This window comes from Vespa velutina, chromosome 18, assembly GCF_912470025.1.
Source record: "Vespa velutina chromosome 18, iVesVel2.1, whole genome shotgun sequence".
Classification (NCBI taxonomy): Eukaryota; Metazoa; Arthropoda; class Insecta; order Hymenoptera; family Vespidae; genus Vespa; species Vespa velutina.
In genome coordinates, this window is record NC_062205.1 from 3,551,269 (window position 1) to 3,673,164 (window position 121,896).

The 121,896-nt window shown below is 34.6% G+C and overlaps 24 protein-coding genes, 1 long non-coding RNA gene and 1 other non-coding gene across 42 annotated transcripts in view; 4 read left to right on the top strand and 22 right to left on the bottom strand.

Moving 5' to 3' along the window:
* LOC124955411 overlaps window positions 1–886 on the top strand; it is a 14,091-nt gene extending 13,205 nt beyond the window's left edge. For all 7 annotated transcript variants that reach the window (XM_047509788.1, XM_047509787.1, XM_047509786.1 and 4 more), the window contains one exon: window positions 1–886. This exon is cut by the window's left edge and continues 2,017 nt beyond it. The gene's annotated coding sequence lies outside the window, so the exon portion shown is untranslated.
* Window positions 887–33,483: 32,597 nt separating this feature from the next.
* Window positions 33,484–33,555, top strand: Trnap-ugg. The gene has a single exon. It is a non-coding gene; the product is annotated as a tRNA-Pro (tRNA).
* A 4,343-nt stretch (window positions 33,556–37,898) lies between these two features.
* LOC124955449 (GS homeobox 1-like) lies at window positions 37,899–45,066 on the bottom strand. Of its 2 annotated transcripts, XM_047509904.1 has the most exons (3): window positions 44,615–45,066; window positions 39,050–39,335; window positions 37,899–38,931 (listed from the first exon to the last, which is right to left on the bottom strand). In XM_047509904.1, exons 2-3 carry the CDS (start codon window positions 39,312–39,314, stop codon window positions 38,123–38,125), a joined length of 1,074 nt encoding a protein of 357 aa, XP_047365860.1. In that variant the 5' UTR covers window positions 39,315–39,335; window positions 44,615–45,066; the 3' UTR covers window positions 37,899–38,122. The 2 variants fall into 2 exon arrangements, with proteins under 2 accessions (XP_047365860.1, XP_047365859.1); XM_047509903.1 differs by lacking the exon at window positions 44,615–45,066 and having other exon boundaries at window positions 39,050–43,064.
* A 6,162-nt stretch (window positions 45,067–51,228) lies between these two features.
* On the bottom strand, window positions 51,229–52,167 carry LOC124955407. Its single transcript, XM_047509778.1, has 2 exons — window positions 51,560–52,167; window positions 51,229–51,489 (listed from the first exon to the last, which is right to left on the bottom strand). Exons 1-2 carry the CDS (start codon window positions 51,768–51,770, stop codon window positions 51,329–51,331), a joined length of 372 nt encoding a protein of 123 aa, XP_047365734.1. The 5' UTR covers window positions 51,771–52,167; the 3' UTR covers window positions 51,229–51,328.
* On the bottom strand, window positions 52,167–59,963 carry LOC124955405 (spatacsin). 6 transcript variants are annotated; one of them, XM_047509773.1, is made up of 23 exons: window positions 59,657–59,963; window positions 59,244–59,583; window positions 58,990–59,156; window positions 58,555–58,914; window positions 57,671–58,471; window positions 57,434–57,606; window positions 57,088–57,362; window positions 56,847–57,014; window positions 56,543–56,773; window positions 56,287–56,478; window positions 56,091–56,210; window positions 55,842–56,016; window positions 55,546–55,769; window positions 55,306–55,466; window positions 54,907–55,225; window positions 54,677–54,845; window positions 54,184–54,543; window positions 53,943–54,098; window positions 53,492–53,640; window positions 53,270–53,377; window positions 52,913–53,206; window positions 52,502–52,818; window positions 52,167–52,417 (listed from the first exon to the last, which is right to left on the bottom strand). In XM_047509773.1, exons 2-23 carry the CDS (start codon window positions 59,523–59,525, stop codon window positions 52,216–52,218), a joined length of 5,403 nt encoding a protein of 1,800 aa, XP_047365729.1. In that variant the 5' UTR covers window positions 59,526–59,583; window positions 59,657–59,963; the 3' UTR covers window positions 52,167–52,215. The 6 variants fall into 6 exon arrangements, with proteins under 6 accessions (XP_047365729.1, XP_047365731.1, XP_047365728.1 ...); XM_047509775.1 differs by having other exon boundaries at window positions 52,506–52,818; window positions 59,653–59,963; XM_047509772.1 differs by having other exon boundaries at window positions 59,653–59,963.
* Window positions 59,964–60,520: 557 nt separating this feature from the next.
* Window positions 60,521–62,867, bottom strand: LOC124955327 (odorant receptor 43a-like). Its single transcript, XM_047509614.1, has 6 exons — window positions 62,270–62,867; window positions 61,466–61,911; window positions 61,296–61,395; window positions 60,971–61,081; window positions 60,699–60,854; window positions 60,521–60,626 (listed from the first exon to the last, which is right to left on the bottom strand). Exons 1-6 carry the CDS (start codon window positions 62,633–62,635, stop codon window positions 60,573–60,575), a joined length of 1,233 nt encoding a protein of 410 aa, XP_047365570.1. The 5' UTR covers window positions 62,636–62,867; the 3' UTR covers window positions 60,521–60,572.
* On the top strand, window positions 60,952–62,875 carry LOC124955334. Its single transcript, XR_007102842.1, has 3 exons — window positions 60,952–61,172; window positions 61,371–61,793; window positions 62,597–62,875. It is a non-coding gene; the product is annotated as an uncharacterized LOC124955334 (long non-coding RNA).
* A 553-nt stretch (window positions 62,876–63,428) lies between these two features.
* LOC124955563 lies at window positions 63,429–73,019 on the bottom strand. The gene is made up of 17 exons (XM_047510151.1): window positions 72,084–73,019; window positions 71,883–72,032; window positions 71,679–71,789; window positions 71,414–71,585; window positions 69,996–70,845; window positions 69,707–69,806; window positions 69,517–69,627; window positions 69,235–69,390; window positions 69,104–69,158; window positions 67,844–68,486; window positions 67,633–67,792; window positions 67,457–67,476; window positions 65,651–66,622; window positions 64,213–64,312; window positions 64,039–64,149; window positions 63,786–63,941; window positions 63,429–63,713 (listed from the first exon to the last, which is right to left on the bottom strand). The coding sequence occupies exons 1-17, from the start codon at window positions 72,894–72,896 to the stop codon at window positions 63,660–63,662; spliced, it is 4,734 nt and encodes a 1,577-aa protein (XP_047366107.1). The 5' UTR covers window positions 72,897–73,019; the 3' UTR covers window positions 63,429–63,659.
* On the bottom strand, window positions 66,955–68,681 carry LOC124955329 (odorant receptor 85b-like). Its single transcript, XM_047509616.1, has 4 exons — window positions 67,844–68,681; window positions 67,633–67,732; window positions 67,457–67,567; window positions 66,955–67,331 (listed from the first exon to the last, which is right to left on the bottom strand). Exons 1-4 carry the CDS (start codon window positions 68,620–68,622, stop codon window positions 67,125–67,127), a joined length of 1,197 nt encoding a protein of 398 aa, XP_047365572.1. The 5' UTR covers window positions 68,623–68,681; the 3' UTR covers window positions 66,955–67,124.
* Window positions 71,223–72,145, bottom strand: LOC124955332 (putative odorant receptor 92a). The gene is made up of 4 exons (XM_047509618.1): window positions 71,883–72,145; window positions 71,679–71,789; window positions 71,430–71,585; window positions 71,223–71,276 (listed from the first exon to the last, which is right to left on the bottom strand). The coding sequence occupies exons 1-4, from the start codon at window positions 72,024–72,026 to the stop codon at window positions 71,223–71,225; spliced, it is 465 nt and encodes a 154-aa protein (XP_047365574.1). The 5' UTR covers window positions 72,027–72,145.
* A 603-nt stretch (window positions 73,020–73,622) lies between the features above and the next one.
* On the bottom strand, window positions 73,623–75,832 carry LOC124955326. Its single transcript, XM_047509613.1, has 5 exons — window positions 74,825–75,832; window positions 74,640–74,739; window positions 74,443–74,553; window positions 73,992–74,147; window positions 73,623–73,912 (listed from the first exon to the last, which is right to left on the bottom strand). Exons 1-5 carry the CDS (start codon window positions 75,640–75,642, stop codon window positions 73,859–73,861), a joined length of 1,239 nt encoding a protein of 412 aa, XP_047365569.1. The 5' UTR covers window positions 75,643–75,832; the 3' UTR covers window positions 73,623–73,858.
* LOC124955330 (odorant receptor 4-like) lies at window positions 74,896–77,692 on the bottom strand. The gene is made up of 5 exons (XM_047509617.1): window positions 76,882–77,692; window positions 76,689–76,788; window positions 76,494–76,616; window positions 76,275–76,430; window positions 74,896–74,987 (listed from the first exon to the last, which is right to left on the bottom strand). The coding sequence occupies exons 1-5, from the start codon at window positions 77,655–77,657 to the stop codon at window positions 74,967–74,969; spliced, it is 1,176 nt and encodes a 391-aa protein (XP_047365573.1). The 5' UTR covers window positions 77,658–77,692; the 3' UTR covers window positions 74,896–74,966.
* A 451-nt stretch (window positions 77,693–78,143) lies between these two features.
* LOC124955328 (odorant receptor 22c-like) lies at window positions 78,144–80,768 on the bottom strand. 4 transcript variants are annotated; one of them, XR_007102841.1, is made up of 7 exons: window positions 79,604–80,768; window positions 79,364–79,463; window positions 79,150–79,260; window positions 78,828–78,983; window positions 78,628–78,747; window positions 78,524–78,534; window positions 78,144–78,435 (listed from the first exon to the last, which is right to left on the bottom strand). XR_007102841.1 is itself a non-coding variant. In XM_047509615.1 (5 exons), exons 1-5 carry the CDS (start codon window positions 80,398–80,400, stop codon window positions 78,694–78,696), a joined length of 1,218 nt encoding a protein of 405 aa, XP_047365571.1. In that variant the 5' UTR covers window positions 80,401–80,768; the 3' UTR covers window positions 78,144–78,693. The 4 variants fall into 4 exon arrangements, 1 of the variants encoding a protein (XP_047365571.1); XR_007102839.1 differs by having other exon boundaries at window positions 78,144–78,534; XR_007102840.1 differs by having other exon boundaries at window positions 78,144–78,534; window positions 78,604–78,747.
* Window positions 80,769–80,773: 5 nt separating this feature from the next.
* LOC124955564 lies at window positions 80,774–84,732 on the bottom strand. Its single transcript, XM_047510153.1, has 9 exons — window positions 83,816–84,732; window positions 83,638–83,737; window positions 83,108–83,263; window positions 82,869–82,910; window positions 82,532–82,566; window positions 81,566–82,414; window positions 81,366–81,465; window positions 81,169–81,279; window positions 80,774–81,107 (listed from the first exon to the last, which is right to left on the bottom strand). Exons 1-9 carry the CDS (start codon window positions 84,619–84,621, stop codon window positions 80,835–80,837), a joined length of 2,472 nt encoding a protein of 823 aa, XP_047366109.1. The 5' UTR covers window positions 84,622–84,732; the 3' UTR covers window positions 80,774–80,834.
* A 186-nt stretch (window positions 84,733–84,918) lies between these two features.
* On the bottom strand, window positions 84,919–87,179 carry LOC124955333. The gene is made up of 4 exons (XM_047509619.1): window positions 86,368–87,179; window positions 86,200–86,299; window positions 85,821–85,931; window positions 84,919–85,747 (listed from the first exon to the last, which is right to left on the bottom strand). Exons 1-4 carry the CDS (start codon window positions 87,174–87,176, stop codon window positions 85,580–85,582), a joined length of 1,188 nt encoding a protein of 395 aa, XP_047365575.1. The 5' UTR covers window positions 87,177–87,179; the 3' UTR covers window positions 84,919–85,579.
* Window positions 87,180–87,208: 29 nt separating this feature from the next.
* Window positions 87,209–91,177, bottom strand: LOC124955565. Its single transcript, XM_047510154.1, has 11 exons — window positions 90,332–91,177; window positions 90,154–90,253; window positions 89,981–90,091; window positions 89,747–89,902; window positions 89,634–89,680; window positions 89,415–89,421; window positions 88,417–89,252; window positions 88,204–88,303; window positions 88,029–88,139; window positions 87,710–87,865; window positions 87,209–87,635 (listed from the first exon to the last, which is right to left on the bottom strand). The coding sequence occupies exons 1-11, from the start codon at window positions 91,168–91,170 to the stop codon at window positions 87,582–87,584; spliced, it is 2,517 nt and encodes an 838-aa protein (XP_047366110.1). The 5' UTR covers window positions 91,171–91,177; the 3' UTR covers window positions 87,209–87,581.
* Window positions 91,178–91,868: 691 nt separating this feature from the next.
* LOC124955566 (odorant receptor 13a-like) lies at window positions 91,869–93,409 on the bottom strand. Its single transcript, XM_047510155.1, has 6 exons — window positions 93,008–93,409; window positions 92,713–92,881; window positions 92,473–92,556; window positions 92,277–92,388; window positions 92,003–92,158; window positions 91,869–91,919 (listed from the first exon to the last, which is right to left on the bottom strand). Exons 1-6 carry the CDS (start codon window positions 93,180–93,182, stop codon window positions 91,869–91,871), a joined length of 747 nt encoding a protein of 248 aa, XP_047366111.1. The 5' UTR covers window positions 93,183–93,409.
* Window positions 93,410–94,500: 1,091 nt separating this feature from the next.
* On the bottom strand, window positions 94,501–98,185 carry LOC124955567. The gene is made up of 10 exons (XM_047510156.1): window positions 97,880–98,185; window positions 97,585–97,732; window positions 97,329–97,428; window positions 97,150–97,260; window positions 96,876–97,031; window positions 95,205–96,061; window positions 95,025–95,124; window positions 94,852–94,962; window positions 94,618–94,773; window positions 94,501–94,551 (listed from the first exon to the last, which is right to left on the bottom strand). The coding sequence occupies exons 1-10, from the start codon at window positions 98,052–98,054 to the stop codon at window positions 94,501–94,503; spliced, it is 1,965 nt and encodes a 654-aa protein (XP_047366112.1). The 5' UTR covers window positions 98,055–98,185.
* Window positions 98,186–99,311: 1,126 nt separating this feature from the next.
* LOC124955335 (odorant receptor 22c-like) lies at window positions 99,312–100,925 on the bottom strand. Of its 2 annotated transcripts, XM_047509622.1 has the most exons (6): window positions 100,433–100,925; window positions 100,078–100,333; window positions 99,898–99,997; window positions 99,725–99,835; window positions 99,491–99,646; window positions 99,312–99,424 (listed from the first exon to the last, which is right to left on the bottom strand). In XM_047509622.1, the coding sequence occupies exons 1-6, from the start codon at window positions 100,902–100,904 to the stop codon at window positions 99,374–99,376; spliced, it is 1,146 nt and encodes a 381-aa protein (XP_047365578.1). In that variant the 5' UTR covers window positions 100,905–100,925; the 3' UTR covers window positions 99,312–99,373. The 2 variants fall into 2 exon arrangements, with proteins under 2 accessions (XP_047365578.1, XP_047365577.1); XM_047509621.1 differs by having other exon boundaries at window positions 100,078–100,925.
* A 1,581-nt stretch (window positions 100,926–102,506) lies between these two features.
* Window positions 102,507–104,517, bottom strand: LOC124955336 (odorant receptor 45b-like). The gene is made up of 5 exons (XM_047509623.1): window positions 103,685–104,517; window positions 103,429–103,528; window positions 103,151–103,261; window positions 102,769–102,924; window positions 102,507–102,638 (listed from the first exon to the last, which is right to left on the bottom strand). Exons 1-5 carry the CDS (start codon window positions 104,482–104,484, stop codon window positions 102,585–102,587), a joined length of 1,221 nt encoding a protein of 406 aa, XP_047365579.1. The 5' UTR covers window positions 104,485–104,517; the 3' UTR covers window positions 102,507–102,584.
* Window positions 104,518–105,149: 632 nt separating this feature from the next.
* On the bottom strand, window positions 105,150–107,535 carry LOC124955568 (odorant receptor 43a-like). Its single transcript, XM_047510157.1, has 5 exons — window positions 106,237–107,535; window positions 105,985–106,084; window positions 105,551–105,658; window positions 105,288–105,443; window positions 105,150–105,203 (listed from the first exon to the last, which is right to left on the bottom strand). Exons 1-5 carry the CDS (start codon window positions 107,043–107,045, stop codon window positions 105,150–105,152), a joined length of 1,227 nt encoding a protein of 408 aa, XP_047366113.1. The 5' UTR covers window positions 107,046–107,535.
* A 609-nt stretch (window positions 107,536–108,144) lies between these two features.
* On the bottom strand, window positions 108,145–110,479 carry LOC124955353 (odorant receptor 43a-like). Its single transcript, XM_047509666.1, has 5 exons — window positions 109,431–110,479; window positions 109,180–109,279; window positions 109,001–109,111; window positions 108,727–108,882; window positions 108,145–108,648 (listed from the first exon to the last, which is right to left on the bottom strand). The coding sequence occupies exons 1-5, from the start codon at window positions 110,243–110,245 to the stop codon at window positions 108,598–108,600; spliced, it is 1,233 nt and encodes a 410-aa protein (XP_047365622.1). The 5' UTR covers window positions 110,246–110,479; the 3' UTR covers window positions 108,145–108,597.
* A 367-nt stretch (window positions 110,480–110,846) lies between these two features.
* On the bottom strand, window positions 110,847–112,548 carry LOC124955352 (odorant receptor 82a-like). Its single transcript, XM_047509665.1, has 5 exons — window positions 111,696–112,548; window positions 111,520–111,619; window positions 111,324–111,434; window positions 111,086–111,241; window positions 110,847–111,003 (listed from the first exon to the last, which is right to left on the bottom strand). The coding sequence occupies exons 1-5, from the start codon at window positions 112,532–112,534 to the stop codon at window positions 110,953–110,955; spliced, it is 1,257 nt and encodes a 418-aa protein (XP_047365621.1). The 5' UTR covers window positions 112,535–112,548; the 3' UTR covers window positions 110,847–110,952.
* A 399-nt stretch (window positions 112,549–112,947) lies between these two features.
* Window positions 112,948–114,621, bottom strand: LOC124955354 (odorant receptor 22c-like). The gene is made up of 5 exons (XM_047509667.1): window positions 113,834–114,621; window positions 113,633–113,732; window positions 113,449–113,559; window positions 113,185–113,340; window positions 112,948–113,089 (listed from the first exon to the last, which is right to left on the bottom strand). The coding sequence occupies exons 1-5, from the start codon at window positions 114,619–114,621 to the stop codon at window positions 113,039–113,041; spliced, it is 1,206 nt and encodes a 401-aa protein (XP_047365623.1). The 3' UTR covers window positions 112,948–113,038.
* A 450-nt stretch (window positions 114,622–115,071) lies between these two features.
* LOC124955569 lies at window positions 115,072–119,200 on the bottom strand. Its single transcript, XM_047510158.1, has 9 exons — window positions 118,332–119,200; window positions 118,149–118,248; window positions 117,958–118,068; window positions 117,695–117,850; window positions 116,072–116,988; window positions 115,818–115,917; window positions 115,629–115,739; window positions 115,400–115,555; window positions 115,072–115,185 (listed from the first exon to the last, which is right to left on the bottom strand). The coding sequence occupies exons 1-9, from the start codon at window positions 119,138–119,140 to the stop codon at window positions 115,132–115,134; spliced, it is 2,514 nt and encodes an 837-aa protein (XP_047366114.1). The 5' UTR covers window positions 119,141–119,200; the 3' UTR covers window positions 115,072–115,131.
* Window positions 119,201–119,578: 378 nt separating this feature from the next.
* On the top strand, window positions 119,579–121,101 carry LOC124955355 (aquaporin AQPAe.a-like). The gene is made up of 6 exons (XM_047509668.1): window positions 119,579–119,737; window positions 119,868–120,043; window positions 120,135–120,278; window positions 120,337–120,570; window positions 120,655–120,735; window positions 120,865–121,101. Exons 1-6 carry the CDS (start codon window positions 119,713–119,715, stop codon window positions 121,039–121,041), a joined length of 837 nt encoding a protein of 278 aa, XP_047365624.1. The 5' UTR covers window positions 119,579–119,712; the 3' UTR covers window positions 121,042–121,101.
* Window positions 121,102–121,896: the final 795 nt, after the last annotated feature.

The following is a 121,896-nucleotide window of genomic DNA, read 5'->3' on the forward strand; positions in this document are numbered from 1 at the left end:
AAGAACTCGTCATGCTGAAGAATCAACGTCAATTAAAATTTATATTAATGCTTTCAGCAATGTAGAGAACTTATCTACCTACTTACACATACACACCCAATACATTTATACATTGTATAATGTTTTAGTCCAAGAATAGGGGAGACGAGCTTGATATTTGCGAATGACATAAGCGTAAATATGTATATATATATATATATATATATATATATATATATATATATATATCTACATAAGTACATATATGTATGTGTACAATCGGTAAGCGTCCGGTTAAAGCGTTGCTTCTCCTATGCTCACGTAGCTAAATACGTACGTAATGGAGTATTATTATACCAGTATTATACTCTTCTCTTTGTGCAAATTTGCACGATAATCATACGATAAAGCATATGTCTTTTTCCATTCTTTTTTTTCGTATTCCTTTTATATTACGACTATGCAGTGGTTCGACAACGGGTCCATATATTTCATTGTTCGTACGAGTACTTATCTATATATCGTAGAATATATATAATAATTATTCAAGCTTTATACGATCTTGCTGCGGTGTAAAATGTTTTTCTTTCCATTAGCAGAGTGTCAACTATTTCATCGGTGAAATTCATCAACGATTACCTTTATTGGCAAACAAATGATACGAGAAAATCTTTTCTTTTAAAAAAGGCCAAAGGTTATCTCGTTATCTTTCAACGAATCGATAGATAAAAGGTAAGAAAAGAAACGAAATAAATGTACACTGACACGAGCATTGGCATGCTATATGTATTATATATCGACTGCTCATGCAATGGAAAACTTACGATATATCTGGATATACATATAATATAGATATACAAATATATATATATATATATATATATATATATACACACACATACACACATTACCTACATTTACACATACCTTAACACATATAACATACGCAAAGAAGAACTTTATCCTGGTTTTATATAGAACAATTTTCTAACCATCGAAAAGACTCGAAATGTAATAAAATATCCACGTAATCCTTTCGATGGTGAGCGCACAAAGAGAATGAGAAAGAGGATATGGATCTATCCCCTTATAGATGTAAGAGAATATAAAATGTTTTCGCATTATTCTTAGAATAGAGAGTTTATTTATTTTTATACCGAATGGTTCGATAGCACCCGATTATAATTCGATCGTTATTCCGCGAATAAAAGAGAGCTAATTGTTTTGGTTCCTTAAGAGTTTAAAAAATCGTTCGTAAATCGTTGTTAATTTTATGATCGGTTGATCATCGATTTTCGTCAAAGAAATTTGAATTTGATATACGTATGTGGTACACGTAAGTAAATTTTACGTTTGTAATTGTTCGAAAGAAAAAACGGGCGTTTTAAAATGAACATAAAGTATAATTATGCGTGTCGATGGACACATGTATTACACGCGTGTAATTAATCAATATCATTTTATAATCGCGCACAGTCGCGTATCGTGGTCCAGGCTTTAACGTAGAAAACGCACCCTCCGCGTAACACGCCGAAGAACTTTGTCGATTTGTGTTGTAAGAGATATATATATATATATATGTAATAACGAATTAGCTATGTAATATTATTGTACTTGCAACGAGGCCGACGATGAAACCTAAAGCGAATAATAAAATCAACGTCAAGGTAGAATACGACATTGTCGTCCTAGGATGTGACCCAAACAAACGCGTCGTCTTTTATAATTATTATTTTTTAATGTTTTTCGGTAGTATAGAAAGAAAAAGGATAGGAAATTACCGTCGCATTAATACTCTTAGGATTTGCGAATAGATTTTTTATAATGTTTTTCCTATTCTATCGCTATTTTCCAAGGTACAAGTTAATCGAATCAAGGGTATATAACTGCGTCCTGGGACGAATACGTCAATTTTTGGCTTTTATACGCATGCGAGCGTCTATCGAAACACGATCGAGAGAAGATCGAATATGTAAAAACATATTTGAGTTTTCTTCGATTCATAAAATTTTAAGCCACGCGTTAAACGTATTTCGTTAGATGATCTATCTACTGTCAGCTTATCGTTAGAAATATATGCCAGATACGTCCGGCCGATAAAATTTATTATTCGATGTTAAAAAGATCGATGGATGTTCGCTCGGTTTTATAATAAATATCGTCGCCGGAGGATGTGTAATATAATCGTATTAAACGATTGTATATTAATGTAAAATTATTTGTTCTACGTAATCGTGGTTGTTAATATATAGAGAGTATATTTATATTTTTATTTATTCATATAGATTATAGACATAAATGTATATTAAAGTTAGAGACAAATTGGAAATATTTAATGAAGTATTTAACGAGCGCGGCGCAGATCGGACGAACATCCCTCTCGCATTTATTTAGACTAGCATAAATTACCGAAGCAACGATTTGTCATTCGAATAAAAATCTAGCTTTCCTACTACATGTACGTAGACAACAGACAGACTCGATTTTTATCACACAAAGCATATCGAATCGTAATTTCGTAATACACGTGTCCACGTTGACGACTTAAAGGGTCCAATCATTGCTCCGAATCACGATCAGCATTTTTCATTGAAACACAAACGAGCTCCTCTCGTCACTTTTATTGAGATCTTGTGTATGCGGTTTTAAAAAAATTCATCTCTAATATTTCAGATTTAACGAACGTGCTTAAATGCAAAATAGCAAATATTTTATATAAATGATATCTCGATCGCGTTTTTCGATTTTTTAAAATTCTCAATCGTAAAGCATATCACTTTAACACATATCATTTTAACGACTCAAGACTCCATTGAAGATTATATTATACGATTAATAATGAAATTTGTAATCATTGTCCATTTCGAAACATGAAAAGAAATCAACGTTAATAAAATACGCGAACCGGATTCCTTAAATTTCTCTTCTTTTTTTTTGCAATACACATAAATGCATTTCTCTGCAAATGCTATCTCGAAATAGAAATAGAATGAAAGCATTAATATTATTGATAAGCATGCTATATCGATATTAACGTTGCCGTTAATTTAATCATATCGTCTCGATAACTTGAAGAATAAAAGTGTACCGAGTGCTTAATGTGTGTGCGCGCGCGCGTGTGTGTATGTGTGTGTGTGTGTGTGTGTGTGTGTTGGTAGGAGAAAAAGAGAAAGACAGCCGAGCAACGTAAAAACTTATCTTGTTTTCATGCTAAATTGAATTTAATATTGTTTTGCCGATGAAAGGACGTCGACGATAAGTAAAAGATAAAATCTTTTACACGCATAGAATTCGTCGGTTCACTAAAACGCGTTTATTCGGATAAGCTAGAGTCGTCTTTGTGTACACGAAGAGAACGTATTTTCGTCTTAAAAAGCATTCGATCGATTGAAACATTTTTACCGATATAAAAAAATTGTGTAAAAATGATGAAAATCGTGTATCATTGTTAACAATTGTAACTTCTTATGTTGAACGTTGAGCTGACAAAGCGAAAGCTTCCTTTAAATCGCGTCATTATATTATTCAATTTCTATGTTATCAAAGTTCTTTTCGTATATCTAAACTTTGTCAGAGATGGAAATCCGCATAGATAAATCACATAACGTTCGAATCGGGAATGGAAATGATATCCGATAGTAAAAGGATCATTTATAAAAGAGACGAATCGAGCGATTCAGGCTTACGAATAATATCGCATATCTACGATAACAGACCATACACAGTACATATATATGATGTAAACGAATATGATATTCCCATAGGTATATTAAGATCATAAATTAGATTTATTAACTGTATCGTGTATTTCTTTATACGTATATCGTGCGTACGATCTAACGAATTGATTGTAAACGATACAGTAAATATATAATAACAATAATAATAATAATAATAATAATAATAATAATAATAATACTGTAGCAACAATAATAATACAAAAAGTTATTTGTAACATTAACTCTAAAAAAAATTACAGAAATAGAAAAATGTCTACGTGAAATGCGCAGACGTGCCGCATTTTAATTCTCGTTTAATCATAAATTTTATTTGTTCGCAATTTACGCATACACATACTTACTTACCTCTTACCCGTATCTCAAAGCAACGGGATACTTCATTCTACGTATGCTTTAATTATGCACGCTTCGAGTTGCCGGCGTCAATGTCTACCATTACCTTTCGTCTGAATTGCACCATTCTGGTTATCGGATTTCCTATTCATCCATAGACAAAGCTCGTGGTGTCCCATTGATAGATCAACTAATCGACCAAAGACAGCATCCAAGGACAACACGAGGGTCGAACCATTCCATTTCTCTTAATACATATACATTTGTATACATGTATATGAATATAAACGTTAATCACGATAACGTAGGAGTTCGGTTTATTACAAAGTTGAGATAATTCTTGATATGTAAAAATGGTAAAATAGCGAGAAGATTCGGTCGATTCGTTAACCAAATAAAAATAATCGGAACTAGTCCCGATCGACCAACGTGGATTAAAGCCAAAAAATATGGAATTCGATCTAAATGTAAATGGCCATCGTGTGGTAATGTATCTAATTCATGAAAAAAAAAAAGGTAAGACTTGTGAAAAACATGCGACTCAAGAGACCCCCCAAACGTTGAACGTTTTTCGATCGGATAAAAAACTTGATAAATTCATTGATTAAATTTAATGGCTTACGTGTATGTATATACATATATATATGGATACGTAAAATTCAGAAGCGTTATAGAAATAAAGTAAAACGTTGACATGGCAACAATTTTTGTTTAATTATCACGTTCAATCTCATAGTTCAAATACACAAGAATATAGAAAAGAGAGATGTCTTAGGATAAAAGTTCGCTCAGGAAGTTCACATCCATCGTTGTTTCAGTAACATAAGCTCATAGTTTTTTAAGGCGTCTACCAAAAACGTATTCTCACGTACAACGAATATTTTCTGTTATCGCGTCCATGTTCAATGTAAAAACTAGGTCGACTAGTTCTCGTTCGAATGCACTTTGCAAGAAGCCTTCGTGCTTTTCTCTTTCGCGTTCAAAAGGAAACGCTCTTTTTGTATTATTTTCAATTGCTTCCAGCAAATAAATTCTTATATAATACATATATATAGTGTACGAAGAAAAGGAATTGATCTCATGAACGTTTTTCTTTTTTTTTCCTTAGCTTTTTCCCCTGCGATGATAAAATCATACGATGCGACATTGCCGTCATATATGTATATATATATATATATATATATATATATATATATATATATACATACATACTACATTTATTACTCGGCCAAGTTTTCCAATTGAAGAAAAGCTATGTCATATAATTTTAAGTTCCTCAAAGCGTGAGTAATAGGCTGTAATTAGGAGATTTTCGCAAAATTTCTCTCTTTTGGGAAAACTCTTCTTGTTACGAAATAAAACGTACCAACTCATCTACCGCTTACCTAACTACCTACGTAACTAAGTGGTATACAAAATTTCCAAATAAGGTAAAACAAACGAAAGGGAGCATTTAAAGAGAGTATTTACGGGAATTCTAGGAAAATAATTCCTTTTTACGAGATTTCCAATCTTTTTTTTTTTTCTTTTTTCCATTTTATCTTAACGAGATAGCTCTATCTTCTGAGGTCATCGCTGAATATAAAAGTAACGAAGTCTACGAGGGATTCATCATTTGCATTCTTTACCGACTCCTATTTCTTTCCATTCGGGTAACCCGAGTGACTGTTCTACTACACCTTAGGCTTGACATTTGACGACAAAACGATTCTCTTTGGCCTGCGGCTGTCTAGTATCGTCTTACGGGGTACATATATAGAGCGGTTAAAAAGATTCAGTACACAGGAGGGATTTTCACTCTGTTGTGACAGGAGATGTACTCGAGTCATTGAATGCTCATGCGCATACATTCGTGTGTCTTCTTCTTTTCTTTTTTTTTTTTTTTTTTTTCTTTTTTTTATTCCTTTTGTCGGCGCTTTAACCGGTCGATAATAAATATGGTTAACGAACACATCGACGCGCACCATAGAATTTACATGTCCTCGAATTTCAATGGCGGCCTTTAGTCAGCGTAACTCCAATAGGTTCTTTTCATTGATGATTTTCAGTTGGCTTACGAATTGAAAGAATACATCCTCTCCATTGAATAATTTTTTGATATTGGTATCCGATCTGCTCTTTTTCTTTTCTCTCTCTCTCTCTCTCTCTCTCTCTCTCTCTATCTCTCTTTCTCTCATCTCTCGTTTACCTTTCCAGATATATTCTATAGATCGTTCGACTAAAATGATAGGAATTGTTCGAAATTAATTAAACCAGAAATTAGTCGTTCGTATTGAAGTAATGCTATTACGTTAATTAAATTGGAAATGATTAATTTAGTTAGACTCCATGGTTTGTGTTAATTAATCCAAGTGACGATAATTCACGTTGTATCATGAAAACCATTGTTCGTTATTGTATGACACGAGATGGTAAAGATTATAGTATTTTTTTGTTTTTGTTTCATATATACACAAATATATTATTTTTATTATAGTAAATACTAATGAAATAAGTCGATCGTGCAACATTTGTTAAAGAGAAAGAGAAATGAGAAAAGGAAAAAATAAGAAATCAATAGTATTCGCAGGTGGTAGCCTACGTCAATGAGAAATTAAATGTTCGCCAAGTATCATCAATGAATAATAACTTGATAATAATCGAAATAAGTGCTCTGCGGCATGCAATTTTCTCTCTTATGATCGTCAATGGCACTCGATGCGTAAAAAGGTTAATGGCTTTGTCGACGGTGCCGCGCCCAAGAAATTACATACGTTAGACTTTACGATTAAAGGGCGATAGATGTCGATTTTCTAGCAACGTATGCTAGTTTATCGTTACATATGAGACGAGGGCATTGAGATAAAATCTTGACGTTAGAAGTTTTCATAAGCTGAAACGCCTATACCCAATGATTTCATTAAAAATCTTTTAATAATTAATAACGAGTTTCATTTTATCAAGCCGGAGCCCGAACGATCTCTTATAAAATTCTATTTTGGGAACGTTCTAAGTACCTCCCGGAGTCCTTCTGCTTCTTCTTGTATTCGTTGCTTCCGGCAACGTGTGATGAGACACATTTGTAAGTTATATCAAAATCAGGTCGTGTCACTTGGAGGAAGTTAACCTCGCGTCATGTTAATTTATCGCCCGTGAGAGATGGCTCATGAGCGACCGATTCGTGTAATTTATTCAAGCAAAAGTGAGATTCGCGTGTCGTCTCGGCGATAAAGCCAATATAGCGTTATCAACGTAAACTCAGGGTGCCCTACTAATTCGTAGGCACAAATAACTACCTTATATATTCAATTTCGTATCAAAAGGCATCGGTTACGATTCGACGACTTTTTCTTCAAATTTCATGTTATACAATGAAAACATCTTTTTTTTTTTTTTTTTTTTTTTTTTTTTCTTTTTTTTAAGCGACGACAAAAAATGTACCGAAGAAACGACAGAATGGCGCGTTTTAACTTCTTTAAGAACAGACTCGTTGTACTTGAAACATTTTCTTCCTTAATGAGCAAAATTTTGCAAGTGAAAAGAACAAATTTTTTCTCGTCTATGAACTACGGGTATTGAAAAGTGAACGAGAGTAAAAGAAAAGCTTTGACGAATGAAAAGGGACAAGTTCAATTTTACGCTCGATTGCCGTATATATAAGTTTAATTGCAAAGTTTACGTGGAAACTAACCGTAAAATACCAGCGATCATCCAATTTTCTTCTTTTGTTTCTTTTTTCCCTCAAATAAACTTCAACTCGTCTGAACTTAACTAAAATTTCAAATATATAGCGGAATCTAAAATTCAATTTATAATCAGTCCAAGTTAAAGTACTATATTTTAAACGATCAATTCTTTATGTCGGCAAGAGATGGATCGATCCATCCTGTGGATAATAATATATTTATGTGCAATGTTCTTCAACATATTGCAATTATTTCGAACTTCTATATTATGAATTTATGTTAGTAATTCTCGAGACGGTCGTAACAAGTCTCGTGGCTTATCTAGAGATCTGCATCTGCTGAAGTGTACGTCACTATAACTGTAATTCGTCGTTGATGGAAATAATGGAGGAGCTGTTCACGAGTTCGTGAGGTCTTGTTGTATGAAGGGGGTTAAATTAGATATACTGTCGAAACGAATTAAACTTCCTGCATTCGGTGAACGAACGAGAAAGATCATTCTTTTGACGATCGATGAACGCGATACGTTTGCATTATACTTTACGCGTAAAACGTTTGGAAAGCGGTATATCTCATCGATCGAACGATCGATCGATTAAAGTCTTGTGAAAAGGAAAACGAAGAAGAAAAAAGAACAAAAAAAAAAAAAAACACGTTTGTTGAGAACGGCGTAGAAGTAAGTCTAGTGACGTCAATAATAATGGTTACATGCATTATGTGGAATCTTTCTATTGTAAGGACCCTTACGATCCTTAACCGATTCCACGCTACATTTTCCTTCCTTTTTATTATGTATAGGTAATATGTATCGACAATAGAACAGAATGGAATCGCGCACGATAGTCTGGGTTTGTTAAACAGAAGCATATTTCTTTTTTTCAATCTTACTCGATCGAAGAAAAGATAAAAATCAATGAATTCTGTATTCGTTCTTTCTATCTACTGAAATTCTAATGCACTTAACCTTGCCGGTTACGCATTGATTAAATGATATACCTAATTGAAATTTTGATGATAACCTTCGTGTGATATAAAGATAGGAGATGGATAAAAAAAATCGTTTGAAAAAACAATATATTTCTTCCGTACAAGCCACCTATATTTTTTTATCTTTATATTCTTGGTATTCTTAGAACATATGTGTATCAGAAAGGTTGACCTATTCTTGTCGCCACGCCTACCGCAAAGGAAACGCACGTTCCGAGGTCCTGTACAATCAAGAAACCGGATTCAAAACAAGCATTCTCTCTCCTTCTTTCTCTTTCTCACGCATTCTGGGGTTTGCCTTTATTACCGCAGTATTCTCCCTTTATCCTTTGCCATATATTCCCTCTAACCCCATAGACCCTATTACGATCTTTTAAAACAGACGTCATATGTACGCCATTACGATAAAATGACGTATTTCGAGCGTTGATCAAAAAAGAAAAAAAATACTCGATTTCCGTTTGTCCTATTCCGTTGTATAATTTCTGTTCAGACGTAAAATTTATCTTTAACTCGAGCTATTGTACTACCGCAAATTCAAACTTTAAAATACATCAATTTCGCAATATCTTTAACTTCTCCAGCGTTAGTTATCAATCAAAGTAATTAAAATAATATGCATAATATGCTTCGTTACGACAAAGTTTCAAAAAGTATTTTAATATCTCTCTTCCTTCTTATATCATTACCATCTATCGTGTACAAGATAAGATACATAAGAATTAATAAACAAACTCTATTGAGATAGCTCGTTATAGCGAGTTAACATTAAAGTTAATATAATATTTTTCAGTAATAATTGCTAAACGTTGATTTATAAAAAAAAAAAAAAGACATATAAGAAACTGTCTATGATCTATCAAAGTTTCTATTCTCTATCGTATTTCTACGTATGTGTATATTTGAGCGTGTTGAGGGTACAAACGAGAGTAACGGCCGCGGCAGGACGTGCCCTGGCTTTATTGATTTCGCTCTCTCGCAGTCAGAGGGTAGCTATCATTGGGCATTAGTTCCCTTTCTTGGTTCTCGATGTCGACGCTTGGTGGGGATAACGGGAGGTGGAAGGACGTGGGAGACAGAGAGGGAGAGACAGAGAGAGAGAGAGAGAGAGAGAGAGAGAAAGAGAGAGAGAGAGACAGTGAGAGAGAGAGAGAGAGAGAGAGAGAGAGTAGTAGAGATGATTGCCAAGTCGAGGAGTCTTCTGATATCCTCCTTGCGATGGGTGTACCGCTATCTCTAACGCGTGGGAGGTACTTTCACCCCCGGTATCAAGTTGAGAGAGATCGTTGCTCGAATTGCTTCCCAGGAATCGCGTGCACGTTCATGTTTACGAGTTGTGTATCGTGATCTCTCTCTCTCTCTCTCTCTCTCTCTCTCTCTTCGTCTTCGCATTTCACTATTCTAGTTTGTAAGATATTCTGTCAAGTTAAAGTAAATGTATAATAATCAAATAAAAAAAAAAAAAAATATATATATATATATAGAAGAAAAGAAGAAATTGTTTCTAATTTTCGAACGAGAAGTAATAATATTTTCACGGGATATTACTTTGTATTTTTATTTTCTTTTTTCTTCTTCTTTTTCGTAAGATACAGATGCTTATTAAACGGAACCGAGAATCCAGAAAACAGATGTGAACTCGTACCTCGACATTTCCTCACTCTCTTTCTTTCTGTCTCTTGAAAATCATCCTCGGTGAAGGAGAACTGAAAGTAATTATCTCAATGCGAAAGATCTTGGATCTGAAAAACTATGAAGGAAATAAAAGATTACGACGTTCTTTTAAAGAGAGAAGGGAACATTAGTTCCTAAGAACTATAAATTACTTTACTTAGTTCTTTAATTTATTTAATAGATCATACGTTTTACCAATTTTAATATCCCTATTTTCAGCACCAGTAATTCAATGATATAACGTTGATTAAATTAAGCACGAACACTCGTACAATTTCAAATGGTTTTAGAGAAAATATGAATCCTTTTTTTCTTTTCTCTTTCTTCAAGCAAACGAAGCTCTACACGTGTTTTAGTTATTCTCTTGGACGCAAATAAAGCCGATTTCTCCGGAGACACGTTCGTGATACCGTATGAAATAATAGACATAATGTTTAATATCATAACAAATCATAGAGTCGATTAACTTCGTCTTTCATGAAGCCCTGCATTTCAAAGCGTCAATTACGTTCCAATCTACACTTTTCCGATTTCGTAAAGAATATCCGCCTACAAAATTGAAGAAAAGTTTCCGACGAGCGAATCAATTCAACAACTATCCTCTTACCTCTGTACTTTGGAAAACTTCATCATTGTAGGTATATATCATGTTTATTTTAATGATAAATCTCTTAACACTCACTCATTCCCGAAGTTTCTCGCAAGAAACTTCTTTAAAGTTCTTCCAAGTGAAACGATTTTCTTTTTTCTTTTTAATTTTCTTTTATCCTTCTTTCCTTTTTTCCTTACCCTCCCCTCCTCCCCCCCCCACCTCCGCCCACGCGACTTTATTACATCCAACTTTATTACATCCAACTTCGGAATAAGCATTCGTATCCTTTTCCCGTATACAAAGGCCCTTTCGAAGTGCTATAAATTTAGATAGATTCTTTCTCATCGATTGATAATTCGTATCGATCGTGTATAGCACAATACACGTTTGACACAATTGCACATAGAAGAGGTACGCGTTCGATTATCGTCAATGTAAGTTCGACCGCGTGACGATACAATGAACACGATGATACAAAAGAGATTGGTGAAGAAAAGAATGATCGACAAAAGGGTGGGTAATAGAAAGAACGAGAGAGAGAGAGAGAGAGAGAGAGAGAGAGAGAGAAAGGGAGAGGAACAGATACGCAGAATACACAGCACGTGCGTGAGAGATCGGCTTCACTTCTCTTTTACGTAATTCAGGTAGGCGATCACGAAAGGTTACCCTTGTCTATCTCTATCTCTCTTTCTCGTATACGCTTCGTTTTATTAACCCCATACGTTTACGAACATACACATGTGTGCGTACGCATGGACGTTACGAATAGATATAGGTACGACCAAAATACGCTCGTTAAAGGAATTTTCGTTGTATTGCGCGGTCGTTCGAGGATACATCGATGTTTGCATTGCGGTTTAAAGTAGGTGAAAGTTTACATAGCGTAGATAACGACTGGTATGTACTTAGGTATCTACTTATCGTTAGAATAAAAGTGAACGTTTGTAAAAGATAGAAAGAACTTTGAAAAAGAAAAGAAAAGAAAAAAAAAGAAAAGAAAAAAAAAAGAAAAGAGTAAAAGAAAAAAGAACAAGAAATGTAACGAGATAAGTAAGTACTTACTTAATTTTATTTATTTCATTCGTTCGATGATCAATAGTTCATACGAATGCAAACATACGTGTGTATAAGTTTATTTCCCTTAATGACCCTAAAAAATATTTTTACTACTTTCTTATTTCTTTTCCCTGTCGTAAAAAAAAAGGAAAAAGAAAAAAAATAGGAAAAAGAAAAAACTTTGAATAAAATTTTTTATTTGATCGTAGTGATGACGACTTTCAAACGTAAATAGAGAAGGCGAAACATTCATTCGATTGTCAGCGGATCTAGCTAGACCGGATCATTAATAAAATTGACCACGCGCCAGTAGTCCCTTCGGGAAGGGCATGTACGCCGTCGAATCGAGAAAAAGAAAGAGAGAGAGAGAGAAAGAGAGAGAGAGAGAGAGAGAGAGAGAGAAAATGAGGTGACTAAAGAAAAGATTTCTCTTCGTAATACAATATTCATACAAAGAAGCAACATATGTTTTCGAAGCGTGTTGCAAGAAAGGCAAACCTTACGTAGAATTGTTTGCAATAATAGTGTTTAAGGTATGAGTGGTGGTCAACTGTTAGCCCCTTTTTATATACCGTTTTTACAGATAAATGTTAAGTCGACTCGACTTTACGGGACACCTTCGGAGAAGTTTGGAATTGTTAAGAATCAATGTCATGGAAAATTGTCAGGTTACTTATGCCGCCTTCGAAGTAAGGAAAACTAGAGATGCACGACTTCGACATGATCGTACGTTTTTCTTTCGCGCTTCAGCGCGTACATATTCTCCTTTTCCACCTTCCTTCCTTTATCCGTCCATCTTCGTCGTTCTTCCGTTGGCTCGACCCCGTTTTCACGACGGCCCATTAATCTCCAGGGACACGCGAACGTAACTGCCAACTTCTCGTAATGTGCATGCGTGGCCAAGTTTTTTTTTCCCGTGGTTACGATAAGCCGAATGGAAATCAATAAATTGTGCGAATAATTTGTAACAACGAATATAAAACTTTCGAAAGTTCAATATAATACTTTTAAATGTTCAATACCTTTTAATTTTTATTTCCTTATATATATTTATATTATCTCATTGATATTAAGATAACATTGTAGGGTTAAAAATGAATTTTGATCTAACCAGCGATTTCAAGTTGATTTGGGTTTCAAAAGTTAACTAAACGTATAATTCGATTCGTCGAATGCCCAGAAGTTTAATGAACCACGATGCTGTTTGTTTATCCGAACACTCGAATTAAGAAGCCTTGTAGTAGTCCACTCGAACTTTCCCACCACAGTAAAAAGGGAAGTAGAGAAAGAGAGAGATAGATAGAGAGGGAGAGAGAGGGAGAGAGAGAGAGAGAGAGAGAGAAGAGGTAGGAAGATCGATACGCTGTTCCTACGGCGTACACACCGTCGACGTATCGCGAAACGTAAATCACGAATCATACGGTCGAATGAACGGCCATCGGCAATATGCTACTTATTTGCTAAATCGCTTCTCATTGACTGCCTGCCCAGGCAAATAACCACTGTAAGTAACGAGAAAACACTCGATTGTGCATCAAAGCCGAAGACACGCGTGCAGAGACCAACTACATCCCGTGCTTACATTTTTCTTTCTTTCTTCCTTTCTTCCTTTTCATCTCTCTCTCTCTCTCTCTCTCTCATCATATCTATCTCTCTATGGTCTTTGAAAAGCTTTCGTTCGGTCCACGCGGACTATTTCGTCCCAAGGGAACCATAGGTTCAAACTCTTCCTCTACCTCCTTCTCGTTCTCCTTTTCTTTTTATCTTACTTCTCTTTTTATCGATCCTCTTGCGCAGCAATCTGTTACATATAAATAAACTTTACAAATCATTCATACGCGAAAGAGCAAGAAATGTCCGATCAATTTTTCATATCGAACGTCAATGAATTCGAATACTCTAGGCGGTTACCTCGAACTTTCTTTTTTTATTTTTTTTTTTTTTTTTCCAAAGAATTCATAACTTTCGATTTAATTATTAAATTGAAATATACGTGTAAATATATGCGAGATAATTTCGTCGAAAAAAGACGTCATAGGGTACAATTTGAAATTTCTTTATTGGACTATTTCGATGTCATTAATAACTTTGTCAGGAAGGTACGTCGATACGAGTCTATTAAAAATGACCCTCTTCCCTCTTTCTTCGAGAAAGTAGCGCAAGTCATAGAGGTTAATGTATTCCCACGAGGCGCGAAAGTTAACGCGATAGAAACGAAATGTGACTTTCGTTTGCAAAGCAACTACGCATCTCTCATAAACTTTTCTTTTACGTTACCTTCTGTTGTCGCGCTCGCCACCATCTTCTAACTTTTTCATTAAAGGAAAGAATCTGCATGACGAGGGTCCAAATGTTCCTACCACGGACATATGATCTACGGCTAATTCGAACTTCGACAATGATAGAAACTCCAGCAGACTGGCATTAGTCCCAACTGTTACGTCACATTGTGCTTAGGATGAGTATGCAGAAAAAGTAAAACGAAAACGTGCTTTGTCATTAATACGAATTTGTCGTATTGCCCATTCGTCCTCGAATAGAATCGATATCGTTTTCAACGATGCTCACCTTGCATTCCTCACCGGTTACGGAGTCAACGAATAACTCCAAGAATCATCGTACATTGCCCATTGACATATTCCTACCGATCATTATCGTTCGTCGTTTAGGACAGCGTCATCAAAAATTTAGCTTTCTGTCTCGATGAATCGTTAATCCTACGTCCGATTAACGTCTAGTATTTTTATCTTTTTTTTATCTTTTTTTTTTTTTATATCTTAGAAGACAATAGAGTACAATGACGCACAATGAATGTTCTCAATCGTAGCTATCGCATCTACTAGACGCATCGATCATTGTTTTTTGCCTTTTTTTTTTGTCTTGTTTGTCTAATTCATCTTGATATGAGAACAGAACTTTGTTGCTTTTATCGGCGATCAAATCTACTATATTATATTATATTAATTTCTCATAAGAGCACTTGATAGAAAATTTTTAAGAGAATTATTTCGTATTGTAGAAAAGATACTGTTTATATTTCATTATTAAAATACACTTTATATGTATACACACACATCATATTAACTTCTTTATATCTGTTAAAAAATATTAAATTGCTTGTTCAAACTTTAAAAAAGTTAAAATTCCTATGTGAATGGTTTTTTAATCCATCGTACAAATCACTGGTGATTACTAACCAAAGTCAAACCGGATAACTCGAATAACTCAATCTTAAAATCTGCAATCGTATGAGATCACTCCTCCTACGATTTTTCACGGAAATTAAATGTGTGTTTCAAAAGTTGATTACCTCACCGGTAGCAATTTCGCGGTTCTGACTGGCAACGTAATATTGACACGTAATATCATCGTCACTAATACGCGTCATTCGGACACTAGCAAAAGAAAGGAGAGAGAGAGAGAGAGAGCATGACGAAGAGAACGTAGCGGGACCAGGGTACTGTACACGTGCACAACGCAAAACGAAGGGTGCGAACAAGCCTGCGTGCTCCAATTTCAGTGGCGTCGACACCGAGCGACGTGTACCACAGAATATTGCGGCATGTCACTGTCGTGATAATCATGATTGACGTTCTCTCTCTCTCTCTCTCTCTCTCTCTCTCTCTGTCGTTCCTTCTCTAGAAAATCAAAGAGAGAGAGAGAGAGATAGAGAGAAAACGTTCACTCGCAGTATTTCAAAGATTAATCGATTAAATCTCTTCAACACAGAATTTCATTCGAGTGAACGAACTTGTCAAACGATGTTTTCAATTTCAAACGAACGAGAGAAAAAGAGCAAAATTTAATTCATTTAAAAACTTTCCAGATATTCTTTGAGTTATTAAATAGTTTTACAATACTGTCGTACTATATATCATATTCTTCGAAAGGATTTCAATTGTTTACACATAAAATGTAAAAGGCGGAGAAAAAAGTTTTCAAAGTTTTACCTCGATTCTTAGTAATTCTATTATTATACTTTTTTTTCATATTCAAAAAAAAAAGAAAAAAAGAAAAAAAGAAAAGGAAAAAGAATATAAATAAACAAAATTTGTAGATAATAAAAATAGGAGAGGCGAAATAAAGAAAAAATCTATTTATTCCCCGTAAAAGAATATAAAATGGTAACGTAAAGTCGATCGTAAAATTTTACTTTCGACGCCTGTGCTCGATTCGATCGTCGCAATGAATTTGGTATGCGCTCTATCTTTCTCCCTCGCATCGACCCATCTTTCTCTTTCTGTGACCAAATCAGCAACGACAGTTTAGGGTCGAGGACAAGCATATTGCGTTTACTCATTGAGAAAGAGAGAGACCCTCCCGCGTATAGGAATAACGTGTATTCGTTTTGCCTGCTTCTTCACGGACTTTAATGTTCTTCTACGGATTCCATTTCCGAGAGCTCCATGCGATAAATGCGGTATTAGGAGATGCCAAACTCTCACGAGACATGCACAGGTGCATCCTTCGATGGAAGCGAAGAGAATCGGCTGCGTTACAAATTGGACCTTCCCTCTCTCTCTCTCTCTCTCTCTCTCTCTCTCTCTCTCTCTCTCTCTCTCTCTCTCTCTCTCTCTCTAAGCTTTGATTAAGAATAAAGTTTTAAAGGAGGAAGAGTAAGAGACGGAATACTGGTGCTACCCTTTTACCCTCGTCGATCGATATCGTCGTGCTCGTTTTAACTTTCTCGTGTTTGCTCTCCCTAATTGGAGCTCCGTTTAAATCTTATCTCTTTTGATAATTTCAACTCTCGACATTGTATTTTTATTCCTGCTCAAATATTCACCCCTGTCGTATAATCATTTTTTTTTCTCACCTAAATACAACTTATTATTGCGAGGCATACTTGTCGCTCGATTTTTCCTCCAAAGGCGAGATTCTCATTCTATGGATCATCAATAACTAGGACCATGTTTTGTAGCAATCGAAAGGTACTAACTCCACCCAGTTTTTCGCTTCACTGCTCTCGTCTAACAAGGCAGGTTCAAGTATCTATTGTTGGCTTATGAATGCATGAAACATGTTCTGTTTTTTTATTTCTCTCTCCTTCTCTTTCTCTCTCTCTCTCTCTCTCTCTCTCTCTCTCTCTCTCTCTCTGTCGTTATAGAATCAGCTACATAAAATTATGATGTATCACGTGTCACGGAAAATGTAAGTACGTTTCCTTAGTCAGCTGCTCGCAATTGGAACCTTTCCTGTTTTTTATTTAGCTCGTTGGACAACGTGGAACGATTGTATATAGTTCGATCGGATCACAAAACGATAAATATAAAGTCTATCGCAAAAAGATCGATTAACGAAATAACTCACGCATTAACGTAACAGACGCTTCCATTTTCTTTTCCTTTTTCCGTCTCGTTTTATTTTCCACCGTTGTGACTCTTATTCACGTATATCAGAAATTAAATGAATGTGTCAAAAACAGCTTAGCAATATTCTTGGCAAGTTAATAGTCTCGCGGTCAATCGTTACCGAAGTTATACGTTTATTAGAATTTGTTACTTCAAGACTCATCGATATACAAAACTGACGTTCTACCGAAACTACCGAGAAAAATATATAAGAGAAAAGCATCTCATCGTTACAAGTTTTTCTCTTTTCCAATAATGTCGATAAATCTATCATGTATATAACTATCTATCTACGTATATACGCACGCACACAAAGACATGCACTCCGTCACACTCCATACTCAATCGACATTTATTACTTCACTTTTTTGGCTACGTTTCTACCGTTTTTGTATCGCAAGATGACACATGTGCTAGATTGATCGATATCTTCTTTATATCATTCATTTATTTCACTCGTTTTATAGACTCGTCATCTCTTTGTTCTCCAAAAAATTTTACAGTAGAATATACTAATATTTTTTTAAATATGACAAATTAAAACAGTTTTGAGTGCATAAAAAAAAAAAAAGAACAAAAAGAAGAAAAGGAAAAAAAGAAAAACAAAAAAAGAAAAAAGGAAAACGAGAAACGAATTAGTAACGTACATATGCAGATACATGCTAGATATAACAGATTCGCTTTGTGAAAAAGGAACTGTCGTTTCACTATTTCATTAAGGGCTGCGAGGAAGATTAATGCGGTCATCTTTCTCTCTTTCTCTCCCTCCTTCTCTCTCTCTCTCTCTCTCTCTCTCTCTCTCTCTCTCTTCGTTGCGCGCGTGTACACCCTGTTATCCTGGTATAATAATCACGTGGAATTATTACTTCGTGACTTACAATGAATATGTAACGATCTGCTATCGTAGTCCGTGAAACAGCAATTTTGTCATGCAATGAATCCCTCCATACTGATACCTTTGTCTGTTACTCTAGAATTCTGGTGTACAAACATATATCGAATTACTGATGAAGCTTTTGTAGTAAAGGAATTTGAAATTATATAATAAGTTTCTTATATTGTAAGATAAATTGAATATTGTTTGATTAGATTGTAATATAAAAAATAAAAAGAATCTTCTTGATGTTATATGCAAATCTATTCATCGAGATAAATTAAGTTTTTATTTGTCGTTATTTACGAAAAATTCTACTGTATTCTTTTCCCGAACAAATTCACATATTCGAAGACTCTAACTCGTGTTAGAGTAGGAGGACAGTGAGCAGTTGTCACGAGATAATAAATGCCTCGCATTCTCGTTCTTCGACGTTACAAATCTCCCTTCGTCGTACATTACGGATTCTTTGCATCCCGTTGTACTCGAAGGTATTCGAATTTATCCTCCTGTTCCCTTTCGTTCTCATTTAATAAGCAACGTCCCCAAGGGATAAAGTGTGTGCATGCATATGAGAAAGAAAGACAGAGAGAAAAAAACATTCGAGAATGCGGTTTCGCGGAGGGTGAACAAAAGGTAGATCGTTCGTAGTATCTTTAGAAATCATCGCCTCTATCTCGATCTTTTCACACGACACATTTCAAAAGTACAAGGGGAACAAGTAAAAAACAAAATATCAGTTAACCATTTGCGCCGGCTATTTATTAAAGGGCTCCCATAAAAATCACATCGAAATAAATTTACAACGAATCGCGACACTCGAAATTTCATAAAATCATTTTCATAAAATGTTTAGGCCGATTGCGTGCAAATAATGTATGCAAATAAATTTGAATAAATATAGATACGGTTAATGTATTAGAAAAAAAAAAAAACCTATGAAAAATGTATAAAACATTTTAATAATAATATCTATAATCCTTTAAGCAGTGATAAATTTCAAAACAATTTAGAATGTGCAAAGCAGCAAGACATTTTTCACATTCCCATATAATTTCAGATCGCAATTCTTTTTCCATGGCAGATACTTTGCACCTCCTTCATATATATATATATATATATATATGACTATCAGACGACGTGGTATGCACATCGTTTACATATTTGCGACGGTAAACTATCTACGTGTATAACACGCCATTCCATAGCACGAGTGGTTAAAGCGACGATATCAAAACAGAAAGATGAAAATGATGATCAAAAGACGAAAAATAAATTCATATACATGTAAATATACACACACACATATATATATATATATATATAGAATTTTTTAATAATCTCTATGTTTTCTATCTCTAAGTTTTTATCAAGAGAAATAGAAAAAAGAGGGAAGAAAAAAGTATAAAGAGATAAAAAGTTAAAAAGTTAAACAGTTAATCGAAGCCTTTAATTCTTTAAGAATCTCCTTATATACTCTTCGTTCTTTGAGTAAGTTGAGATCGTTTAACGGATGACTCTCCATTAGCGTGGATAAACGTAAGGTGCTTCGTCGTTGGAAGCAAGAGCACGCGCGTAGTCGATGGACGTAAAGCACGAGGACTCGATGTCGAGGTTTAAGTATACCATTCCTCCTATCCTACCCTTCACCTTCCTTCCTTTTTTCTCCGTCATATCTCGCTATTATACTATAGGAGTAGGAAAATGGTCTCTAGAGTATTCACTCGAGCGAGTTGCCATGGATGCTCTACTACGAGAGGAAGAGGGTGCTACTCGCCGTTCATGCTCGATGAAAGAAAGCCTTCTCGTCGAAAGAAGCTCAAGAACACCCGCAGGGTTTAAGAAACTCTGACAAATAAGGATTTACGACTGAAGAAACGAGCAGTAGCTATGCGAGTGGATCGTCGTAATAAGAAAAACTTCGGAAATCTTCCAATTCTTATAATGTATTAAAAAGAATGCGAATACATATTACTATAAATGATTATGAATGTCGATATCGACACCAATAACTATCTTTTTCCTTTTTATCAATTATATACTTATTTTAACGGGAACAGTCCGAATATAGAAATATATACGCTTAAGAAAATATTAAGGGAATAGAAAAAAATATTTTATTGGCGTTGGATGTTATAAGCAACATAAAATTAACAATTCAAGTACCTTGGAATACATTATCTGGCGTTCTAATGAAATAACGCGATAAAGGCTAATGCGATAAAAGAAAATACGAATGAGGAGAAAAAATTCAAATGTCGTAGATAAAAGTGATAGGATTTTTTGTACGTGATATAATTAAATCGTCATGAAGAAATAACGAAATAACGAAACGTTATTATGCATAAATATGTTTAGGATTATTTTAACTATCGTTATTGATGCGAATCATCATTATACGTTATTCAGAGGGCTATGGAGAATAATGTAAAAATCATTTCGAAAAGTGAAATTTTCTCACGAAATGAATGAAATTACTTACAAAATGAACAAATAACCTAAATGCAGCTTCCATTCAATCGACATCTACAGGATCTTTTACATGGCGGTGTAGTCGACTTTTTAAAGTACGTCTAGGAGGACTCCCCGGGGTAGTTTTCTTAGTTTAGGAACAGGTATTACTTCGGTGGATTCCTCAATGTGGTGAATCGTTCGATTTCATTCATCGTTTTTAGAAGTGAATGAAACTCAGCCTCGCCGCATTCTTTTCCTTCCTTCTTCTTCTTATTCTCGGTCAAGAACGTCGTTTCATTGAGACTTGCTTTTTCCTCTTTGCAGTATCCTCTCTACTAATCTCTCTCTCTCTCTCTCTCTCTCTCTCTCTCGCTCTCGCTCTTCCCCAGAGAAATATTGTATCATTGCAAGAAGGTACTCAATGAAAGTCTTCCGTCTTCAATGAGGGCACCCTCCTGTGCGAGAAATTCAAATTCTACGTTTTCTTAAAAGCGTAAAGTATCCCCGATCGTATACCATAGGTATGATACTCGATTCTTCTAAAGACCTTCTAAGTTACAGGTACTCCAGACTAACAATGAAATGGCTCGAGAAGTCGCCCACGAGTCTGTGAATGAAATCTCTACGTAGTACGAGAGAGGGACTTTTAACATCTGGTCAAACTCGACTTACTACGAGGATAATAATGGCCGCACGGGGATCATTTCGCTGCTCGAAAGATCTTTTTCGAAAGAGAGCGATACTCTCTCGTCCTTTTGTAACGTTTAACAACGACTAAGCAAAACGAAGGTGACTCGAAGAAGTGTACGTATTTCATATCGATGTCTCGCAAACGATACGAAGTATTTCGAAATGGGACAATACAAATATACAAACGCGTTTACCTTCCTTTCCACGAAAGGGCTTTACGTGATCTCTCTCCCTATTTCTTTTCTCCCTTTTTATGTGAAAACCTTACATTATCGTTTTCGTATTGACTCGCTATTTTCACAGATGAATCTAAAGGTCGTATGAATTACCTCACGTTTGTTTTTAATGCTTTCGTTAATATAATCGTACGTATTTTATTATCATTATTTCGTACATATTTATGAGACAAAAAGAAATGTTATTGCAAAATACAGAGTAAATAACTCTTTCTTTAGACGTTGCTTTTATAAATATTACGTAAAATAGATGATAAAATATCACGTCATATATAAATGAGTTAGTTGTTATATTGTAAATATGTACCTTTTGGAGTTAGATAAAGTATTGATATCAATGTAAACACATATATATTTTGAAGAAGCTGTTGGTGGAGGAATAAAATGGATCACTTGTGTTGTAAAACCGCATAGTGTCGCATAGCGTCGTATATAGTAGTATTACGTTGCAATCGGATTGAATGTAGAATTGAATATAAATTGTATCTTATATAAATTAAATAAAAAGGAGAGAGGGAGAGAGAGAGAGAGAGAGACCTTAAATTGTCTCTAAATGTAGAATTTACGAGAAGCTCGTTTGAAACTTACAGACAGTTTGACATCGACAGTACCTATTATATTAACGACCATGACTCCTATGATTTTGGTGCTCGTCTCTATCCGACGTTAATAACATTTCATATACGAAGTGACGCTTGGCTTTACCGCATTTCACTGGTCCTTTCACTCATTTGACGAGATACAGATGCTCAAAGGTTATAGGTTGTCTACTATAATGTCCTTTCGAGAACTACACACGAGAATCAAAGAGAAAACAAGAGAGAGAGAGAGAGAGAGAGAGAGAGAGAAAGAGAACAAAGAAATTTCTGATAATAGAGAAAAAGAGAAAGACGAACGTATATTATTACTCACTTACATATCAACAAATATTTTTTCCTTTCTCCTTTCTATTTCTTCATTTTTTCTTCTTTAACGTCTTATAAACAAGCTGTAATATTATCGATTTTTACAATAGACAAATCGCGTATAAAGTATTCCTTATAATGTATTACCTTCAGACAGGCAAAGCTTAGACAAAACAGTCAAGGAGGTCAACGATCACGAAAATGATGCGTGGGTAGATGTTATGAATATCTGACGCAGAAGAGATCAATAAATTCGTTAGCTCTCCTTTAATAACAGCCAACTGTGTTTTACGAAAGATTCCCTTCAATTGGTTTACTTTCGTGTTAGTTTTTTACTTATTGCTCAAACCTTATATTTTATTATTTTATTCAATTCTATTTATTACATATATATTGTTCCATTTATAAATTTGATAAAAACTTTAATCCGTACGCTAAATAGTTTGAATGGTATTAAATTATTCTTATATTCAGGTTAATCTAATAAAGTAAAATTTTTTATGTTCGTATTTTCATTCATTTGAATATTTTATTATCCATCAAATTACACGATTTATCTTGAAAATATAGATATAAATCACTTAGATGTATTTTAATCAGGTTACCTCAATCGATCTCTGAGAGATTTCGTCGGTATTTATCAATAACGTAAATATTCCAAGATTAAAAAGGATCGTACTAAAGTTTTTACCACGTTGTGAACGTTTTAGTGGGATATTGGTCAATCGATAAATTCAGGAGAAAAAAAATTCATAGATTTTTCAGCTTTGATGTCTATCTAGAATAGATGACAGTTAACGATATAATTGACTTATTCCATTGTCAATGGAGACCATATATAAATTATAAATTATAAACTATCATCAATTTTGAATCAACAAATCATAAGAAACTTTATCAAATAATATTATTACCGATGAAGCTCTATGTATCCTTTCTCTTTTTTTTTTTATATGAAATATTATGATGTATTGCACGTATCCAATATACACGACAAGTATACGTTCCCATAAATCAACGAATTCGAGTTTATATCTATCATCGATCAATTTAAATTTAATATCGATTCATGATACATATAGTTAAGTTTCCAATCAAAAAATATCGTTTTTCGTATTGGATACGAATTTATTATTTGGATTGTATAAAGGTACCCAGCAAAGGATACGAACTTGACCAATTTAACGTTCGATAAAAGATAGTTGGGAAGATTGCCATCGGTTGACTCGAGGCAGTACACAGAGGGCTATGTCATACCTGTGTAGAACAGATTTATACGTACACACGGGTAGCTAAGTTACGTATCTTACGACAACATTATAAACCAGTCTTCTCCATCGATTTTATCCGTCTATTGTCGATTTAGAACCGAAATAATAATTCGATAAGAATAAGATCCTATCGCAAAAATGAATTACCTTAATCGCGCGATACATCTTTTTCTTATATAACAAAAGATTTAAGTATATCACATTAAATATATACGATATTTGTGTCATTGAATTATCTTAAATTAAACGATTTCGCGATTTAGTTAGAATTTTATACGATATTTTTAATTTGAATTTTGATTAATACGAACGAACGTGATCGAAAAAAATAAAAAGGAAGAATGAATATGGTCGGTTAAGGGTGCGTTCGTAAAGCGAACTAGAACGACAATATCCACTCGAAAGAAACGCAACGACCAAAGAAGAGTGGTATGCGGTTCTTGAAGTGCCATGAAATTTCTTCGCGTTAACCGTACGACGATTTTTCCAAGATACTGCGTATCGAATCTATATAGGGGATTCCCTTTGCCGAAGCGACAAATTGTTGCGGACGTTTCGCCTGCAACATTGAAAATCACCGTTCGACGACACTCGACGTTGCAGCTGTCGTTGCATGAAAATATCGACGACGACAACGACGACTAGTATGAGAACGATCATTCCTCAACGAAAAATTCTGTATTTCATGATATTCGTTCAAAACTTTCTCGAGAATTCTTATCCAACTCGTCCCGATTCTTCTTCTTGAATAATAAAGAAGAAAATAAAAATAAAAATAAAAGAAAAAAAAAAAGAAAGAAAAAAGAAAGATAGAAAGAAAAAGAAAAAGGAAAAGAACTACACTAGAATTGCTATATTCGTACTACCTTGGAATTGGAAAATCTATGAGTGGTGCAGTCGAGTGCATCTATGTTCGCCATCTTTCGCGTTTCCACGAAATAAATAGATTTCTCGTGAAGAATTTTAGAGAAAGAAATAAAACTTTTTGTGCTCTATTTTTCAGGAATTTAGCGGGCGACGTTTGAATTCCCGCAGACGTACGAGTGACGAAACTCGAAGGTACGAAATGCTCGAGTCACTTGAGGTCTTGTATTTTTAACGCTTGAAAGATCAACAGAAAGCTTTCGCTTACTCCGAACTTGACTTTTAGCTTTAGTATTCTCTCTCTCTCTCTCTCTCTCTTTCCTTTGGTTTTTCTTCGAATATACAGCTTCTATGGCAACGTTTCAAAGAAGTTTATCCAAAAACAAATAACAATCGTTAGAAATTTGATTGAAGATGAAAAAAATTTCTCTTACTATAATTTAAAAAGATCATTCAAAAAGAATCTTTTTCTCTTCGACGATTGTTAATGAAGCGCCGTTCTTGAAATCAACGTTTATTTGTTTACGCTCCATTCATGGATGTCCTCATTTCCTGCAATTTGTCAGTCGTTGAGGGAACGCGGTCGTGTCGACAAGGGCCATCCGTTAAGGACGAAGGGGAGGGTGCATTGCAAGTGTGGCAAAACACGATGTGGAAGTTCATCGTGTTAAGGAAGGGGAGGGATTCGTCTCTCTCTCTCTCTCTCTCTCTCTCTTTTTCTTTTTGTGCGAGGAAGAAATCTGAAGAAGTGGAAAAATTCAAATGGTTAATGGTTATGCTGGGTAGGGTCTAGGTGACACCTGGTGGATACCTGGCCACTGTGAGGCGTGACATAATTTACCCCATGGCTGATCACTGCAAGTGGTAATTCCTCGGAGCTCAAGCGCTTCTTCTTTTTGATCTTTTCACCGTAAAAGGAATCAAGAAATAGGAAAATTGAAAAACAGAGAAAGAGAGAGAGAGAGAGAGAGAGAGAGTGTTATAAAATATGTTAAACTTATCTGCATAACGGCATCCATAACTCGTTGGTAATGCATTCGTATAACTTCATGGAGCTTGACGTGCAAAAGAGAAAGGTCAGAATGCATAACCAGAATATAGATATAGATAGACTACAACGCTTTACTGATTAGATGCTCGAAAGAGAAACATGGTTGTCGATGAATCGTAGACGCCTAATAATACGCCTGTACATTGATATAATTTATTAATTAGACTTTATCGATCCACTTTATCGAGCGGAAAAAGAGAGAGAGAGAGAGAGAGAGAGAGAGAGGGAGAGAGAGAGAATCGCTCGTAGAAAGAACAGGGTCGCGCGTGTACATGCGTGCGAAGCAAAGAGCATGGATCGTCGAGTTCTCGATGGTATCTTTATATAGCGTTATTGCATTAAGCACTTCTGTACACGAACAAGGGGGTAAGAATCGGGAATAACGGGGCTAACAATGGCAGGAAGTAGAGAAGAAGAGGTGGATAGAGGGGAGTTTACCGACGGAACGGCTCGTTCGACCATCCCCATTTTCTCTTTCGTCTATTACCGCGGTAACAATGCTTGCATTCGATCAAACACACTTACGACCTGCACCAAACACGCGCGGGAAAGTATTTTTTTCCGCTCGGGCGATATACCTATGATATTTACTAACCTACACGCCATAAACGTCCCGTCAAAAGTTTTTCTTTTTCTTTTTCTTCTTCTTCTTCTTCTTCTTCTTCTACTTCTTCTTTTACTTCTTCTTTTACTTCTTAACATCGTTTGCTCAGGATCCTCGGAGGAAAAATTTCTTTGATTCCCTTTTTCTTTAGTTCACGTCTGTGTATCGATCGAAAAATGATTATAACTGCGGCACAGCTTACGGCGTTATTTTAACGACGGTTAAACGATCGTTCGCAAAAGCCCATACGAATACCTGCATTTGAATGCAATAACATGCATTCGATTGCACTTCTTTCAAATAATTTTGAATCGATATCGTTCGTTTATCTGCGCTCCTCCGGAGAAATAAATATCCGTTTTCTTAAGCTTGACGCGTATCCAGGGAAGTGTATTTTTTCGTAAGGAGAAAAAGTAGAATTCATGTTCGATGTATTATAATCCTCCCTAGGAATGGCTTAACTGTGTTTTACGAGAAACTTTCAAAGGACGTTTCTCTTCATTTTTTCCCCAACACGCAGCAAGGACTTTTGTTCTTTCTGCCTATAGGTGTGTCTATAAAGAATTTTATTGGAAAAAATTCTCTTAAAGATAAAACGAAACAAGAATTCTCTTGTCGACGTCGTTTGAGAATGATCTTTTATTTCTACGTAAAGTAAATTCTTTTTATAATCTTTCTTTCCTCAGACTCTCGTCTTCCGAGTAAATGTTATTTCTTCAAGGATACTGATGTAAATACAAAAGAATAAACAAAAGTTCGTTGTCCCTTTTCTTTCTTATCCAACGCCCATTTCTTTTAATCATCTCCCACGCTCATTCGCGCTCAGAAGAAAGAAAAGAAGAAAAAAGGAGGACCCTGGAAATGGCATATTAAAAATATCTGGCTTTGCTCGAAAAAAAAAGAGAGGACATTTTTATTTCATCGAATGAAATGTTTATTCGGCAAGAAAAGGAAATGCGCCTGAGAGGTCCCAACACAATCACAGACATTTAAAAAAATCAGAAAGTATGTTTTCTCTTGACGAAGAGAAAACTGGCTCGTTGAAATTGCATAGTCGAAGATTACGTCGTATAGAGAAATTTCATTAAAAGCATTTGTAATTAGTGAATAAAATTTATTAACTGTTAAATAAAATTGCCATTGTCAATGGATTGTAAAAGGTATTCGTTCGTTTAAACGTTTTAAACAAATGATAAAGAAGATTGTTTCGTAGTTCGCAGTTTGCAGCCAATAAGAAAAGTGGATATAACTTTTATACAAGTCCATTTCCCTTGAGGCATTAGAAAGTGATCGACAAAGATCGAAACGGAGACCGATCTCTAGCTATCGGTTTTAATCTGTTTCTGCGAGGTCTCCTCAGAGATCGAACTTCTCAGTTGACGAATCCGTTCGTAAACAAGCTTGAGAACATGAATGCCATTCTCAAAGAATACGAACTATTGTATTCGAATATTTCACTATGCATTATCCTTGACAAAACGAGAGTCTGGAAAAGATCCATTTCCTTTATAAGAAAAGTTTATAGGATCAATGAGAAAATCGTTCGATTGCCAATGTAAATGGATATTAAGGTTAGATGTTTGACAAAAGTAGGACGGCATTGTTTTGTAAAGACATCTTTCTTTGAGAACGTACTAGTATTAAAGCGATAAAGGAATAATATCGTAAATTTCCACGTTCTACCGTCGGAAAGTATGGAACTCTTGTCTCTAATTGAAACTTTAAAGAAACGAATCCGAAGTTCGGACAAAGTGATAACGTTTCGAGTAGATAAATTGTTGAAAAGTCGGCAAAACGAAACCGTCTATCAGGATTCTACCTTTAGCACAAAGTTTACGTACAAGTAAAAGAAAATTCATTAAAAAAGAAAGAGGAGCATCTAAAAAGACGATTAAATCTTGCTAATTATAAGATAAGCATTTGCTGCCATTTAATTAGAGAACTCTAGAAATAAATCAGATCACGGTGACTTTGCTTTAGGATTCTATTTTTTTTTTTCTTTTCTTCATATTAATATCACAAAATATGTCTTTAATGGTAGCTTGTAGTAGGACTAGTTAAACATTGACATACAACGAAATAATAATTCAAGAAGATATTACGATGCTTCTCAAATAGAAACTCTCGTTGTAATTAACGAGTTGGCGGAATTTCATTAGGTACGAAGAGGATCCTCGATAAAATCGAAGATCTCTGGGAACGTTTTGTTTGCGACAATGAAAAATGATATTGTCGTGTATTATTCAACGATTATTTTAATATCAGGCAAAAGCTCATGACTCGTTTGAGTTAACGTAGTTTACTTTTGTACCTCTACACATACGTATTCCTGACTCTATTATTCGCTCATATTCAAGTTTGTTGATATATCATCAGGTCTTGCTTTAATAAGGCACCTTTAAAGCAGCTCATGGCATGACAAGAGGTAAGAAACAAAAAGAGGACAAAAAGAACTCTCTAACGATTGAGTCGATATAACGTCAAAAGTATTCGGTTTACATAACGTCATTTCGTGTTCAAGAGCTATCTTACGTCTACGTTTTCTTTAAAATAAAAAGAAAAAGAAAATTATTATTCTTATAGTTACTTTTTTTTTTTTTTTTTTTTTTTTTTTTTTTTTTTTTTTTTTGATATCTTTCAGTCATCTGGAAACATAAAAATGAGAAAGACAGCGAAAAATTAATTCATACACATAATTGAACAATTGATTTTTATTTTCAACTGATTATTATGAAATGTGATCTCGTTTTAGGTACTATTCCCTATCGATCTAGTTGACGAAAAAAAGAGAATAAGTAAGAAAGAGAAAAAAGTAGTTTTATACGATTTGAAACGTTCACTCGCTTGATCGGGTCACAATGTTAATAGTTCAAAGGAGTGATGGAAGAAAAAAAAAAAAAAAAAGAAAAGAAAAAAGAACGAAAGAGAGCAAGAGAGAAAAAGAAAGTAGAAACGGTGACTGTGACACGACCGTCTTGTCGTCTACTGCAACACGAACAATATCGACAGAAAAAGGGTCGGAGGTTCACTTAATTAAGTGCACTACTCTCATCGAGAGACCCAGTCGGAATTGAAAAGAGTCAGGCAACAAACGATATTTATCCAAGTATACGATTCGACTATTCCTTTAAGATTGCTTCTTTTTTTCGAGGTATTAAACGTACGGGTTAATCGATTTACGAATTAGTCATTCATATCATAACTCGGACGACATCATTTCATTTCTTAATATATAAAGCCCCAACTAATTTTCTTACATTACGTTCACTCGAATAATCAACTATTAGAATTATTTTGCCAAAAGAATTCTTTTGAACGATCGTTCATACCAGACATTCGCCACGCCCTTTCGATTTGACCGAAGTTCTAACCACGAAAATAGGTCGATTATACCTAACTTCTATGTCGGCATCACGAGAAACTGTTAGAAGCTTAGTAGATTACATAGATATGATTTCGAAAGTGCAAGTCTAAATTTATTCTAATATTTCTATTTAAATAAATATAAATGCACGAAAAAATAAAACGGAAAGGAAAGTATGATTAATACTAATAAAAAAAAAAAAAAAAAAAAAAAAAAAAAAAAAAAAAAAAAAAAAAATCCGAAGATACAAGAGATTAAAGTAGTTATTAAATTTTCCTTTTATTTAGATATATGTTTCGAGACATTTACAAGTTTAAACAGGCAATGTCTGATGTATCTTCGTGTTATAATTAAAATCCTTATCTCATTCTGTATATTTATAGAAGATCCATAAACGTTCTCGTAAAATATAGACATTACGATATATACAGGAGGCATAAAATAAACTTTTCCACTTTACATAAATTCACAATTAACGTGAATACCTTATGACGTTTGCGTTTATGTGATTAGATAGTTAAATACGATTACATAATTACATATCTAAGATCACGTTTCTATTAATTAAAAGTTAGAGTTTTCGTTTAAAAGAGTAATCCTTCCGACAATTTGTTTCGTCGATCTGCTAAGATCGCTATTTCATTGATAATAAAATATCAATGACGTTATTTCTAATTCGATAGACACTAGACAAAGAAACTAGTCGGACGTAAATATTAATCCCTATACAAGAGACTGGTCTTGTCTCTTGTCACCTTCGTCACAAGGAATAATTAATATTTCAATTCTACATTTCTTACGTGATATCGAGCCTTCCGAGCTGATTTAGTAGCACGATTGGTCTCACTGTAACATAAAATTAGCATAAGCATAAGTGGTTACGATTTTTTATAGCCGGTTAGTAGTAACCCTCGTGAGTATACGTATTGTCCCTCCATTAAAGTCGAAGGTGCGCACATTAATTCACCACCGAAGGGACTCCCTATAACGTTATGCAAATTTTTCATTAACGATGCCGCTTCATTCGAAGAGACAAGGTCGGCACAGAACTTATTTCTGTCGTAGTATATTACTTCTGAATAGATTATTATTTAAATAATAATTCATCAGCGTCACGAGCGCTCGCTATAAAAAGTATAAATTAATATTTATTTAACAAAGTACGCGACAAGAACTGAACGGCTCTTAAATATCAATCGTATCATCTAGTTTCGTAATCAAACGAACGAACTAATCGAATTTTTATCGATTGTCAATTAATTAAAATGCGATAAATTACGAGATTGGTGAATGGACGATATAAATATGAAATAACACTCGACGAGGTCGATTCGATCGGTAAGCATCATCTGGTCGATCTTAATTGCGCCACCTTAAGCGGCTCGACGTTAATTGAAATTCGTTCAGAGACAGCATTCTCTTGTTCTCTCTCTCTCTCTCTCTCTCTCTCTCTCTCTCTGTCTGTTCTATGAACTATTATCATTACAAAACATTCTTTCTGATGTTAACGTAAGATCGCCGACACGACCTTCACACAATTTTCATGGTTCTCGATTAAGATAAATCTTAATGGGGAAAAGAGAAGAGAAGGAATGAAGGAGGATGAGGAAAGAAAAAGTGAGTGAAGAGGACGATGGAAAAGAGTAGAAGGCGTTAAGCGATGTCTTCTTTCGTACGCTACCCATTGTCCACAGACATTCGAGTTAATCCCATAGTACGATCATGCTAAGATAAACTTAGGGTTAAATAAGGATTAGCGCGATGACGCGACAGAATCGAGAGAACCCATATACCAGACACGTTCTTTCGAAAAATCATTGCCGACTCGAATACATCTCCGTTCCGCATGCCACTTTTCGCTGACGAAAAGCCAATCGCGATCCAATCAGAATCTTTTCTCTCATAGACTCTCGTCTTTACTCTGTAAGGCATCTTAGGCCGTCCTTAGGGTCGAGCTGATCGGTAGATCGATATCGGATGGCGTTAAAGCGACGTTAAAAGACACGAGCTCGTCTTTTCTACTAGGTAGTTTCTAACCCGAGAAAGCTTGCTAGACTTTCCTTTTCGTTCTTTGTTAATTCCTTTATTATCTCTTTCTCTCTCTCTTTCTCTCTCTCTCTCTCTCTCTCTCTCTCTCTCTCTCTCTTTCTCTCTTTCTATTTGAGTAATTTCCTTTTTATATTTTATTCACTGATATCTTTCACAATATTTTTTCATAAAATTAAGATATAACAATGCTGTTTATACATCTGAGTATGCAGTACTAAAATAGTAGAAAATAGTAAAAATCTTTTTCATTTCAAGCTGAATGACAGAAAGAGAGGAAGAGAGAGAGAGAGAGAGAGAGAGAGAGAGAGAGATGTTTAAAAACCAGTTTCTACATCTTTCCAACACATTCGAGTGGTATAATCTCAAATATTTTTTCACTCTGCGAGCTCAACACAAGGGAGGATTATTTTCCCCATCCCTTTTCTTTTTTCAAATGAAAGATCGCAAAGGGACAGGATGACTCTGCATGAACGTTAAGTACGACAAAATGAAGGTACAATAGAGACTTTTTATAGTCCCGATGTTATGAGATTTATCGCTCATATTTCTCTCTCTCTCTCTCTTTTTCTCTTTCTTCCTGTCTTTCTATCGTCGAAAATGGAACAACAAGAGGGCGGGGATAAAAGCCCGAGATAGAAAATAATGTAGCAATTTTACGGGACTAATTATGACGAATGTCTCGGACAAATGTTAGCAAATGCATGTCTATTTGCGTAGCATTAAAATGCTCATTTTTCGATTTGCTACGCGATTAAAGTCCGTGCCTTATGTTTGCCATCTCTGGACAAATAAATAAACGTTACGTTTTAGCCTATAAGAGAAGTACATACATATGTATGCTGAAGTGTAGTAGCGGTTAATCTAGTTGTCGGTTTTACTTCATACATAAGGGTTTCGAGTCGGTATGACAGCTTTAATTTTATCATTTAATTATAACACGAATTCACTGGAACATTGTGTTATCCAAAATTCATTTATACGACCACGCCGAGTTATTATCAACTGGGAAATTCATTACCAGTTAAGTAAGTATATGCGTTTCATGTAGCAATTCAAACAAAGTGAAAGTTCCGCAAATTAAATATGAAATAATGAAACGAGACACGAGATAGAAGATAGTATTAATCGAACGGTCGATCTCTGGAAGCCAAATCAATAACATTAAATATCGATTTGCCGTCGCGTTTACGATGATTCCCAATAAAATGACATGTAAACGAGACTTCGACGCGTTCAAATAGAAACGGAAGGGATCGATTAGCATAATCTATTTTATTTTGATACATCCTTGATTCGGAAATTATTCGTTCATTCGTAAACAAAGCGACGAGCGTTCCTACTTGAAATCTGGAACGATTTATTCGGTCAGTAGTTTCAAGTTTAATTATCGTATTATACTACGGACAGTCCCTGAGCACTATTGTGTTCTGACAAATTACAGTGAGCTGTTAAACGTACCAGCGAAATTATTCCGAGCGTACTCGTATTATATCGTGTTTATCCATAATGATTACATTCATTGTTTTATCCTTATTTCACTATCGTTTCTAACATGCACATTGAAAAAAATGAAATTCCCTATTAACGATCTAACGTTTCTTTTTTTTTTTTTTTTTTTTAGAAAAATATACTCTATATTGCTTGACAAATGAAACAAAGTTCGTATAACAGGAGAATAGAAAATATAAAAAAAATTTTTTATCAACCGAATATCTTTATGAAATAAGAAAATACCCATAATAATGGCTCAGTGGTCTAGCGGTATGATTCTCGCTTTGGGTGCGAGAGGTCCCGGGTTCAAGTCCCGGCTGAGCCCCGATGTATTTTTTTTTTTCCATTCATTTTATTCGACCAAACGAATTCTAAGCAATATTTACATATCCCTTTCTCTTTACGCGCCTCATGAATATATTTTAATGCATTTAAAAATTGTTAAGATCGAATTTCAATGGCAGATGGGAATCCAGGGAAACTCAATCGACGTTGATCATCACACGCTCGGTTAACTTCTACCGTTGGTTCTAATTCGTCCTATAGGTAATTTCCTGAAAGGCTTCTGGTAGAATCGGCTGGACACGCTTGAGACACAGGTGCATTTAACGTGTGTATTTTACGGTTTAACGCTAAGGTCAAACACCGTACACGCGCGTAGGAGAGCTCTCACCTGCTGCGCGTAATGATCGAGTAATGACTAGGTGAAACCCTATCTTTATTGCTTTTCTGTAAAATAGAGAAAGGTTCGATGTTTCTTTATACAACCGACAACTTTTAATTTCCACAGTAATCTTGTTGTTTTTTTCACAGTTTAATATTTTAATACGACCCTCTTAATGCGTTTCTCACGAACTCATAAAATATACATACACGTATATGAATAGATAAAGAAAACTAAACACCGTTTCTCTTTTGTCGGCAGTTTTGAATTAATTTTCTTCGACTAATGTATTAGTACCATATTACAATGAGATACGAAAAGGTACGACGGCGTTCTTAAAATTCCAAGCTCGGTCGATTCTGTTTGCACCATTTTCGATGAGAATTTTCGATAATTAAAGAAACGAAGATATTACTTTCGAAGAAGAATCTCCATCAGGAAAGAATCCTTTTTTACTTGCTTTAAAAGAAAAATGCATTCCTTAAATAGTGCTTTCAGAGGCTCTTTTTCATTAGCAACTAGATCATTTAATTAATACGTTTTTCCCAAAGGAACGACGCGCAAACGTTTCGATCATTATCGTTCGCTTTCTCTCGCACGTGTTCACTACTGAGAAACGATATTCAGAAGCTTAATACGATCTATTACGTTGCTTTGAAATACCCTGAAATTTGCCATGAGGTGAGAATTTTCGATAATTCTTTTGAAGCCAAAGGGACCTTTCCATTCGGCTTTTTTGTGGGCGGTACATCGATATTACCTACGCGTCATCGAGCAGGGAATTCGACTCATGACAGTGCCCGCCAAGAATGCGCATTTGGTGTTCGACGAAAGGAAAGGGAGAGAAAGAGAAAGAGAAAGAGAGAGAGAGAGAGAGAGAGAGACGACCGGCATCTTCAAAACTAGCGATTTTTCTGAACGACGACTTTACGAGAATGTTTCACAATGGACGACGAGTGAACGACGACAGTTTGTCGCCATTGCTTCAAAATAAGTGCAAGCAAGAAAAAGAGAGAGAGAGAGAGAGAGAAGAAAACGGTTTAGAGCTCGTCGAGTGGCCGCGTTACCGCAAGGTCCTTCTGTCCTGTTCTTCCTTTCCTCCCGGGTATTCCCTTCAGTCTTCCCTTTCCCTTTCGCCTGCCAATAGCACTCTCTCGAGTGCCGCTGTCGCGGTAGCTTTTTTCAGTTGTGATCGAGCGCCTCTTCAGTGTGCATAAAATAAAATGAATTAGCGATCCGGAACTCTGGATGCTCGATCGGCTTCTCTCCATGGTTTTTGACAGCTCGTACCACACCCTCCCTCTTTCCCTCTCATTTTGTCCATCCTCCAGTCTTACAACTCTCTCTCTCTCTCTCTCTCTCTCTCGCTCTTCCTCTTTCTTTTGTTGATTCAATTTAGTGGCTAGGAAACCGTTGCTACGCTTTACAATACGAGTTTCCTCGAGCTTCGCGCGAGTGGTTCAATCTCATTAAAGCCACTCTAGAAGAGCAACAACAACAAAACGGTGGTAGCCCTGTAAACCACAATCGTTTCTTTTGTCAAACCTAGTGTTTTCGTCCTAACATTTAGTCGAGTGGAAACCGTTTCAGCTTCTTCCTACAAATAGTGTTGTCGAAAGTATTGTCGAAAAGCAAAGTTCGTTTTTTTATTTTCAATCGTTTACATTTATAATACGCCAAAAGACGACACGAGACGAATGGGTTATCACAACGAAGGATTTAATTAATCGACGTAAATCTTAATGAATACGAATCGACTTTAATTATCTTCTCTTTATTCATCGAAACAATGTTATTTTCTTTTTCTCCAGAGATTACATAAAAAGAGCGCATACGAGAGAGAGAGAGAGAGAGAGAGAGAGAGAAAAAGAAAAATAAAAACAGGTAATCCTTGTGAGTGCACGAAAATAACGACTGGAGAAAACTGAAATAATAGAGTGCATGGATGATAAAAAGTAAAACTAAAAAAAAAAAAAATAAAAATAAAAAAAAAAAAGGACAATGAAATAGAGTTTATAAATTGTCCTTTCGTTGTAGAAACACGATGAATTTTCCTTTAAAACGATCGAGCGAAAATGATAGCTCTTTGACGTCACTAGAAAGATTATTCTAAAGGCGGATGCCTGAAATTAGTACCGAATTCTAAAAGGTTGATGTACGACAAAGAAAGAGGGAGAGGGAGAGGGAGGGAGAGAGAGAGAGAGAGATAAGAGTAATAAGATAACGGTCTTAGGCGAAGGTAATTTTTCTCGCACGATATCCATGTATCTCTAACTTATCTTGAACGAGACGAAAGACGACACGAAGAGATTTTGATCCCAAACGCGACAGGCACGCAAAGTGGCGGAAAATTGAATTGCACACGATTCATGGCAAAAAAAAAAAAAAGAAGAGAAAGAAAAAGAAATAGAGAAGATAAAAGTTCATTTAATTATAATTTATGATCGTAATTATATAATAGAACATAAAAGAGTATTAGCTCGAGGTACAGTAAAAGAAAAAAAAAAGGAAAAAGAGGAAAACATTAATGAACACGATTGAAATTAGCGTGATCATTTTTAAAGTTGATCGGTAATCGATTCATGAAAAAGGCAAGGTTGATTCTCAACGTCACTTTAAAATATCCCGTTGAAATTGGTGTGCTAAGTATTATATAAAGATTCCCGAGGAAAAAGCTTATCGATCGTTCAATGCAAACGTTCAATGAAATCCTCTATTGTTCTTTGCTCAATGAACCGTAACATAATTGGCATCGATAATTCGACATCAAGCGCATTAAGCGTATATGATTACGGTTCGGATAGTAAATCGAGATACGATTTCGCGTGAACATTAAACAAAGCGATACGCTTCATTAGGAAGCCATAAAACTCTGAATGCATTTCCTCTGGAATGGTATGAAAATGATATTGAATGCGTCAATGAATATCGATAGAAAGAGAAATTGTTTCTCGACTAGGTTGATTTGATTTACCAATGATATTAATACATACTTTATCATGTCCATAATGATAATGCTCGAATAATTAATATTTACGAAATATATTATATCTTTCGAGATTGCCCGATTCTTCCTCGAAATAGTCCTGAGTAAAATGACAGATTTCCTTTTTTTTTCTCCTCGATCAGAACTTTTCGACGAGTTGACACAATCGAATGGATCCATCCCTTCCCAAAGAAACGAACAAACCGAGAAAGGAAGACTGCGACGAGAGACTTTGAGAATAGGCAGGCCTCGGTACGTCCGGGTGGCACGGAGGAAAAAAGGTAGCTACAGCTTTTGAAACGCTGATCTCCCGCTGAGCCCACGAAGGCGACGCAAGTGTTCTATTGTCGAAAGGCGCGAATACCAGAAGCAGTCGTTTCTCGCATTGTCACCTTGGCTCTTTAACACCATTAACTATACGTTTTACCTTAAATTCAAGCCAAAGTGGAAGGCCTCTCGACAAATTTTTTTTAGATTTACGGTAACATCATGCCGACAATAAGTTCGAGGACCGCAACGAAAGCGTACCACAAGCGTACCACATGCTTTATATTTTATTTCTTTGAGACCCTCCCACTTATAGAATTAATTTTTCCTTCTTCATCGGATTTCTCGTCGTAATACCTCGTTTATTTGTATGCCATCAAAAGGATATATTTCAAATGGTCATAAAAGAAGAACTAAATGACGTTCGATGTTGATATTATTTCACTCTTTAATTTCATAGCTCTGTTTTCATTTCATTTCCATTAGTAGGAAGCTTATTGCGCCCTGATCGTTTTATCCGTTATAATCCGTCTTTCTCGTCGGATAAAAGCTTTTATAAATCTTCTTAACTTATACTCGACCTCTCGACATTATTTTGCAAAGAGCAATCACTTTTTGAAATTTTTATATCGCAATAACAAAGAACCTGTAATAATGTAACTTGGGCTAATTAACATGGTCATGAGATTAAAAAGATAGGAATTCATAAGAGAGGCATATAAAATAGATGATTTTTCTTTTTTATTTCGTATGAAATTCGTATGAAAAATATACGATCTCTTATCTCTCACGTAAATCGTACAAAAATATATCGACAATATTTACAAACCGCGACTATATAAATACATATGTACATAATATAGGCGTGCAGAATTCGTCGTTCCATATCGATTTCGATTGTTCGTTCATCGATATTTTAGTTTATCGATTCTTTGGAAACATTTTCGAAGACTAGCAAACGTTTTCTCGCTTTTTTTAAGAATTAACGATTCTATCCACGGTATGTTTGGTGCGAGACAAGTTGTCAAATATCGGTCTAGAGATTGAGTCTCTGTGCTCCGTACTCTGATGCATGGTCGGTGTTAGGTCCATTTTTCTCCTCTTATCCATCCTGTCATATTCATCCTCGGTATTTCTTTTGCAGCCAACGGACGAATGGTGTTCGCTCATCTCCTCTTTCGTTCGCTCGTGAAGCGACTCGATCCTTTGAAAATTCAATTTTTCATCGGGTTCGCGAGGAAATGGCGAGCCTTCCGTTTGTCTCGAAAGCAAAGATATTTCGAGGCGTTCGTTTTTTCGAATCGGCGATTCATGCTCACGACGAACGACTAGTTCGATCGATCCACTCGAATCTTCTCGTGTCTGCGAGATTGTCGTGGTTATGTTCGTGGTATCAAAGGATTTTCCATCCTGTTCTTCTTCCTGATCGCACCGTCGACTCTGCAAACCGTCCGCACAACCGTCTTTCTTTTTACCGCATGTACGTAAGCAGCAACACTTTTGATTCTGTCCCGACGGCAGATCCTCTTTCTTGTATTTGACTCTTCGATTTTGAAACCAGATCTTTACTTGCTTCTCGGAAAGCCTTAGGTTCGTCGCAATCTCAATACGACGCAAACGGGAGAGATACATATTCGAAGCGAATTCTCGTTCGAGTTCCAACAATTGTGTGCTCGTAAATGCCGTTCTAATGCGCTTCGAGCTATTAGAAATGGAGTTTGGTGATTTCGGTGGTGGTGTTGGAGTGCTGTTACGCGACGGTGACTCGTTAGACGCCGAGACATCTGTAATTTGCAGGAGTAACACAGGCGAGTTAGCTAGCGGTAGACTTTGATCTTTGATCGGTCAAACTCCGTTTGTACAGGTAATCGCATTTAATCTAAGGGAGGTTTAGAAACGTACCTGAGAGTCTGCTGGTCGAAGCGTTTAGAGGAGAAGGTGGGCTTTGTCCAGTTATAGGTAAAGACACGTTTGTCGACGGACTTATAGGTACTGGTGGCACAGGCATCACCGGTGTTCTAGGAACAGGTCTAATTGGCTGATAACCTAATCCCAGATTGAAGAAATTGAACATGTAATTTGGCAATTGATTCCCGTAATATGGCAACGGGTAGGACGGCGGTGAGTTGTTGCCGATGAGAGAATCCACGAGGAAACTTCGAGACATCTCGTTGAAAAAAGGAAAACCCTAGAAAAGTTCACACTTCGAATCTTGTTACGTGATGATCTAATTCACGAGATCGTTCCTTAATTCTGGCACACTATTTTTTCTTTTTCTTTTTCTTTTTCCGACTTTTCGTTGACTTTCCCTGACTTGGCGATATACCGATAAGTTCGTAACACTTAGCCTGAAAAATTTGTCTGGCTGGTAAACGGTACGACGGTGCATAGAGTTCTGCACCTCGGACACCCCTGCCAGAGCATATATACCGATTGCTAACTCCACCCAGGGGTTGGTTCTCTCGAGGGGCCTTCTTTCTATCGGGCCCCGCCCTTTTCACGAGGGTGCCCCCTTTTAACTTCACCCTAACGAAGTACGCCCGAACTATCATGCCGAACATCGTCCCCCAGGGACGACAATGAGTAGGGTATTTTCTTGTTCTCTTTTTCTCTCTCTCTCTCTCTCTCTCTCCCTCTTTCCCTCCCTTCCTTTTTCCCTTACTCTTCTTTCCTTAGCCGCACCAATTTGACGGGTGGTAGCTAATATTACTCGAAACTTTATATGGCATCGGAGTGCATCGTTCTATTATTGTTAACCTCTGCCCGTACAACGGATTATTACTCTGGTATATCTTCGTATGGATTCAAATTATGAGAAGGATATGCGAAAACCTTCTATAATCCTTTCGAAGGAAGCCTCATCTCCGGTTAATGTCGCTCCATTTATGCGTTCCGTCGGAGCTCTCCGTTCTCTATCATTACTATCAATTTCACAGTTAAATTATTCTATTCGAAAGAATTCTTTTCATCGTCGCATTTCATAAGGAAAACGAGAGAAAGAGACTTTTCCTGAACGAAAGAGTAAAAGACTAACTAGTCCTTTCCTTTTTTCCATATCAAGTTTTATAAACACGAGAACACGTTAAGTATCAGCACGAAGTAATCTTAATCCAAATGATTGAGATAAGCCAATGGAAGGATTACTCAAAGATATTGAGTACTGTAATACTTGATTCGTTTGTTTAAAGAGAGGATCATTAGTGTGACTACTATGATCTGATTTCAAAGCACATAGGAAATTCATTAGAAATTTTTTATTTTGAATAAGAAGAGACGATAGGATGGATCTACATGATAGTTGTCCTTATCCTTTGCTTATACTCACATATACATACATACGCGTAGTCACGATAGGCGATAGTCATATACTAGATGTCAACCGATACATACGTGTGCATATACATATATATACGTACATATATATATATATATATATACATACACACGTATGTACGTTTCTCAAAAGAGATTCAATCACGCGAGAAATCTGACGTTGCTGCTCCACGAAGAGAATCGATATTCACGGGAGATCCAAATCAACTCTTTGGAATCTTCAAGGAACTTCCGTACTCCTTTCAAAGATTTCCATCTACGAAGAGTATATATGTAGGTATGTTAGATAAGGTAAGGTAAGGTAAGATAAGGTATAGTAAGGTAAGGTCATGAGTATGTACGTCGTTTATGAGATTTCGTAGCTCTGATTTAACCGCAACGGCAACGGAAGGATCCGGGTTCGGGGCAAGTCAATTTAACGTATACGAGATCACTATTTTTCTTTTTTTATCTTTTCATGATTAATTTGAATTTCCTTAATGTCCTTTTAAATTAATTTAATTCCGCTGAATTCTCGCGAAAGAGACGAAAAGAAAAAAGAAAACTTTCGAAATATCGTTCGATCGTCAGTCTTCTTTTTATCTTCTTTTCTTTTCTCTCAGTCAATTTTCAACAAAGCGTGTTTTTGATCCTAGTTAAAGGAAACCTTTGGTCGTTGCAATTTTCTTGAGTTGAAACCAGTGACGTGGTCCACATGGCTTAGACCACAAATACGTATACATACATGTGTGTGTGTGTGTGTGTGTGTGTATAGGTATACGGTCGCGTTTTCGACCAAATGTAATTTTCATTTGCGCTAAAAGCAACTCGATATACTTGACAGCTAGCCAATTTAAGCGAACCGCGCGCGGTATGACGAAGTATATGGCGGAGCGAAAATGAAGTTATGGATATCTTATAGGTACGTACGTGCGAGTATCTAGAATGTCTTTGACAATTTGCACGGTAATTAACGTGTCACGAATAGTTTCTAATAGCTTTGCGTGAAGTATCATAGAATACGTGAGTTCGGTACTAATTGTAAGTGTAGCCGATTGTTTGCTTGTTTACTAGCATGTTAATTGAGTAATTGTTGTTGTTTAATTTATCTACAATTGTACTCTGTTAATAAATCGGACAATACCTTTCTTGCATTTAGATTCGTTTCGTTTCTAAAAATATTTTTATCGTAATTTTTAAGAAACGTCGTGTCTTTTTTTTTCTTAAAAGAAAAATCAACTCGCACTACAATCTCTTCCTTTATGCTTATGAATTTATGTGATGTATAAAAGGAGCGATGAAAAGCGAAGAGAGAAAACACAGCCATGATTCGAAACCCCTAATAACACGACTAATCCCATTACAATGTTACCAAAGCATACGGAAGGGCCGTACTAAAGGCGGAGGACCCTTCTTCCTTCGACTCGTATTAAAAATCACGCTTATGTTATCTTACCAGCGACTCGTGAATAATACAATCTCTCTCTTTTTCTCCTTCCGTGCATATGTCCGGCATACTCACGAAAAAGAGGGTTCATGATCGAGAACCCTTCATCGAGAGAAAAAAGAGAGGGGGTTCGTGGCAATATAGGACCACCCTACTTTCCGGCAAATACAAGCTCCCCATACTGTATCGTACTCTCTTTCTCGTATCTCACGTCATTACTAGCGAAGGATATTTTAATTTCGATCGGTACCCTCGGTTGAGTATTCTCCCATTGGTCGGTTCTCTACTTCGAGGCGTGGCTATTATTCGATGAAGGGACAAACAAAACTCTATGATTTCCATTTTCTTATACCATCATATTTCTATCTTATTACGTTATCGAGTTTTTCAATGTTATATTTTCATTTCATTAAGACCACTTGGCTTCTTTACGTCTCACGATTTATTATTATTCTTCTTTGAATAATGTCGCACGAACGTCGAAAGAGATTGTTTTTCTTTCTTAATTTTTTTTCCTTTCTCAAAAAGTCAGACTTTTTGTTTCTCGAAATAAATTACACGTCGAATCGTATCAAAGTCAATGTCATTGTGCGTAATATATACATTTCTTCGGGGTGTTTCAGCAACAAATATAGAATGTATTTGTTTGCTAGCAAGTTTTCCGTCTGTGAATGAAAAAGAAACGATAAAGAAAGAAGCTGTTTACATATTCCACAGCGTTTACACATAACTTTTCATGTGTACATGCACGAGACAGACAGAGAGAGAGAGAGAGAGAGAGAGAGAGAGAGAGATGGAAAGAGGTTGGAACGCATATTACACAAGATGATTACGTTGACGTGAGGTGTCAATGACATGAAAGACGGAGTTAGAAAGAGAAAAGTTTACGACGCATAAACAAAAACAGCCACAGGGCTTCAAGACTGGTTAAATATTTGTCAATACATAGGAGCTTCGCTGCGAAAGTCAAAAGTTTAAACAAACTTGAACGAAGATATGAAGCAAAGAAGAAAAAGAAGTAGAAAACTCCTCGAGAGAGTTCGAAAGGTACATATGTATGTAAGTTTAATATTTCGCTTTGATTATTTATTCAAAGGTAATACGAAAAATTGAAAGACTTTATTGAAAGTTTTATAAAATTTTTAATTTTACCGTATCATTTATCCGAGGAGGGAGAAAATTTCACTTCAGTGTATGAAATAAAATATGACTGATTTCCAAGTAATTTGAATATTTAACGAATGGTTATCAAGGGATTTCAGATTGTTGTTAAAGGGATCGAGGATTAATGAAAAACAAATCCGTCTTAACGGATAAATCAATTTTATTTGTTAAAGGAATTTGAAGAAGGAAAAAGGAAAGAAGACAGGAAGGAAGAAAGGAAATAAAGGAAGGAAAGTATGTATCGAGGAAAGGATAAGAGAACGATCGAATTTGATACAATAAATGTCTTTCTCTGTGTTTCTTTGAGTAACTATCGAAGGGTTCTATCGAGGACCTCGTCGAAGCCACTTTCAATACTTTTGGCTCGAGTAGCCCGTGGTAATGCCGAGTATATCGGATAGTATATCCTCCACGCCTAGGTAAAAGGAAACGCATCGTCCCGAGGACGATTCTTCGACGGTATCGAATAAGATATCGAAGAAATTCCTCAGGGGCTCTCGTAAAAAGGATTCGTGTGTACACATCGTGATCGACGTCTTACGACAAACTTTTCTGATTCTTTTTTCTTTTCACTCTCTCGAATCCACCCTCGGTTGTTTTTCATATTCTTCGAGTTTATCCTTCTTTCTCTCTTTTGTCGCAATACTCCCCGTGCATGATTCCGTTCCGTTCGTCGAAAGGACGCATCTCAGGGAAGTACCAAAAAATCGGCACGGCTCATTTCACCCAACGAAGAAGTACATTCATCGAAGAGAATGCACTCACATAAAGGAGTATCCCGTTCGAGACTCGCGACCCACGCCAATCGGTCATTCATAAAAGGAAAACTTTGTCGAGAAAAAAGGAAAAGAAAGAAAAAGGAAAGAACGACGGTGGTTGGCTACGACAGTGGCTAAGGGAATAGCAATCATGGGAATAGCAAATACGATTTCAGATCGATCCTTTTCGTATCACTTCGAGCGAATAATTTGAACGGCAACATCTCGAGAACAGAGATAATCGCGAAAATTCTTTATCCTTGCCTCCTTTAGATAGCTGTATACATATGTATATTACCGATCGTCCATACGAATACACGTTCATTTTCTTATACCTAGACTCTTTATATATATATATATATATCTGGATGAATATCTCTAGCACAACGATCGATCACAACTCCGTATTTCCTCACCCAACATCCTTTCCTATAGACATGGTTCAATCCTTTCAATTCGAACGACGAACGAATCTTCGATTTTCTTCTCTTCCTTTCTTTTTTCCTACGTCCAACATCTATCTTTTTGTAAGCTCCTTCGTCATCCCTTGTGATACGTATTTCTTGTATTTTGTTGTAAAGAAGCGTTTAATATCACTTATAAAGACTTACAATTACTTATGGATTTGTCATTACGCAGAATTATAAGCGAACGAAGAATCTGGCGAATTAACAGAAATAAAAATAACGAAAAAAAAAAAAAAAAAGAAAATGAAAAAAGAAAAAAATATTGAAACAACTCGACGTCGTAATACGAATCGGCTCCCTCGAATAACATGAAACTCACGGATTAGTTAGGTTCGAATCTAGCTCGCATCGATGGCCCTTTGTTGTTGAAGTATTGTTTCGCACGGTATTGTCAGGATCAACTTAGCGTGTATCATTCGATAATTTCAGTGAGTTACGCACACGTTGGCCCGTGCGCTAAAGCATACCATTCGCTTTTAGCTCTCTGGCCAATCCTCTCTCTTTCTCTCTCTTATTTGACCGACCTTCATCATTCACTTTCCTTTCGCGGTTCGTTTCTCCATTCCTCCTTTCATACTTCACTCGTTACTTTCATTCATACTTTCCTTGATTCTCGGCCTTAGTATTTCTGTTTTGACACGCGCTATGGATACCTCTCTTCGTAATGGTTGCAGTCATGGAGAGGAAAAGACGGATACAGCACGGTTTGTTGGTTACGATGAATTGAAAACGATCTTTTCTCCCTCTCTCTTTCTGTAGCTCCCTCCTTCCCTCCCTCCCTCACTCTTTCTCTCTCTTTTTCCCTTTCGCCCTACTCAGCTTCTGGTCCTCCTCTTTCTTCTTCTCCTCCCCGTACACTTTACTACGCGAGCTTTGAACACTCGTGAGAGTATCATGAAAGGAGCAACTACCGGCTGACGAAACGTTCGAAGAGTCGGCCGATCGTGAATGAAAGATCGGCATAAGCGCATTTACCTTTATATAAGAATAATGGTTCGGACGTGGATTACGATCAGTCGAAAATGTAGAATTTTAAAAAATTCCGCGTGGGAGTTCTACGAGCAGCAACATCGGCCCATGACCATCTATGGATCATTAATCGCTTCTGTTACCAGTTACCTTTCTTACCTTTTCTCATTTTTATTCTCTTTCTTATTCCTTTTCTTATTCTCTTTCCCCAGATTAGTTTTCAACATGTAACTCCGACAAAATGCGGAATAGATACTTGATGCTTTTTTTTTTCAAACGATAAATGTCAAGAAATGGAGAAAGAAGTGGCAAGAGAAGCGGAAGGAAGATATACGAAAACGAAAATAAGAAAGGCAGACTCGCATTTTCTTAAATTGCTGAAAGCGGATTATTCTGTGAAGTTCGCAATTTTTGTAACATTTTATATGTCTGCCAGTAAAAGATGAATTACGATCAACAGAAGAACTTAAGCGGAAATCGTAGATATTTATCATTTCGTTGCAATTTTAAAGTCGAAACCATATATAAGTTTTATCGCGGTTCCATAAAAAATGAATTACTCGATTCAGCATTTATATATATATATATATATATATTTATGTATATAGGTATACAAAAGTAAAACGTTTCGTCATTAAAGAAGTTATCAATTAAATCCTTAATCACCTGATCGAACTGTCGAGCGATATCTTTAATCACGCGTTGCAGTAAACTAGCTTAAACTTTGTCTTGTTCGTTCATACAGGAGCGCTAAAAAAAAATGAATGCGGAATGACGAAGCAGTGTGTTGGATCCTTTCTATGCGTTTGAAATTTCAACGGGTCCCTGGTCGGTACGCGTTAGAAATTCATCACGGTCCATGGGAAAGGGGTGCCAAAGACTACCTCTATTACCTTCGTTATCCATCGTTATTTTTCGTTTTATATCGACTAAGGACCGTCAATATGATATCGAATAACTATTTCACAAAGTCATCCAATCCTTGTAAGATCTCCGTTGATCTTATTAAAAAAATAAAAAAAAAAAAAAAGAGCCAGTTAAATTTCGCGTATCGTAGGAACGCATCAATCTTCTGGAAGAAGCTTCTATATTTCGTGAACTTCGTGAACGTTAGCGTCTGAAAGCTAACGATAACGTTACACCGGTACTTCCTCGTTAATACCATTGTAGAACTATTCTAGAAAGGTTTTTACCGTCGGACGCAATACAGAGAGAACCTCTCCGATGGACAATGAACGAAAATTATAAGGCAACTTGGTTCGTCCAAACTTCCCTTCGACTTCCGAAGACCACGTGCCAACGAACAATTCCATACGCGTGCCACGATAATAACCAACGAAAGACGCGTCTCTCGATTAAGAATACGTCGTCTAGTTTGTATTGTGCTACGTGAAAATTGCATTATCCCAACGTGGGCGAAGCCTCGGGTTAATTTTCTTTTCATCCGTCCTAACTTTCTCTATGAAAGAGAAAACGAGTAAACTCAATTTGTTCATTGGGAGATGTTAGAAAAAATATTTAAATGAATTTTTCAATTTTCGATCGAACGTAAAAAAATGAGAAGAGGAAGAAGCAGATATTTTTAAAATGATCGAAAACGATTGTAGATTCTTTGACCAGGTGTCGCTTAGCGTTGTTATCAAAAGACATGAGTCTATAAAAGCTCGTAAACAGGACCGAAAATGTAGCCGCGTGCAACCGAAAGGAATAAAATATCGCTTTTTGTGGCAATTTTCCGGCAATTTTCCAAGTGACTGAAATCCAGGTGTCGTTTTGTGACAGTAAGAAATAGAGGGAGAGAGGGAGAGAGAGATTTTCTCTCTCTCTCTCTCTCTCTCTCTCTCTCTCTCTCTCTCTCTTTCACGTTCTCCCCGTCGGCAAAGCGTTCCGTGTTAGTTAGGTAATAGCTCGACACCGCCCAAAACTCGACAAGAGGCTCTCGTGGTTCCTAACAAAAACAGGTACTGCTAATGCGATGGCGACGAACGTACGACGCATTCCCTTTGAATAGTCAATAGTTTGTAATCGCATTGATCGAATAATAGACGAGAACCTTTTCTCGGCGATCGATCGATCCGCCGTTTATTCGAATCCAGTCATTTTCTACGTGAGATTTTCGATATATAAACCACGAATGATTTATCGATGGTTCGAACCAATTTCCAATGTTATACGAACATCCCACGCAATAAATCGTTTCGCTCGTTAAATGCACAGTGAGTATCTAATCTGCTTATTTATTATATACGTATCTCTTGATATCGTATCTCTTCGAAGTATTATTAAAATTGACTCGTTGGAGAACGAAAGAAAGAACGGAAATTTTCATCACAAAATTATTCGATAATAATAAGGACAGGGAACTTAGTAATAGACACGAAAATAAAGCGGATAAGGACGACAAGTTAAGTCGCTTGGCCGATTTATACGGTTCGTGGAACAAAAATAGAAATTTCATTTCGTCCCGATTGTTCCGTGATAAGGAAATCACAATGGAATTTGCTCGGTAAAACTTTCAATTGAATACAACATGAAGTATTTTGCCTATCATTGTCTTTCATTATCGATTCGAGTAGCAACTTTCTACTTAAGTTATTTGTTATAGGCGAAGTTTATTATTAAGTATTAACGTAAGGTGGTATCTTGTCTATGACGTAAGGTGGTCAATTAATGCGTACACCGATCGTTAATATGTCTCTTTTGCGTAAAAAGGTTACATTATAAAAGGTCCGTCGATCCGTTTTTATTTATGGCACAATGTTAAAACATACGCTTCTTTCTCGGATCCAAGGAAGAACGTGACGTCTGAGATAAACTTTGAAGATCGTGAACTTGTTACGTTGATTTATGAGCAGAAGTATCCATCTATGGATAATCTAAAAAAAGAAAGAAAAAAGAAAGAGTGTCCTTGCATCCGTTGTAGAGAAGAAATATCGCAAAGTATGGATATCGTAACGAGAAAAATTTATGTTATCGTTGTTGTGTAATATATCCGGATGAAAAGGAAATTAGGATGAGTAGATTTAAAAGCAATTTTAAAAGTTTATAGAATGAAATCGAATAGAAACGGTAAGAAAAAAAAAAACGAAGATATATACCTTTCCATGTCCTCTTATCGATTTCTTACGATCGACCTTTTGTTTTTTTTTTTTTTTTTTTTCACGAAAGCCTGAGTTTCATTGTCATATATACACAGAAGTATTAACACAGAAATCTGATTTTCATCGAGAAATAAGTTCGTTAGGCGACGATAGGTTCTCGAAAAATTTTGCCTTTTTTTATCGATCGACGAACGAAGCCGCTCCTTTTTGGCATTATCATCGATACCAGCGAATAACAGTGAAAGGAAGTTCTATTTGGTTTTGACGAAGAGGTCTCGGAACTAGCTAAACTCTAAAGGCTACTTAACTTTTCTCCCTTTCAACTAGCGAATGCCTTTAACGCGTCTCGAATCGCTGGCAACGTTGACAATATTCGAGGCCCCTTTATTAACGCAAACTCGAATGACAGTGGAACACCATTCCTGTGAAGCATCTCGATATTGTGCTCGAGTGGAGTCGAGTATCGCGCAAAACTCATCTTTAGTCACGGTGCGTTAGTTACGCGATGCTTACTTCGCGATAAATTGTCCTGGCTGAAAAGCCCGTACGACATGCTCTTTCGTCTCCCATGCTCCCCATCACCGTTCACTTTATCCATGGGGATAAAATTTCCGTTATTTGTTTGTTGTTTGTTGTTTATCATTTCTTTACGAGCCCTCCTTCTTCTATCCCTTCGATCTACTTCAATTCATTCCTTCCTTTTATACGCATTCATTTGTTTGTGCATTACGGGCTAAGATAATGCAGTTATTCGATCTAAGAGAATATATTATCGACGCCGCAGTATATAGCTTTGGTATATGGCTTAGGGATCCTGTGCTTCTCCAATAATTAATTTTCTATCGATCACACTTCCGCTCTTACAATTAGTAAGATAATGGAAGTACAACGACCGATAGTAAACAAGAAAATCAAATTTTTCATTAGAATTTCCATTTAAAGTTTAATTGTAATCATTTTAACCGTAGATCGTTAATCTAGAAATTTAAGTGACCTGATCAATTCCCCCTAGAAATCTTATATAAAATTTTATACGAATTTGTAATTAATTACATTATTCATCAATAAATACTCTATAAAGGATGTGTGCGTCTTATGAGAAACTTTTATATTGTTAAATTAAATTCAAATATTAAATTCAATCAGGCTTACTTACACGACGTAGTCGTCCAACGCAACGTCTTATTCGACGAAAGGTTAATGATGTTCTAGTAGAGATTAATGATAAACAAAATATACGAGAGAACGAGAAGACGAAGGAAGGATATCTCGATAACAAATAATAATAATAGACGACGAGACGACCTCCAGGTGACACATCTTCGTCCATATGTACATACGGATAGGCGAATGTATTATTATTACGATTAGTCTTCTGCCGAACGTTCTTCCCAACGGACGCGATCATCGTCATAAGGTATACCTTGTTTGCTCAGGTCCCGTAGTTTTCTTTCGATTGTACATGAAGCGGGCTATAATCCGTCGATATATGAGACTCATTTGTAATCTCTCTAGTAAAATATGCGACATAATTCAGAATTATAACGTTTGCGTTCATATGCCGCTACATTTTCGTTCGTTTATTCCTCGACTCGTTTTGAACGTGCATCGTAAAGGAACTACGAGTTACATTTTTACGCTTCGAAATTAAGTTGATTTGATCGATTCGTATTTCATTTTCAATATGTATACATATATGTAGATATATATAGATATACTCTTATACTGTCAGTAATGGAATACTGGATCGGAATATGGAATATTCCGTATCTATTGCAGAAAGTAAACGAAACCTACGTCTATCGCGTTTCAAATTTTCTCTTTCTCTTTTACTCGTATGTAAAAATTCTATCATGGTTTAGAATTTATTTGCTAAAAGTTCTCTTTTCATCAAAGATCAAGTAAAAAATAATTTGACATTAATTTTTCATCAATGTAAATCGATTTTCGATGAAATTCCAATGATCAAAGAAATAAGGAAAAAGAGAGAAAGAAAAAAATAATCGGATTTGCGTTCGATGTCCTTTTAGCATGTCGCAATAATTTGTGCTGTAGCTTCGAAATCTAAAAGGAAGTTGGTGGTATATTTTTTTAAATCAATTATCGTCTTATTCCTGCGAAATTATTAGCAATTTCTGTGCCTGTCGGATTAGACGGACGAGAGGATTTTCCAAAAAAGCGCAAAAATCTGTGTCCGTCGGAGGTATCGGTATAAGCGGCTTAGAAGCGCGTGCCCGTGTCAGCTGCCGTATCGATCTATCGAAAACCTATCTCACTGCATCGTATAGAGATTAATCCCATAAGTAGGAAAATTATCGAGAGGGGTTGGTTTCCTGAAAAGCGGCATGGAAGGCGTAATGCGGTAAGCGGGTAAGATACAACGAACCGATCTCTCCCTTTTTTTTGTTTTTTTTTTGCAAAATAAACGAAACCTACGTATATTCCTAGCGCGTTCCAACCATTCCCATCTTTTTTCATGTACATAAAAATCCTATACCGTACTTTCGAATTTCTTTCTCAACAGCAGAGATCAACGAAAACCGAACATTTCTGTTTGGGATAAAAAATATACACAACCGATATAGTTTACGATAATTTCAATTAATATTTATAATAATAATTATTTATTTCGATGGTAGTATTTATTCGTTTTAATTGAATTAAAACGCTGCATAAATTTTTTAATCTTTGATATGCCAATTACTTTTAAATGTAATTACTCGTGGATCCTCGTTGAAATTAATTTCACGTAGGTTTCAAGTTAATTCATCTAATGATTTGGACGTGGATACAAACAGATACATTTACTTTTGCTATATTAAACTTTACGTTATGTCGAAAACAAAAGGAACTTTTTACTGTCTCTGTTTTCAGTGTATTTATTATATGTACATTGTCCTAAATATAGGTATACGTATATAAAAGTATGACTTTTGCTAGGACGATTGTAATTTTGAAATAGATTAAAACAATTTTGGATCAAGACTTAAAAGTCGCTCGGTATTTAGGGTATCCAACTTCTGAAATTCCGCGGGCATACTTTCTCGATAACTCTTTATAGAATCTTGTAATTTTGTAATAGTTCTTTTCATGGCTTCGTTTGATGCTTTCAGATACTCGAACGCTGATGAATCAATTGGATTTTTATTTTTATTGATTGTCATATTAGTAAATAGAAAATTGTGAATTCTTACCTTCTTTTTTCTTTAATTCTTCTCTCTCAATAGATTCCATCAAACGATCGATGTATTCCAACAACGCCATCCGACGTCTCGATACCTTTTTGCTCGCCGCTTCTTGCTCATACAATTTTTCACAATTTCTTATATATGCATCCAGCCGTCGTACACCCGAGTTTAATTCTCCGACTGTACATAAACGTTTTTTGGAAGTGTACTTGTGCATAAACCGTTTTAATCAATCCATGAAAGTTTATAGAAAAGTCTTGTGATTGGAATTTCTATCGATAGTCGATTATTCGACACGACGATTGATCGATAAATTAAGAAATAAAATTGTATCGAAAGAGTTTCGATTTTATTTGAAATAAATTCAATTAATATCATATATCTGAAAAGACATGAAAATTGATAGGCTTTTTTTTTTTTTTTTTTTTTTAAGTAAGCCGTATCAATCGATAAGATTATCCCGAGAAGATCATTGTAATGTTATATAAAAAATACAATTTATTTTTTATATTGTAGCAGGATCGACGTAGCAAAATATATAGTTTTTATATATTTTAAGGCTTGCGTTTCTAATAACACGTCTTTCTTATTCTTTTTCTCTTCATTCTGATATAAAAATTTAATGCAACGAATACATTATAAATGGAATGTAGCATCGTTAATCATGATGCCTTGTAACCCTTTTTCCATACTGTATCTTTGAGATAAGCAGCTGTAGCAGGACTATTGAGTATAACTTCAACGATTTCCTTAAATCCTAATTGGCTTGCTAACATATATTTACATTCGACGTCTTCCAATTCGGATATTAACGTTTTCATATTATTTTTCATGCCAGAAGTAAGACTTCTTTCAGATCTATATCTAAAATGAAAAATTAATAAAATTAGTAAAAAATCTTTAGTGCGACGAATGATAGTAAGAAATGTTATAATCGTATAAACGTACCTACGTGCGCAATCTTCAACTACATTAGACGAGAGCTTTATTACCGTAGAGAAATCTTTCAGGTACTTTGTCTCTCCGTTAAGAATATAATGACTATAAATAATATTTGCCCAATCTGGATGATGATTATAAGCACCGGTAACTATAAGAGCTTGTTGAAAATTTAATGTCTCGCAGAGAATTTTATCGATTTGATCGCTTTTTAAATTTAATATACATATTGTATATTGATTCGACGTTGTGCCAAATAATGCGATTTGTAGTGCAGCAAGTTGCGCTTGTTGACAACATTTGTTTGCAAAATGCAATTTATTGTCCTACGTTATAGAAAAACGCAAGAAGAGTATTCGTACGATTAAAAAAAAAAAAAAAAAAAAAAAAAAAAAAAGAAAGAAACTTGTGTCTTACTACCTGTAAGTAATATTGCGCTGCATGGGTAAAGTTCATTACTATTATTTCCAATTTTTGTTGTACACTTTCATTTTTAATTAATTTCAATTCGGTTTGAGAAGAGCTCGTTGCTCTTCCATGTTCTCTAGTCAAATCGAACATAAGCTCCTTCGTTGCTTCCTTCGCTTCATTTTCCCACATTAAAGCGATTTCGTAATAAAGACGAAAATGTAATGCTACTAAAGTAAAGAGTTCTTTGTTTTCTGGACAATTACGTTTTAAAAATTCTAGTAATGCTGTTTTTAGACCGGGTACCTGTTTCGTTAAAAATATTATAACAAGGAATAAAATATAATAATATAATTATGCAACGTATACCTTATGCAACCCTTTCCCAAGTAAAAATTCAAATTGATCGTTTTCTTTTAATATTTGAAAAATATAATTCATTTCCGTGAAGCGACCAACTCCTGTTACGAGACGGACCTGAGAAAAAATGATATTAGGATTTTATGATTTCTCGCGTTTTTTTTTCTTTTTTTTTTTTTTTTTTTTTTTTTAACGATCTTCGAGGTAAAAAAATTAAGACAAACGATTTACCAATAATGTCCAATATTTGCGATATTGCAAAGTATTTGCAATGTTCTGACATTTTCGTAATATAGATGCTATTCCTTCCATATTACAACAAGCAGTAAAACAATCGTGAGACCTGATTAACAATTCTACTATTGTCTTTAAAGTTGAAACTGAAATATAATGTTTAAGTCAGCCACAAGGAATTAGTTTATGAAAGATACTACTATACATCTACAGAGTAGCATGTAGATACAAGTATTTGGATTACAAAAATAAATATCTTATAATCAGAAACAATTGTAAAATATTGATTATATTGATTTTGATAATATTATCGAAATTTATTGTCCCATTTTTTTTTTTTTTTACTTTAACTTCTTTTCATTTAGAAGTTAAAAAAAAAAAAAAAGAAAAAAAAAGACGCGTTGAACCAAAAATTGTGAATGGCATTATATATATATATATATATTACCATCTCTCTTTTCCCCTTGAGAATAGCCCATTAGCTTGTGCGCTGTTTCTAAGAGATTTAATCCTAAGATGGAAATATCACTACACAATTCCATTATTAAATGAAAGCTTGCATCTAAAGGACATCCCCACATAATTATTGAATCATCTTGTTTATCTAAAAAAAATTAATTTTCTTTTTTTTTTTTTTTTTTTTTTCTAATGTAAGAGTTCAGAAATAAAATAATTTTTTTTTTATTTACCTTCGATTGCCTTGGTAATGCTATCTACAATATTTTTCGTTAAAAAAGTGGCAATTTCATTGCCTTTTATTTTATATGCTATTATGATATCATTTGCAGTCTCAAATTTATTATCAATATTACTATCTGTTACTTCTTGCAAAAGTTGAACGGGTTTGTCTAATTTTATTAGCGATTGATACGATTTTCCCAATCGTATCGCAAGCTTATAACATAAAAATATTCTAGAACCTGTATCAGTCCCATTACGAAGTGTTTTCATTAATTTTTCTAACACAGACATACATTCCATTTGATGCTGTCGAACAGAAGTACTTTTTACGTCGATTGTTTTACCAGATTCTATACCAATTGTATTTACTGAAAAAGGAAATACATTTACATTAGTACAATTCTCTTGATAACTTTTAACTTTTAACTTTTTTTTTCTGAAAACTTTTGTTACATCGCTAAATCGGACATATTACAATATTATAAAGAATGATATAATTACACGACGATGTCGATGATAGCCTTTGAAGTCCACGATTTTTTAGAATACTGTATTTTTGTGGTACGAATTTATCACCTTCGATCAGAAAATATTTTTGTTGCAATGTTAATTCTGTATATGATAATTCTCCCTCTGCCAAACTTAAACACAGCATTAACACTTGCAAATCCTGAATAAAAAACGCATTTACTGGTTATGCTCGTTTTAAAACATCAAAGAATAATACTTACTCTATGTTTATAATTAAATATTGTACTAATCCTCAAGGCAAGATCAAGTTTGCCTGCATCTATTAATTTATTAATTAAATATTCAGCAGCACTGTATTCATTAGCATCAGCCAAAGTGCATGTAACTTGTAACTTATTCAATCCCGACAATAATTCAGTTTTTAATTTTTGTAAAATTTCTTCCTCATATTCCAATAGGACATTATTAGGACCTATTAAAATACACGATTTCCACATAGCCATTTCTAAGGTATCAATAGTTTGTTGCTCTATTTGACTCTCTTTCAATGTATCAAAAGCAAACTTCAATACTTCATATCTGTTCAAAATTAGATATTAATACACGTATAGTATTCTATATGTTATGCCCTTATAAAAATGATAAATTATCATATATACCTTTCTTTATGCGAAAGAACTTTTTCAGCATGCTCAACTAAAAATTCTGCTACTCTTTTAGATGGCACATTATATTTTTTAAAATCATCTGTACATCGTTTCCAAAACGATTTTTCCAATTTACTTTTAGTACTTGCATGATGTTCAAATTCATTACGATACTAAAATCAATTATTTCATAAAATTTCTATAATATACGATAATTATGTTAAAATTAAAATAATTTATCAAAGTATATACCTGAGTAAGTATTATTTCTGTTGTATCTCTTCCTGTTATGCCGCATATTTGTAATGCATTAATATAATCTTTAAGTTCTACCAAACGATCAATACATCTATTGACTTCTTGGTCATAACAATATACATTGTCCGTCAGAGTGAAGGCTGCAAAATTCATTGTAACCTCAGTTTTCAATAAAACCTTTGTAATGTTTAAAAGGTTTTGAAAATTGGGTATGTCAGCTGAAAACAAAATTATCTTAATCCGTGGATATTATTTTTTGCGCTATTATATAAATTATTACTTCTTATTACCTGGAAATTCACAATGGAAATTGCACTTTGATAGAGAGCTCAAAAAATGTACCTGTAATTGCGTACTTCGAAAATTATGAGCAAGTGCTACTACAATACATTTTATAACTAACAATGCAACCCAATAAAAATTCTTCAAGTATGTGTCATCAACCGATTCCCAATTAACAATTTTCTAAAAAGATAAAATCTTATTAATTATTTACACAGTAGACATTTCAATTTAATATCATAATATTATTAACATACACTGCATATAAGTGTTGAGGATTGTGTTTTGAAGTCCTTCAAATATTGTTGGCATTCCTTGAACTCTCCATAATTTGTACACCGTAAAAGGAATTCGAAAAATGGATTTAATATGCTATCCTACAATCGTGATATTAACAATAATATAATCGTGATATTAAGGGATAATTTGTCATTATTACAAATGCAAGCTTACAGGCATGAAAATTTTGAATGCTCTGCTTAACGTATAGACATATCCAGAAGATACTAATCTTGGTATCAATTCTAATACTTTGTTAGCTGGCCACATTATCTGATCTAGACACTCTGCATAATCAGAAAGAATACTTTTATTTGCTGTAGATATTACCATCCAGGAATAGCAATATGCAGCAGTTAATGATGGCTAAAAGAAATATAATTAGTAAATTTGTATAAAGTATAACATTGTGTAATAGATTTTACAATACCTCATAACAAGTTGCCAAAATAATTAATATAGGTCTTAAAGTAATATGAGATACATGTAATAATGCACCAGGTGGATCCTGACTATTATGACATTTTAAAAATGTCATCCACAAATCATCATCCGAAGAAAATATATTATCACCAAGTGAAACCCTTTCAGATACGATTGAATATGTATTGCAGCTACTATCTGTTAATGAAGATGATGTACTAGAAGATAAGGGTACTTCCTACAAAAAGTGTAAATTATAGATTGAATAGAATATTATTTTAACTTATGGCAAATATAATATTAATTCATACATTTTGCTTTAATCCAATCTTACAGTATAAAGATTGCCTTGCATCTCTCGACTTCAATTTTGTCTCATGCTTGGAATGTAACAAAACATTTGTAGATTCTGTATTCAAACAAGTTAACAAATGCTCACGTATATTTATATTTTGAAATTCTTTTGCAAGTGTTAAAATCTATAACAGAGTTAAGATTAGTGATTTTCATAGTAACTTCTTTATTGTATTTATAAGAATTAGAAATACATACTTGTGATGTAGGATAAGCAAAAACATGTCCCACTAATATAAACTCAAACCATAAATCTTTTTGGGCTAAATATTTTAAAAGAGTATCAGGTAAAAAGAAATCATGAGTCCTTGCAAATTGTACTATAAACTCCCAAGTTCTCAATGCATCAAAGAACATAGTCACTTCATTGGTTACATTATCATTTAGATAAGATTGAAAACTATTTTCCAAATATAACATTATAGTTTGCAAATTATTTTGATTTTTAAACATAATAGATTCGAGTAGATGTTCTGAAAGATCAAAATTATTTTAAATATAAATTTCTTCTAATAATTACACGTATATGAAAAATTAATATTACCAATAGAAATATTAAGAGTTTTCTTAACATAATCTGCTGCACTAATGTGTAATCTCAAAATTTCAGAACTGATTCCTAACATTTCAAGAAACGAAATGCAGCTACAGACTATCTCGGAATGATGTAAATTTTTTAAAGCAAAATTATGGGCATAAAAAGCTGCTTTACACTTCCTGAAATACAAAAGTATAAGTTATTTTCAGATTAAATACAAATTAAAAGAAAATTTTAACTTACATTCTAGAGGAGATAGTTCCAAGAGATTTGCCTTGTGGATGTTTAAGCGTATATAAAGCCATATTGGGTCTTCCTTCTTTTAAATAATAAGCATACGTTAATGTTTCCTTATATCCATATTTCTTAGCTAAACTTTCATTTGAGAAATGTGGTATTGGTCCATTATTATATCTCCATTTAAAGAATGACCTTGCAGTAAATTTTTGACATCCATCTAACAGTTCATACATAGTAATATCATTTTCCTTTGATCGACTTTGGATAATATGTCGTACGATCGGTATATGCTCTAGTATATTGCAAAGAATTTCGTATGGCACAGTATTAGCACCAATTTCTAATCCGCATTTATTGTTTAACATATTTTTGAAATTGTCACGTGTAAGTTCTATATTTTCATTTATAGAACCTGATATAGTATCTATCTTGCAATATTGTAAAAAAACTAATGCAAAAGAAATTAAATAATTTTCTTTTAAAAAGTCAGTAAGATTATCAGAGATATAATGAATATTCTGAACTATTGCATCAGTTATTGTATCTAAAATATCACATTGTGAATCGCTCATTCTATTTAGAATATTATATAAGTTCTTTACTTTTGATGTAGTCTCTATGGTATAATTTTGTTGCATGAGATAATAATTTATATTAATGTTATTCAAAAATTCAATTTTATTAATATTGCAACTTTCATAAGTTAATATTTTTTCAAAATCTTGTAATGTGAGTTGACTACTAAATATCCTTGCTAGCATTAATTTCAGATTATCTTGTTCAGTTTTGGTAAATATTCCATACCTGAAAGATTACATAGATTTTATTGTATTAGTTTTAATTTTCATAAAATCAATCTAAAATTTAATATAATTACTTATACGTACCTGCATAAATGATTCTTTGTCAGATCTTTTATAAGATTATTAGCATCTGAAAGATCTATATGTTCTATCATTTCAGGAGTAATGGTAAGATTATCAATGAGATCTTTTAAATTTTCATCAATTTCATATGTCCCTTCTGTTATTACATTAGTATTATATCTTTTATCAATCCAATATTTAATTGTATCAATCTTATTATATAGTAACAAACAGTCCCAGACAACACTATTTGTCATGTTTCTTAACAATTTTGGTTCAAATAATTGAATATATAATTCTGTACATAATGCCTGCTTAATATTTTCAGGTAAATTTATCATGTCCTCTATACATATTGTACTACCGAATAGATTTTCAAGCCTATGAAAAATTAATATGATATTCAAACGAATGTGGATTAATACATTTAATCTGATAATCCATGCAGGAACTTACATGCATCTTTTTTCATACTGTAAAATACTCTGTATAATAGCCCATGCTTCCTTTTGCACATCATCAAAACCATTACTGCTTATCATATAATTTGCTAAATAATCTCTCAATACAGGTTCCTTAGATTTAATGCAAACTTCAGATATATACTTGGTCGGATCTTTTCCCTAAAATAATCATAATAGGTTATATCAAACTATGCAATGAGATTAGATGAAAATAGAATGGAAGCTATTTAAACAATTTTAACATACCATATTTTTTAAAATATGAGAAGCTCTATAAACTTGACACTTGTTTATTAATTCTCGAATCCAAAGTTCGACTTCTTCATTGAAATAACTTTTTGCTTTGTCCAAGCTATAATTCTTTCTAAATGCCAGATATTTATAGGCTAAATTTATATGAGTACCTTTAGCAGAAGCTTCTCTTACAACTTCTCGATCACCCAGTATACGCCAACCTGACCATATAGCACCCAATTCTCCTGTCAAGCATTCAACCGGAATACCTCCAACTGTTTGTCTTTCTGACATTTTAGGATTATATTTTCTAACAAAGAAATACAATACGATCTTGCAAAGTATATATTACCTATAACAATAGAAACATAAAAAAGATATGGTTTTTATTCATTTATTAATTTATTTATTAAATACTTACTTACTGATGAAGATCAAAATTAGAGAGAATTGCTGTCGTCGAATGACAACATAAAACAAGTAATACAAAGGATCCATACATTCGTATACAATATAAAATGCAATTAGGTTATGATCTCGACTTTGATTGTTACGTTGCTTCGTAAAACAAAGACTTCATAATACAAACAGAGATCACGCACATAATATAAAGAGAAATGCATATTCTGCATTACTATATTATTTTATCATAATTATTTGCATAAAAATTGCACTCAGATTTAAATAAGTTAAGCACTTCCTACATTTTTTTCTCTTTCGATGATTCATACACTTTGCCAATTTTTTCGAGATTTATATATCGATATCTCGAAACTTTCTAACGCTCCAATGAGAGAATACTTCTGGTTCAAACACGATTACTGATTGGTCCATAAGGTAAATAAATTTCCTCTCGTGTGAATTCTCGAATTTCGAAATAAAAACATCTACGTAAATAAATCTTCGAAGAGATATGAGAGTACAGGTAAAAACAAAACAAGAGATGATCGCGCGTTTGACCTTAAATCGAACTCATGTAAATAAATTCTTAATCTCTCAATGCCTATTACTCAGTTATTGTCTCATTACGTAGTGGAAGGCGATACGATCAACAGCTCTCTTAGAACGTCTTCTTCAAGTAATTATAATTTAATTAATTATATTTCCATACAAATTTCGATAGCTTTGTATTAATATCTATTTCGAAACTTCAAAGTAATTGTAAAAAATATAATTAATATCATATAGGTGCTTGTAAGTAATAAAAAAAAATTGAAACATTTATATTTCGATGATGATGAATTTCTAATTAAATAAAAAAAATAAAAAATTCTAAGATTCATTCATCAATTATAATTTATTTTCTAATTTTAAGCATGTACATATATAGTAGATATTAATTTATATCACTAATTTTCGTAAAAAATTCAAATATGCTATCGATGTTTTCAATAACTGCAAAGATGATGGTGCTTAATTAAAGGGTTTAATTCAATATAATTTCACAACTAATTATAAAATTCTTACGTTGCTGAAGGTAAGCAAAGACAAGTCGACCATTTTTCCAGCAGTGATTTTAACTGAATTATTCGATACAGCGATGATTAAGATCAATCCTGCTGCTATTTTCGATGGTAAACGATACCATTCGATCGTACAACATCGTTCACCAACTTTATTCGTCTTTTATTAAATGTAAACATCAAGAGCGAGAGAGAGAGAGAGAAAGAGAGAGAGAGAGAGAAAGTTGAAATATTAATAGGATACGAAATATATATTTACATTGATCATCAATTTACCTTGTTTGTTAAAGATTCTCCAATATAGCACAATATAAATATATTAAAGGTCATAGAAGTCAGTAGTATGCTATATGTAAATACACCAATCCTATTATTTTCTTCCCAATCCTGCGTAAAAATGACGAAGAATAAATTTTAATTAAAATATTTATATTGTGACTACTTGTGTCCTATTTTCTACGTGAACTATGTGATTTACGTGAGTATAAAATTCGAGATTAGAATAGATATTTATATTAGATAATAGTAAGTAAATAGGTAGATGCTATATCACAGATTAATCGTATTCTTTGATTAATTTATCTTATGTTTACTTGCGCACCGTGATGCAATAATATTCGAGTAAGCATATCAGGAAAGTTGAACCCGTGAATTCTATCAAACAAACTTCTTGCAGGAGATCTTCTAAAGCAGTGACAAATCTGTAAAGCGTCGCGTATGGATATTTTTTATTTTTAATTTTTTAACAGAAAAATGAATCGAAATTATTACCGTATTACATGTAAATGATGTTTCACAATGGTAGCTAATCGTTGACCGGCACAAGTTCTTGTATCATTGTATTTTTGTCCGTCAACAAGATCATCTATCAACGACGCTATAATTTCGATTTGTCCGCAAATATGCATCGCGAAGATCGCTGCTAGGCTACAAGCACCGGTCGTTACCGAATATATCACGTATCCGCACAAACAATGAGCGAGATAAACGAATTCATAAATGGGACTCTTCTGTACGTCGTAAAGGACACTGTAGCTCGGATAAACCAACGGCTTCAATGTACGATTCGATACATCCATAATACGTGGACCAGAAAAAGGTAAGATCGTGTGATAAATCATACCGCCTGTGTACATGAACATTGCACACATCATGGTAAGATTTCTTCCGGTCTTTGCATACTTTAGCATTAGTTTGCGGTGTGATTGATGCTTTACCTATTGCAACGTCGTTGAATTTCCTAACTTGTAAAATGATCAAGTGTTATCTCTATTTGATAGATTGTTATTTGTTTGTTTTAAATTTTATCCAAATTACAAACAAAATGCAACGTTATATGTATTTGAATATTAATTATCACATAATAATGTTCAATATTAAATAGTTTCGTGGAATTGTTTGATGATTAAAAAAAAAAAAAAAAAAAAAAAAAAAAAGGGAAGTAAAAAATTTCTTAAACAAGAAAATAACACGGTTTATCACACTTTTCGTCACCATGTCTAACATATTTCATTTAGAGAGATATTTTCGAAAATATTTTATGAATAAATCAATTAAAATAATCGGTACGCTAACCTGATACCAATCAGTTTTCAACCATTCGATGCATCGAACGATGTCTGATCGACGTATAGAAAGAGCGAAATATTTGATCATCACACAGATACAAAAACTTAGAAGACCGAAAAGTTTTAGCTTCAAATTTGTATCTTTTTCCTCGTAAATTATATGCAGAGCGCAAGGTATTATTGCGAAGCTTAATATAAGATTACCCGTCAAGATTGCGAGATTTGAAAGATATTGGCGTATTTTATTTTCTGTATCCGGCCAAATACCGATCGATCTAAGTACGAAACGACCATATTTGATTGCATATTCGATATCTTTCTCACGACGTTTCAGAGAGTCTACGGAATTGAAAAAATCTGACGAATGATGCATCCTCGTGGCAGGAAGTTCTGCGCTAAACTAATTTCGAATTGATCTTAAACTGATACAGGTAAACAACGAACGATTGATTATTCTTTCGTTATTTTCTGCGCTTGCGCCTGTATACGCTACGTATATATGCGCAGTCTACGTATCCTTTGTCTTTCAGATAATCACTAGACCAATCTTTAATCTCATAGATATCGGATACGACTTTTCAATGAGTTTCTTAATCAATAGTTATGCGTGAAGCCTCTGTTTTTACGAGATATTTTTACTATACATCAATAACGATAATAAATATAATACCTAAATAGGTATGTCAAATTACAATTACTCACAATTAATAAAGCTCTGATTTAATAAATTATTATTTCATTTTAAACTCTCTCAAGATTATTATTATTCATTTTCTTATACTTTCGATTAATATTAATATTCAATTAATTTCGTCCTTAAATTTCTTCATTACATTTCGTTTCATTTGTATCATTTATTATAACTAATTTAGATATATAAAATATATATATATATACATATATATTTTAGATATTTCGATTATCGATCGATAGTTAATAGATGTCTATGAAGAAAAAATATTCTTAGATTACCATTTTGTCGGAGCAGAAACGTGTCAACTTTACGCGCAACCGTACGGCGCACGAGGGCGGAGTCTTAAGACGATTCAACGAATGGACTAACCAGATCTTTCATTATTAATGATACTACAGTCAGAGAATAAAAGAACCGCCTTCCAATGGTGAGAATTTCAATGCTAAATTATTGGTTAGATAATACATTGAAATTTATTATAAATAACAATACAATTGGATAATTTTAATTAGTTACATTCATTTAACTCGATGTCTGTATTGTAAAAGTTATATTCCAAAAAGTAAATTTACCTGTTTCGTATTACGCAACAGTTTCATATTCTTAATAAATTTCATCTGTTATTTATCGTAAAATAAATGCAAATTTAATTAATTACATATGCTTATGAGAAAAACTAATTTGATTGTTCGATATCTTCAATTTAATCTGTAATCGTCCGAATTAAGTTAAGATAAATGAGGGACGTCTTAAGCACCTGAAGTTCATAGATTGATAAAATATTTAGTTATTTTTTCGTTAAAAGAAATAACATTCAAATGTTACTTACGCTACCAAATGTAAAAAGAGATAACTCAAATAATTTTCCAGCAGTAATCTTAGGTGGATAATTCGAGATTGCTATCAATAAGATTAGGCCGAGGCCAATATTTTTTGGTAAACAATACCACTCGACGTTATATGATGCAGCTCCGACTTTTTTACACTGTCATAAAATTTACAAGCATAGTTCGATATGAAGAATTTTCGGCAGATCATTTAACCTTTAATTGTTAGTAACAAACGATAAAGAAAAAACGAACCTGATCAACTAGCAATTCACCGATATAGCAAAATATAAATATATTAAAAGTGAAAGAAATTAACAAGATGAAATACGTCAAAGTTGCAATTGGATCGTTATTTTCCCATTCCTAAAAGCATAAGCTCTTTAAATATATCTTTAATAACGGTACTGTCGCCCTCTTGATGTTTACCGTCATACAATAATACTCGAGCAAGCATATGATCAATGTGGATGCTACCAATTCCAGTAAGCATACTTCACGCAGCACTTTTTCAACTTGTACGGAAAATCTGCAAAAATCGTTCGTCTCTGTGGACGTGACGAAACGTTTTAATCGTATAAAAAGGGGAAAATAAAAGGAGAACGATTTTCTATTAATTGACAAATAGCAAAATGCGTGGACTAACGAGATATGAGTCTATGAAATATTGATAATGATATAATCCAAATGCATAGATAAAAAGACAGCATTTTTCCCGTTAAAATGGTACTTGTTTCAAGTCTCTACGACTTTTCGTTGCGGAGATATCGCCTTCGAAAGATTTCATTCATTATTCATAACATACGTGCGTAGTACTACGATAGTACTACAGTAGTACTACTAATAGTACTATTAAATGAATTACTACAGCTGTTAATCTTCAATGAATTTACGTAGGTTAGTACGCATTCCAAGAAATTATGTAGGTCAGTGGGTCATCCTAAATATAATTATTTATGTTGTCATATCTCTGGAACTAATAATCGTAGAGATTTGAAAAAAGTACCGTTGTAAAGGGCAATTTTTTTACTATTTTTTCATCTTATTGTTATAAACAATTTGTCATAAACAATTTATTATAAATAATTTTGAAAAATAATTTCTTATAAATTGACAATAAATGATCTTTGTACGTATGGATACATACATGTGTATGTATTTATTTAATAATTTTTTACAATAAATTTGTTATAAACAATTTGTTATAAACAATTTGTTATACATAATTTTATGTAGGAATTTTTTATAGTTTGACAAAATGGATCTATGTCTATATATGTACATATAAAAATAAATTATTTAACAATTTGTTATAAACAATTTGTTATAAACAATTTCGAGAAGCGATTTTTTATAACTCATTAACAAATCATCTTTGTAGATATACATATATACATGTATATGTATATACTTAATAATTTTTTATAAACAATTTGTTATAAACAATGTTGGCAAATTAATTTTTTATGAACTGACAACAAATGATTCGTGCAATTTTATATATATATAAATGTTTAATTATATCTTATAAACAATTTATTATATACTATTTGTTATAAACAATTTGTTATAAATAATTTGTTATAAACAATTTTACTAAATAATTTTTTATAAGTTGACGTCAAAATCTTACCAACGTAAAGATATTTAAAAATACATTTATTTAATAATTTATTAATAAATTTTTATAAACAAATTCTTATAGCGAAACGATCAATGATCCATTCAAATTTTTCAGAGACACATTATTTTGACAATGAAAGATTATGGTGATCAAGGTAAAATTGATAAAGTTAAAGAAAAAAAAAAAAAAAAAAAAATGGATTAACTTTAGAATTCAAAAGAGAAACTCAAGAACCAGATTTACCTTAAGGTTTTGACGTGATCTCGAACAATGATGACCAGACGATCGTTTAGTTCAATGTTATTGCTGTCCTTACCTTCGACGAGATCGCTCAATCTTGTCATGATTATCTGTACTTGGCCGCAAGCATGTGTAACAAATGTAGCTGCCAAACTACAGGCAGCCGTTGTTATGCTATACATGACCATGGCGCACAAGCAATGAAGGAAGAAGATGATCTCGTAAGTTGGACTAGCCTGTACGTCGAAATACCTGTTGTATCCTGGATAGGTAAGCACCCTTACTGTAAGAGTTTCATTGATCTTCTTGCTCGAGGAGAGCGTCATGACCGTATGATAAGACATGCCACCGCTGAAAAGAAAAAGGGCGCAGAGAACAGTGAGATTACGACCGAGCGTAGCATATTCCATCATGATCGTTCGATGATTCCGATCGCGCACCAGCTTCCAATCGTTTTCGACGTGCGCGATGCAACGTCCAATGGCCTCGCCTTTCAATCCAAGATAGCAATACTTAATGGTTGAGGTTAAACAAAAGCCAACTGGCCCAAAAAGCTTCAGTTTGGCATTTACGTCGTGCTCGTAAAATAGCGTGTAAAAACCGGCCGGTAGTAGAACGAAACAAATCGTAAAGAAACACATGATCGCTAATACGGCAGAAAGGATTTTTTCTGTAATCGATACGTCTTTGTAAACCATTGGCCAAAGTCCGATTGGCTTTAACACGAAACGACAGAGTTGTATCGCGTAATTCTTGTTATTTTCCTCCAACATTGTTCCAATACGTTTAGAAAAATTATTCACTGACACCTCAGTCCTATGATCGATAGGACACAGTTGAACACAGTTCAAGAGCGTGAGCTTGACTGAACGTAAACATGAGCGCGGGAGTTTGTTCACGTCAATTTGATTGCATGAGGATGATGCGAAGGAATAGGAATAATTCGATTTAAAGGGATGCGCAAGCGCGTCCACTCTTCGATGATTCGCGCGATATTATGAGTGAGTTAGTCTATCGAGCGTATACTATACGTTTGTGTGTGTGTGTGTGTGTTTGTGTGATAAAACTTTTCTTCCAAAGGTCTTCTAATAAGAATAGACATATAAGGAATATGGAGGATAGATGAACTTTTTTCGATCAGTTTCATTCGTTTAATTCAATGTTTAGATGTTAAAACTATTTTTATATCATTAATAAATAGGTAAGTTGTACTTTTTTTTCTCTATCACGTAAGATCGTCTTGTAACAATATCTCTATTATATTACTTCATATTAATTATAAATTTTGATTTATAATTTATCGTAGAATTAATACAAACTTGATGAATATTATGTAAAAAATAATCTATGGGAGAGAATCGTATGTCTGTTTGATATCTTTCATTTAATCTGTAATCGTTCGAATCAAGTTGAGATAAACGACAGACGTTTTAAGTACCTAAAGTTCATCGTGGGATAAAAAATAAGATACCTATCTTCAAGATACGTATGTATTTTCTATTAAAAGCAATGACGTCCGAATACTTACACTGCCAAATGTAAAAAGAGATAGTTCAAATAATTTTCCAGCTGTAATTTTTGGTGGTCTATTCGAAATCGCTATTAATAAGATCAAACCAAAGCTAAGGTTTTTTGGTAGACGATACCATTCGATGTTATATGACGCAGCTCCGACTTTTCTACACTGTCGCAATATTTAACGAGCGTAATTTCATTAAAAAAAAGTAATATTCGAAAGGCCGTCTAATGCTTAGTAATTAATAGATCTACAAACGATAGAAGGATCTAAAAAAACGTGCGAGTATATACCTGATCGACCAATAGTTCTCCTATATAGCAAAATATGAATATATTAAAAGTGAAAGAAACCAATAGAATGAAATATGTCATAGTTGCGATCCGATCGTTATTTTCCCATTCCTAAAATCACAGAATTTTTTTAATATTGTTTACAATTGGTATATAATTCCCTTAATAATATTTACCGTAATACAATAATACTCCAGTAAACAAATGATCAAGGTAGATGCTATTAATTCTAACAAGTTTACGACGCATAAGACCTTTTCGACTTCCGCGGAAAATCTGCAATAATCGTTCGTTTCGTCCGTCGACACGTTTGTTACATTCTCATTAATATGAGTGCTAAGAGAAAAAAGAGAATACGTGCAACGTTAAAAGAAGATTCTGATTTACCTTAATGTTTTTACATGATCTCGGATAATGATAGCCATACGATCGTTAAGTTTGATGTCACCGCTCTCTTTACCTTCAACGAGATCATTCAATCTAATCATGATAATTTGTATTTGGCCACAAGCATGAGTGACGAAAATAGCTGCCAAACTACAGGCAGCCGTCGTTATGCCATGCATCACCATAGCGCACACGCAATGCAGAAAAAAGACGATCTCGTAAGTTGGACTAGCTTGCACGTCGAAGTATCTGTCATATCCTGGATAGGTGAGCGCCTTTATTGTGAGAGTTTCATTGATCTTCTTGGTCATGGACAACGTCATGACCGTATGATAGGATATACCACCGCTATAAAGAAAAAGGGCGCAGAGAATAGTTAGATTACGACCGACGGTAGCATATTTCCTCATGATCGTTCGATGATTCCGATCGAGCACCGTCTCCCAATCATTTTCGACGTGCGCGATACAACGCCCAATGGCTTCACCTTTTAGCCCAAGGTAACAGTATTTGATAGTCGAGGTCAAACAGAAACCGATTGGTCCAAAAAGCTTTAATTTGTTATTTATATTGTGCTCGTAAAAGAGCGTATAGAGACCGGCCGGTATCAGGACAAAGCAAACGCTAGAGAAACTCGTGACAGCTAAAATAGCAGAAATGATTCTTTCCGTATGTGATACACGTCTATAGATCATTGGCCAAAGTCCGATCGGCTTTAACACATAACGACAGGGTTTTATCGCGTAACCCTTGCCGTCTTCCTCCAATTTCATATCCATCCGTTTGAAAAAAAACTATTCGTTGACAGGTCGGTTCAACGATCGATTGGACGCAGGACAGAACGATTCGAGAGTGTAAGCACGACTGAGAGTGAGTTTGAATGCATGAGATAGACACGCACGTGAGGATGATGCGAAGGAATAGATAGGAATATATAGTTTCATTTAAACAAACGCGCAAGCGCGTCCACCCTTCGCGCCACATCTTCAGCGTAATTTATTCGATCGCTAATGTGACGTGCGCGCAAAAGAAAAAATATTAAATAAGAAGACATTGTGGAAGATTTCAGTATAGTTTTTTTTTTTTTTTGTAGTGCGTGCATTTGTCTCATGCTTTCAAGATTGTAAAATAAGAAGAAAGAAGAAATAATCTTTTTAATTATTTTACATTTTACCAAAGTGGAAGGCTAAATGTTTCTATAGTTTTTATATTAGTCGTCTTACTTCTTGTACCATGAAAATGTTTATGATATAGATATGTTTTCTTTTGTGATCGTTCGAAGTACGTTTAGATAAACGAAGGAGGTGTTTAGAACCTATAAAATATTTGTATTATGATTTGTATTATGAACCTATAAATATTGTTATACTGAGAGAATCTATAATACGTACTTTACCGAATGTATATAACGAGAGTTCGAATATTTTGCCGGCCGTAATTTTTGGAGGATATTGAGATATCATTGTTATCAAAAGAAAATCGAGGGCTTTCTTTTTGGACAGATAATACCATCTATTATTGTAGCAAGCTTGGGCAACTTGACTGCACTAAATATTGTCTTATATATAAGTTATATTATAATATTTTCTGAAATTGTTAATTAAACTATCTATAAAGCTCTACAATGAAAGTACAAGAAGCAATATCTATATAGCAGTGTAATAATTAGATACCTGCTCGACGAGAAGTTCTCCTATATAACAAAAGATAAAAATGTTGAAACTCAAAGAAACGAACAAAATAAAATATATGGAAATCGCAATTCCGTCGCTATTTTCCCATTCCTGAAAAGAAAATATTTGGATTGGCCAAAAATTATTAGAAATAAAATCTTCATTATTTAATATTACATCAAATATTTACCGTTATGCAATGATATTCTAATAAGCATGTGGTAAGCGAGGATACAACTAGCTCGATTAAGCATATTTCACGTAAGACCCTTTCAATGATTTTTGCAAACCTACAAGAAAATTATACTTTCAAAATATACTTACAATGCATTAAACTTAATTTCCTTTTTAGATACGATCGTGGTATTATACGTCGTATAAGAAGAAGATTTCATTTCCATGGTAGTTTAAAGGAACATTTTTTTTTGTTTTTTTTTTTTACTTTAACAAATAAATAAATCATCGAGTAAAGATAATACCTTAATACGTTAACATGTTCCCGGATGATCGTAGCAAGACGATAACTGATGTACTTGTAATTGTCGGAGGTATCATCGACGAGATCATTGATACGCGACATCACTATTTCGATCCGAGCACAGACATGAGTGACAAATACCGCAGCGAGGCTGCATGACGCCGTAGTAATGTTATACATAATGACGGCCGTAAAACAATGAATGGATAAGACGATCTCGTAAGCTGGACTCGTTTGATAATCGAAAAATATATCGTATCCATTATATATCAATGTTTTGACTGTCACGTTCCCGACGAAATGATGTCCAGCGATAAACGGCATGATCGTGTGAAAAGATATACCGCCGACGTAAAGAAAGATTGCACTGAGTTTGGTAAGTCTTCGACTGAGGATCGCATATTTCAACATGATAATACGATCTTTTTTTTCTCGTACGGCCTTCCAATCATTTTCCACGTATTCTATGCAAATCCTGAAGTCGTGTCTATGCCAAACAAAGTAGAAATACTTTATGGCCGAAGAGAAGCAAAAAATGGTTGGACCGATATTTTTCATTAATATATTAATATCATTCTCAAACACCAATATATTAATCGTCGAGGGTATCAGGATGAAGCACATTAGGACAAAACATGTTACGAGAAAAATAAACGATAGAAATTTTTCCGTTTTTGATACCTGTCCTTTTAATAAAGGCCAAATACCGATTGGTGTTAGAACCAAACGAGGAAATCGCATTATATAACGTTTGTCGCTTTCGTAATACGCGTTCTCCCTGATATCCTTCTCTATGAACGTCATTGAGTAAGATGCATCGTGCATGATGCTTGGATATACACAAACACCGACTGACGAGCAGGTATCGTACGATATTCCACGAGGCTCTTTGACGAGACAGCACGCGCAAGCGCGCACGAGCGAACACATGCGTGAGTATGACTTCTTTCATTGCATTTGCGCGTATTCTCATAGTATATAATCCTGGATGTTAGTACGCGTACGTAAAAAGGTCAGAACGAGCAATCGATGATATTTTCTCTTTCTTTATTTCTTTACTCTTCGAGGAAGGAAGCGATAGTTTTTCTATTCTATTATGGGATATCCATGGTTGTTATATAAAGATAAAGAAAAAGTAAGTATCTATGTTATTCGTCTTATTAGTCTTAGATATTGACAAATTCGATATACATTTTTTACGTTTAATTATATACAAAATATTCTCAATTCATTCTGCTACTGCTTGGATTAAGTTCAGATATACGACCGACGATTTTAGGACCTGGAATTTTTGTTTCTTTGTTCTTCCTTTTTTTTTTACCAATGAAAAATTGTTTCAGAACAGGCGAAGAAAAAGTTTTTTTTTTTTTTTTTTTTTTTTTTTTTTTTTTTTTTTTTTTTCATAGAAATATCTATTACAAATAGGAATACTCACACGACCGAAAGTCGCGAATGACAACTCGAATATCTTCCCAGCGGTTATTTTTGGTGGATAATTCGCTATCGCTATCAATAAAACAAGGTCTAAACCTTTATTTGCAGTCAGACGATACCATTCGATGTTATAAGAGGCTGCACCAATTTTTCTGCACTGTTAGCGTTCAAGCTTAATGAACGATCGAAAGAACCTAAAGTTTTCATTCGGAAATGAAAATATAGAGAAATAAGAAAATGCAAGGAGTACCTGATTAACGAGCAGCTCACCGATGTAGCAAAAGATAAAAATATTAAAAGTGAAAGAAACTAGGAGGATAAAGTACGTGAGAATGGCAATAGCGTCGTTATTAGTCCATTCCTAAAAATCAGAAACCTATGAGAATATTCATTGACAATGCGAAGACATTATCGTTACAATTATTAATATTAATAATATTTTGAAATTAATTACCGTCATGCAATAATATTGAAGTAGACATATAATTAAGGTGGAGGCAACTAATTCCATTAAACACACTTCACGTAGAACTTTATCGACTTGTTCTGAAAATCTAGAAATATTTACCTTACCTGCATGTTGTACGATCAGAGACATTGTATTCTAGAAAGAATTTTCATTCCAGATTGTTAGACCATCAAGTTACCTAAGCACCTTGACATGATCCTGAATAATCACTGCAAGACGATCCGCTAATAATGTATTTTTGCTTCTTTTACCATCGATGAGATCGTCCAATCGAGATATAATAATTTGCACTTGACCGCAAACATGGCTGACAAAGGTAGCCGCCAAGCTACAGGTCGCCGTAGTTATATTGTACGTTATCAAGGCGTATATGCAGTGTGTAATAAAAATGATCTCGTAAGTTGGACTAGCTTGCGATTCAAAAAAGTGATCATATCCCGGATAAGTTAGAGGTCTGATCGTATGATTCTCATCGATTCTTTTGCGCGAGAACAACGGCATAATCGTATGATAGGACATGCCACCACTGTAGAGAAAACTGGCGCAAAGAATGGTAAGATTGCGACCTACCGTAGCGTGCTTGATCATGATCTTTCGATAATCTTCGTCTCCTATATGCCTCCAATCTTTCTCCATGTAGATGATGCAACGACCAATGGCTTTTCCTTTTATACCAAGGTAACAATATTTTATCGTTGACGTGAGACAAAAGCCAACAGGCCCGAAAAGTTTCAATTTAACGTTTATATTCTTCTCGTAGATCAATGTATGGAGACCGGACGGTATGAGGACAAAGCATAAACAGGAAACGCAAGCGAAACCGAGAACGATCGAAATAATTATTTCCCTTTTCGTTACACCATCGTATATCAACGGCCAGATACCAATCGGTTTGAGAACCCAACGACAGAATTGCAGAGCGTATCGAATATCTTTCTGATAATTTTTATTTCCTATTCCTGTATTATTGTCTCGACGATCGTTCAATCGATCGTGCATTATGACAGTTTGCGCGCACGAGACCTACTGAAGACTTTACCGGAAGGATACTTGTGCTCCCAAAGCTTCGATACGCGCAAGCGCGAATGCACTTCGGCGTTCTACGTTTTGATTCAACACCGTAACAAGGATTGTGTGTGCGAGAGGGATAATCGTACAACTGGGTATAAGTAAGGATATATGAAAAGAACTTTTCACTGTGACATGGAGTGGAAAGTAGAGCCTACTTGAATGATAATGATCGTGGATAAGTTTCGAGAAATTACTCGATGAACGAGTAAACGTATTTGTATGTGGAGATATATATATATATATATATATATATATATACACATGTATATATTTTGTATAAGTATTTTTTCCTTCTTTTTTTTTTCAGATCTGTTTATGAGAATTATCGAAAAGTGATGATATACTAGTAGGTATTGATCGGAAGTATTATAATTGTAAGATACTATCTAAAATGATGGACCTACCCTTTGTGTCTCATATGCGAGCCGATAATATTTGAAATATGATTTATTTAATATCTATAGGTAAAAACAGACTTTACAACATCGACGAGAGTAAAATATTTATTGATTAAAGCAATGTCTCTGAGAAGCTGTAAGAGTTTCATAGGATTTGCGTAAACGTGTGAGTACTATATATATATATGTAAGTAAGCATTCAAATTATTAACATGCAATTAATACATTCATACAAAGAAAAGTTGATTACCTGCTCTATTAGTTCTTAAATAAGAAACTATTATAGATGAAAAATATAAGAAATATGACAAATGATTCAGTTCGAAAAAAATTTCCACTGATACCGTCATGAGTAAATAATGCAATTCATTCATGACCATTCAGGATTTTTTATTAATTGATTTTGTCTGTTTTACCATATAGATACTGTGAAATATATCTGATCGATTTTCATAGTTTTATTTAATTTTAATTAAATTTGTAGATATTTTTTTACGATGTAATGGCACGAAGCATATTCAAGTAACCGACCGAAGTTTTGATAACCTATGGCACATGTATTTACGTAGATATAATTCTTTTTTCTGATAATCCAATTTGAACAAAGAAAAAATTGGGTACTCACATCGCTGAAACTTTTTAGAGATAATTCGATGAACTTTCCAGCAGTAAGTCTGCTCGATGATAACGACATCGAAATTATTAGAATGAGACTAAGAGCTTTCTTTCCTTTAAGTTGATACCAATTGATCATGTAAGTCGATTCTGCCATTTTCTTGCACTATTATACGATTATGTTCGCACGTTACATTAAAGTATTTACATTTAACGTTTAAGCTACTTTTCACATTGCAAAAAAAAATGCTAGTCGTATTAATGATTTCTAATATTCAAATAACTTTCTACCTATGCGCTAAAATATGAATTTCAAATTTGCATACTTATACAACTACATATGTGTATTTATTTAATATTTATTTTATGAAATGATATAGGTGAAAGAAATTTTAATTAAATATAGCTCATGCATATAGATGGTGCATTATTATTTTTATTTAGTAATCATTTAATCGTACCTCATGCGTAAGTAGTTCACCAATATAACAAATGATAAATATATTAAACACAAAGGATGTGAGGAGTGTGACATAGGCAAGCATATTAATCGTGCTGATGTGATTCCAACCCTGAAACGATAAATTCAAAATACTATATATTCAAAAGCGAATAGAAGAAATGTAAAAGAAATAAGAAGAAAGTGAAATCTATTTACCCTAATCATGTAATATCCAACCATACACATATTCAAAGTACACGCGAAGATCTCTACGAGAGAAATTTCATTCATAGAATTTTCCGTATATGTGATGAAACTGGAAGAACGCAAGATCACTTGTATGACGGTCACTCATAGCATCGGTGTAAAGTTCTAGACTTGGTATAAAAGAAACAATGTACTTCAATACTCGCACGTGTTTTTTAACGATGTCTCTTAATCGATCATCTATAGTATCATTTTCATCGCTATGCCCGTTTACAAGATGATTTAGCCAGTGCATTAAGATTTTCAGTTGTCCACAGGCATGAAGAGAGCAAATGGCTACCAGACTGCAGGAACCCACTGTGATAGCACTCATGATGAAACCACAAATGCATTGTATTAAAAGAATTAACTCGTTGGCCGGAGTTTGACGAGTATCGATGATAACTTTTGAAACGGGGTAGGCTAATGGTCTGAACGTCAAGTTACCTATTACCATTTTCGGTGAATTTAAGGGGACTATTACACGATATAGAAATAAAGCGCCGAATCCAAAAGACGCGGAAATTCCAACGATACGTCGACCAATATGAGCATTTTCAAGCATAATCCGTCGATCTTCCTGACGCCTAACCCCTTTCCAATCGATCTCTATGTGATCCAAGCAATGTTTAATTTCACTTTCATGAAATATCAGTAACCAATATTTTATCAAGGTAGCAGTGGTGAATGTGACCGGACCAATTTTATTTAGCTTCGCCTGAATATCCTGTACGTCCAGGAGTATGTAAAGAACTGTACCGATTAAAAGGAAACTTATTAACGATGTATGTAGCACGTTTAAAAATCGAGAAAGAAGTATCTCAAGCAAGCTCGTATTTTTGTTTCTGGGCCAGGTACCAGTTGCCTTCAAGAGCCAACGATTTAATTCGATATTATAATTTATATCTTTCTGATGATTCGGATTCGATATCGACAAAGAATTATCAACGACAAGATCCTTTTTACCTGGCATCTTTGAAGATCGATTCTTGACTGACAACCCCTCGACAATACATTTCCGAGTATGAAGTTTTAGCGCGTGCGTTATCTTTCTTTACACGAGAGGGGAGAAATTATAGGTAAGGATATATGTAATACGGCTTTTTATGTGTTGACTGATTCTACGTTCGCGCAGGAAATTATGAAATAGACCGATCAATTTTACCGTAGTTATTCAACTTTATTGTGTTGGTACGCTACGATAGAATATTATGATGTATTTTTTTCTGGATTTGATATCATTCAGGAACATTCTTTAGAACATTTCCTAAAGATTCGATGCAGATTATTTTTGAATATTCAATAATGAGAAATAGTTATTGAATATAAATAAAATTGAATAAGAAAGAAACTTGAAGAAGTAACGCCTTAATGATCTACTAGTTTTGTGCCAATAGTTATAATGTTATATAATATTATATATTACAGAAATATAATGTAAAGTGAGTTTCAATTTTTTAAGTGTGCAATTCTTTTAGGAAGTCAACGTACGAAGCATATTCAAATACGCAAATGATGTCTTTACCATCTGTAATACATGTATTATGTGTGGTCTTGCGATGATAATTTTGCAAAAGTAATAAAAAAATACGTGATTATACGCACGTCACCGAAACTGCTGATCGATAATTCGACGAATTTTCCAGCGGTTAATCTGTTTGACGATGAAGACATAGCGATAATTAATAAGAGACTGAGGCCTTTTCGTCCTTTAAGTCGATACCAATCGATCATGTAGGCTTCCTTAGCTACCTTTTTGCACTGCGATATATAAATGTCGATATTAATGTATAATTTCATCTTTAAATTGGAATAAAATCATACCTCTTCGGCGAGTATTTCACCGACGTAACAAAATATAAATATATTGTATCCGAAAGATAATATTAAGGTTGTATAAGTAATGTTTTGCATTGAACATATGCTATGATTGCCATTTTGCCATCCCTATAACATAGATGATCTCTCATTTATGGTGCAATAATAGAAATATGTAAATAGACAATGTAAAAAGCGTACCATGATTAAATAATATTCAAGCATGCACATGTTTATCGTACATCCTAATACTTCTACGAGAGAAATATTTTGCAAAAATTGTTGTATAAATGAAATGAAACTGAAAGAAAATATACGGGATATTTCATTCGATTGATTAATTTGCGATACGAAAAAGAAAATATCGTAGAACAAAGAAATTTTTTTTCAGTACCTTAATATTCGTACGTGTCGTTTAACTATGTTGCCCAATCTTTCCTCGGCATCGTTAGTTTCGTTGGGTCGTTTTGTTACGAGATAATTTAACCAGGACATTAAAATTTTCAGTTGACTACAGGCATGCATAGTGGATACGGTAAGCATGCTGCAAGATCCAACCGTAATTGCGCTCATGATGAGACCGGCCAAACATTGCAAACAGATCATAATTTCGTTCATCGGACTTTGACGAGTATCCATGACGAACTTGGAAATGGGATATGCTAATGGCCTAAAGGACAAATTACCTACAACGATTCTTGGTGAGACCAATGGTATTGTCAGTCGATAAATGATTACACCCCCGAAGGCGAAAGTCGCCGAAATAAGAATAAGACGACGATTAAAATCTGCCCAATCGAGCATGATTTGTCGTTCCTTGTTACATCTTGCATTTTTCCAATCGATTTCCATGTAGTTCAAACAGTATCGTATATCTTTCTCATGCACTATTAATAAACAATATTTCGTTAAGGTCATTATGCAAAAAGTAAGCGAACCGATTTTATTTAATCTGACATGTATGTCTTGCACGTCTATGATAAGATAAAGACTCATCGAGATAAAAAAAAACCCGATAAAGGAGATACATAGCGCGTTAACAATTCGTGAAATAATGATTTCTATCCATGAAGTTTCCACGGATTTTGGCCAAATACCTATTGGCTTAAGTAACCAACGATTTAATTTAGTTGCGTATCTAATGTCCTCTTTGTAATTCGGATTGAACATTGTTTAAGACAACTCAATAAGACTTCATTACGAATTATTCTCGCTATAGACCGATATGTACTGAAAGCTCCTTCCTCTGCTAACATTTAATGATTTGCAAAACTATTCGCAGCGCATGCGCGCCATCGAGATAGCATTTCTTAAAGAAACGAAGACTCGATCTGCTACTATTCGTCCATATGCACATACCACAACAGTTGTTCTATTGTAGATTATTGAAAAGATTTTTAAAATAGCTTCCGTTCCTAACGTGAAATTTGTAAGAATTCTATTTATAATGAGGACAACTGGATAATTATACGTCATTTGTTGATTAAATTAAATAACAACGCTCATATACATAGATATATCTTTATTTTTACGAATTAGTAAACAAATCACGCTTCTTGAGGATTTATGAATAATAAAAGTTATATGTCTCCAGGACTACTTAAAGGATATCAAACTATGTTAAGGACATCAAAAGATTTCCCTCCTTAAAGTCGATATCAATTATGTAAGTTGTCTCTACAATTTTCTTCTATTCTAATAATTCATTTTATATAATAATGCTTTATATAATAATAAAAAAGTTATCGTGTGAATAGTTCGTCAGGAAATAGTAAAAATACGAATATAGTATGTTAAAAAAAAAAAAGAAACGTATTAATTAATAAAGTAAATATTTTATTTAATCATGCTCTTTACTAATTTATAATAATAAATATTTACGTGACATCATATGCATATATCTATTAGTATTTATAATAAATGTCACTTTTGATCATAATAGGAAATCCTAAAAGAACGAGTGAAATTTTTATACTTTTTCATACGAAAGATTTTCGACAAGTACGTTTATTTTATTCGCCTTTTAGTAAGCTCACCTGCATCATAACTAAAAAAATTTGCCATTTTATATTATTGAATTATCCGACTATTGCCTAATATATATTCTAATTCTTACGATTAATTACTATGAGGCTCGTACTATTGTTCTACGATGTCGATGACTGCACTACGTGTGTTTTTCATTTTTTAGATTTTTATCAATCTTTTACGTAGTCACTGTTCGGAGCATGTTCAAATATGCAAAGGATGCCTTGATAACCTGTACGAATTCATATTTTTTATATTTTTATGATATTTAATAGATCGAAAATGTGCAAACTATTGTTCATTTTAACTCACATCACCGAAACTACTAATAGATAATTCGACGAATTTTCCAGCGGTTAATTTTATCGAAGACGACGACATGGCAATTATTAAAAGAAGAGCGAGACTTTTTTTTCCTCTTAGTCTATACCAGTCGATCATATAAGTTGCTTCGGCTACTCTATTGCACTATTAAAATGATATTAAATAATTTAACGATGCTTTTTCAACTGTTATACAGGATCTACATATCATATATATATATATATATATATATATATATATATATATATATATATATATATATATATACGTATGTATGTATGTATGTATGTATGTATGTATATAATTGTACCTCTTCGCCGAGAATTTCACCTATATAACAAAATATAAATATATTGAATGCAAAAGAGATAATCAATGCGATATAAGTCATATCGGAGACCATGTCTCCTTTATCCCAATCCTGTAAGAATGAATGCAAGGTAACTATTTTTGAGATTTCAAAGATTCGAAGAGCAAAAGAGTTGGGGAACGATTTAAAACGTAATAATCGTCTACGAGCATACCGCAATAAGATTATATCCAAGCAAGCATATGTTTAATGTACATCCTAATACTTCGACGAGAGAAATTTCCTGTAATAGATCTTCGGTAAACGTAACGAAACTGGAAGAAGATATAATGATCTACAGACATTAATGTTGCTAATGACTACTTTTTTAACGGCATAGTAAAGACAAAACGTCTTAATATAATCGTATTTTTTATCACTTTAATCGAGAGATATTATGAAAGAAATATTTTACCTGAGAATTCGTACGTGTTGTTGAACGATGTCGGTCAATCGATCATTAACGCTATTATTTTCTTCCGGTTGACCATCCACGAGATTGTTCAAATAGGCCATCATGACCTTTAATTGTCCACAGGCGTGTAAAGCAAATACAGCGGCCAAACTGCAAGCACCCACAGTGACAGCGTTCATGACGAAACCACAAAGACATTCTAATGGTATCATCAATTCGTTCGCTGGACTTTGACGAGCATCGACGAAGATCCTGGAGATGGGACAGGCCAGTGGTTTAAACGTATAGTTGCCTATGACTACTTTGGCCGATGTTAAAGGTAACACTACTTGATAAAAGAATACACCGCTGTACGTAAATATCGCGGATACTATCACGATACGACGACCAAAAAGTGCACTATCGATCATAATCTGTCGATCATTTTCACTTTTAACATTTTTCCAATCGGTCTCCATATGACTTACGCAACGATTTATATCTTTCTCATGTATTATAAATAACCAATATTTTGCGAGTACCATCAGACAAAAGCTTATAGGACCGATCGTTTTTAATTTCATTTCTATGTCCTTCACATCTATAATAATATAGAGAGATGCGGATAATATAAGAAAGCTGATAAGAGAAGTGCATAGTACGTTCAAGAAACGATACAAGATTATTTCCATCCAGGATGCATTGATCGATGCAGGCCAAACACCGATTTGTTTCAAAAGCCAGCGATTCAATTCTGTACTATAATCTAGGTCTTTCTTATAGTTTCTATTTTTTACAGATGTCAATGTGTTGACCATCGTGTTCGAAGAAAGATTACTACTGAAAGTTGTCGTTCAATTTCCTAACGTGCGTTTGTCGAGTGGTATAACAGCGCATGCGCCACGCAAGGGGCGGTACAATATTCCAGGTGGTAAGCGCAAGTAGATGTACTTGTCCCACTTGTTTATAAGGCAAGGATAACTTGTACTGGTGCTAAAAGAAGTGCTTCTATATTGCCAAAAATCAGATATTCATTCGTAAGTTTTTCCTACATTGATCAACATACATACGTTATGTGGAAAAAAAAAGGAATAATTTAACGATAATTATGTATATTTCATAAATAATATCTTATTGATAATTTTTTAGCAAATGGCTTTAAAATTTTCTTTGATAATAATCGTTCGTTCTTCTCTTAATTTTTTTTTTTTTTTTTTTTCTAGATGATCGATTAATGTTAGAAATTAATAAATTAATTAGTGAGAGTACGTAACAAGTTCAAATATGCTGAGGCTGATTTGATTACCTGAAACGTTAATATAACAATAAATGAAAAGTGAAAGAACATTGACTGTTTAATGTTACTTACGCTACAAAAACTAGCCAAAGACAATTCAAATAATTTTCCAGCTGTCAGCTTTAAAGGAGCGTTTGAAACAGCAATTACGAGTGTAAGATCGAGTGCTTTTTTTTTTGGTAAACGATACCAATCCATCATGTAGGAAGTTTTACCGACATTTTTACACTGTCAAACAAATTGGATGGCGATGGATTACAATAACAGAATAAATTTTTTACAGAAATACCTGTTCAGCAAGAAGCTCTCCAATGTAGCACAGTATAAATATGTTAAAAATTAAAGACACAAGCAAGGTACAATACGTCAATGTTCCTACTGTTTCGTTACGTTCCCATTCCTGAAAGAAACTGAATGTTTCAAAGTTGACGATTGTCTAAAATCCTTCGAGTATTCCAATAACACATAAATTCTTGATTTTCATACCGTCATAAGGTAATATCCCAAAAAACATATATTTAATGTACATCCCACTAATTCTACAAAACATATCTCATTGAAGAGCTCTTCGATCCAAGATATAAAACTAAAGAGATTGGCGAGTGTAAAATGGTTAATTGTATTGAAAAAAAAAAAATACTTTTATTTTCAATTTATCATTGTCATTATTATCAAGATGAACTCACTCGAATATTCGCAAATGATACTTTACGATGTCTCCCATCCGTTTGTCCGAGGAATCAAGATCATTTGTTTGTCTCTCGCCAACAACGAGATCGTCCAATTTAGACATCAGTATTTGAAGCTGTCCGCAAGTGTGCATGACAAAAACTGCAGCTAGACTGCATGCGCTTATCGTAACGGAATAGATTACGTAGCCAGCTAAAGACTGCAGAAATTGAACTATCTCGATATATGGAGTGGTCCGTGGATCTATAAGCTTTCGATAAATCGGGAAAGATGGTGCTCTTATGGTTTTGTTATCGATGATCTCGGTTCTTATGGCACAGAGTGGCATCACGGTGCAATAAAAGAAACCACCGCCGTACATGAAGATTGCACAGGAAATGACCAAAAATCGACCAAACTCTGCATTCTCGACGACGATCTTACGATCTTTGTAATAATACGAGGCACGTTCCCAATCTACACAAATACGTTGGATACATCTTGCTATAGTTTTTCCTCGGGATGTCAGGATGTAATATTTGACGGCCGCCATAACGCAGAAACTCAAAGGACCTATCATCTTGATTTTTGCGTCGAGATCACCCTCTCGATCAAGGAACGTGCATAGAGCACATGGTACGAGCAGGAATCCTATCAAAAAGCTACTGATAGTCATCAAACAGATGGAAATCACTTTTTCTAGAAAAGTAACGCTTAACGAGAGAGGCCAGGCTCCAATCGGTTTTAAGAACCAACGATTTAACTGAATGCTATAACTCCAATCCTGTTTAGCGAACTTTGAGAATGATATTAATGTTTCAGATAGCGTGCTGTCGTTTAACATGATGCGAATCGTACGGAAACAACTTACTCACTGGCAAACCTTTAATGATTGCGATAGATTGATTCCTTGGAATTCGACTTGCGCATGTGCGTCCGCTCTACTGATCGTACAATGAAAGGATTGGGTAAAGGTATTGTACACTTTTATGGGAATGTTTCGCGTAGTCAATTCGCGCTGGAGAAAGTATAACTGTTTTACTGTAGGGTAAACTTCAATCAAACTTTACAAATAAAAATAATATCTACGTTCGTCTTGTACGTATAATATTTTTCAAATAGAATATACACAATGTATATTTATACATATTGAATGAAAGCAACATATTTCACTTTTATGATTAATATACAAATACATACATATTTACGTATATATGAATACATATATGCATTGATAGAAAATGAAATTCGTTATTATTAATTATGTATGAATTTCTTCTATATTATTGTAGACTCAGTTTAATTAGTTTAGAGAACTACCTTACGTAATATATTCAAATATGCAAATGCCGTCTGGACGACCTAAAACATTAATCGTTAAATATACTTTCGTAATATTATTTATGCGGTGCAATGCCGATTTAATTGATATAAAAAATATATTAATTTTTACAAGAAAAATTTCTTTTTGCGCGCTATGTTCAAAAATGTAGCATTATGTTTTTATCATAAGTTCGACTTGACGTTCGATGGACGTTACTTCTTTGCATATTACTCACGTTGCTAAATGTGGACATACATAACGGAATCATTTTTCCAGCAGTGAGAGTAGTTACTCGAGAGGATCTTAAAATTATTAGAGCTATACCAAGGGGTGATTTTCCAGGTAGATTGTACCAATTAATCAGGTAAGCTTTTATACCAATGACGCTGCACTATTAAATTAAATTCAAAGTAGATCGTATATTTATGTGATATAATTTTCGAGGATTATAAAATGTGCACAGTGCGAAGCTTATTTATTTTCCTTTTAAGAGACTTAATTTTTTATATGTACAATGGTTACCTGTTCCGACAGAATATCGCCGATGTAACAAAATATGAAAATGTTGTAAGCTACGGATATAAATATTGTACCGTAAATGGCGGTCGTTCCAAATTCGTTTTCACTGAATTGCTGTTTAAAAAGTAAAAGTATTGCAAGAGATAGTGAAACCGATGCAAAAACAAAAACAAAAATAATTAGAATAAGTATATATGTAAGTACTCGTTCGAAGATCTTTTCAATTCAAAGAACAAATTTACCTACTTTTATACAATAATATCCTAGGAAACACATATTGAATACGGAACCAAATATTTCCACGAGGCATATGAAACTGAGGGTTTTCTCTATCCAAGTTACAAAACTGAAAGAAATATAATATTAGGTATGCATACGTATTGGTGCAAGGGAATACCGTTTAAAGGATATTTCGAATACGTACTTGAGAATGCGTAAATGATGAACGACGATGACCCCTATTCTCCGTTGCGTCAAATCGTATTTATCGTTAACATCGTCGACAAGAGATTCCAACCATAATCTCATAATATCGAGCTGACCGCAAGCGTGCATAACGAACATAGCTGCAATCGCGACGGCTCCAACGCTTACGGAATTAACGATGAACGTCACCACGAATTGTAACAGAAGGATAACTTGATGAGCTAGAGTGAAATTCGTATCCCAAATCTTGTTATAAAACGGATAAGGTAATCGATAGATTGAGACACTGACGTTATCAATGATCTCGATTACCGGTGTAATTCCTTTGAGAATGTTAAAAGCAAAAATTCCACCATGCATGAAAGCTGCACTGAAACAAACAATGAATCGGCCAGTTTTCACACATCTCAGCATTGTTTCGCGTTCCTCGATCTTCTTGATCATTCGCCAATCAACTTCTATGCGATCTACGCATCGACGTATATCATTAGCTCGAATCAGAAGGGTACAATATCTTACTGACGATAATAACCAATAACTGAGCGGAGCTATCGTCTTCAATTTGACTTGTGGATCTTCCTCCTCAAATATGATATTCAGTATACAGGATATTATCGAAAATATCAAAATTCCAATGCATATTAAAAATAAAATAAAAGAGAAAGCTTTCGTTGACGTTGAAGCTGTCGCTGGATACGGCCAAATACCAATTGGTTTTAAAAGCCAACGATTTACTTGAAGACTGTAATTAACGTCAGCCTTATAATTGCTCTTTACGTTGCTTTTCTTGATGGCAGTCGTCATGATCGCGCAAGGAAACGCTTTGCACTATTGAAGTTGAAGTTCCTCGGCAGCAACTCACTGCTACTTGTTTCGTTATAAGCGCTTGCGCAAGTATGACATACTTACCATCTATTACCAACGAGTGATTGACGATAGATTCTTTCCTCCTACAATACCATATGTGCGTCGAATATACACTGATCAATAGTGCTTTTCTCAGCTTTAAAGATAATAATCTTTTTTTTTTTTCATCATAGTTCGATTTGCTTGAAAATTTATTTGTGTTTAGAAAATTTGTACTATACTTATGTATTTTTCATGTCATACCAATATATATTTTTAAATGTTTTATTACAGCAAAGTGAGCCTTTATATTATTTAAGATGAAATATTTCTATCTTCTTGTTGTTACTTTCATAGAATTCAAAGGGATTTTGTTTTGTATAAATTTTAACCTTTTTGGTCATTTTTATATTCGTTACAGAATGTAAATTTTACTATGACAATGATCTAAAAAATAGTGCTAACGGAATTTACGTATCACCATCTTATTATCATCTAAATCGACTATGTCTCAAATAATGTGTGTGAGTACAATTTTATTATTTATGTGCTCTTTTTTTATTTTTGACTAATGTAACAAAATATTTAACTATTAAGGATTAAAGTTTTTTTTTTTTTTTTTATTATTATTATAAATTGCTCGAGTACTAAAAATTTCGTTGGAACTCTCATTTATAATTCATAAAAATTTTCATTACGTAGGAATCTAATTTATTTGCCGAATAAAAGTTTCTATATCTTTTTCTTTTTTTATAAATGTCTCATTGTAATTATACTACGTAAAATACTCTATGTCATTTTTTGTAGCATATTGAAGTATACCGCAGATGTTTTTATTACCTAAAAGAAAAATTGATCTTTCAGATTCATTCAACCGCATCCGTCGTACGCAGTATCATCAATTTCATTTATATTATTAATTACTCACATCGCCGAAAGTGATAATAGAGATTTGCATGAATTTTCCGGCAGTTAATCGTACCACAGAATTGGATCTAAGTATTATTAAAATAAATCCGCGTGCTGTGCAATCAGGAAGAAGTTGCCAATCGCATGCGTAAGCGACGTCACCTACTTGCATGCACTATTAAAAAATCTAATTTGATATCGAGTCGTCTTTACTATATAAATAATTTCGATTAAGTATTAGACGCTACCTGATGTGAGAGTTTCTCGCTAAGAAAACAAAATACGAAAATATTGAACATCATGGAGATAAATACAAGAAAGTATCCTATGGTAATTTTCGTATCGTTGTTCTCCCACTCCTGAAAAATACGAAACTTTTTAAACGTAAAACGGAGGAATATAATCTGAACGAAAGCATGTGCTCCTTTCAAGATATCGTAGAGAAACGACGAATATATATGTAGGTGCGAAATGTCTACTAGACAGATACGGAAATGTCACTACTTTTTTAGACTATCGCCTTACAATGATCTAAATGATAATAAAGATGAGTTGTCTGTGTTGCGATTACGCATACAATAGTAAAAATGATACATTAATCGTGTATTATATCGAATCTTGGCATACCGTGATACAAAAATATCCCAGCAAACACATATTTAATGTGCTACCCAAAAGTTCGACGAGACATATGCGATTAATCACGTTCTCTATATATTCTATAAAACTGTAATCAATGGATTTCTTCGTATCTCGTAGAGTTTTGTAAAAGCTATCTTTAGCTCTCTTTCGTACCTCAAAGCGCGCACGTGGAGTCCGACAATGTCTGAAAGTTGATAATTCGTAGATTCGATCGAAGGAATTGAGAAGGAATCTTTCATCCATGCCATCGTCATCGTCAGTTGACCACAGGCGTGCATAATAAAGACCGCAGCGAGACTGCAAGCGCATACGAAGATGGAGCTGGTGATAACACCGGAGAACAGTTGGAGTCCATATACGATATCGTAAGCCGGATTATATCTCGTGTCCGCTACTTTGCTATAGCAAGGACAAGGTAACGGATGCAAGTAGACCGTAAGATTTTCTATGGAAACAGGAACAAGTGTCATTCCTTTGACCAGATTATAAATCAAAACGCCGCCAATAGTAAAACCCGTACAAACGAGGATAAAATAACGAGCACTATTGGCATGAGCCAACATGATGTCACGATCTTTCGATCTTTTAACCATACGCCAATCTCTTTCGATGTGATCAAAACACCGACGCACGTTTCCTCGATGAAACAAGATGTAACTGTACTTGATGGCACCCATGAGCCAATAACTCACTTGACCGAGAGCCTCCATTCTCGCTTGCAAGTTTCTTTCCTCGAGGAAAGCGTACAAAGTACACGGTACAAAAGTAAAGCATATTAAAGAAAAAGAAAGAATGATCAAAATTATAGAATGTAATTTTTCAATTGAAGTCTTTGTCGCAGATGATTGCCAAGCACCAATTAATGTCAATAACCAACGTATCAGCCGAATACTATATTCGTTGTCGTTAACGTAAGTAACATTGACTTCGTTTCTCTTCGACGAGTTCGTCAATTTACCCATGATCTTCGTACGAAACCACGCAAGCTACTGATAACATCTGTGCTCCATCAATTTCACCCTCCTCTACGTAACACACATTACCTAATCTCTACGCCTGCGCGTACGAAACTCTTTTGTAGAAAGATTAATACGAAGAAGAGTACAATAATAGTTCGGCACGCTGATCGATACCAGCGATTTCGTGACTGACACACGTGTGCCTTTGAATTTATTGAGTGAGAGGCGAGATAGAATTTGAAAGTTTTACCTACATCAAGATATAATCCAAAGGTACTACATTGCTTTTTCCTAATTTACATTCTTATCTACAATGAAAGAGAACTTTCGAATTCTAATAACGTTGATCTTGCATAGATTAGCGTAAGAATCGTTTTTCGTGCGTCTTCGTTCTTTATCGGCAGTATTTTATTCGGTCAATGTTCTCAACATATTCAAGTATGCGAGCGATGATTTGATAACCTGTAAAGAAAAAGAATACAAAATATTTTACAGATAAAGTAATATAAAATACACTTAAATAATTTGATACTTACATCGCCGAAACTAGCTAGCGATAATTCTATCAAATATCCTGCTGTTAGGTTGTTCGGCGTATTGGACATTGCAAGGATTAGAACAAGGCCACGAACATCTTTCCATGGTAGACGGTACCAGTCAATCATGTAGGATCTTTCTCCTACTTTTTGGCACTGTTATAGGATTTCTTTTGACTATTCTGTGATATAGATCGATTAACATCTTAATTTTGATTTAAAAATAATTAAAAATACTACTTTTAATGTTACTTTTGATGTAGACAAATTTTCATGGTTTTAAAAAGATAAACTATTAAGATAGAAATTCATATTATACCTGGTCGGCAAGAAGTTCACCTATGTAACAGAATATAAAAATATTAAATGTAACTGATATGAATAATATGATGTAAGTTAGACGACCCATGGTTTCGTTATATTGCCAGCCCTGTAAATATAAATATTGATCATTATTTTCTTATAGATCGCGCTGTTCATATCATTTATTTTACCGTGATACAGTAATACCCAAGAAGACATATATTCAAGGTACATCCAACAACTTCGACGAGGGATATTTCATTCAACACTTCCTCTGTGAGCGATATGAAACTAAAATGTTTTAAGGTAAAAATAATTAAACAGAATCATAATCGAGAGAAAATGATGAAATTATTACAATATTTATTTTTTTTTACAGAGACAATAACTATCTCTTTACTTACTTCAATGCACGGACATGACGTTGAATGATATCCGTAAATCTCTCTTGGACGGTGTCGCAAGAATTTTCATGACCATCGACCAGGTTTTCCAAATAAGAAATAATCATTTGCAATTGTCCACAAGCGTGCATAGCAAAAGTAGCGGCAAGTCCGCAAGCAGCGGCCGTAATAGAATGGGCAAGAAATCCTGAAACACACTGAATACCAAAGAAGATTTCGTTGATCGGGCTACGACGAGCGTCAACGATGATCTTCGCAACCGGATAAACGAGAGGTCTGTACGTGAGGTTGCTATCCTCCTCGGTTATCATTCCTCTTGCGAAAGGTACAGCTATGTAATAAAAAGCAGCACTGCTGTACATGAATGTTGCACAAACGATGACGATACGACGACCAAAATTTGCGTTAGCCTTCATTATTTCGAGATCTTTGATATGTTTAACTTTCTTCCAATCCCACTCGATGTAGTCGAAGCACCGACGAATATCGTTTTCTCGTACAGTTAGAGCACAATATTTTATGAGTGCCATCAGACAAAAGCTCAATGGTCCAGTCAGTCGTAATTTATCGTAAGTATCCTTTACCTCAAGCATCAAGTATAATCCACATGGTATCATGAGAAAGATAATAAGTGCATAACAAATTGTTTTGCTCAATCGATCCAAATAAATCTGACAATACGATATATCGGAAGATTTTGGCCAAGCACCGATTGATTTTAAAATCCAACGATTCAACTGAACATTGAAATTTGCATTCTCATAATAATTATCTCGTACACCTGGTACGCACAATGCATCATCAGCCATGATCGACGTTTGAACGACCGCTCGGTACTAAGTAACTATTCACGGCGTTAGACGTAACGAGGCTCGCCTGACCGAACCTCGGAAAGCAAATGCAAATGTAAATGCGCGCCTGCGCTCTTCATTGGAGTTCCTTCAGCAGGATTCATCGTAGCGACGTAACGATAGTTTAGTATAAATAATGTGATCTACGTGATACCTTACGACTTATTACACGTGTTACGGATCGTAAGTTTTAAGGTAGGTAAAAAAAAGGAAAAAAAAAAAAAGAAAAAAAAAAGAAAAATATTTCTCTGGACAGGATAACAAGTTAAATGTTTGTTAAATCAAAAAAATAATATTGTGGTTTAATCAGATTATCGTCAAAAATTATATTCCTTTACATTTTCAGAACTCAATAATCTTAATTACGTCAATGTTCGTAACATATTTAAATAGGCGACCGACGTTTTGATAATCTGTCATGAATGAATGAAAAAAGGTAACATTTTCTTTTCTAATTCACATTTTTAGTAAATACTTACGTCGCTGAAACTACTCAAAGAAAGCTCCATGAAATTTCCAGCAGTTAATTTCGTTGTTGTTCTCGACATGGCGATTAGGAGAATAAGAGGTTGACTTTTCTTTCCTGTTAAACGATACCAATCGATCGCATACGTTCGCTCTCCTAATATTTTACACTAAGAGAAAATACATTTTCTATGAATTTATCTTATCATACTGATTCCATTCAATGTATTATAAATAATTTATCAAACCTGTTCTATAAGTAGCTCCCCTATGTAACAAAGAATGAAAATATTGAAAGTCATGGAGGAAAGAATTATGCCATACGTTATGCAACCTATTCTTTCGGACATGTTACCTTCCTGTAACAAAATATTTTGTCGTTCATTCGTTATTCATTTGGTTATACCAAACTCATACCCACGATAAGGCAATAATATCCAAGGAAGCAGATATTTAAAGTACATCCCAAGACCTCGATTAGAGAAACCTCATTTAATAAACTTTCAGTGCGCGAAATGAATCTACAAAAACAAAATCGTTTTCAGATAACACAATACGGCTAATCTTCTTCGAGGAAGAAGTTTAATGAGAGAGCTTACTTCAAGGTTCGAACATGTAGCTGAATGATACTCGCCATTCTTTCGTCCACGTTGGAACACATGCCTTCCCGACCATCCAACAAGTGTTCCAGCCAATTAATCAAAACCTGCAGTTGTCCGCAAGCGTGCATCGTGAAAACGGCTGTTAAACTGCAAGTACCAGCCTCGATCGAATGAGCCATAAATCCGTAAAGACATTGAATAAAGATAAAAATTTCGTTTGCCGGACTGTAACGAATATCCATGAGCAAGCTAGTTACGGGAAAAGGAGCTGGCATGTATGTTACGTTTATAGCAGATGCAAAAACCTTTCCGCTCATCAAAGGTGAAACAATGTGAAAAAAACCAGCAGCACCGTAAGTCAAAATGAGGCAAAGAGTTACGAGACGACGTCCGGTATAAACTTTATCCATCATTATTCGTTCGTCCTCGAAATGCGTTATTCTCTTCCAATCCATCTCGATGGACTTCACGCAACATCGAATGTCCTTCTCTCGGATATTCAAAATGGTATACTTGACAAAGCCCATCAGACAAAAGCTCATTGGACCGATAAGTTTCAACTTATAATAGATACTTTCGATCTCAAAAATTGCATAAGGAACGCAAGGTACAAAAACAAAAAACATCAGAAAATAATAGAAAACGTTTTTTCCTCTACGGAGAAAATGATCCTTCCAAGAAACCTCGACGTTAGCTCTTTTCAATGGCCAAACACCCAATGGCTCCAAAATCCAGCGATTCGGTTCGGTTGTAAAATTTGCGTACTTCATGTAGTCTTCAACGTCATTGTTCACGGAAGTATGATTATCGTATTTGGTAATCATATTTAACGTCATATCTTCACTACCTCTCAACTATTACTGATAGTACTAGCATCATTTTATATATTCGTGGAGTTATTGTGCGCCTGCGTTGAACCGAACATTACTCATTCCCCCACTTAAGATCGAAGATACGTAACTGCGACTCTTTAACTTAGAAATAGTATATGGAAACGCGATTAAACGACCGTATGATTTCCGCTAAAGGGATTGACCCTTCTATGTTGTACGTTACACAGGATATTCAATCACGATATCTCTATTTTTTTCGAGACGTTGGTTCAAACATAATTAATAAACACGATCCAAGCGCAATTTCGATTCATATGATAGTAAGTAAATAACTTCTTGAAATGAGGTAGCAGAGTTTTTCTTGGGGTGATAAAGAGTGAACTTTTACTCTGACTTATTACTCGTTATGAACGATCGAAGAATAATTACAGTACAACTGTAATTGTGCATATTGATAGGTCATTCGGACGGGATACAATACCGCAGGAGTTTTTTTTTAATACTTTTTCAAAATGCGCCAAGAAGAGAATTATTTACTTTGGCATATTTTATATAGTACAGATTTTCTATTTTTATAATTACTTATTCTTATTGTAAGATATAATTCAAACAAACTTGTTTCAACTTTCATTATAATAATTCTACAACTACTCAAATCCCTCGATTCCTGACTATAAAAACTGCGATTTCTGGCATTGATTTTAGATGCTATTTCGAAGGATGTTGAAATATCCAACCGAAGTTTTAATGATCTACAAAAATAAGATCGTACGCTGATCATTTGGAATCATTACGAGAATATTAAAAACCTTGTTGCGTTTATGAATGTACTTACGCCATTAAAATTTCTGAGTGACATGTGCATCAATTTACCGGCTACGATCTTTATTGGACGATTCGACGCTAATATTAGCAATATTAGGCTTTGAGCGCTTTTCGTCGGAAGACGATTCCATTCAAGAGTACAAGAAGTTATTCCGACTTTCGCACCCTTGAAAAAATAATACAAGTGTTATATTTCTCTATGAAAAAGTATAAAAGAAAAATAAATAAATAATAAAAAGAATAAGATCGATAGGAAGCTGGAAAATAAGAAAAACATTTCGCACCTGTTCCGAAAGAAGCTCGCTGATGAAACAAAAGATAAACGTATTAAAAGCGAAAGATAGGAGAAAAATGTAATATGTAATTAATCCGGTCGTATCCACTATTTTCCTACTCCTACGAATTCGATGATTATTTTATTACTCTGACGATATTAGTCAAATGTTTAAATCAAAAAAGCGTACCATGATATCGTAATACAGAGCAAGATAAACGAGACTAATACAATCCAAGATCTCTACCATGCACATGTACTGCAGAATCTCTTCTACTTCCTTTACGAAACTGAAAATAAAATATTACTAAGATATAAATCTGATATAATTTTACAGAGGATCATCGTGCATGCGGAGCTCGAGTCACGCAATCTTTTAAAAGTATATAAAGAAGAAATACAAACTCGTGTGAAAATGATGTATAACGTTAAAAGGTAATACTTACTTCTTGGATCGGGTTTGATGTCTAATTACCTCGGCGATACGCGTATCTGGTTCAGTATCATCAACGTCGTCTTTCCCACCGACAATGTCTCTCATCATTCTCATAAAAATTTCGAGTTGGTCACACGCGTGCATGATCACGAAGTTCGCTAAACCACAAACACTACAAGCTACCGAATAAACGGCGAAGCCAGTAAGAAATTATCCAAGAAAGACAAGCTCGTAAGCTGGAGTTTCTTGCTCGTCAAATAATACGAAGTAACTCGGACATGCAAGGGGTCATATTGTGAGATTACCGATGATGATTTTGCCTTTTGTAAGAGGTAAGATAGTACGATAAGACATTCCAGCGCCATACAGAAAAGAGACTGACATCAACGCCAAAGTCCTTCCGATCTTGGCATGTGACATCATTGATTCGTAATCCTTTTTCAACACTATTTTTTTCCAATCCTCCCTAACATGCTTCATACATTCTCGAATCTTTTTCCCGCGCGTTATTAATATACTATATTTCAGAGCGTTTATCGAACACGAGCAGAGAGGACCTAAGATCTTCAGCCGTATGCGTGTATTCTGTTCTATTAAGAAAATTCGAAGCAGCCCTGGTACGAGTAGAAAGGTAAAGAGAAAGTAACAAAAGCCCCTTGCAGAACAGCTATGGAACTTTTCGATGTCTGAGCTTTCTTTGTAGAGCGGCCAGGTCCCAACCACTTTCAAAATACAACGACTTATGTGTGTAGAATAATTTTGAGTGAATTCGATTCTATTAGAATATGCGAAAACGCAGGATTTTTTCCCCACTAACTGTTTCATTTCAGGTACGATCATATCACGATTGAAATGTTCTTATAAGGATTTCTAGCTCTACTGAGCGAGCAGCGTATAGAGTGTAGATGGGGCAATGGGCTTTACGCTTGCGTACAAAAACCCATTATAGAGGGAGAGCTAATTTCAGTTACAAAGTTCACTGGGAATGTAACAGCTTACGTTATTTTCCACCTACCGGGGTGTGTTCTACCTACGTATGTACATACATTTATAAATTGTTATAAGTTTTAAATTATAATTTTCATTGGTAGGACCAATGATATATCGATGCTTTTTCTCTTTTTCCTTTGTTTCTTTATTTTCGTCACGTTATTCGTTCAGAGAAAACAAAATATCTTAATATGACAATAGTCATCGCGATAATTGGACGTATAATACATTTTTAATTTTATTGATCTAAGAGTGTAGATACGTGATATTCTCTTAATTTTGGTATTGCACGATTTGTTCTTCCGCCATTCTTACGAAATCGCTATAACTTTATACACAATTTTTCTCAAGACTTGCACTCGTCGTCAGTGTTCAGATCCCGGACGAGCCCTAAGAATTGTTATGAATGCATCATCAACCATGATCGACGTTTGAACGATTGCTCGGTACTATGTAACTATTTACGGCTTTAAACGTAACAAAGTTCGCCTGACCGAACCTAGCAAAGCAAATACAAATGCAAATGGGCGCCAGTGCTCTTCATTGGATTTCCTTCAGCAGGATTTGCCGTAGAGACGTAACAATAGGTTAGTGTAAATAATGTGATCTCCGTGATTTCTTATGACTTCTTACAAGTGTTACGGATCGTAAGTTTTAAGGTATGTAAAGGGGGAGAAAAAAAGAAAAATATTTTTCTGGCAGGATAACAAGTTAAATGTTTGTTAAATCAAAAAAATAATATTGTGCTTTAATCAAATTATCGTCGAAGATTATGTTCCTTTACATTTTCAGAACTCGATAACCTTAATTACGTCAATGTTCGTAACATATTTAAATAGGCGACCGAAGATTTGATAATCTGTCATGAATGAACGAATAAATGTAACATTTCTTTTTCTAATTCACATTTTTAGTGCATACTTACGTCGCTGAAACTACTCAAAGAAAGCTCCATGAAATTCCCGGCAGTTAATTTCGTCGTTGTTCTCGACATGGCGATTAGGAGAATAAGAGGTTGACTTTTCTTTCCTGTTAAACGATACCAATCGATCGCGTACGTTCGCTCCCCTAATATTTGACACTAAGAGAAAATACATTTTCTATGAATTTATCTTATCATAATGATTCCATTCGATGAATTATAAATAATTTAACAAACCTGTTCTATAAGTAGCTCCCCTATGTAACAAAATATGAAAATATTGAAAGTCACGGATGTAAGAACTATGCCATACGTTATGCAACCTAATCTTTCGGACATGTTACTTTCCTGTAACAAAATATTTTGTCGTTCATTCGTCGTTCATTTGGTTATATCAAACTCATACCCACCATAATGCAATAATATCCAAGTAAGCACATATTTAAAGTACATCCGACGACCTCGATTAGAGAAACCTCATTTAATAAATTTTCAGTGAGCGATATGAAACTATAAAAACAAAATCATTTTCAGATAAAACAATACGGCTAGTCTTCTTCGAGGAAAAAGTTTAAAGAGAGAGAGCTTACTTCAAAGTTCGAACATGTTGTTGAATGATACTCGCCATTCTTTCGTCCACGTTGGAACACATGCCTTCTCGACCATCCAACAAGTGTTCCAGCCAATTCATCAAGACCTGCAGCTGTCCGCAAGCGTGCATCGTGAAAACGGCTGCCAAACTGCAAGTACCAGCTGCGATCGAATGAGCCGTAAATCCGTAAAGACATTGAATAAAGATAATAATTTCGTTTGCCGGACTGTAACGAATATCCATGAGCAAGCTGGTTACGGGAAAAGGGGCTGGCCTATATGTTACGTTTATAGCAGGTGCAAAAACCTTTCCGCTCATCAAAGGTAAGACAATGTGATAAAAACCAGCAGCACCGAAAGTCAAAATGATGCAAAGAGTTACGAGACGACGTCCGGTATGAAGTTTTTCGATCATTATTCGTTCGTCCTCGAAATGCGATATCTTCTTCCAATCCATCTCGATGAACTCGATGCAACATCGAATGTCTTTCTCTCGGATAGTCAAAAAGGTATACTTAAGAAAGGCCATCACACAGAAACTCAATGGACCGGTAAGCTTCAACTTATAGTAGATACTTTCGACCTCAAAAATCACGTAAGGAACGCAAGATACAAAGACAAAAATCATCAGAAAATAAAAGATCACGTTTTTTCCTCTACGGAGAAAATTGTCCTTCCAAGAAACCTCGACGCAATCTCTTTTCAATGGCCAAATACCCAATGGCTCCAAAATCCAGCGATTTGGTTCGGTTGTAAGATTTGCGTACTTCATGTAGTTGTCGCAGTCATTGTTCGCGGAAGTATAGTTATCGCTTTTGGTAATCATATTTAACTTGATATCTTCACTACCTCTCAACTATTACTGATAGTACTTGCATCATTTTATATATTCGTGGAGTTATTGTGCGCCTGCGTTGAGCTGAGCATTACACATTCCCCCCTTAAGATCGAAGATACGTAAATGCTACTCTTTAACTTAGAAATAATATCTGGGAACGCTGTTAAACGATCGTATGATTTCCGCCAAAGGGATCGACCCTTCTATGCGATACGTTACGCAGAATATTCATTCACGACATCTCTATCTTTTTCGAGACGGTGGTTCAAACGTAATCAATAAACACGGTCCAAGCGCAACTTCTATTCGTGTAATAGTAAGAAAATAACTTTTTGGAATGAACTAGCAGAGTTATTCTTGGTGTGATAAAGAGTGAACTTTTACTCTGACTTATTACTCGTTATGAACGATCGAAGAACAATTACAGTACAACTGTAATTGTGCATATTGATAAGTCATTCGAACAGGATACAATGTTGTAGGAATTTTTTTTTTAATACTATTTCAAAGTGCGCCACAAAGAGAATTATTTACTTTGGCATATTTTATATAGTACAGATTTTCTATTTTTATAATTACTTATTCTTATTGTAAGATATAATTCAAACAAATTTGTTTCAACTTTCATTATAATAATTCTACAACTACTCAAACCTCTCGATTCCTGACGATAAAAACTGCAATTCCGGTCATTGATTTTAGATGCTATTTCGAAGGATGTTGAAATATCCAACCGAAGTTTTAATGATCTACAAAAATAAGATCGTATGCTGATCATTTGGAATCATTACGAGAATATTAAAAACCTCATTGCGTTTATGAATGTACTTACGCCATTAAAATTTCTGAGTGACATGTGCATCAATTTACCGGCTACGATTTTTATTGGATGATTCGATGCTAATATTAGCAATATTAGGCTTTGAGCGCTTTTCGTCGGAAGACGATTCCATTCAAGAGTACAAGAAGTTATTCCGACTTTCGCACCCTTGAAAAAATAATACAAGTGTTATATTTCTCTATGAAAAAGTATAAAAGAAAAATAAATAAATAATAAAAAGAATAAGATCGATAGGAAGCTGGAAAATAAGAAAAACATTTCGCACCTGTTCCGAAAGAAGCTCGCCGATGTAACAAAAAATAAACATGTTAAAGGCGAAAGATAGGAGAAAAATGAAATATGTAATTAATCCGGTCGTATCACTATTTTCCCACTCCTACGAATTTGATGATTCTTTTATTAGTTTGACGATATTAGTCAAATGTACAAATCTAAAAAGCGTACCATGATAACGTAATACAAAACAAGACAAACGAGACTAGTACAACCCAAGATCTCTACCATGCACATGTACTGCAGAATCCCTTCTACTTCCTTTACGAAACTGAAAATAAAATATTGCTAAGATATAGATCTGGTATAATTTTACAGAGGATCATCGTGCATGCGGAGCTCGAGTCACGCAACCTTTTAAAAGTATATAAAGGGGAAATGCAAAGTTGTGTGAAAATGATGTAAAACGTTAAAAGGTAATACTTACGTTTTAGATCGGATTTGATGTTTAATTACCTCGGCAATTCGCGTATCTGGATCAGTACCATCGACGTCGTCTTTCCCATCGACAATGTCTCTCATCATTCTCATAAGAATTTCGAGTTGGCCACACGCGTGCATGATCAGGAAGGTCGCTAAACCACAAACGCCACAAGCTACCGAATAAACGGCGAAGCCAGCAAGAAATTGTCCAAGAAAGACAAGCTCGTAAGCTGGAGTTTCTTGCTCGTCAAATAATACGAAGTAACTCGGACATGCAAGGGGTCATATTGTGAGATTACCGATGATGATTTTGCCTTTTGTAAGAGGTAAGATAGTACGATAAGACATTCCCGCGCCATACAGAAAAGAGACTGACATCAACGCCAAAGTCCTTCCGATCTTGGCATGTGACATCATTGATTCGTAATCCTTTTTCAACACTATTTTTTTCCAATCTTCCCTAACATGCTTCATACATTCTCGAATCTTTTTCCCGCGCGTTATTAATATACTATATTTCAGAGCGTTTATCGAACACGAGCAGAGAGGACCTAAGATCTTCAGCCGTATGCGTGTATTCTGTTCTATTAAGAAAATTCGAAGCAGCCCTGGTACGAGTAGAAAGGTAAAGAGAAAGTAACAAAAGCCTTTTGCAAAATAGCTATAGAACTTTTCGATGTTTGTGCTTTCTTCGTAGAGCGGCCATGCCCCGATCACTTTCAAAATACAACGTCCTATTTGTATGGAATAATTTAGAGCGAATTCGATTCTATTAGAATATGCGATAACGCGGGATTTTTTCTCCTCTAAGTGTTTCATTTCTGGTACGACCATATCACGATTGGAATGTTCTTATCAGGATCCCTTGCTTCACTGAGCGAGCAGCGTATAGAATGTAGATGGGGCAATGGGCTTTACGCTTGCGTGCAAAAGCCCATTACAGAGGGAGAGCTTATTTCAGTTACAAAGTGCACTGCGAATGCAACGGCTTACGTTATCTTCTACCTGCCGGAGTGTGTTCTACCTACGTATGTACATACATTTATAAATTGTTATAAGTTTTAAATTGTAATCTCCATTGGTAGGACCAATGGTATATCGATGCTTTTTCTCTTTTTCCTTTGTTTCTTTATTTTCGTCACGTCATTCATTCAGAGAAAACAAAGTATCTTAATACGACAATAGATATCGCGATAATTGAACTTATAATATATTTTTAATTTTATTGATCTACGATTGTAGATACGTGATATTCTTTTAATGTTGGTATTGCACGATTTGTTCTTCCGCCATTCTTACGAAATCGCTATAACTTTATATACAATTTTTCTCGAGACTTGCACTCGTCGTCAGTGTTCAGATCCCGGACGAGCCCTAAGAAATTGTTATGAATGCATCATCAACCATGATCGACGTTTGAACGATTGCTCGGTACTATGTAACTATTTACGGCTTTAAACGTAACAAAGTCCGCCTGACCGAACCTAGCAAAGCAAATACAAATGAAAATGGGCGCCAGTGCTCTTCATTGGATTTCCTTCAGCAGGATTTGCCGTAGTGACGTAACAATAGTTTAGTGTAAATAATGTGATCTCCGTGATTTCTTATGACTTATTACAAGTGTTACGGATCGTAAGTTTTAAGGTATGTAAAGGGTGTAAAAAAAGAAAAATATTTTTCTGGGCAGGATAACAAGTTAAATATTTGTTAAATCAAAAAAATAATATTGTGCTTTAATCAGATTATCGTCAAAAGTTATGTTCCTTTACATTCTCAGAACACGATAAACTTAATTACGTCAATGTTCGTAACATATTTAAATAGGCGACCGACGATTTGATAATCTGTCATGAATGAACGAATAAAGGTAACTCTACTTTTTCTAATTCCCATTTTTACTACATACTTACGTCGCTGAAACTACTCAAAGAAAGCTCCATGAAATTTCCAGCAGTTAATTTCGTTGTTGCTCTCGACATGGCGATTAGGAGAATAAGAGGTTGACTTTTCTTTCCTGTTAAACGATACCAATCGATCGCGTACGTTCGCTCCCCTAATATTTGACACTAATAGAAAATATATTTTTTATAAATTTATCTTATCATACTGATTCCATTCGATGAATTATAAATAATTTAACAAACCTGTTCTATAAGTAGCTCCCCTATGTAACAAAATATGAAAATATTGAAAGTCACGGATGTAAGAATTATGCCATACGTTATGCAGCCTAATGTTTCGGACATGTTACTTTCCTGTAACAAAATATTTTGTCGTTCATTCGTTGCTCATTTGGTTATACCAAACTCATACTCACCATAATGCAATAATATCCAAGTAAGCACATATTTAAAGTACATCCTACGACCTCGATTAGAGAAACCTCATGTAATAAATTTTCAGTGAGCGATATGAAACTATAAAAACAAAATCATTTTCAGATAAAACAATACGGCTAGTCTTCTTCGAGGAAAAAGTTTAAAGAGAGAGAGCTTACTTCAAAGTTCGAACATGTTGTTGAATGATACTCGCCATTCTTTCGTCCACGTTGGAACACATGCCTTCCCGACCATCCAACAAGTGTTCCAGCCAATTCATCAAGACCTGCAGTTGCCCGCAAGCGTGCATCGTGAAAATGGCTGCCAAACTGCAAGTACCAGCTGCGATCGAATGAGCCGCAAATCCGTAAAGACATTGAATAAAGATAATGATTTCGTTTGCCGGACTGTAACGAATATCCATGAGGAAGCTAGCTACGGGAAAAGGAGCTGGCCTGTATGTTACGTTTATAGCAGGTGCAAAAACCTTTCCGCTCATCAAAGGTAAGACAATATAATAAAAACTAGCAGCACCGTAAGTGAAAATGATGCAAATAGTCACGAGACGACGTCCGAAGTAAACTTTATTTATCATTATTCGTTCGTCCTCGAAATGCGTTATCCTCTTCCAATCCATCTCGATAGATTCCACGCAATATCGAATTTCCTCCTCTCGGATAGTCAAAAAGATATACTTGAGAATGGCCATCGCACAGAAACTCAATGGACCGGTAAGCTTCAATTTATCGTAGATACTTTCGACCTCAAAAATCACGTAAGGAACGCAAGATACAAAGACAAAGATCATCAGAAAATAAAAGATCACGTTTTTTCCTTTACGAAGAAAATTGTCCTTCCAAGAAACCTCGGCGCAATATCTTTTCAATGGCCAAATACCTAATGGCTCCAAAATCCAGCGATTCTGTTCGGTTGTGAGATTTACGTACTTCATGTAGTCGTCGCCGTCATTGTTCGCGTGAGTATAATTATCATATTTGGTAATCATACTTAACGTGATATCTTCACTACCTCTCAACTATTACTGATAGTACCAGCATCATTTTTTATATTCATAGACTTATTGTGCGCCTGCGTTGAATCGAGCATTACTCATTCCCCCCTTATGATCGAAGATACGTAAATGCGACTCTTTAACTTAGAAATAGTATATGGGAACGCTATTAAATAATCGTATGATTTCCGCTAAAGGGATCGACCCTTTTATGCGATACGTTACATAGAATATATGTATAATTGTACGTATAATACATTTTTAATTTTATTGATCTACGAGCGTAGATACGTGATATTTTTTTAATTTTGATTTTGCGCGATCTGTTCTTCTGCCATTCTTACGAAATCGCTATAACTTTATATATGATTTTTCTCGAGACTTGCACTCGTCGTCAGTGTTCAGTTTCTGGACGAGCCTTAAGAATTTGTACGGATAAGAGCAACGTGAAAGAAAAAAAAAAATATACCTGAAATATAATTCTTTCCTTGATGACTCAGTTCTTATGTAATGGATGTAGAAATTATGCCATACGTTAGGCAATCTAAACGTTGGGTAATATTTCTCATTCCTGTAACAAAACATTTTATTGTTTTTTCGTCGTTCATTTTGTTATACAAAACGTATAATCATCATAATGCAGTAATATCCAACTAAACATTTATTTCACTTACATACATCCTAGACGATCTGAGAAACCTCATGTAATAAATTCTCATAGAGTGATATAAAGCTAATAAGCAAAATTTCTTTCAGATAAGCAATATGGCTATTCTTCGAGAGAAGTAAGATCAATGATAAGAAATTTACTTGAAGATTTGGGCGTCATATCGAATGATACTTACTATTCCTTCGTCCACGTTAGGGCACATAACTTCCCGAGCATTTAGCAAGCCTTCCAACCAATTCATCAGGATGTGCAGCTTGTCATAGATGTTCCCAATCTTCAAGATCACATTAGGAATATAAAATACAAAGACGAAAGAATATCATCGAAAAGTAAAGAATCGAGGATTTTATTGTGAGATATACGTACTTTTTGTAGTCTTTGTCGTTCACGTAAGTATAATTATTGTATTTATTAATGATGGTTAACGTGATATTTTCTCACTATCCCCTAGCTATTACTAATGTAATTAACTTATATGTACGCAATTATCGAGTACTTTCTCATTGTCTCTCTCCTTTAATATGGGATATACATAATTACGACTTTTTAACTTAGAAATAATATATGAGTACGCTATTAAACGATTATCCGATTTTCGCAAAAGGGATCGACCCTTCTATGCGATACGTTATACAGGATATTATTTCCCTATTACGATCACGTTTTACGCATATCTACTATTTATTCAGTCCTTAGATTCTATGAAAATACGTAGAAACAATGTTCTAAGTCATGCACGCACGCACGATTTATCTATCGACCACCGATATTCCTTCCGTAGCAAACTATCAAGTATGTTATTTTCATGCCGCTTCAGTCAATGCTTAGAATTATTGATTCTGATTATTGGAAGGTGAATGTGCGTCTGTTGAAGTGGACATTGAAAATATGGTTTTGGATATAAATTAAAAGTCAAATAATATTATTCCCTTTTTTTTTGTTACTTTCTTTTAGAAGTGAACAGTCTAATAAATACTAAATCATGTTTCTACCAATAATATATTCTAGATTGTAAACGTACGAAGCATGTTCAAGTAGGCAGTAGCTGACTTAATAACCTGGATTTAAAAGTAAAAAAGGTTTAGAGAAAAGTTATTCAAGTAATAATTTCAATCCTTAGGATCCTACCAAGTGATAATTTTAAATTTTAGGATCCTATCATTTATATTTGTCCGTTTGAATACTTACGTCGCAAAAACTACTTATAGATAATTCAATAAAATTGCCAGCGGTCAATCTGGTGGACGAATTAGACATCATAATTATCAACACAAGGGCAAGACTTTTTCTTTCCGGTATCCGGTACCAATCTATCATGTAAGATCTTTCACCAACTTTCACAGTCTGTTACAACATCTTTGCAATTAGTATAGAAAATATTTCGCGCGAATGTTCTGGGTCTTTTGAATTTTTTATGTTTTTCGAATTCTTATTTATTTCGTATTCCTATTCGCATTTATCACGTATTACGTATAAACGTTCTACGTATGTACGTAACGTAAACGCTTTTCTATCGTATAATATTTTAATCATATTAAAAAATTCTGCGAAAGATGATTAAGGGAAATACCTGTTCGGCAAGAACTTCGCCTATGTAACAAAATATGAAGATGTTGAATGTGACCGATGTAAGTAATATTAAATAAGTAAAGCTATCGAGTGGTCGTCTAATATCCCATTCCTGCAATTTATAGATAATAGAAGTAAATAATCTATATAATGAAAATTTGTGCGTAGTATTAATGGAAACAAAAGAAAGGAAACGAGGAGAAAATGGAAAAGAAAGGGATGAAAAAAAAAAATCGTTCAACGTGCAAGAATGATTTATTTACTAGATCGTATGCGTACCACCATACAATAATATCCGAGGCAACACATGTTCAAAGTGCATCCCATTAACTCAACGAGGGATATTTCTCGTATTATCTCTTCTGTGCGTTTAATGAAACTAAAATGTAAAAATTCCATATTGATGTAGACGTAACTATTATCGATAGAAGATATCGAGTATAGGCGAGCTGGAAATTAAGTGTCCAAGGGTATACAACTATATTTGATACCGTCGAAGGAAAGCGAGCATGATAGAACATTAAAGTAGGCTTACCTGAAAGCACGCATGTGCTGTTCGACGATATCAGCCAATCTGTTGTCGAGCGTGTCCGAGACATCTTCTCGACCGTCGACGAGATATTCAAGCCAGGACATAAGTATTTCAAGTTGACCGCAAGCATGCATCGCGAGAAGTGCGGCGAGACCGCAGGTAGCTACGGTTATGTTATGTGCGACCAGACCGGAAAAGAGTTGAAGAACGTAGAAAATCTCATTGATTGGGCTTAGACGAGTGTCCGCGACGATCTTCGGTACAGGATATACGAGAGATCTATACGTAATGTTTTTCTCTTCGTCAAAAACTTTTTGACGTGTCATTGGTAAGGCTACGTAGTAAAAGAGAACGCCACCATACATAAATATACCGCAAATTATTAAGAGTTTACGTCCAAATTTTGCATTCTCGATCATAATCTTTTTATCTTCGAGATATTTTACGTTCCTCCAATCCATCTCTATGCAACCTATACACCTCCGTATATCGTTCTCGCGGACTATCAGAACGAAATATTTTATAGCAGCCATCAAGAAAAAGCTGAGCGCGCTGCCAAGTTTCAAGTGACTGTAAAAGTCTTCTAGCTCAAGAACTAAATACATTCCGCCAAATATCAAGATGAAACCTAATAGCATATAGCAAATCACGATTGTAATCTTTTTTAGAAAAATCTCGAATAGATCGTTTTTAGAGACATCTGATGAAAAAGGCCAAGTACCAATCGGTTTAGATACCCAACGATTTAGAGAGACACTTAGATCAACGTCCTTTTCGAAACTGTCAACCATGAAATTTTCCATGTAGTACCGACAAGACAGAGCCGTTTGTCTGGTCTCAATGCTAAAACGTTACTGAATCTTTAGGACACAATTAGAAATGCACCCTCGAACGAATCAGTTTTGCGCTTGCGCTAATTTCGTCCCGCCTATCCTTTCTGTCATAGGTCATATTAGTTCATACTCTTGTTTTATTCTACTGTGAGATAATATTGGCTGTGTGTGTTTTATCGGTGCTCCTTAAAAACCTCGGCAACGTTCTATGTGATTTTCATGAAAATTATAAAATTCTTAAAAGCAAGCGTGCTGCGTTTTATTTTTGGCGAAACTGATAAGAATGTCTACTTATATGCGAGGCCAGTGTACACAAAGCTATACGAACAACACCAATACGAACCATTACTTACGATAGAATTTACGAAATATATTCATTCTGTACTAGATTGCTTTAATGTTCTTTGTACTTTTTCCTCCTATATATATATATATATATATATTTTTTTTTTTTTTTTTTAACTCAAACATAATGATAAAACAAGAATGCAAAACAATGTTTACGATAAAAAGCAAGGAAAGCAAAAAGAATTCTTGTATTCGTCGATTTTTTTTCCCCTAGTAAGTTTGTTTATTGTTTAACATTGATATTAATAGTCCCTAATCGTATCTTTTGAGATCAAAGCTCGATACAACTACGAAGTAGTATTTCGAAGAAAATTGAAGTATCCGATAGCTGTTTTAAACATCTGTCAAAATTGAATCGTCGATTATATCACATTCGTAATTAAGTTAAACTATCGATGAGAATTTGAAAGGATCTTAATATTTACCGTAGTAAAGTTACTTAATGTCAGAGGCACAAACTTGCCTGGTACCAACTTCTGTAGATCATTCGCTACAAGTATTACTATTATCAAATTTTTAACAGATTTAAGGAGGAGATTATGCCAGCCGAGCGTTCTTGAAATTGTTATGACTTTCATATTCTGGAGAATAAATTTCGATTATGAGAAAGAAATGTAGGAAATTCGTAGAAAAACCGATTAAAAATTGATTAGAAATATTAAAAATTAAAAATTGATTTAAAAAATACCTGAGTATCTAGAAGTTCTCCAATGTAACAAAAAATGAAAAGATTGAAAGTGAACGATATGATGATTATCGAATACCCTATTATAGATATTATGCTGTAAGTATAATCCTGTAAATTTATTAACAAGTTATGTCTATTATGAAAGGAGTAATATATACCTATGCATTTATTATTCATTTTATTTAAATTTAATACAATATTAAAAAGCTCGAAATGAACGTGATTTTCGTACGAATTGAAATAAAATTTTCGAACGATAGATTTGAAAAAAAACATTAGAAATTGACAATAAATGATGTGATGACGTGTATATAACGAGTTTGTACGATCGAATTAAAAGGAAAATTTGTACAGCTAAGTATTGAATTGAGCCAATGCCTTCTGTAATATCGTAGATGTATACACTATCTCTCTTTTTATTTTCTTCATCGTACCCTATTCAAAGCGTAAAAGACGACGCAAATACTGAGCATGCAAAAAAATATTTCCGCTAGGCACATGTACTGTACAATCTCCGTTACTTTTTTCAGGAAGCTGTAACAAACAATATAAGTAAATAACAATAATTACTGATACATACATGCAAATTTTAATGAAGAATAATAAAAATGGTTAGATGTGTGCATCTTATATTTTAATTTTAAGTGTGTTTGTGAGTATACTCCATCGCTTGTTTTCCGACTTGCCTTTTGCTTTTTATCTGATGCAGAATCGTCAAGTGGATGAGATTGTCAGCATTTCCAATGTCCGAGTTCGCCGTCTCGATATCCTGAATTTCTCTTATCAGAATATCAATTTGGCCGCAGATATGCATGATAAAGTATGTCGTTAAAGCGAATACTGTCGAAGCGATGATTAAAACAACGAATCCAGTAAATATTTGAGCGAAGTAAATGAATTCGTAAACTGGTGATTTCTGCACGTCGAAAAAAATGTAATAACTTGGAAGAGGCAATCGTCTTATCGTAACATTGTTTACAATTATGTTCCCTTTGGTGAGTGGTATTATCACACGGTTAAATAAACTTGCACCATAGATCAAGCAAGTTGACAGTATCACCAAAGATCTTCCAAGTTTGCCTCGAGATAACATATTCTCATAATCCTGCCGCAATATAATATTTTTCCAGTCCTCTTTTGTCTCGTACAAACATATTTTTATTTCTTTATTATGCATCAATAAAAAAATATATTTGATAACATTTGCGAAATTCATTAAAATCATGCTAATGATTCTGATTTTAACTCTTGTGGATTTTGTCTTGAAAATCGCGTATAGTACGCTGGGTGCAAAAAAGAATATTATCAAAGCGAAAAGAAAAACGTTCATGCAGTATTTGTAAATTCTTTCGGATGTAGAAACATTGTCATCGAGCGGCCAGGCGGCGACCATTTTCAAAAGATATCGGGCCACGCTTATTATGTATTCAAAATTATCTTCGTAGGTAATGTGAACTTTATTTTTTTCAAATTTCTCTTGAACATTAGATTTCATGTTTTATACTCGTCTATTCCAAACTTCGAGCAGTTCCCTAACATCACCATAGGACAACTAAGAGTTCTGAAGTAACTATAATCGATAAACTCAGAAGGGGAAAAAAAAAGTAGTGGTAAATTAATTGATCGCGCATTTACGCTTGCGCAAGGAGTTGCGCTAGCCAGTACGATGGAAAATGTAAAACGAAAATATAACGTTGTTCTGTGAACGTGAAATACACTCGAAGGATTTTGGGTGCTTTTGTCAAAGTGTCAAGGTAATGTTCAAAAACGTTGATTTTTTTCTTGCCCAAATAACATTTGTTTACAGAGATATACACGAAAGGAAGAATTCCCAGAGTAACTTTAATTAAACGGATATTGTTTAGGATTAAACTTGGCATCGTTTCTTGAAAAATATTAGAATAATCAGTGACACTTCTCGTTATCTACAATCACAAAAGAATTACGTTATCATTTGAATGATAAGAGTAAAATGCAAGCCGATCGTAATGCTTACGACATTGAAATCGTTGAGGAAAGTATTCATCGTGTTAACAGCTACGAGCAAAGGTATGCTATGGCTCATTATTATTATGAACATATTTTCAAAGGTATATTGCACCAGTCAAGAGTAATAGATACTACGGTAGCCTTCGTACCTTAAGACAAGAGAAAGGTAAAAAAGAATAGCGGTAAATTAATTGAACGCGCTTATATGTTTGCGCAAGCAGTTGCGTTAAATAATACGACAACAAATGTAAAACGAGAATATAACATTGTCTCCGGAAAAGTAAAATAAACCAGAAGGATACTGAGTGTTTCTAAAGAAGCGTCTAATGGAATAGATGATATTCAAAAGCATTGGTTTTTTTCTTAGCCAAATAATATATATGTTCATGGAAATAAATTCATAAAAAGAAGAAAAAATTTCTTCTGGATAATTACATTTATTCCCAGAATAACTGCAATCGAATATTATTTAGAATTAAACTCGGCATTGTTTCTTGAAAAATATTAAAATAATCAGTGACACTTCTCGTTATATACAGTCACAAAAAATTCTTTTTTTACGACATCAGAAGACATGATCTCTCGTTTCTTTTTCAGTTGGTGATTCAGGCAAAACTGATGGGAACGGTTTAGGCGCGGTTTAGGGAGGGTGCAGCCCTCCTTTTGTCTCTTAGGGTGACAGAGAGTACGTATTTACGCTTGCCAGTTACAAGACGTTATTAGACTGGACGATCGAAGAACAGTACAATACAATGATTGGATAAGGATGGGACATTATGGAGGAATACAATGTCGAAGGTGTTATTTTTAATACGTCTTCAATGTGCACCAACAACGAGGATTATTTACTTTGCCAGGCGTATAATAGTAAAGATTTTTTAATTTTATAACTATACGCTCTTATTCTAAGAAATAACCGAAACAAATTTGTTTCTACTTTTATTATAATTCATTTAAACTACCGTCGCATATTCATTAATATTTTACAAAACTTGCAACTATTCAAATCGCTCGATTTGTGACTATAAAAATTGCAATTTCGGTCATTGATTTCCATATTAGATACTACTTCGAAGGATGTTGAAGTATCCGACCGCGGTCTTAATTATCTAGAAAAATAAGATCGTACGCGTTGACCATCTTTACGCGAATATCATAAACCACGTTGCTTTTGTGACTGTACTTACGTTATTGAAATTACTGAGTGACATGTCCATCAATTTACCAGCTACGATTTTTATCGGATGATTCGACGCTAATATTATCAATATTAGGCTTTGAGCGCTTTTCGTCGGAAGACGATTCCATTCAAGAGTACAAGAAGTTATTCCCACTTTCGCACCCTGGGACAAATAATAAAAGTATTATATTTCTCTATGAAAAAGTATAAAAGAGAAATAAATAAATAATAAAAAGAATAAGATCGATAGGAAGCTGGAAAATAAGAAAAACATTTCGCACCTGTTCCGAAAGAAGCTCGCCGATGTAACAAAAAATAAACATGTTAAAGGCGAAAGATAGGAGAAAAATGAAATATGTAATTAATCCGGTCGTATCACTATTTTCCCACTCCTACGAATTTGATGATTCTTTTATTAGTTTGACGATATTAGTCAAATGTACAAATCTAAAAAGCGTACCATGATAACGTAATACAAAACAAGACAAACGAGACTAGTACAACCCAAGATCTCTACCATGCACATGTACTGCAGAATCCCTTCTACTTCCTTTACGAAACTGAAAATAAAATATTGCTAAGATATAAGATCTGATATAATTTTACAGAGGATCATCGTGCATGCGGAGCTCGAGTCACGCAATCTTTTAAAAGTATATAAAGAAGAAATACAAACTCGTGTAAAAATGATGTATAACGTTAAATACTTACTTCTTGGATCGGATTTGATGTCTAATTACCTCGGCGATACGCGTATCCGGGTCAGTATCATCGACGTCGTCTTTCCCATCGACAATGTCTCTCATCATTCTCATAAGAATTTCAAGTTGGCCACACGCATGCATGATCAGAAAGGTCGCTAAACCACAAACGCCACAAGCTACCGAGTAGACGGCGAAGCCAGCAAGAAATTGTCCAAAAAAGACAAGCTCGTAAGCTGGTGATTTTTGCTCATCGAATATTACGAAGTAACTCGGACATGCAATGGGTCTTATTGTGAGGTTACCGACGATGTGTTTGCCTTTTGAGAGAGGCAAAATAGTACGGTAGGACATTCCAGCGCCATATATAAAAGAGGCTGACATCACCGCCAAAGTCCTTCCGACCTTGGCATGCGACATCATTGATTCGTAATCCTTTTCCAACACTACCTTTTTCCAATCCTCCCTTATATGTTTCATGCACTCTTGAATCTTTTTCCCACGCGTTATTAATATACTATATTTCGTAGCATTTATCGAACACGTACAAAGAGGACCAAAGATCTTAAGCCTTATGCGTGTATTATGTTCTATTAAGAAAATTCGAAGTAACCCTGGTACGAGTATAAAGGTAAAGAGAAAGTAACAAAAGAAATTTACAAAATAGCTATAGATTTTTTCGACATTTGAATTTTCTTTATAGAGTGGCCAAGCGCCGATCACTCTCAATATTCCACGGCCGATTTTTATCGAATAATTTAGAGCAATTTCGTTTCTATCGGAATATGCGGTAGCGCGAAATGTTTTCTCCTCTAACTGTCTCATTTCAGATACAATTTTATCACGATTGGGTCGTTCTTATCTGGCTCTTGAGTGTTACTGACCAAGCAGTCTGTGGAATCTAGATGGGACAGAGGCTTTACGCGCAGAAGCGCATCGCAGAGGGAGAACTTATTTCGATTGCAAAGTAGACTGCGAACGTAATGGCTTTTGTAATTCTTTACTTACAGTGATCACTACTACTTTCGTAGGTAACATATGTTCAATGACAGTTCGTTACAATTTCGTTTAAGACACTTTATCGATGCTTTTTTTTTTTTCAAGTTATCCCTCGAGCTCTTTCATAGCGTTCAAAGTATCTTAATAAAACAAAGGTGATCGCAATAATTGTACGTATAATACATTCTTAATTTTATTGAACGAATGCATCTATTGTATCATTTTTGATTGTTATTATTTTGAACTAATAATAAGAGTCGCACTTTTTACTCTTCAAGATCAATAAAAGAAAAAAAAAAAAACTAGAGAGACTTAAGGACTCTAAAGGTAATTTAAATTCTTTGAAACATCGATTATATTTATTCCCAAGTTGGTATTATGCGAATTCCATAAGAATCGGGAAAATTTATTCGGAACAATTTTTTTCTATCGTGGCTATCGTCATTTATTCTCTGCACTACATTTATATACAAACATTTGGCGTTATTTAATTCGTTGATCCGCTAGAAAAATATTCGCCGTTTGATATCACGTTAAACACTGTTTCGAAGAATATTGAAATATCCTATAGCCGTTTTGATAATCTAAAGGAAATAAAGCATTCGTTCATTTTCTTTTTTTTTTTTTTTTTTACAGGCAAGGCCGACGATCAATCATCGTACTTACATTGTTGAAATTGCTGAGAGACATATCCATTAATTTACCGGCTACGATTTTCACTGGATAATTAGACATAAGTATGACTGGAATCAAAGATTTTGTATCCTTTATAGGAAGACAATGCCAATTTAAGGTACAGGATGTCAATCCAACCTTTGCACCCTATTGGTAGATAAAGCATCGTAGATCATTATTTATCCAAAATTTAAATTCATAATGCACGAATAATGCACGATCGTTCTACCTGTTCCGAAAGAAGTTCTCCGATATAACAAAAGATGAACATGTTAAAAGCGAATGATACGAAAAGTAAAATAAAAGTTATCAGACCAGTGGCATCGCTATCCTCCCATTCCTTTTGAATCAAAATATAAATGATGGCCATCTTTAGGCAAAATTATTTATTTAAACGGAATAAATCTTATAAAAATAATACGTACCATAACCAAGTAGTATAAGACGAGACAAACTAGACTCGTGCAGCCCATTATCTCGGCCATGCAAGGATATTGCAAAATTTCTTCCACGTCTTTAACGAAACTGTAAGTGAGATAAATGATTCGATATTTATTAACTCAAAACAATGTCGATTTCAGGAAGGAACCTAATAAATTACCTTCTTGTTCTTATTTGATGATCGATGACTTCGGCAATGCGTTTATTTGGATTCTTCTCGTCGGTATAATTACCATCGACGATGTCGTTCATTTTTCTCATCAATATCCGAAGTTGGCCGCAAACGTGCATAATCAAGAAAGCTGCCAATCCACAAACTCCGCTGCCCACGGTATAAACGGTAAAGCCACCAAGAAATTGGCCAAAAAATACGAGTTCGTAAGCAGGCGTCTTTTGCTCATCGAATATTACAAAATAACTTGGACAAGCGAGGGGTCTTATCGTGTGATTGCCGACGACGACGGAGCCCTTGGAAAGCGGCAGAAAGGTACGATAAAATAATCCTGCGCCGTAAATAAAACAAATTGACATGGTTGCAAGAATTCTTCCGATTTTAGCTTGAGACATCATGAGTTCGTGATCTTCCGGAAGAACTACCATTTCCCAGTCTTCTCTTATGTGTTTCAAACACGCTTTGATCTTCTCTCTATACATCAAGAGTATACTGTATTTCATAGCGTTCGTCGAGCACGAGCAAAGTGGTCCGAATATTTTTAATTTTTGCTGTGTATTTTTTTCGATGAGAAAAATCCGAAGAAATCCCGGTATCAAAATGAACGCGAAGAAAAAGTAGCAAATGCATTTCATCAAATAGCTACCGTATCTTTCACACAGAGATGCGTCTGTTCGAATAGGCCAGACACCGATAACCCGTAAAATATAATAGGGTATTTTCATAGAATAATTTAGGGATCTCTTGTTTCTAGCAACGATATTCTCTTGTCCTGTTCCCTTTTCCTGTTCTTTCTTAAAGTTATTTATCTGCAGTTCGATCGGCATGATTCCCCCGGTAAACACTGAAGTAATTGAAAGTTGTAACTTCACTTGGAAGCAATACGACTCGAAACAAAAAGAGGAAAATAGTATAGATTAAAAGTATAGCGGTGGGGTGTCTTGGTTGGTATACGAAGTAGGGGTCAACGCTTGCGTATCAGATTATCTTGCGCATTATTCCAACCTTTTATTAAGAACGTAGACCTGTTCCTACGGATACTTTATTTCTTTTGCATTTTCATCGTAAGAAATTGCCTTATTACAATTATTTAATACTTTTGTGTTACGAAGTGTGTTCACGAGTATCATTGAGTATCGGATAAATCGAAAGAAACGTCAAAATTTTAATCTGCCCTCTTCATTGTAAGATCAATATATTTGCTATCTTTTCGCGTTTTTATTCGTATAAATAAAAAAGTGCTTGTAATCGATTACATATTATCGAAGTGGAGATGAGGTAAATGCTTTAATTTATTTCAAATGAATCCGTGTTCCCGGAACAATCAGATATTAAATAGTAGTACGAAGCATATTCAAATACGCTACCGACGTTCTAACTACCTGAAAGATAGTATAAACCAGATAAAATTCAATTTTATTTTGTTACTATTTACTTACTTTTATTTGTTATCAGATTCTTGTTGAGATATACTTACTGTACCAAAACTATTGAGAGAAAGATCTAAAAACTTCCCAGCTGTAATTTTCACCGGTCGATTCGACATCGCCATTACCAAAATTAAACAACGTGCTGTTCTTCCTGGTAAGCGGAACCATTCGAGCGTGCAGGACGTGTTTGCGACTTTCGTAGCCTACATATGTGTAAGCAGATGACGAAAAATGAAGGAAAAAAAAAAAAAAATATATATATATATATATATATATATATATATATATATATATATAATTACAATGTCTACCTGATCTGTTAAAAGTTCTCCTATGAAGCAGAAGATAAAAATGTTAAACGTAAAAGTGATCAGTAATATCGCATACGTTAGCATCGCTACCGTGTCGTTATTTTCCCATTCCTGTGAACATAAACGGGTTTTATCGTAAGTTTCATCGAAGAAACTTCAAATTGTTAATTCGAGACCCACCAACCATTATGATATAATATCCGAGAAGGCATAAAATCAATGTGCAACCGATCACTTCCACCAGACATATATGTTGCATGGCGTCCTCGATGTTCTTTAAAAAGCTACAAATAAATGGTGAATAGTGAATAGAAATATAATATATCTCTGAAGATACGTTGATTCAAATTTCAGATTATTTAAGCCGCCGCATGTTGATCCTTACCTGTTAACCGTTATATGATGTCTCACCAATGTGGCTAATTTTTCATCGAGCGCGACGGTATTCGCGTTAGGATTCTCAACGAGCTCCTCTAATCTTCTTATAAGGATCTCGAGTTGTCCGCAAGCATGAAGAACGTATAGAGCAGCCAAACTACATGCACCGCTAGTTATAGAGTAAGTTACGAAACCAGCCATAAATTGTATCGCGAATACGATCTCGTAAGCTGGCGTTTTTTGAGGATCGAAGAAAACGAAATAGCAAGAGAAGGCGAGAGGTCTTATCGTAACGTTTCGAGCGTTTACAATCGTTCCACTCGATAATGGAACGATTATGCGAAACGAGAAGCCACTGATGTAAACGAAAGCCACGCAAAGTATCGCGATACTTCGGCCAATTTTTGCCTTTTCTAACATAGTTTGACGATCCTTCAACCTTACAACTTGTTTCCAATCCTCCTCGAGCCGAGTCACGCAATCTTCCAGCTTTTCTCCTTGATAAAGAAACGTCGTGTACTTCAAGACAGCCATCAGACAATTGCACATTGGTCCTATCGCCTTTAATCTACGACGAGGATCTTTTTCCTTTAGGAATGTATTCAATAATCCGGGTATCAGGATGAAACATAATAGAAATTGGCAAATGACTCTCAAGAGTTTTATAAGAATCCCTCTTAATATGTTCCCTCGAGTTTCTTGATGTGGCCAAACGCCGATTAATTTTAAAACACCACGACTCACGTGTACCGTGAGCTCGATGTCACTTTTATAATTCTCATTCTCTCGTGCCATCTCGTGAAATCTATTGCTAATGATAGATCGACGATTTCTCGATCGCGATCCGTATCTTACTGTACTGAAAAAGATATACAATATCTACGATTGAATAACAACGTACGACAATCTGCCAGACGAAGTTTTCTTAGACGAGCAATATAATGCGCTTGCGCTCATAAATCATGCAGTGGAACGATTGCTCTTTTCGAAACTTTAACTCGATCTGTACTTTTTATTATATACGAACGACCAGAGGAAAAAATTTTCCATTTATATTTTCTTTCAAAAGTGGAACGGCCGAAAGCGAACGTTGATTCTACCAGATAGACCAGATGGAACATATGGGATCGATTACCATGATCAATTACCATGGACGTTATTGAAACGATATAAGTACTACATTTTTGTTTTGTTTTTGGTTTTTTTGTTTTTTTCTTTTTTTTTTTTTTTTACTTTATTCTTTAACATTTACATAATTTCTTTTCTTTTCTTATTTTTCTCTACGATTTAATGCACGAGCGAAATTCACGATGTAACGGCTCGTAACATATTGCAATAAGTCGCGGCTGTTTTGATGACCTGCAATTATTTAACGTTTCAGAATAAAAGAGTACAGCTGACGGTTGAATGCAAGCATAAAGAAAAAAGTTACCCCTTACGATTGAAATAATAAATACTCGTGTAGAAAGGACATTGAGTTCCAATCAACTTCTGAAGAAGAAAGTCTCTATCGTCCCTACGTATCATCGATTCCAACGACGAAGTAAGTATAAGTTATGAAAAAGTTACTTACGTTACCGAAAGTTTGAAGGGAAAGTTCGACTATGTTTCCAGCGGTGATCTTCACTGGACGATTAGATATTGCGATCACCAAAACGAGACCCGACAGTTCTTTCGAAGGAAGATTATACCAATCGAGAGTGCACGATGTCCTGGCCACTTTTTCCGCCTGCTTTCATCAATGAATCGATTCGATTTCAAAGTCCTACAAGTTAGCTTAAATTTTCTTAACTTAGATATACCTGTAACGTCAGTTGTTCGCCAATGTAACACAATATGAATATGTTACATATAATAGAGGATAATGCTATGCTGTACATGAAAACAATAGCAAGATTATGATTCGTCCATTCCTATAATAAGATAAAAAATAATTTTATATAAAAGTTGTTCGTATCTTAGAACGCCTCGTCAACTTTAAAAAATTATACCGTCATTATGTTATAGGACAACAGGCATACCATCAGGGTACATCCCATTATTTCGATTAAGCAAATTTGTTGCAGGGAATGCGCCACCGCTCCTAAAAAGCTGAAAATCATTGATGGTACTACGATTTCTAATTTGCTGAGAAAGGATCAACAAGAAAGCGATATCAATATAGGTAGGAGAAAAAAAAAAAAAGAAAAAGTATGAAATTTGTAGAATTATAATTGAACAATGAAGGGAGGATAATCGTGCACACCCCCGAACTTTTATCTGATGTTCAACGGCGAGAGCAATTTTGGCGTTCACCTTCTCACTCGGAAGATTCGTTTTTTCGACCATCCTCTCCATCAACATCACCAAGATCTCGAGTTGTCCGCAAATATGTAGAATTAAGAAAGCTGCGAGTCCACATACAGCGGTTGTGATCGAATATGTGACCATACCGGAGAGACATTGAAGAAAATAAACGATCTCGTAAGCTGGACTAAGTTGTGGATCGAAGAAGAGGAAATAGCAAGGACAAGGTAAAGGTCTGATGGTAAGATTCTCATTGATCGTAATCTTCCCCCTGGTTAAAGGTATGATACCTCTAAAGAGTATGCCACTTCCGTACATGAGCGAACCACATATAATGAAAAAACGCCTTCCTATTATCGCCTTTTTTTTCATCGTATCTCGGATATAAGTGTCCACTGCGTTTTTCCAGTCCTCTATCACATACTTCAAGCAAATATTCGTTCGTTCGATAGAGAAGACGAGTACAGTATATTTCGCTAGGGCCATAGAGGAATACAGGATGGGTTGGATCACTCGAATCTTTCCATATGTACTCGTCTCTTTTAAAAAGATATGTAGAAAACCAGGTATCACAACGTAAAGTATAATGATGAAATTGAGAAGGATCAAAAGTAATCGCGAACTTTTGAGTAAGAACGATTCTCGCTTGTCTACTTGCTGATACGTTATTCGGATTCCGAGAGAAAGAAGTACGTAACGATTAGGCCCTATCGCATAACGCAAATCATCCTCGTAATTCTCCTTCGAGCACATACTTCTTTCACGTCGTACGACCCGTTCGAGAACTCTAGGTTGAGATCTCGCACCGATCTCCAATGTTCGACCAGTATGGCCGATTCGTCGAGCAACTTGGAAATTGCGCTTGCGTGTCTGAATCTTTAACGTATCGTATCCACGTAGGGTTAGATAAATATAAGTTTTCACTTTTTTTCAACTTCGACTTCACATTTATTACGCTAACTTTCCAAGCTACGAATCGTAGTTCCACGTAAACGATCACGAACACTTGGAAAATATAAAATCAAATCGAAATATGATAAAATATGTTAAGAGCGAGTACACAAAGGGAAAATAATACGTATGTACCTTTAATGTAACGTTGAGAAACTAATTGAATATCCTTTTCTACAATTTGCTTACTTAGATAGTCGATAAGAAGGTGTCGAATTAATTCGAACGAATTAAGATCCATGATAGATGCCTGGCTATCATATGTTATTACGATAATATGAGTATCTTAGAAACATTACATCGTGCATCGTTACGATCGCTTTGTTCTAATTAATCTTATTGGATCGTCTTTTTTTTTTCTAATTAATCTTATTTGATAACATGATAAATATTAAACTGCAAAGTACTTTGTGTCGCGAGTTTCATGATCTTAATTCTTTCATATCTCGCTAAAAAGTATTATATTCGCGGCCGATCTTGGCGATAAGGTTATCACATTATCGTCCGTATTATGTTACAATAAGCTACGACAGTTTTAACAACCTAAAACACGATGTTATTTCTTTAATTTCAATTATCAATGGAATTTGAGAAAGATTGGATATAGTTATTGTTAATAATTTTTGCTTACTTGTCCAAAAGTTTGAAGAGAAAGTTCCATTACGCTTCCTGCAGTGATTTTCATGCGATGATTCGATACAATTATTATCGGTATGATGTTCTTCGCTTTCTTATACGGAATGCGATGCCACTCGAGTACGCAAGTTTTCAAAGCTACCTTCTCGTCCTGTCGTTACGAATGCCTTAACGTTCGTGTTCACTTTTACGATAGAAAACGAACGCACAGAAGAAATTGTTGTTTATTTTCTTCTTTGATAAAAAACAAAAAAATACCTGTAACATGAGCAGCTGTCCAACGTAACAAAATACAAAGATTTGAACTGTGATAGACGCGATGGAAATTATGTATGGAAAAACCTTCTTCATATTTTGACGATCCCAATCCTATAAAATATTTCATGATATTATTATTTTAGAAATAAATCTTCATCGTGATGACATATAAATGATAAAATATTCCGTACAGTTGCCAGACAATAACCCAACATACATTGCGTCATGCTACAGCCAAATATATCCATGAAATACAACGGATTCATAGTACTTTCGATCATTTGAAGAAAGCTAAAAATGATTGAAGTTTAAAGAGAAGATAAAAGAAAGAGAGATAAAATCACTCATTATCCCAATGTAGGAGTCAGACATACTTTCGTACTCCTATGTGATGTTTCACGGCAATTATCAATTTCGCATTAATGTCCTCTTCTTCAATGGTTTTTTCAGTGGATTTTTTACACGTAACGATGGCCTCGAGAAGATCGATAAATATTTCGAGTTGGCTGCACGCGTGCATGACGAAAATGACGGCGAGGGTGCATATCACGATGTTCGTATAAATCGTAACACAACCTTCCGCACATTGAAGGAAAAATATAATCTCGTAGAAAGGACTGACCTGATCGTCGATGAAATTAAAAAAATAATTAGGGCTAGGTAATGGCCTGATCGTAACATTTTCAGCAATGACGATCCTTCCTTTGACAAGAGGTACTAAAAGACGCCAGAAGAGAACAGTGATATGAAGGAAAACGCATATGGCAATGAACAAACGCTTTCCATACTTTGTCTTTTTCAATATTATATCCCGATGATAAAGATTCACGACTCCCATCATACCTGTTTCGACTAATTTCATGCATCGTTCGATATGGTCTCGTTTCATCATTAAGTAATGGTACTTGAAGAGAAGTAACACGTTGTAGGAGAGTAGTGGAATTTTTTTTAATTTCGTATGAACGTTCTGTTCGATCAGTATTATGTGAAGTATCGAAGGTACGAGAAGGAAGAAAACCAAAGCATAGCAAACCGAAATAGAAAGGAACTTTGTAAATCTTACGAAGAAGGAAGTAGGCTCCTTCGAATGATTAAAAATGCCTAATATTTGGAGCAACTTGCCGCAGACTCGATTTAAATAATTCACCTCGATTTCATACTCGTCCTTCTTTCTCGTCGTCATTCTGAGCTTCTCCGCTATGGATTCTTCTTTTATCCCTTTATGAAAGGGACGAGTAGTAAGTTCTCGTCGAAACTAAACTTTGTTAAAAATTGGAGAAAGCGAGTCGTTGGAAAAAAATGATCGTGCGCTTGCGCGAATAAATATTTCAAGCTTTCTATCTTGCGAGCAGTATTGTTCGAATCATTGCTCGCATTGTTCAACGGGGAAATATTATCATTTATCCATTAAGTTATACTTTATTGGCATTTATAAAAAATGTCAAGATTTTAATATCATTCGTTAGGTAAACGCGTTAAGATGGATTTACGATTGATTTGCGAGTGTATGAAACGAGATAAAAAATATAAAAAATGCAACTCGTACGTACAAGCTGTGATTCGGAGAAGAAATCGTTCGTATCGCCAGCGATTTGATAAGACAATATAGATTTTTATTTTCTTTAATCATTACTAAGTAGATACACGATAACGAGAACGATCGAACGATTAAAGTAAATCAAAAGACAATCAGGATTCGAAACGGAACGTTCGAAGAACAAGTCCCTCTTGCAAACATAGTAATCGATCATCGCTATGTCTAACAAAGAGGAGTCGAAAGGTGAGGCAGAAACGTTTCCTAAAAATCCCACAATGAGATCTGCGTTTTATTCAAATACTTTCTTGTTCCTTTCCTACTTTTTTTTTCTTTTTTTTTTTTTTTTTTTTCTTCTTCTTCTTTTTTTTCGTAGACACGTTGTGGAAGTTGCAAGAGGGAACGTGGACAATGTGTATAGCGGAAGTGGTTGGTACCGCAATATTAATTTTCATCGGTTGTATGGCGAGCATCGGTTCAATGTCGACCGTTTTACCTCCCCCGCTCCAGATGTCGATAGCATTCGGCATGACCGTGAACCTTATTATTATGGTGAGCAAAACTCATAATATCGTGCATATGAAACAGAGGTTGGCAAAAAAAGAAAAAAGGAAAAGAAAAGAAAAGAAATCGCATGTCTTAGATGTTGGGTCACGTTAGCGGAGCTCATCTCAATCCAGCTGTTACGATCGGTGCAGTCATCGTAGGCTTAAAAAGTATTCCCACGGGTACCTTGTACATAGTGGCACAGTTCATTGGAGCTACATTAGGATACGGAGCGTTAAAGGTAATTTTTGTCAAGCGCTAAAATCCAAATTCTTATCAATAATAGATCTCTTATATAGATAATAACTCCACCGGAATTATTTCACGATGGAAATCCAAATTCCACGGTCGGTCTTTGCGTTACCGTTATTCATCCGAGCATCAGCGTCGTTCAGGGTATTCTTATTGAAGTTCTATGCACATCTTTCATACTATGCGGCGCTTGTGCAACGTGGGATCCAAGATGCTCTCATACCACCGATTCCACGGCTATTAGATTTGGTTTTTCTGTCGTAGCTATCTCTTTAGCGGCGGTATATAAATAATTATTCGAAGGAAACAGAACTTAACAACATTTTATTTCTTTAATCTTTTACCTTAATCAAAGCTCATTTCAGAGTCCTTATACGGGATGTAGCATGAATCCAGCTCGAACTTTCGGACCTGCGTTTTGGAATAGCGACTGGACGAATCAATGGGTAAAGTCACATTTATACGATTCATTTTGGCTCGTTATTTGTAATACAATTTTTTACGTAGCCCAATTTTTGCTAAAGTTATGTTATGTAGCTTTGATCAAAAACATCGACTGATCGAATCGCTTTTAGGTTTATTGGTTTGGACCAACAGTCGGAGCAATGCTTGGAACGTACACGTATCAAATCTTCTTTTTGGAGAAGCCGCGAGTAAAAAACGCTTATGAGTCATCGACCGCCGACATGAAGCTTATGAAAGAAATGGAATCGATCAAATATTCGGAACTTGAAATTGTCGATGGAAAGTAAAGATAGGTAAAATGACATACATCGAATTAGATTACTTAAAGAATAAATAATTTTATCGGATGCCTTATCACATTAAAATGGGAAAAGAAACTTTTCTCAAAAATTTTTCTGCATTATCTACGCTACGTAAGAGATCAAAAAATCATTCCTAGACATTGTAATCATCGACGCTCTCGTATGATTATACGTAGGTATAATCATTTTCAAGAAGACTTTGCGACGTAGTATTTGCCTCTTTTGCTAGATGGCATTGTTCGGAATTGTGTAAAATCATTGACTATATACATATATAGTATACATATATAGTATATGTATACATATATATATATATATATATATATATCTTGTAAAGTGCATCGCACACCTAACGATCTGATTGCATTCCAATTTTTTTACTGAATCTACGAAACGCAACATTTTTATTTCGACTTCATCGATGATCGATCCTTCTATAGACGTACGAGATGTATTGAAAAAAATATTAGTTGAAAAAGAGAAAGAAAGTTTACGTTCTAAGTTATGAAAACTCCAAGAAAGATTAATGTTTCGAAGCGCATTATTCATAGAAACGAGGGATGTTATACGAACGAAGAGACGATTTTACATTTGTTTTGTTAAGTTTACCCTTTCGAAAGAACTTGATCGTATGATGTATAATTGTTCTTATAAATTCATACGAGATTAATGCAAAGTTACGAAGAATTATTAAATCATTCGTATCGATCCTAATATTATAATTCTAATCTCTATATTGCAAGTGACAATTATCAAGTTTTCGTTAATGGTCTGACTGACATCAACGTGTACTGAACACGAATAACAACGTGTTTTCTATAAATATATATAGCTCTCACG

Bases quoted from the DNA above. Each gene is read 5' to 3' on its own strand.
- LOC124955449 (XM_047509904.1), bottom strand. From the start codon at position 39,314: ATGTCTCGAAGTTTCCTCGTGGATTCTCTCATCGGCAACAACTCACCG. The intron at 38,932-39,049 runs GTACGTTTCTAA...TGCAAATTACAG, and splicing joins TTCGACCAGCAGACTCTCAG to ATGTCTCGGCGTCTAACGAG.
- LOC124955407 (XM_047509778.1), bottom strand. From the start codon at position 51,770: ATGCACAAGTACACTTCCAAAAAACGTTTATGTACAGTCGGAGAATTA. The intron at 51,490-51,559 runs GTAAGAATTCAC...TTGATTCATCAG, and splicing joins AGAATTAAAGAAAAAAGAAG to CGTTCGAGTATCTGAAAGCA.
- LOC124955405 (XM_047509773.1), bottom strand. From the start codon at position 59,525: ATGTCAGAAAGACAAACAGTTGGAGGTATTCCGGTTGAATGCTTGACA. The intron at 56,479-56,542 runs GTATTGTAAAAT...TATTTCTTTTAG, and splicing joins TTTTGGCAACTTGTTATGAG to CCATCATTAACTGCTGCATA. The intron at 54,099-54,183 runs GTAAATAAAAAA...AATTTTTTTTAG, and splicing joins CATTACCAAGGCAATCGAAG to ATAAACAAGATGATTCAATA.
- LOC124955327 (XM_047509614.1), bottom strand. From the start codon at position 62,635: ATGCATCATTCGTCAGATTTTTTCAATTCCGTAGACTCTCTGAAACGT. The intron at 61,082-61,295 runs GTGCGCAAGTAA...ATTTTTACGCAG, and splicing joins TCGAATATTATTGCATCACG to GATTGGGAAGAAAATAATAG. The intron at 60,855-60,970 runs GTAAATTGATGA...ATTTAATAAAAG, and splicing joins GAGAATCTTTAACAAACAAG to ACGAATAAAGTTGGTGAACG.
- LOC124955329 (XM_047509616.1), bottom strand. From the start codon at position 68,622: ATGGATATGAAATTGGAGGAAGACGGCAAGGGTTACGCGATAAAACCC. The intron at 67,733-67,843 runs GTAAATCAGAAT...CGATTATTGCAG, and splicing joins GATCATGTAAAAACATTAAG to ATTTTCCGCGGAAGTCGAAA. The intron at 67,332-67,456 runs GTATATACTCGC...ATATTGCGACAG, and splicing joins GAGAACTATTGGTCGATCAG to TGTAGAAAAGTCGGAGCTGC.
- LOC124955332 (XM_047509618.1), bottom strand. From the start codon at position 72,026: ATGTCTCTGATCGTACAACATGCAGGTAAGGTAAATATTTCTAGATTT. The intron at 71,790-71,882 runs GTAATTAATTTC...TCTGATTTTTAG, and splicing joins TTCAATATTATTGCATGACG to GAATGGACTAATAACGACGC. The intron at 71,586-71,678 runs GTACTCCTTGCA...GAACGCTAACAG, and splicing joins GTGAGCTGCTCGTTAATCAG to TGCAGAAAAATTGGTGCAGC.
- LOC124955563 (XM_047510151.1), bottom strand. From the start codon at position 72,896: ATGCACGATCGATTGAACGATCGTCGAGACAATAATACAGGAATAGGA. The intron at 69,159-69,234 runs GTACGTATTATA...AATATTTTATAG, and splicing joins CGTTATATACATTCGGTAAA to GTTCTAAACACCTCCTTCGT. The intron at 63,714-63,785 runs GTAAGTAACATT...TATGAACTTCAG, and splicing joins CTCTTTTTACATTTGGTAGC to GTGCTTAAGACGTCCCTCAT.
- LOC124955326 (XM_047509613.1), bottom strand. From the start codon at position 75,642: ATGCCAGGTAAAAAGGATCTTGTCGTTGATAATTCTTTGTCGATATCG. The intron at 74,740-74,824 runs GTACATTGTTTC...GCGTTCTTCCAG, and splicing joins AAACACGTGCGAGTATTGAA to TTTCATCACATATACGGAAA. The intron at 73,913-73,991 runs GTGAGTACCCAA...CATGTGCCATAG, and splicing joins CTCTAAAAAGTTTCAGCGAT to GTTATCAAAACTTCGGTCGG.
- LOC124955330 (XM_047509617.1), bottom strand. From the start codon at position 77,657: ATGTTCAATCCGAATTACAAAGAGGACATTAGATACGCAACTAAATTA. The intron at 76,617-76,688 runs GTACGCTTTTTA...TCTATGTTATAG, and splicing joins TTGAATATTATTTAATCATG to GGATGGCAAAATGGCAATCA. The intron at 74,988-76,274 runs GTGCGTATAATC...GTGCTATCACAG, and splicing joins CGATCAGCAGTTTCGGTGAC to TGGGTTCCTGCAGTCTGGTA.
- LOC124955328 (XM_047509615.1), bottom strand. From the start codon at position 80,400: ATGGTCAACACATTGACATCTGTAAAAAATAGAAACTATAAGAAAGAC. The intron at 79,464-79,603 runs GTAAAATATTTC...ATCTTCTTCCAG, and splicing joins CAACACGTACGAATTCTCAG to TTTCGTTACGTTTACCGAAG. The intron at 78,748-78,827 runs GTGAGTTAAAAT...GAATTCGTACAG, and splicing joins CTATTAGTAGTTTCGGTGAT to GTTATCAAGGCATCCTTTGC.
- LOC124955564 (XM_047510153.1), bottom strand. From the start codon at position 84,621: ATGACGACTGCCATCAAGAAAAGCAACGTAAAGAGCAATTATAAGGCT. The intron at 82,567-82,868 runs GTAGTTCTCTAA...TACTTTCTCCAG, and splicing joins ATTTGAATATATTACGTAAG to CGCGAATTGACTACGCGAAA. The intron at 81,280-81,365 runs GTATGAAAATCA...AGTTTCTTTCAG, and splicing joins TGGGATATTACCTTATGACG to GAATGGGAACGTAACGAAAC.
- LOC124955333 (XM_047509619.1), bottom strand. From the start codon at position 87,176: ATGGGTAAATTGACGAACTCGTCGAAGAGAAACGAAGTCAATGTTACT. The intron at 86,300-86,367 runs GTACGAAAGAGA...CATTGATTACAG, and splicing joins CTCCACGTGCGCGCTTTGAG to TTTTATAGAATATATAGAGA. The intron at 85,748-85,820 runs GTAGCGTCTAAT...ATTTTTTAATAG, and splicing joins GCGAGAAACTCTCACATCAG to TGCATGCAAGTAGGTGACGT.
- LOC124955565 (XM_047510154.1), bottom strand. From the start codon at position 91,170: ATGACGTTAAATATGATTACCAAATACGATAATCATACTTCCGTGAAC. The intron at 90,254-90,331 runs GTAAGCTCTCTC...TTGTTTTTGTAG, and splicing joins CTACATGTTCGAACCTTGAA to ATTCATTTCGCGCACTGAAA. The intron at 87,636-87,709 runs GTAAGTATCAAA...TTTTCTTTACAG, and splicing joins CGCTAGCTAGTTTCGGCGAT to GTTATCAAATCATCGCTCGC.
- LOC124955566 (XM_047510155.1), bottom strand. From the start codon at position 93,182: ATGAAGCATGTTAGGGAGGATTGGAAAAAAATAGTGTTGAAAAAGGAT. The intron at 92,557-92,712 runs GTAAGTATTACC...TTTTATTTTCAG, and splicing joins CATCAAACCCGATCCAAGAA to TTTCGTAAAGGAAGTAGAAG. The intron at 92,159-92,276 runs GTGCGAAATGTT...TATTTTTTCAAG, and splicing joins GCGAGCTTCTTTCGGAACAG to GGTGCGAAAGTCGGAATAAC.
- LOC124955567 (XM_047510156.1), bottom strand. From the start codon at position 98,054: ATGAAGCATGTTAGGGAAGATTGGAAAAAAATAGTGTTGAAAAAGGAT. The intron at 97,733-97,879 runs GTAATCTCACAA...TTTGTGGTTTAG, and splicing joins AAAAGGCAAAATCATCATCG to CGACCTTCCTGATCATGCAC. The intron at 97,261-97,328 runs GTACGCTTTTTA...TCAAATTCGTAG, and splicing joins TTTTGTATTACGTTATCATG to GAGTGGGAAAATAGTGATAC.
- LOC124955335 (XM_047509621.1), bottom strand. From the start codon at position 100,904: ATGATTACCAAATATGATAATTATACTCACGCGAACAATGACGGCGAC. The intron at 99,836-99,897 runs GTGAGTATGAGT...ATTTTGTTACAG, and splicing joins TTGGATATTATTGCATTATG to GAAAGTAACATGTCCGAAAC. The intron at 99,425-99,490 runs GTAAGTATGTAG...CATTCATGACAG, and splicing joins CTTTGAGTAGTTTCAGCGAC to ATTATCAAATCGTCGGTCGC.
- LOC124955336 (XM_047509623.1), bottom strand. From the start codon at position 104,484: ATGGAAAATTTCATGGTTGACAGTTTCGAAAAGGACGTTGATCTAAGT. The intron at 103,262-103,428 runs GTACGCATACGA...TATAAATTGCAG, and splicing joins TCGGATATTATTGTATGGTG to GAATGGGATATTAGACGACC. The intron at 102,925-103,150 runs GTATTTCCCTTA...ATGTTGTAACAG, and splicing joins GCGAAGTTCTTGCCGAACAG to ACTGTGAAAGTTGGTGAAAG.
- LOC124955568 (XM_047510157.1), bottom strand. From the start codon at position 107,045: ATGAAATCTAATGTTCAAGAGAAATTTGAAAAAAATAAAGTTCACATT. The intron at 106,085-106,236 runs GCAAGTCGGAAA...TGTTTGTTACAG, and splicing joins CATCAGATAAAAAGCAAAAG to CTTCCTGAAAAAAGTAACGG. The intron at 105,444-105,550 runs GTATTTTTTAAA...TTTATTCTCCAG, and splicing joins GAGAACTTCTAGATACTCAG to AATATGAAAGTCATAACAAT.
- LOC124955353 (XM_047509666.1), bottom strand. From the start codon at position 110,245: ATGAGACAGTTAGAGGAGAAAACATTTCGCGCTACCGCATATTCCGAT. The intron at 108,883-109,000 runs GTGCGAAATGTT...TATTTGTCCCAG, and splicing joins GCGAGCTTCTTTCGGAACAG to GGTGCGAAAGTGGGAATAAC. The intron at 108,649-108,726 runs GTAAGTACAGTC...TTATTTTTCTAG, and splicing joins CACTCAGTAATTTCAATAAC to ATAATTAAGACCGCGGTCGG.
- LOC124955352 (XM_047509665.1), bottom strand. From the start codon at position 112,534: ATGCCGATCGAACTGCAGATAAATAACTTTAAGAAAGAACAGGAAAAG. The intron at 111,620-111,695 runs GTAATTTATTAG...TCTCACTTACAG, and splicing joins CATCAAATAAGAACAAGAAG to TTTCGTTAAAGACGTGGAAG. The intron at 111,004-111,085 runs GTAAGTACGATG...TATTTCCTTTAG, and splicing joins CTCTCAGCAATTTCAACAAT to ATTATCAAAACGGCTATAGG.
- LOC124955354 (XM_047509667.1), bottom strand. From the start codon at position 114,621: ATGGCACGAGAGAATGAGAATTATAAAAGTGACATCGAGCTCACGGTA. The intron at 113,733-113,833 runs GTAAGGATCAAC...ATTTATTTGTAG, and splicing joins CATCATATAACGGTTAACAG to CTTTTTAAAGAACATCGAGG. The intron at 113,090-113,184 runs GTAAGTATATCT...ACTATCTTTCAG, and splicing joins CTCTCAATAGTTTTGGTACA to GTAGTTAGAACGTCGGTAGC.
- LOC124955569 (XM_047510158.1), bottom strand. From the start codon at position 119,140: ATGACGACGAGAAAGAAGGACGAGTATGAAATCGAGGTGAATTATTTA. The intron at 115,740-115,817 runs GTATAATTTTTT...ATCTTATTATAG, and splicing joins TGTCCTATAACATAATGACG to GAATGGACGAATCATAATCT. The intron at 115,556-115,628 runs GTATATCTAAGT...TGATGAAAGCAG, and splicing joins GCGAACAACTGACGTTACAG to GCGGAAAAAGTGGCCAGGAC.
- LOC124955355 (XM_047509668.1), top strand. From the start codon at position 119,713: ATGTCTAACAAAGAGGAGTCGAAAG. The intron at 119,738-119,867 runs GTGAGGCAGAAA...TTTTTTTCGTAG, and splicing joins TAACAAAGAGGAGTCGAAAG to ACACGTTGTGGAAGTTGCAA. The intron at 120,044-120,134 runs GTGAGCAAAACT...CGCATGTCTTAG, and splicing joins CCGTGAACCTTATTATTATG to ATGTTGGGTCACGTTAGCGG.